The 144,179-nt window shown below is 46.4% G+C and overlaps 5 protein-coding genes across 5 annotated transcripts in view; 1 reads left to right on the top strand and 4 right to left on the bottom strand.

Annotated features, from left to right (window-relative positions):
• SNAI1 (snail family transcriptional repressor 1) overlaps positions 1-392 on the bottom strand; it is a gene marked incomplete at both ends in the record, with an annotated part of 5,629 nt that extends 5,237 nt beyond the window's left edge. Inside the window, one exon of the mRNA XM_079719431.1 lies at positions 311-392. Coding sequence (XP_079575557.1) covers positions 311-392 — 82 coding nt within the window. The remainder of the gene's footprint in view (positions 1-310) is intronic.
• Positions 393-16,781: 16,389 nt separating this feature from the next.
• Positions 16,782-31,435, bottom strand: RNF114 (ring finger protein 114; the record flags this gene model as incomplete). Its single annotated transcript, XM_079718712.1, has 6 exons — positions 16,782-16,847; positions 18,370-18,477; positions 24,237-24,351; positions 24,671-24,777; positions 27,071-27,221; positions 31,296-31,435. The coding sequence occupies 6 exons, from the start codon at positions 31,433-31,435 to the stop codon at positions 16,782-16,784; spliced, it is 687 nt and encodes a 228-aa protein (XP_079574838.1).
• Positions 31,436-50,039: 18,604 nt separating this feature from the next.
• SPATA2 (spermatogenesis associated 2) lies at positions 50,040-53,327 on the top strand (the record flags this gene model as incomplete). The annotated part of the gene is made up of 2 exons (XM_079719982.1): positions 50,040-50,375; positions 51,340-53,327. 2 exons carry the CDS (start codon positions 50,040-50,042, stop codon positions 52,564-52,566), a joined length of 1,563 nt encoding a protein of 520 aa, XP_079576108.1. The 3' UTR covers positions 52,567-53,327.
• Positions 53,328-57,653: 4,326 nt separating this feature from the next.
• LOC307063132 (interferon lambda-1-like) lies at positions 57,654-58,227 on the bottom strand (the record flags this gene model as incomplete). The annotated part of the gene is given in 3 exon segments (XM_079719109.1): positions 57,654-57,799; positions 57,802-58,041; positions 58,044-58,227. Coding segments are annotated over 3 exon segments (570 nt in total).
• A 17,294-nt stretch (positions 58,228-75,521) lies between these two features.
• On the bottom strand, positions 75,522-118,123 carry SLC9A8 (solute carrier family 9 member A8; the record flags this gene model as incomplete). Its single annotated transcript, XM_079718591.1, has 13 exons — positions 75,522-75,730; positions 77,039-77,185; positions 79,256-79,476; positions 82,530-82,641; positions 85,451-85,533; positions 87,776-87,892; positions 94,614-94,719; positions 96,231-96,369; positions 101,673-101,816; positions 107,489-107,523; positions 108,635-108,736; positions 113,691-113,774; positions 118,073-118,123. 13 exons carry the CDS (start codon positions 118,121-118,123, stop codon positions 75,623-75,625), a joined length of 1,449 nt encoding a protein of 482 aa, XP_079574717.1. The 3' UTR covers positions 75,522-75,622.
• Between the last annotated feature and the right edge of the window lie 26,056 nt (positions 118,124-144,179).

Genomic DNA, 144,179 nt, shown 5'->3' with positions numbered 1-144,179 from the left:
CCCCTGGCCGGCGTCTATCCAGACACAAGCCGCCTCCTCTCACTTCTGTGCTCTCGGGGCGCCCCGCTTCTCGGCGGCTAATTAGTCCCCTCAGCCCAAGACCACCGGCCTCTAAAAGCCCTCTCTCAACCTCCCGGATCCACCTGCCCCGGCCTATTCACACCCAGACTGTTATCTTTCGACTCGACTTTGGCCCCTCGACCTTGGCCCCTCGATTTTGTCCCCAAGCGCCCTGCCTCTCAAGTTCCCCCCTTGCAGCCTTCGCCTGCCTCCCCCTAACTCCCTGGGGTCCGGCACCCCGTCCACTCACCTGGAGAAGAGTCGTGGAGCTCGCTGTAATTGGGTCTCCGGCGGGAGCAGGCGGACTTCCTGACGAGGAAAGAGCGCGGCATGGTGGCCGAAGCAGCGGGGGTAGCCGGGTCGTGCAGGGATCCCAAAACCCTCCACCCGCGAGGCCGTGCAGCTGCGCTGTGAGTGGAGCCTGGCCGCCAACTGCCTTAAGTACGCCAGCCGCGGGTGGGCGGGGCCGACTACGGCTGCGCCCCTTTGTCACCTCCGCGCCAATCGAGGCGCGCCTTCGCCGGAGGCCACGCCCCAAGCAGGTGCGCCGGGGTCTGGCGGGGCTCGCGCCGCGTGGCGTTGGGAGCCGGGAGGGGCCGCTCGGGCGCTGCGCCTCGGGGCTGCACTCATCACCCGGCTGCGGGCTGCCGGGGGCGGGGCGCCGGGAACCCCGGACTAGGCGGGACCCCCTTCGGGACCTGAGCTCCAGCCAGCTCGACGCGGCACGGTCCCCCGCCTCTGGCGCCCCCTGGCGCCGCGCGCCGCGAGTCTGGACACCTGACGTTCCGATAGTGCCACCTCCTCGGGTTTGGGAAGGGGGTGCCTTCGCCCGGAAGGTGACTCGCAAAGAGTGTGGGAATGAAAGGGACAGTACACAGTTCGGGGACGGGGAAGAGCAATGGATTTCTGCACGTGGTTGCTGACTGTGCAGTGCCACAGCCGTTTTTGCAAAGCAAACAGGCATCATCTAGAAAAATGCATTCGTTCCCTCAGTGTTTACTGAGTGCCCACTAACATGCCAGGCACTGTTACCGGAGTTGGGGATACAGCCCCGAACAAAACACTCGGGATCTCTGCCGAAGGGTAGCTCCCTGTCCGGCGGAGGAGACAGACGAAGTAAACAGACAATTCCAATGCAAAGGGAAGTGTGCTTTGATGGGGGGAGACCACAGGGCACTGTGACAGGCAAGAGGCGGGTCACTTGACAGGGGGTCGGGGGGGCCACGTACCAGAGGAAGTGAAGAAATACCGAGGGGAAAGGCCTGAGGTTAGAATCAGTAACTATTTCAGAGCCACTGAGAGCAGTTCTCAGGGCTGGGGGTGGGGTGGGCAGGGCTGATGGGTCAGATCTGCCTGGCCTCCAGGGCCTGGAGGAGTTTGGACTTTGCCCCAAGGGCACTGGGGAGCCAAGGAAGAATTTTCAGCTGAGGAGGGACCTGTTTAGAATGGTTGAGAAAGAGTACTCTGGGCAGGTGGGAGAAAGAAGTGGGGAAGGGTGGGGCTGAGGTGGTCGCTTCACTTGTCTGGGGTCGTCAATACTGTGTCTAAAGGACCTAAGGCTGCGCTCCAAGGGAGGCACTGACTGATTCATTGTGGGGTGGGCCCAGGGGAGGGACACTTCATCCTCAGCTCTCCTGTGAGCCCACCAAGTTTGAGGGCCAGGCCCCGCCTGGAGTGGGGTTGTGGCACAGAAATAAATCCACAGGTCTTGCCCATGGGTTTCTACCTGTGAAGCAAGGACAATGAAAACCTGTAAGTCCCTCCACTCACCACCTAGAATGAGGGCAGGGACAACCGTCTGTTTTGGTCATCAGGTGCTGGGGATAACAGCTGTGAACAAGACAATCCTTACCATGTTCTAACTGGTGAGGGGACGGTAAGGTGGGGGAGACAGGCCATGCACAGTCATTACGAAGAATATAGCCTCTTCTACATCTGTTTACTTTCGATCACGATTTTCCACATGCATCCAGAGGGAGGAGTAAGGCTGTGTCCCTCTGCTCAAAACCTCCCATGTTCCTATCTCACCCAGAGCAAAAACCAAAGTCTTCACCACGGCCCCCCACCCTGCTGATCTGACCTCTGCTGATCTTGTCTTGAGCCACCCTCCTCCTTCCCCCTGCACAATGATCCCCCCTTCTTTCTGTTCCTCCACATCCCAGCCCTTGCCTACCACAGGACCTTGGCACCTGCCGTTCATCTTCCCTGCCCCCTAAATCTCTCTCCCCAGATCTTCACCATGTCGGCTCCTTTGCTGTCTTTGTTTCAGCATTAACTTCACCAACTGCTCAGCCTCATTAGTAATGAGAGAAATGCAAATTAAAACCACAGTGAGATACCATTTCACACCATCAGAAAGATAAAAACTTTGGTCACTAGCAAGTGTTGAGGGTGTGAGGGCAGCAGGACTTGCGTTTCACGCTGGCGAGAGTGTCCCAGGTACAAGCCACTTTGGAAAAGTTTGGCATCAGCTAATAACAGGTGACTCTCCTCCTAGCAATTCTACTTCCAGGCCAACTGCATCCCAGAGGTTCTCAGCCCTGGCCGCAGATTAGATTCCCTCAGGGAACACCCTAGCCTGGGCCCCACCCCCAGAGCCATCCTGATTTGATTAGTTTGGGTGGGACCCTCTGGTATTAGCATTTTAAAAAACGCCTCAGGTGATTCTAGTGAGCAGCCAAGGTTGAAAACTGCTGCCCAGCCCTAATCCCAGAAGAAACAAGAGAATATTCATTGCACCGTTGTTCCTAATAGCAAAACAAAAAACAAAAAAAGTGGAAACAACCCTAATGTTCTAATGTCTATCAACAGTACAAAGGATTAATAAACTGCGGTTCATTCCCATAATGGAACATATACAGCAATAAAAGCAAACTGCAACTCCATGCAACAACAGGGATAAGTCTCAAAAACATAATGTTAAGCAAAAAGAACCAACTCAAATGCATACAGTTAGTTGGATTTACATAAGGTTCAAAAGCAAGCAAACGAAACCCTTTATTGTCTAGAAATGTATATGGAGGCGGTAAAACTATAAAGAAAAGCAAGGGAATGTTTAATACAAAATTCTGGAGAGTGGTTAGCTGGGGGAGAAGGTGCTTCTAGAGAGTTCTTGATAATGTTGTTTTAAGCACAGAAAGATATTTATTAGTAGTCTTGAAACTGTACAGTAGACAATTTAAACACTTTTGGTAAGAATGATATATTTAACACAAATTTTATGTCACCTCAAGGGAGGCTTCCCTGATCATCCCAGCCAGAGTAGCACCCTGCCCCACTCACAACATCACTGTTTATTCCATTACCCTATTCAATTATCTTCAAAGCACTTAGTAGGGGCTCAAGTACTTGGTGAATGACTGATTACTGGCTGTACCTCCTCCTGGGTCACCCTGTGCGAGTTACCCAGTCTCTCTGAGCCTCAATTTCCTCAACTGTAAAAGGTGGGTGTTCTGTCTCCTGGAGATGTCGGGATGGGCAGAGTCCAGAGGCTGGTACTCAAAACACCATTGCCTGGGCCTGCCGCTCTCCATTTTCCTTCGGTCGGCCACCTGCGCCCTGGAGGAGGTGTAAGGTGGGGGAGGGGCCTTTCTCAGATCTGGGCTGTCCCCTCCCTTCCGACTGAACTGTCTCGGCGGTTTCTCCTCCCGGGTCACCCTCACAACCCTCCCTCCAAGAGGCGGCGGAGACAGCGAGGTGGGAGGGGGCTTTGGGCGAGGCGAGGCCCTGGACGGCGAGCCACCTCCCGGAGGTGCGGTCCCGGCCTCCTCCCGGCGAGGCGACACTTTTGATGCTGTGGTGTCAGGTCCTCCCGGAAATGGACTGGCTCTGCGGCTGGGCTGTAGCGGACACGGCCGGCCCGGCCCTGCCCTGCCCACCGCCCTACGCCCCGGGGCGCGGCCCTGCGGCGCCCTCTGCTGGCCGTCACGTGGGGCCGGGTGCACACGCCTTCAACGAGGAAGAAAACTGGTACAGCTGCCTTGGAGAGCAGTTTGGGAATATCTAATGCGGCCAGCAAAGGCCTCTGAGAGAAGATAAATTTGAATAAAGGCCTGCAGTTTCCACGGGTGTCCATCCCCCACTAAAAGGACGAAAACTAAAAATGTGATTTACAACCCAACCAAACAAAAAAGAAAGCGTCCCTCCATCCCAGATCTCCATTTCCCTCTGCAAAGGTAACTAAATATTTTTACCAGTGTCTTGTATGATCTTCCAGAGATGGTTTTTATAGAGACAAGGAGATATATGCATATGTGAGTATAATATGTACCTCCCTTTTTTATGTAACACAAATGGGAGCCTATACGCTAGCCTACGTACGTGCTTTCCTCCCAAGTAACTATACTGCGTGTCTTGAAGTTGTTCCATATCATTACATGTAGCTCCCTTCATCTGTTGCAGGGCTGCAGACTTTTTCATTTCATGGATTATACCATAATCACACAATTTCTCTAACAAGGGGACTTGTGATAGGCATTTAGATTAGAATATAATTTTTTGCTACTACAAACAAGGTGGCAATTTCAATGAATGTCTTGTACACACATCTTTGACCTGAAGTGCAAAGATACGTTACAAAAAATGTTGAGGGAATTCCCTGGCGGTCCAGTGGTTAGGACTCTGCGTTCTCACTGCCGAGGGCCCGGGTTCAATACCTGATCGGGGAGCTAAGATCCCAAAAGCCATGTGGTGTGGCCAAAAAAAAAAAAAAAAAAAGTTGATACATTTGTCCAAATGTCCTCTAACGAGGTAAAACTAAATTATACTTACCAGCAGGGATGGGGGCCCTTCTCAAAACCTGGTGGAGGCAGGGTATTGTCAAATTTTTTTATCTTTTCCCATCTGATAAGGGAAAGTGAGATCTAGTTACAATCTGCATGTACATGATTGGAGCATTTCTTACATACTCCAAAGCCATTTCCTTTTCTCCATGTCCTGAACTATCCCTGTGAGTCTGTCCTTTGGTCACTGAGTTGATGAACTTCCTAACTGATAAATACTCTTTGTATATTACACCAACTGGCCCTGTTGATTATTAGATCATTAATCGGTGAGTGGATCAATCAGAGCGGATCAATCAGAGAGTTAATCTCGACCGGGAAGAAGACATTGTCCATGGGAAGTTCAATGAATGAATCAAGGCTCAACCTCCACCCTTATCCTTGATTTAAAAAAGCAAAACCTGGGCCTCCCTGGTGGCGCAGTGGTTGAGAGTCCGCCTGCCGATGCAGGGGATACGGGTTCGTGCCCCGGTCTGGGAGGATCCCATATGCCGCGGAGCGGCTGGGCCCGTGAGCCATGGCTGCTGAGCCTGCGCATCCGGAGCCTGTGCTCCGCAACGGGAGAGGCCACAACAGTGAGAGGCCCGCATACCACAAAAAAAAAAAAAAAAAAAAAAAAAAAAGCAAAACCTCTTGAGTGTCTCCCACTTGCCTGAATGCAAATAGTGATTCGGCCTCGGGCCTTGAGTCAGAAGGCGCTCTGTCACCATCCCAGGATACAAAAGGCTTTCAGGGGAAGTTTTTGGGTCCAAGTCCATTGGGCGTGGCCGAGTTGGGGGCTCTAAGAAAAGATGGATAAGCCCTTTTTGTTCCCATTTACTGAGCACCTGCTCTGTGCCAGGCTCTGTGCAGGAGCCTCACCCACATAGGTGTCCCTTTAGCATCCCCAAGTGATATTTGACGCTCCTGCACTGGAGCCAAGGCCCACATAGGACCAGTTGATACATTACAGTGCAGTCAGATTAGCCACCTGTCAGAAAGAAGGAAACTCTAGATGTAATGGATGTGGAATCATATCAAGACATGAAGTGGTAAAAAGCAAGGTGCAGAACAGCATGCACAATGTGATGCCATTTGCATATAAAGAGGGAGAAATATGTGGGTATTTCTTAGAGACACAGAAACAACCATTGGAAGGAGAACTGGAAACTGGTCACAGGCGATTGTCTCTGAGGAGGGGATCTGGGTGGCGGCCGGGCAGGAGTGGGAGGGAGGTTCTTTACTACCTGCCCTTTCCTGTGTCTTAAATTTTTTTTTAATCATTTGCAAGTATTAACCACATTAATTACTTTTCTGGGGGGGGCCATGCCTCACTGCATGTGGGATCTTAGTTCCCCGAACAGGAGTAGCACCCGTGCCCCCTGAAGTGGAAGCGCAGAGTCTTACCCACTGGACCGCCAGGGAAGTCCCTAACCTCATTAATTCTTTTTTTAAAATTAATTAATTTAATTTATTTATTTTTGGTTGCATTGGGTCTTCATTGCAGCGAGCGGGGGCTACTCTTCTCCGCTGCAGGGCGCAGGCTTCTCATTGCGGTGGCTTCTCATTGTGGAGCACGGGCTCTAGGCACACGGGCTTCAGTAGTTGCAGCACATGGGCTTCAGTAGTTGTGGCTCGCGGGCTCTAGAGCGCAGGCTCAGTAGTTGCAGCGCACGGGCTTAGTTGCTCCGTGGCATGTGGAATCTTCCCAGACCAGGGCTCGAACCCGTGTCCCCTGCATCGGCAGGCGGATTCCCAATCACTGCCACCAGGGGAGCCCTAACCTCATTAATTCTTAATAGGGTAGCAAAAGTTGTCCATCATGGAGGACCTGTTAAATATATAACAGTCCAATCGATGGAATATTTTGCAGCTGTTGAAATGCTGAAGCCTGTCTATGTACACATAAACGCTCCAAGGCTCCCATTTCTCTCATAGGAAAAGCCAAAATATTCACAACGCCATGAGGCTCTGCGGGACTGGGCCCCTTGTGGCTCCCCTGAATTCACCTCCCCGATGAGGCTCCAGCCACCACGGACCACACCAGGAATGCGCCAGCCTCAGCACCTTTGCATGTGACGTTCCCTTTCTGTGGAGTATCTCCCCCTCCCCCCACCCAGACGGCCGCCAGGCTCACCTCCTCACCTCAGGGAAGTCTCCCCTGGCACCACTTCATCCCCCCCTCTTCCCAGCCTCTCACACTCCTTACCCCCTCTCCTTGTTTGACTTTTCTCCCCAGCACTCAGCAAATATCTGACATCATGTATATTTTACTTATTTTACTGACCGCCCTTCAGACCAGAGGTTAGCAAACTACAGCCCCCAGGCCAAATCCAACCTGTGGTTTGTTTTTGTATGGCTATTGAGCTAAGAACAGCTTTTACTGACAAACAGTTGCTATCAATTTGAGAAAAGGGAGTTCTACCTGGGCAGGAAGTATCTGTCTCCTTCGCTGCTGTGATCTAAGCCTGGTTTATAGTAGGTGCTCAACAAATATTAGCTGAATGGATGAAAGAACTCATATACTTTTTTTTTTTTTTTTTTTTTTGGCCACGCTGCGCAGCTTGCAGGATCTTAGTTCCCTGACCAGGAATTGAACCTGGGCCCCCTGCAGTAGAAGCGCCGAGTCCTAACCACTGGACTGCCAGGACTTAAAAGTGGAATTCCCACTTTTAAGTGAAAAAAATTCAGGTGAACAGAATATCTCAGAGGCTGCCTGTTGTGCAGAACTTAATAAATTATAAGTTTAGGTCCAGACTGTACAATTAGACCCAAGACTCTGGTTACTTCTGAGGAGGGAAGCAGACAGGGGTGGGAAGGAGATTTCTTTTTCTCCAAACCGTTTCTGAAGGGTATGAATGTTTTATTTCAGATGCATGTGTCACCATTTCAAATAAAATACTTTTTCATGAAAAAAAAGCCCAACCACAAAACCCAGACAAATACTGACTGCCTGCCGCTGAGATCCAGTTTCTTCATCTAGTAAATTGGGGTAAATAAGTAGGGTGACCAACCATCCTGGCTTGTCCAGGACTGAGGGAGTCCTGGGACGGTCCCAGGCAGCTGGGAAGCGGGGGTCTCCCTGGGTAAAAGGCAGTTGTCCAAGGCCTTGAGGGTGGTGGGTGCTGAGTGGCGCCCTGAAGCTAGACCTCTCCACACCTGCTGGGCCGGCATCCCACCTGGAGGTCCACTGATGTTCCAGACCTGACGCAGGTCCCTGGATCTCGCTAAGGTGCAGAGTGCATCTTGCCTGGCTAATCGCATCTTGCCTGGCTAATCGTGCGTTTGCCACAGGGGCTGACATCCGTTATCTCGCAGACTATCTAATTTGCCTTGGCAGCCTCGCCCCTCGGACTGCACTGATATCGCCCTGTTATCTCCACTTCCTGGCAGAAGGCTGAGCCTGTTTCCACGTAAGGCCCCAGGGCCTCCTCTCTCCCCACCTGTGCCCACCTTTCGCACCTGGAGACCTTTGTGCATCTCTGGACCACTGAGTGTGGCAGATATTGCCAAGGAGGGGAAAGTGAGAACAAACTATTTCCTTAGGTCAAAGCTACCTTACGTCTCGACTCAAAATAAAATCCAAACCCTGCTCTTGGCTCACAAGATGCTACCTAACCTGGGGCTCAGCTCCTCCTCTGTCCCTGCTGTTCACCTGCTCCAGCCTCAGTGACCTTCCTGCTTCCTCTTCATACAGGTTCTTTCCCATAGCAGGGCCGTTGCCCTTGCCGTGCCCTCTGCCCACAACGGCCTTCCCCAGATCTTCCCAGAGCTGTTCTCAGTTCATACATCACCTCCCAGATGCTAATGTCATCTCCCTTTCCCACTGCCGCCACATTGGTCCATATGACCTCCACAGCAAGCCCTGAGTGGTAGGCAAGACTATCAGCCTCTTTTTATAGATAAGGAAACCCGAGGCTCAGAGAGGTGACATGCTAACATGCTCAAGTCACAGTGAGCAAGCGATGGAATGTCCCTGGCCTAGCAGGCTAGGATATTGTAATAAATCAGCCAGACACAAACAAGCCCCTATGCTCGAGGAGCTCACAGGTGAGGGAGGAAGAGTGGTAACGGGCAATTCGCCAACCCTGAGGGACCCAGGTGAGTCAGAGGAGTGAGACTCTGACCGACTCCAGGCTGAGGTCACAAGGATGGGCAGGTGAGAAAGGGAAGTGAGAAGACATTCCAGGCGGCAGTGACCGCTGACAACCATGATTAAGAAGCCCAGGGGCAGACGAGTGTTCCAGGATGAGAAATCAGTTCAGATGGCAGAGGCTCCGGGGCCGAGAGAGCCCCAGGCCCCTCGAGCCCACCTCCCCCATGAGGCTCCAGCCACAACAGACCACACCAGGCATGCTCCGGTCTCAGCGACTTGGCATGTGGTGTTCCCATTCTGTAGAATGTCTTCCCCCCAGGTGGCCCTTGCAGTTTTTGAGATTGCCAGTCTTTTTTAAAATTAGAAATGTTCAAATGTAGTTTAGAAAACTATGGTTTGTTTTTAATATTTTTATTTAACACATTAACACTTTTAAGACATACGCACATTACTGCAAAGCACAAAGGTGGGGTCCCGCCTAGCCCTACCACCTGTGGTTGTGTGACCCTGGATAGGTACCTTCCCTTGAACTACAACTACCACGTAGGTTGGGACCTAGAACCTGGACAAGCCACCCCAGAAGCCCTCCTAGCAGGCACGTGTACACAGACACACAGACACACAGACACACACTCACACCCTCTATCTTGATTTCACCTGGCTGTTCTCACTGATCTTGGAGATAGGGTTGCCAAATAAAATACAGACACCCTATTAAACTAGAATTTCATATAAACAACAAATAAGCTTTTAGTATCAGACTGCATGGAACAGAATTAATTCTTTACCTGAAATTCAAAATTAACTGGATCTCTTGTATTTTTATTTGCTAAGTCTGGCAGCCCTACTTGGAGACTCGCTCCGACCAGCACTTAGAGCACAATCTATATAACCAGTCCCCTGCTGATGATGGGCAATGAGGTTGCTTCTCATCTTCTGCTTAGGGGGAACAATAGTCCCATGATAATCCTTGCACAAAGGACACTGACCTCATCTACAATTGTATCTGTAGGGTGTGTTCCTAAAAGTCGCTTAGTCATTCTCTGCCTGAATTCCTGTGGCCAGGCTGTCAGGGCCTCCATGCCTCAGACCAGCTCCCTCTCAGTCTCCCCGGAGAGTCGCAACCCTTCTCTATCCCAGTCTCTCCCTCCACCTTGTTCTTTCTCCTTGTCTCACTCCATCTCTGTCTCTTTCCCTCTCTGTCTCTCCCTGTGAGTCTCTTTCTGACTCTCTCTCTCTCTCTCTCACTGTCTCACCTTGGGCACGTCTCTCTCTGTGTCCCCGGGCTCTGCCTGCCTCTGTCTCTCTGTCTTTCTCCCTATTTCTGCCTCTCTCAACCTGTCTCCATTTGACCTGGCAGCTCTGTATATAAAATGCTTAGATGAGCAGGCAAGACATATTTGGAAGGATGCTCACTCTAGCACAGTCCATAACAGTTGTGAAAATTAATAAAGGGAAACCTCACTAAAATGAAGTTGGGAGGCCGAAGGGGGAGCTCTCATGCACATGCCACTAGAAGTCAATACAAATCCCAACAGGGGATGTACCTCGCATCTCCGGCAGGAAGTGACACTATTTTACTAGTACTCGCAGGAGGAAGAAAGATTTTCTCCTTGCTTGACAACAGCTCGGCCATTGAGAGACTGTCACAATGCAGCCAATGACAAGGTACTATACTTTGAACTCCCAGTTTCCTCCAATGGACTTTTTGTTTATAACAGCCCCGCCCAACTTCCCCTTCTCCTCTATAAAAGTTTCCTCTCCTTTGTTCTACCAGACTCACATGTGGTTTGCCACAGCTGCATGTCCCGATTGCAATTCTTTGCTGCTCCTGGATAAACTCATTTTGTTGGTAAAATAACTGGCTGTATTATTGTTTTAGGTTGACACAGTCAAACGGCAAACAACCTAAGTACCCACTGATAAAGTATGGTCCATCCTCACCAGGAGCATCATGCAGTTATTAAAAATGACACCACAGTGACACGAAGGATGTTGAGATATATCGTGGAGGAAAAATGCAGGTTATAGACCAGAAGTAAAACATTTGCCCATTTTAAGTTTCAATCAAAAATATGTTGATCCAAGGACATATAAGTATTTCATTGAAGAAATGATCCCTGGCTCTCTGTGGGGTGGGATGAGGAGTGGTTTCCACTTTCTTTTTCAGATTTTTCTGCTTTACCTGTCTTCTGTTATTTTTTAAAACAGTAAGCGTTATCATTTTTAACATTGTGCATATTTGCTTTATCGTTTTATTTATGTACTTATACACAGGCATGTATTATTTTCTTCTGAACCGTTTGAGAGTAATTTGATATGCTCTTCTATGCATATCTCCTAAGAATAAGGACATTCTCTGTGTGACTGTGGTGTAATTATCAAAATCAGGAAATCTAACACTGATAAAATACTATTAGTTGCTCCACAATCCATATTCAAATGTCAGCAATTGGCCCATTAACATCCTTTAGGGCAACCCCTATCCCATCAAGAATCCAACCCGGGATCATGCAGCACTGCAGCTGGTTGCCTGCCTCTTTAGTCTTCTTTAATTTGACCTTGACATTTTTCAAGAGTTTCAAAAAATGTCCCTCAGTTTGGATGACTTGCCTGATGTTTCCTTATAATTAGACTCAGGTTAAACGTTTTTCTGCCAGGAACCTCGGAAGTGCTGCGTCCTCGAGTGCATCCCATCAAGTCACCCACGGTTTGTCCCATTATCGGGGATACTAAGTCTGATCCCTCGGTAAAGAAGGTGTCTGCTAGGTTTCTCCACTACAAAGTTACTAATTTTCCCTTTGTAAATAATTTGTGGGGTCATCATGTGAGACCAAACAGATAGTCTAGATGATTTTTATAAGCAGAAGAGTTATCACTAAAGTCTTGTAAGAACTGAGCTCGTCTGCCTGGTTCTAACCATCAACCGAGAGGCTGCCCCACCCTAGCTGCAAGAGACATGTTGTAACACTAGCCTGTGTACAGAATAGAATTTGTTAGGCTAGCCTAAGGATGCGTTTTACCTGAGGGTCTTTTTAAAAGATACAGATTCCCAGGCCCCACCCACATCTGCCAATCAGAATCTCTAAGAGAAGAGCCTGAGAATCTATTTTGGAGCAACTGCCTCCCAGGTAATTCATGTCTTCAGGGCAAGTTTGGGAAACACTTCACTTAATAGTAGTACTTAGTTATCAAACATTCACAGCTGCTAGCTGCTTGGGTGAGGCTGAGCACTGCTGGGTGGTCTCAAGAATGGAGGAGAAAAACAGTAGTGGCACTGGTAGCTCACATTTATTAAGCACTTATTTTGTGCCAGGCCCCATTCTAATGCTTGATGTGGATTATTTCACTAGATTTCCCACAACTCTGTGAGGAAGACACGTTTATTAACCCCATGTTACGGATGAGGAAACCAAGGCACAAAGAGATTAGAGTAAGTTGTTCAAGGGAATTCCCTGGCAGTCCAGTGGCTAGGGCTCTGTGCTTTCACTGCCCAGGGCCCGAGTCTGATCCCTGGTCAGGGGACTAAGATCCCACAAGCTGCAAGGCGCGGCCAAACCAAAAAAAAATTGTCCAAGGTCACACAACTAGTAGTGTAGACGCTGGGGACTGTGCAGTGTGCCTGAGACCATGCGTCTGTTCACACCTCTATGCTGTACCACCGAGTTGTTCCTGTTCCGCTCGGGCAAATTAGTCACCCTTTCCCTCCTCCACTCCATCATGTGTGTAATGGTGGGGCTGGTTAAGAGGATTCAATCAGATTGACTTTTCTGGAGTATCCTGAATGCCTGGTTTTGGTCACCTTTCAGGAGAGAAAGGAGAGAGGATTAAACAAAAATTATTTGAGGGCAGGCGCTGTGTCAGGAACCCAGGATGAGAATGATTATCTATTGTCGTTATTCCTGTACTCATTAACGCCCAGTTGAGCCTCATATGGGACATTCAGCAGATACTGCGGAAGGCCAGGGGATATTAAGAGAGGAAAAAAGTCAAGAGAGCTTCCAGGGATCACGTCGAGGGCCTGGGCAGGTCAGGTCCCCACCAGGCAGCAGCCATCTTACCTGCCCCCAGTCTCGCCCCCTCTGCCCGGCAAGTCCTGGCTCCTGCGCTTCCGGTTTGAGGACCTGCCTCCCCGCGCTCGACAGCGGGGCCAGCTTCTTTCAGGCTCTTTTCGCCACAGTACCGGCCCCTAATTCTGGGCTGGAAGAGTCGCCACGGAAAGGAAGTATCATTGTAAAAGGGCTCCCTTTAGTTCCATTTCAATTCTAGGAATATTTACTGAGTATAGTCGGGGTCAAGTATGGAGGACAGTGGTGCACGAGACAGGTATGGTCCTTGCCCTCAAGAGCTTATTAGTGTGCGAGGCAGCCATTAAAACAAGTAACTGCACAAATGATGATTTAATGACAAGGTGTGAGCTGCCTGGCATATAGCAGATGTTCAGGACATTTATTCTGCTAATATACATTGACTAGGGTTTCCAGACTTAATGGATAAAAATACAGGACACCTAGTTAAATATGAATTTCAAACAAACAACAAATAATTTTTTAATATGAATATTCCTGGTGTTCACTTCCTAACTTGGGCAAATTACACTCCCATGCAATATTACAGGAAAGGGAGAAGGCACAGGTAGAGAAGGGATAAAAGGTCTAGATGCTTCTGTAAGCCTTTGGACTTCTGGCTTCTAGTTTCTTTATAAAGTAGGAGGCATTTACTATTTATGAAATAGCTACCATTTATTAATCCCCTACCACGAGCACTTAACAGTCTGTAATTATACATTTGATTAGTGTATAAATCCCCAGTGGCTAGCACAATCCTGGCTCATAACGGGTGCTTAGTAAACACCATATATGAGAGCTTTTAGCACTGAAGATGAAATACTTCTAATGCCTACTTATTTTTAATTATACTATATTTAAAACAAGTGTAGAAATATATTGTCTAGTCATACATTTTAAGAAATACTTTGGTCCACATCCATCTTTGACATCAGAGTAACTGACAACATCAGAGTAACTTTTAGTTATTTAAGCGTCCCAGGCACATCCTAGTCCTATTTGAGTTGCTTGAGGGCTGGCACTTCCTGTATCTTGTGCATGATGCTAGAACTTCAAGTCTTATCCCAAGGCCTAGGTACCCATTCCTAAAACATCTGATTCCCCCACAGCTGCTCCTCTTGGAGTCTTCCCTTCAATTCAGAAAGATAACTCCACCCCCCAGTCATTCAAGCCCCAAACCTTGGTGTCATTCTCTCATGGCAACTCCTCTCTTGCTTTCACGCCTTACCCTCAAAAAATATCTGACAGGGGGCCTCCCAGGTGGCGCAGTGGTTGGGAGTCCGCCTGCCGATGCAGCGGACGCGGGTTCGTGCCCCGGTCCAGGAGGATCCCGCGTGCCGCGGAGCGGCTGGGCCCGTGAGCCGTGGCTGCTGGGCCTGCGCGTCCGGAGCTTGTGCTCCGCGGCGGGAGGGGCCGCAGCGGTGGGAGGCCCGCGTACCAGCGCGAGGGGGGGAATTTGACGGAATCAGACAACTTCAGCACCCCTATGGCTACATGGCCCCAAGCGGCCGCTGTCTCCTGCCCGGAACCGCCAACAGCAGCCTCCCTGGTCTCTGCTTCCCCTCTTTCCCCGCTGTTGTCCCTTCTCCACATGTAGGAGACAGATCCTATTAAAACCTATTTAAATCGGGAGGGGGAAGTATTTTCCAGACATCCTACAGCCAACGGCAGAGTGCAGAACGGAAACACGCCCATGACCTCAGATCTTCACGTGTGGAACCCTCTACTATGACGTCTCAGGGCTGCCACTAAGGCACCTGAAGTCGTTTCATGGAACACGGCCACTTCTTGCCTCACGGGAGCTCCCAACATGGTGGGGGTGTGTGGTTCGGCGGGGAAGGGGGTTCGTTCTCCAGACAAGACAGGCCCGGTGAAGCCAGCCGGCGAAGTGTCAGAGCTGAGATCAGAGCCAGATGGGACTCACTCGTGACAGACAAGAACTTCCCCTTAAAAAGAGCAACCATCTTCCGGAGGTCCCCCAGGCCCAGACTTCAGCAAGTGGTGGTTAATGAAAATAGGCATTACAGCTTACCAGTTGGATAAATTATGAAATTTATTTATATTTCACCTTTTAAAAGCCAGAACATAACAAATGTCACTTTCTTGAAAGTCGTCTTATTAGAAATACATGAAGTGCACTTAATACAAGGAACTCAGTTTCTTGGTATCACCAGTGAGACCACCATCATCAGGTCCCACAAATGAACGTTTTGTCAAATTTCCCTCTAAACTTAGACTGAGATGAACTTCTTCCGGAAATTACAGTGAAGAAGCTGACCATAACATCGGGGCCCTCCCAAGCAACAGCACATTAGAAAATGTTACTTTGCCCCCAAAGGGCCCGTCTTTGCTGGGCCCTGGGCACGTGCAGCTCTCGCTGGCAGGTAGTGCGAGGCCCACAGCGCAGTGCACAGGCCCAGAGCCCCTCGTCATCTGAAACCTCAGCCACTGACCGGAAACAATGTCCATATTCAGACAAGAGACCTAACGAGGAAAAATGAACCTGAACCCAGATGCCTTTTGGTGGATCAGAATCTCTGCTCCTACAGACCAGACAGCCCTTAGCCTCGTATTTATTAATATTCGTGAAACAGTCGAACCTCAGGCTTCCGGGGGTATTAGCAAAGCGAGTTTCCAGCGGACAGCTTCCCTTACCAACTGCTCCCAGGAAGTGTGCTGTGCCTTCTGAGCAGCGTGTCTTGTCAGAGACAGCAGCGGCGATACCAGATCTCCCCAACCCCTCCGCTTTAGAAGGCAGGTCTTCACACGCTGACTTACATGTTGAAGCCAGTTTCATAAGGAAACCATTCGTGATAGAAAAGCAACACGCAGTTTAATCTAAATTACCAAATAAAAGAACTAGCATCCACTGGAGCCCCCAAACTTCTTATTCATCTGAGGACTCCTTTTTGTGCTTCAAGGACAGGAACATAAGCAGGCTCCCCAACAGAGAAGCAAACATAACCAAGTCACCGGAAAATACTTCATTAGTTTGAAAATCAGAACCAAAAAGCTATGGCCCTCCCACCTCACTTAGCTGACCCTCCTCCCCACTTATGGATAAATGGAGTTTAACTTTCCTAAGCCAGAAACACTTACTTTCACTAAAAATATGCAGTTACACCTTTATCCTAAAAAGGCACCATGCAGGCATTTAAGATTGAACCAGTTAATCCTAAGGGTGTGCAGGAATGGTAGGAAAATATCACTAAGCAAAACTTCCAGCACCAGACCATGTTAAGTCCAGAACATTCACGCCAACAGGACGTGTGAAATGTTTCCCATGAGGTAACTCCAGCTTCTGGCAGCTGCTGCCAAGGACCAACTAACAGGAACTTGCACAGCACAGAAGGAGCTCCATCACTGATCAGATGCATTATTGCCAGAGCTCACACACCCCGGGGACAAGGAGAGGAGACGCTTGTCTCATCTGTGCTATTCATGACCCAGAAAAGGTCCTGGCTGGCTCAGAGGACCTGAGAGGTCAACATCGAACACGAGGCTCAAATGTGAAACAAGGACAGGTGGAGAAGCTGGGTTCCCTTCCAAAAAAGGAGGCAGAAGCTGCAGGACGTGGCTGAGGAGCAAGACCAGACATGTGACAAGCAGGGTAAACAGTAGGGGAAGAGCCCAAAGGAAGGAGGGCTCTGATCTGGGGACCTGTTCCCCGTCGGAAGTGACCCTGTCTTAATACCACGGCTCACTTCCAGGTCTATTGTACATTTAGGTGGAGAAGTCACACGTTTCCCGCTGAACACGTAATGGAAGCTCTGGAACACGAGCCCCAGCAGAGCCTGCTCACTGGTCGATGATGGAGCGCTGCAGCACCTGGTTCATCATGTCCTCCTCATCCACGTCGTAATCCTATGGGCAAAAAAGACGCTCAGCCTCAGCCAACTGTGAGCAGCTGCAAGAACTCACTTTCAGTCGGAGAAGCAGGGCATGTGAGCAGTGGCTCTGGAGAGGGGCCAGAGGCCAGGGGCCAGCTCCACGGTCTGCGATGCCGGCTGCATGATTCTGGGAAAGTGCTTGATCTCTCTGTGCCTTGGCTGCCTCATCCTGACGCTGACCATGATGACGGCTCCCTCAGACGGGAGGGTGGGGACCAGAGAGCACCTGAGTGAAGCCTGACACAGACCAAGCGTTCAGACCTGGAGCGCTCTGAAGTGAAAGCAGCCTTTTTGACTCAATGAGGCAAAGCTATCTACTTGGGAATTGTATTCATCTTTAACAAAACGACAGTTATGTCTAAGTCTTGAGTTTTAGACACTCTGTTAGGCCGAGAGTAAAATACTCTTTATGACAACTCAGGAAGGAGTCATGCTTTCCTTCTCAGGTCCTGAAACACAGTCATTACGACTGAATACTTGAGGCTTGCCTGGTGGCGCAGTGCTTAAGAATCTGCCTGTTAACGCAGGGGCCATGAGTTCGAGCCCTGGTCCAGGAAGATCCCACATGCCGCAGAGCAACTAAATCCGTGCGCCACAACTACTGAGCCTGCGCTCTAGAGCCCGCGAGTCTGAGCCCGCGTGCCACAACTACTGAAGCCTGCACGCCTAGAGCCCGTGCTCCTCAACAAGAGAAGCCACTGCAATGTGAAGCCCACGCAGTGCAACGAAGAGTAGCCCCCGTCACCTCAACTAGAGAAAGCCCCAGTGCAGCAACGAAGACTTGATGCAGCAAAAAAACAAACAAACAAGAAAACTGAATACTATTCTAAAATCCTAACTTGACATCTGTATATGTAAATAAAAGGTTTAAACAGTTGGCCAGATTTATCTGCCACTATAATGCCAAGACAACAGTGTGCTCTTCAAAACCACGCAGCTCTAGAGAAAGATGTAAACCTGATGACCACATTTGGCTAGCTGGTGTGTTTCGTTTGACCTGAAGTACTTTAAAACAAACTTGGGATACGTCATATGAAATTCTGCATTTCCAGCTTCTTGGGGTTGGGGCGGGAGGAGCCTGGCAATGCTGTGTCTGTCTTTCCACACAACAACAATCAGCTGGCGTTGCTGGCTGCACTACCTGAGTCACACACCGCCCAGCTTGCAATTCCTTAGCAGAATCACTTCCATTACTTGCCTGGTTCCCGTGGGCACCTGAGCTTAAGGATCCTAAACCAGGTTCCATAACAGGAAGAAAACACATACCGAAGTAGACAAAAGTTTTGGAGAACATAAAATAAAAGCAAGTTTACTATATCTCAGTCTAGATGACTAGCCAGTTCATCTTCTTAAATACCACACAGCTGTCATTCCAGGGAGCCCATCACGTCAGTGACAAAACTCACCAAGGGGGCCCACAGTTCTCCAGGTAAGAGAAGGGAGGAAGCTGTGCCATCCCCCGGGGGAAGGAGTTAGAGCCCAGGCTCCAGACTCACCACGAAAGTGTCGTAAGAAAACTGGTGCCGGCGCTGGATGTGCTCTATGAAGTTGGCGCTGCGGTAGTTAGGGTCTCCCCAGGGCATCGAGGCACATATCGGACAAACCTGTCAATAAAGAAGCACAGTATTAGGTACTAGATATCTGAGCTGACGTTAGCCCTCTGTGGCCTGTGTCCTGCCACCTTTCTTCCAGGACAGCTTCCCTGACCACCAGTCCAGGGTCTGGTCACATCTTCAAGTGCACATTCACATCCCAGAAGACACTGTCAGTCTCCTACTCGAGTCAAAAGGCTTAGGCCATGATACCACCCATTTTTGATCCCCGCCTGAGGTGAGAACACTGTGTCAGCCTAGGAGGAGCCTAGACTACGACCTTCCAACCCAGCACACAAAATGATCTAAAAGCACAAAGAAAACCAAGGAAATGACAGATGAGCGACATCCCAAGGAAGTAAAACACAGCCTTATGTGCTATTTTTATAAAGTAAATGCTCAGATGAGGAGGCTCAGGCTAAAGAGCCTTCATACAAGAGGATGATTTGGGCTTTGAAGAGCGGGAGGTATCTGGAAAGACGAAGGGTACATGGCAAGCAGCCGATTAGTCTGGCTAGAATGGAAAACTCACGGCGAGGGGCAGAGAGGAGTGGGAGCGGGGAGATGCAGGCATAAGCGGTCTGGCTTGACGATGGAACCCCACCATCTACAAGGAAGCTATGTGACAAAGGGGGTTGACATGAGATAAGTGTGAAATGGTGAAGGAGCTAGGCAGGCGGCTGGCGCTGTGGAGGAGAGCATGATCAGAACCAGAGTCTGGGGAGGAGGAGGCTTCCAAAGGGAAGGGCTGAAACACTGACATTTCAGGAGTTCTGCAGACGGAAAGGGGCAGAACAGAGGACCAAGGGCTGAAGGAAGTGAGGCTTCAACAGAGACAAAATAATCAGGGCGATTTCAGGAGGCCAGAGGAGGGAAAAAAGGGACAAAAAATTAGGTTGCAGTACCAGATACCACAGAGTAGTTTAGCAATATCTATCAAAATTATCAGTGTACTTAACCTTTGACCGAATTAATCCATAGCTAAGACTTTATTACTATTCTTTTTTTGTTAGGACGTGGGATTCACTGATGGGCCTCAGTGAGGAAGGACAGGGCCACGGTTTCACGAGTGCCTCTGTCCGGGGGCCACGATTAGGGATGTATTTGACCCCAGAGCCATCTGGGATGAGCCACTTCTCAGCCGCCATGTCTTGAGATTCATCTGCATTAAACTTAGTAAATCCCCACTCCTTGGAGATGCAGATTTCCTGGCGGCCAGGGAACCTGAACTTGGCCCTACATAGGGCCTCAATCACATGCTCCTTGTTCTGCAGCTTGGTGTGGATGGGCATGATGACTTCGCCAACGGAAGACTCTGGCTACTGTGCCCGAGGGCCTTCCCAAGGCACCCTGTATACCTGTCTGGAGCCTAGACTGGGGACGGCCTGAGGCCAGACACGAATGTCCACTGGAAAGGGCTGTCTCCAAGGTCCCTTAGGGCAACCCGTACAGGCAACAGGCTGCATACACTACCAAGGAGGCTGCTCTTTGCAGCCATTGCACACCGGGCCCCCACGGAGAAAAGAGCACGGTCGGCTTAACTGGCTGCAGGCTAAGACTTTATTTTTCAGACATACGTAAATATAGGCAAAGGTATGTTAAAATCTATGACAGCCTTTACAAATGTACTATGAAAAACTTCAGAACTATAGGAAAGTAGATAATAGTTTGATAAACCATCCCTTATCCCCAACACCTAGATTTAAGTTTGGTATACTTACTTCAGCAAAAAATGAAGCATTTAAAAATAAGACACAACAATTCACCCTTAACTGTTTCAAAACAGTCCTAAAAATATGTTTCCCTTTACAAATACAGTACTATTTATTATCTCACCCATCGATCAACAATTTTTTTTAGTAGGATTTAATATCCAGTCTTTAATCAAATTTTCTGATTCCGTCTGGAAGTAACCTTGACGTTTATCAATAAGGGACCAGTTAAATCATAGTACAGACAAGTAATGGAAAACTGAGAAGCTCATTAAAAAAGAATCAGATCTACATGTACCGATGTGGACAGATGTCAACAACACTGGTTACAGTGTGTAGAAATGCGCTGTCACTTGCATCCAAAGGGGGACAAAAAAGGAGGACATACATGAATCATACATTTGAAAGCTAGAAATGTCTCTGGATGACATAATTTTGTATTTTCCACACACACAGTTGAGCACTACTCAGAGGCCAATAAGCACTCGACAGAGGTGTCTCTGATGCTGTTAAGAGAGAACTGGTTTAGGAGCCAGGGCGCTGGGCTCCTAAACCAGTTCTGCACTAACCAGCTTCACAGTGTGGGCAATCCACTTCGCGTGGGTGGTACGCTGGTTTCTTCACTTATTCACTTCCAGAAATGGGCGCAGGGGAGACAGTGGGAGGAAATGAATTTGAGTAGCTCTGTCATTTAACATCCGTTTTAGTTTTCATAATTACTAAAACAGTTGAGCTTATCTGGCTAACTTTAAAATGGAAAATGGGTAGTGGGGGCAGGTGGTGGTGTGTGTGTGTCTCTGTGTCTAAAGCTCATTTGCTCTTTCAATTAGTAATTAGTTATTAAGAACCATAACTGAAACATCCTGCAGCAGCTGAAAACTTGGCTTTGGGGTGTTTTTCATAGAACATATCATGCTTAGTGCAGACAAAGAATGTGTACTGAGCAGCTATTCTGGAATCATAGGAAAAGAAAATGTCTGGCCTCAGGCTGTCCTCAGTCTAGGCTCCAGACAGGTATACAGGGTGCCTTGGGAAGGCCCTCGGGCACAGTAGCCAGAGTCCACATTGGCGAAGTCATCATGCCCATCCACACCAAGCTGCAGAACAAGGAGCATGTGACTGAGGCCCTATGCAGGGCCAAGTTCAGGTGCCCTGGCCGCCAGAAAATCTGCATCTCCAAGGAGTGGGGATTTACTAAGTTTAATGCAGATGAATCTCAAGACATGGCGGCTGAGAAGTGGCTCATCCCAGATGGCTCTGGGGTGTGATGGCCATTCCAGATTGGCATCTGCCTCAGAAACCTCAACACTCATCTATGTAATAAAGATACAGATCTCAGAAGGATGGGTATTAGTATCAAATGATGAGGTTGTTTATTTTTGAGAGAAAATAATCAATTCTGTGTGACTGATCTCATGAAAGGTTGGCAGGCATGGTATGGTGTTTTACTTTTACACTGGGTTTACTTCTATTATACAAAAATGACAAGTGGTAATATAATGCATTTATCACAGCCAAACATAAACTACATTGCAAGAATATAAAAAAATACTTGAATAACTGATGGTATAGAGGGAACCAGGAGTCTAGGGGAAGGGGCCACAGTCCACTTCTTTTTTATTTGCGGTACGCGGGCCTCTCACCGCTGTGGTCTCTCCCGTTGTGGAGCACAGGCTCTGGATGCGCAGGCTCAGCGGCCATGGCTCACGGGCCCAGCCGCTCCGTGGCATGTGGGATCTTCCCGGACCAGGGCACGAACCCGTGTCCCCTGCATCGGCAGGCGGACTCTCAACCACTGTGCCACCAGGGAAGCCCCACAGTCCACTTCTTATACAAGGAACTGACTACATACAAAGAAACAAATTTTAAAAGTTGCAGCGAGGTGAGAGAAAACAAGGACTTAAGAAGACCAGCTGGGCCCATGGAGAATGTGATGCCAGCAGTGGATGCTGGACTCCAAAGGGATAAAGGAGAGAATATGGAAGAGACAGCAGCAGCTGACAAACCAAAGCTTGAAGGAAAAGAGAAACTGCAGGCTATATAGAGAAAACAGTGGATCAAATATTCCTCCCACCAATTAGACAGGGAAGATCGGGCATGTCTGAAGGAAAGCAAGTGTTAGGAGCGGGTAGAGAGAAAAGCTGAAGGTGACAGGAGAAACATGGTGGGGAGAGGAAGCCTCAGGAGCGGGGCAAGGCCCTAGTCTCAGTCCTCCGCCTGGATCTGAGGATGCGGGCAGAGAAGAGGCAGACTTGCAAAGGAGCCTTTTCCTCAGCATGAGGGAATGATAAGGACACAGAAGGAGGGGTGCACGCTCAAGTGTTCACAGGAACCTGGCGGGAAAGGCCAACAAGCAAAGCAGGATGTCTGTGAGCCATCCCATGTAGAGGGGCCAGCACTACTCAGAGCCAGCCAACTCTTGCCAGAACTTCTAATTTCTCAAATGTAGAGTATCAAGATTGAGAAATCTGCTAGTTTTTAAAGTTTGGGGAAATGAAAATGTGTATGGGCCAGGCAGGCTGCCAGTCTGTGACCTCAGAGATAGATCAGAGAGCTCCTGAGACAGAACGAACAGAGAAGAAAGGAACACACACCTGGTACTTGGAACTTGGTGAAAAGCAGGACTCACCATTATCTGTGGAAAAGATGGGGACAGTCCATGCCAGGAACTTAATGAAAAGAGAGTGCCCAGAATAGCCACCAGACAGTGTGTGTGTGTGCCTAGCGGCAATAGGGCCTGGCTGAAAACAGGGTGCTCGCTGGGCCAAGCCAGCCCAGTTCCCTAGTTTGGGGAGTTAGGAAAAGCAGAGAGAGGGGGGATTCATCTGTGGAATCTGTCACAGCACAACATCAAGAGTCCAGGGAGCCCAGTGTAAAAAGTAGCTGTACTGACCAGAATTTGGACTTGGCAAGGAGTTCAATAAAAAGATTCAAGGTATTCTCAAACAGACCAGCTGAATCTTAAGATTTAAGACAGAAAAACACAGAGTGCCATCAGGCCTAATTCTACTAGCAAAAGCTCATGCAAATTCTCAAGTCTGTGCACCATCTTTTACAGCAGTGGAGCTGAAGATCTGCTCATAAAACTAGCTACATAGTTCAACAGAAGCAGTGTGAGATAAATGGGAAAACAAACAAAACTATAGAGAAAGTTGTATTAAGACCTAGTCTGTCAATCACATTAAGAGGGAAGGGTAACACTGCTGAGATGGACCAAATTCAAACTTTTTTTTTTTTTTTTAAAGAAAACTACATGTCAGCCTTGATACATAAATTAAATATCAAAGGACTGATAAGCACTTTCCTAATAATTTCATCTACATTCTCCTTCCCCACAACTATGAAGAAGCTACTGAAATGGAAAATGGCAGCTTTATGCAGACACCAGGGGATCCAAGTTAACATTACCAACAATGGGAACACCAAACATCGCATGACCCGCCTGATGTACACCCGGGCGATGTAGCATCCCTGCATGTAATCATGAAGAAACAGACAAACCCAAATTGAAGGACATTCTACAAAACAACTGGCCTGTCCTCTTTAAAAATGTCAAGGTCATGAAAGACAAGGAAAAACTGAGGACTAAAGAGACATGACACCTAAATATAACACACAGATCCAGGATTTTGGGGCCAGGGGAGATTGCTATGAAGGACACTACAATTGTTAAAATTTAAACATGAATTCCAAAGTAGGTATTAGATTGTGTCAATGTTACAATTCCTGAATGTGAAAATCAAACTCACAAAAAAATGTGGTTTTCTAAGAAGACATTCCTTCTTCTTAGGAGACATGTGCTGAATTATTTAGGGACAAAGTGTCATGATATTTGTAACTTATTCTCAAATGGTTAGCATAAAATATGTATATAGAGTATGGTTAAGCAAATATGGTAAAATCTTATTAATCTGTGACTCTAGGTGAAGGGTACACAGAGTTCATTTAACTAACCCTGCAAATTTTTCTGTTAAGTTTGACTTTTTTTCCCATAAAAATTCAAAAAACAACAACAAAAACCCACATAACAAAACAAAAGACTCAAAGAGTTACTCTTACCACAGATTTAGTGTCCGTGCTATGGAACAACTTGCAGTGTTCTACAAGTCCTTCTTGATCAAAATTCTTCTCGGGACAGTAAGGACAAGGAAAAGTGTAACGGTTTGGGACATTTCTGGAAGATGAAAGGCAGGAAAAAAGAAGAAACCCCTCTATGAGTACCTTTCCACACAATTTCAATCACTGTACCCTCCCAAAAGGAGCGAAGTTCACTCAATGTGTTATGACAGGGGTTCTGATGATCACTTATGCATCAGGTCAAATGACTGAAAATAACAGATCAGCTAATATTTGAAGTGAACATGAGAGTCCTTCTCCACACCGACCCCAAAACAAAACCTTACGTCAGCTTTAGCCAGCATAACAATTATACCTCCACTTTCCAGAACTCATGAAGAAAGACGTCCACCTAAGAGAGTGACAGAGTCATTTACCTTGGCTGAAGGGACACATCCTTGGTGGTGGCCTTCACACCTTCCATGATGTAATTCTGGTATTTGGAACAGGTAGCCACATGCGCACGGATCTTGGATAGGAAGAACTTAAGTAGGAAGAATCAGAGCCCACAAGTTAGTCAGGAACTTGTACCCAGTCCAACATAGTCCCAAAGTGAAGGCAAGATGAAAACTAGACCTGTATCACCCTGGCAAATAATCTCACCAGACTCCTGGCTATGCTGATGGGACTGAAACTCTGACTGTTGCAGGGTTTCTGTTAATACCAAGGCTGATGTTTTACTTGACCAAACGAGGATATCTGCTTCCACTCTAAAATCACTCTCAGAGAGGTTTGCTTTATTCATGATATGCTCTCTGCTCACAGAGACACTCCAAACCCAGTGAAGTTTTTAAAGTTTTCCACACTAGCACTTAAACTAATCTCCTTACACAAGCCAAGAACCACATTCCATTATAAGTTCGGCAAAGAAAAGTGATGATTTACGTAAAAGGGATAAAGGCTAGTAATCCTAGTTAAACAATTATATCCTATCACCAGATTGTGATAAATGATCTTACCCAAAAAACCCAGAATCTGAATTCTATTTCTCTAATAAAATCTAGTCTTTGCAAGATGGAAAGAGAAAAGAAAACCCACAGAAGAGTGCTTCATCACAGGTGATCTAAAAAGAAAGAAAAAGTGTAAGGAATGAAGGAAGAGGAGGTAACGGGAAGATAAACATTTCTGGAGGTATAATACGATACAATGACTCATCTTTAAATGAAGAAAATCAAACGCATACAGAAATTTTAAAAAACTCATCATGCATACATAAAGATGAAGGTAACAGGAAACTTTATTTCAGTATCTTGAGTTTCTAAATCAAAAGAAACTACAAGGAAAAATATGTTTCAGTATTGGAGCTCTGGCTTACCATGATGCTTCTTTCTGTCTTATCTCCAGCTAAAGAACTTGACCTCAAGCTGTCTATCAAAGAGCTCCCAATTATAAGGGATGGGAAAGAGCCCTACTCAGAACTGCAGCCACTGTGTACCCCTAGTGCTAAATCACTCTGAAGGGAAAGAAATGGTAAGGTATATCCATTTTATGGCTATCCACATTAAGGTGTTAAAGTAATGAAACTAAAATGCGAGGATGTCAAATAATTCATTAAGTAAAAAAAAAAGTTTTCAAAAGTGAAAAGAACTTGTAGAAATATATACTATAGTATGATCTTATTTTGTAGAAATCCCACACGTGTGTTTGTCAATGGGCAGAAAGATGTTTTGCAGCCTTCTAAATTGAAGCTTTTTTTTTTTTTTTTTTTTTTTTGCGGTACGTGGGCCTCTCACTGTTGTGGCCTCTCCCGTTGCGGAGCACAGGCTCCGGATGCGCAGGCTCAGCGGCCATGGCTCATGGGCCCAGCCGCTCCGTGGCATGTGGGATCTTCCCGGACCGGGGCACGAACCCGTGTCCCCTGCATCGGCAGGCAGACTCTCAACCACTGCGCCACCAGGGAAGCCCTGAAGCATTTTTAAAGAGGTAATCTCTGGAGTGGGGAACAAGCCTACATTAGTTTATATTTTTGTGTTGTCTGGAATTAATAAAATCATAATGATTTTAAAACCAATAATGCTGTGTATATCTCTCTGAAAATAAAATGTTGTAACCTGTGCAGTTACAACAGATGTTAAAATAAATATTCTTGACTCTAATATGGTCATACAAAAGAGTATGGATGCATTTCAAATGTTAGATATTGCTATTACAATCAAATGACTTCATATTGACCTTTGCACTACAATTCCTCCTTGCCAAGTGCTAAAAAGTTGAACAAGTTTTATATCTTCAGTAATATACATTATAAAATTTCCCCTCAGGACTTCCCTGGTGTTCCAGTGGTTAAGACTCCATGCTTCCACTACATGGGGCGCGCATTCCATCCATGGGGTTGGGGAACTAAGATCCTGCATGCCAGGTGGCGTGCCCCCCCCAAAAAAAAATTTCCCCTCAAACTCATTGCAGCAGGTAACTTTGAGTCACTGACTTCATTTTATATTTTAAAAAATTAAGAAATATCATTGTCATTATATTCTAATTAAAACTGTGTATGCTGCTTTGGGAAAATGGGTCTTTTGCAGGAAAAAACTGGGACAACTGATTTCTATGGCTTTCAAAGCTAAACTATGTAATATACTAAACCAATTCTTAAAGGAAAAAATCCCCCACCACAACCAATTAAGGTTACCAAAATGCAACAGCACAGCCACTGCCAAAGATAACCAGCATGCACACGTGCTGTTAGTCACTTAGTCGCGCGAAACAACGTGGCAACAGATCTATATTTTACCCATCTTATAGAAAGACACTGACTCTTCCGTTTTACTTCCACATACATTTTTATGGCAGCCATGGCAAGAAGTCTCTGTGCTCTCAATCTGCCGCTCGAGCTCCACGGCTCGGAGGCCAGGTGCCAGAGTGCTGCGACACACCCCACAGACAGGCTTCTTCGGCTTCAGACATTCCTGCAGGCATGCAGAGCAAAAGCTAGAACAAGACATACAGAGAACCTGCGTCATGCGTCGTGGAGACAACAAAAATGGATAAAGTTTTAAAATGACATCAATGAATAAAAAACAACTTGCTCCCTGCTCTTGATTCAAATACTGAGTCCTTCTGGGCAAGAAAAAGGGGGGGAGGGTGTTCCTTGCAACGAACACACAGGTCCAGTAACAGAAATAAATGCAAACTCCCATGACATGGAAGAGGGTGCTACGGTGCAGTCTTCAGACTTTAGCCCCTGCCGCTGAGGGATCTTGGTGGGACCTCCTGAACTTCAGTTTCTCCCCTGTGAAGTGGAGATTGTAGTACCTACTTCTAGGATTGTTGGGAGGATGGATTAAGCATAGCAAACTCTTACTACAGTGTCTAGCACATATGAAATGCACCACAAACAGACACAGCTATCATTAGAGGTGAATGCAAAGCACTATGGAAACACAAAGTCAAGGGCAACAGTGGTGACCCAAGAAAGACAGAGCTGGTAAGACATCAGAGGCAGCATCCGCGAAGGAGCCTTAAAAGAAAGAGTTCTGTGGTACAGGAGGGGAAGAATATTCCAGGCCCTTAGACTTAGACTTTTATTTCCTCAGATGCATCGTGAGTGTTTAACACCTTTCCTCATAAGCAGTAGGGAGCCAGGTGTTTAAAACAAGGTAGCAACCAGACCCAATTCAAGTTTTAGAAAAATAACTCTGGCGCTATCATGGACAATAGAGTTGCCAGTTTTAAACATTTTTTAGATGAGGAAAGACAGAAAAGACTTGATGTAGAAACCAAACAGATGGCCAAAGGCAAGAAACTGTGAGGCAATAAAGAATTCAGGAAATGATTCAGGGGTACAATCAGTAGGACTTGGTAATTTATTGAATTTGGAAAAGAAAAGAAGTCAAAGATGACCAACTTTCTGTCTGAAGCCTAGACAGGTGGTGATACTCAGATACGGTACAGAGAAGGAAGGAATAATAAAGCATGAAAATACCCTGGCTACATACTCAACCTGACAGACAAGATAACAAAATCTGCCAGGAAGAACTCAGGACATATAACCAAAGGTAATCTGTGCATCTGACCATTTTTTACTGTCTCTAAAAATTTTCTTCCTTTTTGTTATTTAGCTAGATGTTAAATGCTGCTAGACAAAATTCTACACCAGGATGGGAGAAGGTGACGGGGTCTAATGATTCACAACCGAGGTCACAGTGGTGAACTAAACAAAATTCCTGTCATCATGATGCTTATATTCCAGAGTAGGGGAAAACACAAGTGTTAACTTCAGATAGTAATTAAATATATGAAGGAAATAAAACAAGGCAAAGAGATCAGCGGCGGGGGAAGGGGGTCATAGAAAGCTTCTTTAAGGGGGTAACAGTTGAGCTGAGACCTAAAATTATGAGGAGAGCCGCACAGACGTGGATGAAAAGAGTTCCACAGAGATGACACCAAGTGCAAAGCGGGAACCAAAAGGTAGAAAGGAAGGTCTCTGAGGCCGTGATGTGGTAGACCACGGGGAGAGGATAAGTGATGAGGTTAAAGAGGCAGATGGGGCCTTATGGCCATCACTTGTTGTACCTCTTCTCAAAGGCAGATCAATAGAGTAACCCGAGAGAGCACAGAAGATCCCAGAGAGCATAATGAAATCAAACCCAGCTTGTAGATAAAAGCGGCTCAAAGGCTCCCTTCAAGCATACACCGAGATTCAGCTCAAAGGTCAATGTTCACAAGCCACTCTGTGCCTGAGTCATGCCCGACGAACAAGCCTGCTTTTAAATGGCCCCTGTGTCTTGGACTGGCTTTTAGTTTCCATTTCCTATTTATGGGCGTTTTTCTTGTTCAGCCTTCTAGATGCTCCACTTCCTGTTATAATGTTACTTAGAAAATCCTTCTCTTGGGCACTAGCCACCTGCCATTCTCCAGCTGTATTTCACTAAGTTGGAGGGGGATGCAAAATTCAGGGCTTGAAATAAAGTTTTATAAAAATTCAATGCCCCACGCAGCCGGAGCTGCAGTGATGCTCACTTCCAAGCACAAAAGTTAGCAAAAATCAACCAGGCAGAGCAAAAAGCACTTGGCTGGAGCTAAGGGAGACTTGGCTGCCCTCACAGAGGTGTAGCCATCTGTCTTTAATCAGCACTGAACGGATGAACACACGGAGCTAGTATGGTGAGTATAGAAAAGAGCCAAGGTTTGAATCCCAGTACTGCCCCCTGACCTCTGACCTAGGAAAGGTCCATCTGGCTCAAGGAAACCTCACATTTTGCTGCTCTTCAGTTGGCAAATTGTGCTGGGTCAATCCTCTTTATAAATGTTAACTGTAAATGAAATCCATTGAATTAATCCAAAATTAGGTAAACATAATAAGGAGGACTGATCCAAGGAAAAGAGGGCTCAACCAGAAAGCTACCTAGGCTCCAACTCAACTTCCACAAAGTTTGCTTCCACCACTAATTTCTTAGTTCATTCGTTCCTTACTTGATCACTCCCCCTCCCCCCACCCCAGGTTTGATCTCTATAATACCTTCCCATTGCACAATGAGTTTTGACAAAAGTTTGAGCATTATTAGTACTTACTTATCATCAACTCACTGGACTGTGAACTCATGAGGGCAGAATCACCTTGTTTCCTACTGTGCCCCCAAATCTGGCACATAGTGAGCACACAAATATTTTAGCCAGTTGAACATAAGATTGGAAGATGGTTGCTCAGACACTACGCTGGGCACTTGGGACAGAAAGAGGCGCAAAACAGACATGATCAGATCACTGCCCTCGTGATCCCTAAGTTTTGCTCTGTGCAAGGGTGGAGAAAGAAGCCCCAGGAAAGAAGCAGGGAGGTAATTTAAATGGGGATGGTGACAAGGGAGGTAACTTAAACTGGGACTTGAAGTCTGGAAAGGATCTGGGAGAGTGACGGGGGAGGTGCAAATGGGGCAAGAGTTCCAGGCTAATTGAACTGCAAACAGGAACAGCCTGAAGCTAGAAAGAGCTTGGTGCAGTTGAAGAAGCAAACAGCAGTCAGTGTGCCTGAAGAGCCCTTGCCAGGTGCCAACTGTTCTCTGAACTGGCAAACAGACACCTGCAGTCCATCTGGGGAGAGTAGACAATGGTGAACCTGCCCTAAGTGAGCCTCAGTGCCCTCACCTGCAAGATGGCCTCCAACCCTCTTCCCCTGCATGCTGCAGAAGTAAGAATGCCCATGAGGTCCAGTAGGTGCCTATTGTGCCTACTGACCAACAGAGGGGTCCTAAGACCAATACCAAGATGATGCCCGTGAGTGACGAGCACTGGGGAAGGCCACAGAGGAAAATCCAACTTCCAGTAGCAAGAGGAAGGTAGCCACATTCTCTACAGTTCTTTCAACTTAAGCGTCTGATGTGTGTCTGATGGAGCAAGGCTTAGATTCAAACCCAGCCAACCTCAAAGCACCTACCCCAGAACCTATACTGGACATTTTCACACACATCTCCTTCAGTCGTCATAAGCAGTCTATTAGCAATATGGAGGCTTTATAATTTCAAATACAATGAAACAAACCTCGTACCCAAGTAGGAATGCTAACAATCCCTATCTGCCAACTCCCCACCTCTTTCACAGTGAAGGACAGACTGGTCAGATCTACATCAAGACTTCCCTTTTGTTCTTTTGGTCTAGTCCGGCGTTTCCCCAACTGTAGTGAACGTTAGCATTACTTGGCACAGCTGGACACATGACGCCATCAACAGTGTACTTCAGGGGCCACGTACAGACTATTTAAGGGAAACTGGCTCCCCAAGAGCCGACTTTAGACCCTACCAAGCCCCCAGCAGGGAGCGACTCCACCACCGCGCGTGGAAGGAGCCTGGCAGGCTGCCTGTAACACAGCAGGCGCTCAACAAAAGAGCAGGATACTTGGGAGTAAGCAGGGCGGAAGAGAAGACCACTCCGCCAACTTCCACGGGCCTCCAGGAACTCCATGTCCTCCCGCTCCCGCCTCGAGACCCTCCCTGCCGAGGCCTCGCTCCTCGGCTCCATTTTCCTCCCAGTCAGGCACCCCCCCCAACCGGCCCCTGACCCTCCACTTACACGTGTCCACAGGGCACCTGCACCGGCTTCTCGTACACCTCTAGGCACACGGGACACGTGAAACGGCCCAGGGGGTCGGCCTCCGCCGCAGGCCCTGCCAGCTGCGAACCACCATCACGCTCCTGCAGTTGCGCCGCCATCTTGCCGCCGCTGAGCGCAGAGGAACGGCGGCCGAGAAGGAGGAGCCTTAGGGGGCGGGGCGAGGGCGGGGCTTATGGAACGTGCGTCGGGCTGAGGGCGTGGTTTATGGAACGTGCGTCGGGCTGGGGGCGTGTCTTGTGGAACGTGCGTCGGGCTGGGGGCGGGGCTAGTGGGTGGGCCGCGCCTCCTGGCCTCTCTGACGGGAGGGAGGGAGGGAAATCTGGAAACTGTGGAGCCAGATCCAGAGACTGACTTTGTGGAACAGGCTTTGTGCTTCAGCCACTGTTTCCCAAATTTAAATCGTTATTACTATTACTTAAAATTTACTTATGCACTATTACTGAATCTTTCTCTTCAATCGAGTTGTTCTTTCTTTAAACTTCAGCAAACAAATTTTAAAGGGAGATCTGTTATCACTCCCAAGCTACAAATAGAAAATCAGTATCACATTTCTACAGGACACTGGAAAAATAAATGGAAACAATACAATCTTATAAATTCATGCTGGATACTGTTGCCGCTGAAAAGGGAGATTAAGCATGATTAGAGAGGTGCTGGAGACAGACTACCACCACACTGAGACTTCCTAGTGAAAGCAGAAGTAATCTCTATCTCCCTTAGAGTCAAACTATTTAAAATTGTGTCCACATGCCTCCTGGCCATGGGGTCCAGCTCCAGCTCTGTATAAGATGGGGAGCCTCGGGTTTGAAGAGAGAGACTAAACCTCAATCTTGAAAGGAACAGGCCTAAAACCCAGATGTTTTGAATCTCAACTTTCTCCACTTTTCACTGCACCAAATTGGCTCTTGTATATAGCCCACTTAACAAAAGCTACATCTTTTTAAAAGGCAGGCTCTGCTAACAAGTCTGTGTGGTTTTCTTAACCAGGAAAGTCAATGATCAATTAAACTCCACCCTGAAAGGCTACAAAGCCCTCACAGTAAGGAGTCTGCACAGGACAAATAAACCACGTTTGCTAAACCAGATTAATTGAATGCAAATTTGCGCCTCATTTGTCCCATTCTCAGTCCTCTGGGTTGATTTTGCTTGACCTGCTGGCAGCAGGAGGATTATTTTTAGCTTGCCATGTGGGCATCTTTTCACAAACGAATAACCTGGCGGGTAGGCAGCAACCCTAGAGGGCCAATGCTTATGTTTTACCATTTCTTTTTCTTGTTCCTATGCCAGGCACCTGTGTATCTGACCTGTTCCCAGCCAAGAGTGCCCTTTCTCCTCTCCAGGGATGGGGGTGCTTTAGTGCGGGCAGAGGTGTGTTGTGGGTATTTATAAGCCTTTGTGTTGGCTTGTTTTTTGTTTTTTTTTTTTTGCGGTACGCGGGCCTCTCACTGTTGTGGCCTCTCCCGTTGCCGAGCACAGGCTCCGGACGCGCAGGCCCAGCGGCCGTGGCTCACGGGCCCAGCCGCCCTGCGGCATGTGGGATCTTCCCGGACCGGGGCACGAACCCGTGTCCCTTGCATAGGCAGGCGGACTCTCAACCACTGCGCCACCAGGGAAGCCCTATGTGTTGGCTTTGTAGCTGCCACCAGACCCTGTATGAGAGCGGGGAGGACGGTGAGGGCAGCGGAGTCCCAGACCCGGGCTTCAAATCCACTGAGTGCCTCCAGTTTGGGCTCTTGAAATGAACTTTCCATGAGCTCGTACACTTAGTCACAGAGACAGGAGGACAGGATTGAAATAATACTATATTAATAGTGAATTTTTGTGTGCTTATTATTCTAAGCACTTTACATGAACGAATCCTCAGAGCAAGCTGTGACTTAGGTTCTACTACTCACATTTTACAACTATGCAAATCGAAGCACAGAGAGATTAAATTATCTTTTAACACAGATGGAAAACTGGAGGTAGGATTTGAACCCATGCAGTCTGGCTGTGGTACCTGTGCATTTAAGAGTGCCAGTTGTTCTTAAACTCTTACGTGCATCAGAGCCACCTGGAGGGCTTCTGAAAACAAGAGTTGCTGGGGCAGACCCCCAGAGTTCCTGATTCAGCAGGTCAGTAAATCTAGGGTGTGGCCTGAGGATTTGCATTTCTAACATTTTTTCCAGGTGATGCAGCCACTGCTGGACAGGACTGTACTTTGAGAACCACTAACCTACATTATACGCCCCCCCGCCCCTGGCCCCCAACCCCAGCCCTGGTCAATGTTGAGACTAGACTAAATGTGCAATATCCCTTCCTTTTTTTCTGGGCATTCTCCGTGAAAATGTCCCCACTCTCCCTTTCTTAGCTTGCAAATGTATTGCCAGCCCTCCCTCATTCCTCACAATCACACTGACTGTTTTTCAAAAACAATCAACCTAATAATGTGTGTCAAATGAATGGATCTTTCTCCTCCCGTTTTCCCTTAATGTTCTTGAGGAAAGTGTTTCCCACAATCATCTCTTCCTCTTTAGTTTTTGGCAGCATCTCTCAGATGGCCTACATCATCTAAGACCCTCTTGGGGTTCTGATGAGAGCCTGGAGTGGGGAAGGGGTCCTGCTCAAAGGCTTTGCAAACTTGATTTTTACTGCCAAGGGAGACTCATTCATTGAGGCAACAAAGAGTCCCTGTGGACCTACTTTGTGCTGGGCCCTCTGGTGCCGGGGGTACGGTGTGAAGGAGAAAGACATGGTTTCTAATAGGCAGTGAGGTAGACGGGTGGTGACAGATGGTTTAAAAAATTATTCAGCTAAATAGTGATCCTAAGGAAAATCAATGGGAAATCTGCTCCTGTAATGTTTTGTTATGCCATGATCCAGTCCTGCCATGCCCACACTTCTTGCCCACAGAAACTGTGACATAGTGTGTGTTGCTTAAGCTGCTAAGCCTGTGGTCTTTTGTTATACAGCAACGGATAACTAATACAACCTCTTCGTGGGAGATTTGCCTATAATTATCCAATTTACAAGAGCACACATCTTTTGATTTATCTTTTCTATTTTTAGGACTTTCTCCCACAGAATTGCATCATCCAATACTGTGGCTATTTACATTAAAAAATGTAAATTAAAAAACAAAATTAAAAATTCAATTCTTCAGGCTCACTAGTCATATTTTTAGAGCTCAATAGCCCACGTAGCTAGTGGTTATATACTGGACACAGCAGATAGAGGACATTTCCGTCATCACAGAAAGTTCTGTGGACGGTGCTGCTATAGACCAACTCACACTGACATGTAGGAAAGATACGTACACACAAATGTCCAGGACAGCATTGATCATAATAGCGAAGTGATTTAATACAACAGATATAATGACTGAGATGGTAACTCCATGAGGAAAGGGGTTTTTGCCCATTTTGTTTACTACTGTATATTCAGCTTCTAAAACAGTACCTAGAGCATGGTAGGTAGCTCCATAAGTATTCGTTAAATGAATATACAGCTGATAAGGAATGATCTTTGAAATATAGTTTTGATTAAAATAACACCAGGATGCTGAGTAATGCAACTAATATGTGTATATGTTTGTGTATGATGAATAGATGTCTCTGGGACGTAGGGTGACCAACTATCCTAATTTGCCTGGGGCTGAGGGGTTTCCCAGGATGTGAGGCTTTCAGTGCTAAAGCTGGGAAAGTCCCAGGCAGAGCAGGATGAGTTGATTACCCTACTGGAAGGATTCCAGAGAATCTAGTACAAGTGGCTATTATCAGGAAGTGAAACTGAGGGCCTGGGGCCTAGGTTCTGGGCCTGGAGCAAGACTTACTTGTCATTCTCTTCCCTATCAAGTTCATGCATTACTTTTTAAGTAAAAAAATAAACAATGGTGTATGAGGTCCTGTGGGAGAATAGTTGAGATGAATTAGACATGACCTCAAATCAAGAAACCCTGAGTCCCCTCAACCTCAGGTCACATTTAAAATTTATTACTATGCTTATCTAAAGTAGGAAGAATTTACACCATTATGCATTTCTACATTTATTAATTTATGGGTAGATGATTTCATCCAGTTCTTCAAGATTGCCAAACTGGGGACTTCCCTGGTGGTGCAGTGGTTAAGAAACCGCCTGCCAATGCAGGGGACACAGGTTCGATCCCTGGTCCAGGAAGATCCCACATGCCGCGGAGCAACTCAGCCCGTGCGCCACGACTACTGAGCCTGCGCTCTAGAGCCCACGAGCCACAACTACTGAGCCCACGTGCCACAACTACTGAAGCCCGCGAACCCTAGAGCCTGTGCTCCGCAACAAGAGAAGCCACCGCAATAAGACCCTGCACCGCAACGAAGAGTAGCCCCCGCTTGCCGCAACTAGAGAAAGCCCGTGCGCAGCGACGAAGACCCAAAAATAAATAAAATTAAATCTTAAAAAAAAAAAAAAAAAAAAAGATTGCCAAACTGGTAAGAGAGCCAGGAGGAATTCCCATCTGCACCACTAGGGGGCGCAGGAGTATCTCACAGGCTCACCTGGCCTGGCTCAACTAGGTGATCATGGCTTCCCTTGTTCTTTACAGTTCCTTAAATGTTTACTGCCCCTACCTCTATGGCTTACTGTACTTAGCATGGAAGTAAAAACCAAAAAGAAAAAAAAAAAAGACTGGGGGGAAAAAAAGGGACATAGTCTCAGATTGCAAGGAGTTTTAACATGAGTGACACTGGCATGTAAATGTCTATTTAGGGACTTCCCTGGTAGCGCGGTGGTTAAGAATCCACCTGCCAATGCAGGGGACATGGGTTCGAGCCTTGGTCCGGGAAGATCCCACATGCTGCGGAGCAACTAAGCCCGTGCGCCACAACTACTGGGCCTGCGCTCTAGAGCCCGCGTGCCACAACTACTGAAGCCTGTGCTCCTAGAACACGTGCTCTGCAACAAAAGAAGCCACTGAAATGAGAAGCCCGCACACCACAACGAAGAGTAGCCCCCACTCACCACAACTAGAGAAAGCCCGTGCACAGCAATGAAGACCCAACGCAGCCAAAAACAAATAAATAAGTAAATTAATAATAAATAAATAAATGTCTATTTAACCAATAACTTCTAGGTGTCAGGTATCCTGATAGGTGTTGGAATTATGGCAGAGAATGATTTGGATATAAACAGGGAAGACACGGGGGGTGACCACGTAAAAAGGCTGCTTCCAGAAAATTGCAGTTCATCAGTCACTCCGCCAGCTCATTGCTTTTGCACAGCATTTTACAATTTGTATTATATCAAGGGTCAGCAAGATCCGATAAGAACTAAAACTGAAAAATGGATATTATGGTTGTTCCTGGTAATGTCTAATCTACTTTCTGTCCTTTGGTTGTTGGTTTTTTTTTTTTTTTGGCTGCGTTGGGTCTTTGTTGCTGTGCGCTGGCTTTCTCTAGTTGCGGCAAGCAGGGACTACTCTTCATTGTGGTGCGCAGGCTTATTGCGGTGGTTTCTCTTGTTGCAGAGCACGGGCTATAGGTGCACGGGCTTCAGTAATTGCAGCGCATGGGCTCAATAGTTGTGGCACGCGGACTCTAGAGCGTGGGCTCAGTAGCTGTTGTGCATGGGCTTAGTTGCTCTGCAGCATGTGGGATCTTCCCAGACCAGGGATTGAACCCATGTCCCCTGCAATGGCAGGCAGACTCCCAACCACTGTGCCACCAGGGAAGTCCCTGTCTCTGAATTTGCCTATAATAGGCATTTCATGTAAATGCAATCACATAATATTTGTCCTTTTGTGACTGGCTTCTTTCACTTAGCATAATGTTTTCAAGGTTAATCCATGGTGTAGCATGTGTCTAAACTTCATTCCTTTTTATGGCTGAATAATATTCCATTGTGTGGATATACCATATTTTGTATATCCACTCATCTGTTGATGGACACTTGGGTTGTTTTCACCTTTTGGCTATTGTGAATAATACTGCTATGAAAATTGGTGTACAATATTCTGCTCAAGTCCATGTTTTCAATTATTTTGGGTATATACCTAGGACAAGAATTGCTAGGTCACATGGTAATTCTTTTTAACTTCTCAAGAACTACCAAACTGTTTTCCACAGCAGCTGCACCATTTTTCATTCCAACCAGCAAGGTACAAGTTTTCCAGTTTCTCCACATCCTTGTCAACAGTTGTTATTTTTCTTTTCTTTTTTTTTTTAATTATAGCCATCCTAGGGGCTTCCCTGGTGGCGCAGTGGTTGAGAGTCCGCCTGCCAATGCAGGGGACACGGGTTCGTGCCCCGGTCCGGGAAGATCCCACATGCCGCGGAGCGGCTGGGCCCGTGAGCCATGGCCGCTGAGCCTGCGCGTCCGGAGCCTGTGCTCCACCACGGGAGAGGCCGCAGCAGAGTGAGAGGCCCGCGTACTGCAAATAAATAAATAAATAAATAAATTATAGCCATCCTAGTAGGTGTGAAGTTGTATCTCATTGTGGTTTTGATTTGCATTCCCTAATGGCTAATGATGTTGAGTGTCTTTTCATGTGCTTATTGGCCATTTGTCTGTCTTCTTTGGAGAAATATCTATTCCAAATATCTATTCCAGTCTTTTGTCCATTTTAAAATTGGGTTATCTTTTTTTTTTTTGTCCACGCCCTGCATCATGTGGGATCTTAGTTCCCCAACCAGGGATCAAACCTGTGCCCCCTGCAGTGGAAGCTCGGAGTCTTAACCACTGGACCGCCAGGGAAGTCCCTAAATTGAGTTGTCTTTTTGTTGTTGAATTGTAGGAGTTCTTTTTTTCTTTTTAGGGGTTCTTTATATATTCTGGATATTGTAAATTCTACTCTTCTGAGCAGCATAAATGCAAGGTGCCCAGGATTGAGCAGAATGACATCAAGCACAACCACGTTGCCCAAACATCTGAGGCCTACTGTACACCCCAGCCTAGCAAGCCCCATGAGTCTGAGTCAAAAATAATCCTAGCTAGCTTGTGTTGAACTATCACTCCGCAGTGGCACCTGTATTAGCTCATTCAATCCTTGGGGGTAGTTAGTTCTATTAACCCCATTTTGCTGATAAGGAAACTGAGGCCCAGCAAGGTAACTAGCTTGTCCAAAGTCACATATAGTTGGAAAGTGGCAGAACTGGGATCTGAACTCAGGCCTTTTGGCTTCTTTTCACAAGTCCCATCATTCTTTTGGCACTTCCTTACTTTCCGGCTCAATAAGATGTGCCAGCCTCACATTGTAATTTCCCTGCCCCAGCTCTGACAATCAGTTGTTTCTCCAAGGCTTGGTTCATTTTAGTGGAGAATGGTATTTAGAAAGCAAGATATGGGTGGTCAGTGCTTATTGCTACAGCATGTCATTTCTTTCTTTCTTTCTTTTTTTCTTTTTTGCCGTACTGCGTGGCTTGTGGGATCTTAGCTCCCCAACCAGGGATGGAACCTGTGCCCCTGCAGTGGGACCAGGGAGTCCTAATCACTGGACCGCCAGGGAATTCCCCCCCCCTTTTTTTTCTAACAGTGGTGTCATTTCTCATAGGCTCACTCAGTAGACAGAACTAGGAACTATATCTACATATAGTGTTTATAATTGCAAAATTTCACTTAAAAATCTGGACTTTTAGCTCCTCTTCAGAAACCTGAATATCTGATCATGATCAGCTGGGAAATTGGCAACAATCAGCTGGAGGATGGTAGGGGTTCAATAATTTTCATTTTCTCACTAAAGTATTTATTGAACGCCTACTGTGAGCCAGGTACTATGTTGTATTACATTACTACTAATTTCTGGTACTATATAGTATGAGATGATAGTACTCTAGTACTAGTTATGCCTACCTTATATGCTTGTAGGCAGTTGAGTTTCAATTTCCAGTCCTCACTTTTTATTGCTTTCTTCCCTCCAGCTGGAAGGAAAGCTGGACATGCTTACATGTCCAAGTCACTCAAAGCCCAGTGCAAATGCCACCTCCTCCTTGAGGCTGTCCCCAATTTGCCATCTCAGATGTCACTTCTCCATTCTCTAAGCTCTCTATCCCTCTCATAACACTCGCCACCTTCTATCCTGAATCACTGGTTTTTAGTTCATCCTACTCCTAATTTATTAATATTCTCTCTTTTTAAAAATAGTTATTTATTTTATTTGGCTGTGCCAGGTCTTAGTTGCAGCAGGCGGGCTCCTTAGTTGTGGCATGCAAACTCTTAGTTGCGGCATGCATGTGGGATCTAGTTCCCTGACCAGGAATTGAACCCAGGCCCCCTGCATTGGGACTGTGGAGTCTTAACCACTGTGCCAGCAGGGAAGTCCCTTAATATTCTCTTTCTGATAAGGAGGCTGTATGCTCCTTGAGGGCAAGGACTGTATCTGTCTTGCTTGTGTCTGTCTCTGCCCCTTAAATCGAACATCAATCCTGGCACATTGTAGGCATTCAATGAAAATTTCAGTTGGAAACAAATGTTCTCTAATGAGTGTGCTACTAGTAGTAGTATAGTAGGGCAGGTAGTAGTAATATAATTGTGAGCAAAACAGGTATACTAGTTTTGTCCTCACAGAGCTAACTGACTTCTAGGGGAGAAAGATATTAATAAAAATCATATAATATGTATTTGTAGAATGATGTAAAAAACATGATCTGTATTTGCATTATTGTCCACAGTTGGCTTCATACATATACATACATACATACGCACCCTTAGAAAATATATAGTATCAATTGAAGTTTTGTTTTCCATTTCAGGGTATGTCTCTCTTTTTTCCTTCTAAAATATGTCTTGCAGAGTTATGTAGGTTTACATTATCCTTTTTAAGTGATACATAGTAGTCATTATACTGGGCTACACCATTCCCTTGATGGACATTTAGAATGTTTCTGGGTTTTGTTTTTGCATTACAAACAATGATGCAACAGGTCTCTTTGTGCACTTATGCTTTTTCTCTGGTAGATTACAAGAAATCAAATTGATGGGTCATAGGCTTGCTTTTTTTTTTCATTTTTTGCTCTACACGTCTGTGTCATTAGAATTCATGCATTACTTTTGTGATTAAAAAAAACCACTAAAAAATAGAAAGAAGTAGGTAGATGGTTCATGTTGTTGGCTTTTAGAAAGTAGAGGTGCCTAATCATTGTTACATGACTGTTACATAATCTGCTAATCATTATGTAATAAAATCTGAAAAGGATGCTCCTGTGATTCCATGTCACCAAGCAGAGAACTCTCAGACCCCCAGCCCTGTCTAAAAGATGAGAAACATGGCTCCCTTCAGAGACTTTGGTATTTTTCTGATATGAAATGTCACCGAGAATCAATGGCCAGGGTTTCCTACCGGTAAAGCCTTCTTTAAAATCTGTTTTCTTTTTTGCTGTCACAGAACCACAGAGCTGGAAGGGACTTATTAGCAGCCTCATGCAGTCTTATAACAGTTTCCAAAGGACAGTTCTGAGTTGTTGCAAAGGCAGAGGGTTTGGGTAGGACAGTTTTTCTCAGCTGGAATTCCTGTAAACACCATCACCTTACAGGTGATTAAGACAGAAGCTTAAACATGAGCTGATAACAGCTGAAGTATACGAAGACTTTAAGTGATGCTCAGACAGCAACAGCTAAATATAGTAATTGCTGCTGTTTGAATAGCTGGTTGCTGGTTCTCCAAATGCTCTCCCATGTATTATGTCATTGACTCCTGAGACAAGACCCACTGACTTTAGCTGGGGACCCCAAGGCTGAGGGAGAATCCTGCAATCAAGCAACATCTGTTGGGCACCTCCTGATCATGTACAGAGCTCACAGGAAACACAGATAAATAAGAAGCTCCAGGGCTTCCCTGGTGGCGCAGTGGTTGAGAGTCCGCCTGCCGATGCAGGGGACACGGGTTCATGCCCCGGTCCGGGAAGATCCCACATGCCGCGGAGCGGCTGGGCCCGTGAGCCATGGCTGCTGGGCCTGGGTGTCCGAAGCCTGTGCTCCACAACGGGAGAGGCCACAACAGTGAGAGGCCCGCGTAGTGCAAAAAAAAAAAAGAAGAAGCTCCAGGTCTTGTGGAGGGTGTCAGGTTTAAGCATATATATATATATATATATATAAATATATATAAGTATATGCTTACATGCTTATATATATATATATAAGCATATATATATGCTTAAACCTGACACCCCCCACAAGACCTGGAGCTTCTTTTTTTAATATATATATATATTTATATTTTACATTTTTTATATTTTATATATTATATATATATATTTATATATATATTATATATATATATATATATATTTTTTTTTTTTTGCGGTGCACGGGCCTCTCACTGTTGTGGCCTCTCCTGTTGCGGAGCACAGGCTCCGGAAGCGCAGGCTCAGCGGCCATGGCTCACTGGGGCACGAACCCATGTCCCCTGCATCGGCAGGCAGACTCTCAACCACTGCGCCACCAGGGAAGCCCTATATATATATTTATATATATTATATATATATATTTTATATATATATACTTTATATATATATATAAGTATATGCTTATATGCTTATATATATATATATACTTATTTATAGTAAGAGCTGAGATAAAATATTGAAAGACAGTGTTATGGGGTGGGAAACCAGAGGAAGGTGGGTCTTTGCCTGGAGAAATCAGAGAAAGCTTCAGAAAGGATGTGAGGACTGAGCTGGGGCTGGAAGCCAGGAAAACAAGGAAGAGAAGAGGCGAAAGGAAGAACATTCAAACCCAGGGAACAGCATATAGAGGCATAGAGGCCAGAGGGGAAAAAGAGTATGGCAGGTACAGAGAGCCAAGACCATGTTGGAGAAAGAGAACTTGGCATGGAGTGGGCTCTGAGTCTTCAATAAATGTCTGGGGTAAGTTAGAGAGATACAATGAGTGGTTCAATGGTAAATATGTTCAACAAAGTCTTGAGTATGTGCTAGGTACTTTGCAGGCACTAGGGATTCAGTGAGTGGTGAATCACAAAAGCAGAGTTCACGGTCAGTGTGGTGGGTGGGAGGCAAATCTATGAAGTGAAGTGACAAGCCACCAGAATTTATGCCAGTGTAGTTTACACTGCAGGTGTCTGGTGAGGTCACAAAGCAAGGAGGCAATATTTGGTTTGGTCTTCCCCAACCCTGGTTTCCATTCAAGGAAGTTGAGGGCTGAGAGAAGTCATTTCCTTTAATTTAACCAGATTTTATTTTATTATCTATCTATCTATTTATTTATTTATTTCTGGCCCCGCACAGGGCTTGCGGGATCTTAGTTCCCCCACCAGGGATTGAACCGTGGCCGACGGCAGTGAAAGCGCCGAGTCCTAACCACTAGACGGCCAGGGAATTCCCAACTTAACCAGATTTTAAAAACAAAGTGTATTTAGATTATTACTATAAGCCAACTACTGTAATAAGCTGTTTCCATACTCACTTCATTCTCACATGAATCTCAGGAGGCGGTATATTATTGCATTTTACGGGTGAAAAAGCTGAGGCTCAGAGAAGTTAAGTAACTAGCCTAAAGTCATGCAGCTGGTAAGTGGCAAAGGCAAAGCTGGAACCCTCACTAAACACAGCCTGTAACATCAACAGTCCTAAGTCTGGATTCAGGCTCACGTGATACTGGGCACCTCACTTGCTCTTTTTAAGCCTCTGGTATTTCCACCTGTAAAATGGGGGTGAGGGATCCAATTGTCAGCTTCTGGTCAGGCGCAGTCGGGAGCTCAGCTCGCAGATCATCTCGACAAGGGGAGGAGGAGGCCGCGGGTCGCTCAGTCTGAGATCGCAGCTCCGAGCTACCATCTCCAGACTACAGACCGGTTCCCATGACAACCCGGCCAGCCGCCATCCTGTGACCAGGACTGCGTCACTTCCGGCCCGTTTACTTCCGGGTCCCAGTCCCAGCAGTGGCAGTGGGCCTTTAGGCCCCAAAGCGGGACTCCGCGGTCTCTCTGCTCACTCTTCCGCCTCCCGCTTCTTCCTCCGCCGCCGGCGAGCAACGGCTTCACCCCAGCCCAGGGCGTAGCCGCAGCCGGGCCTCCCTTTGGACCCGCCTCCGAGAGACGTCACTTCCTGGTTGAGTGTTTCCGGGTCGCCGCGGCCCCGGGCTACTGGTGTCTGTCCCCTGCAGCCGGCCGGAGCTGCGAGAGCCCAGCCGGGCCTGGCTCCGGCGGCGGCCGCGGCTCCTTCTTGCTCCCCTCGGCCGGGGCGTCCTCGGCGGCAGTGCCGGGGTGAGTGCGGGGCGGCCGCGGGCGGAAAAGGCCTCTGGGGCTTTCCCCGGCGGAGCGGGGGGGGCCCGGTTCGGCGGGGCTCTGCCGGCCCGGGAGCGGGGTCCCTTTGCGGCCTGCGGGGGCGACGGACGGGCCCGTCTTTTCGGCGCTCCGGGGGCCCATTTAATTCTCAGGATCCCCACTCCCCTAGGGTGGCTCACTGCAGCTCAGGAGGAACACCCCCTCTACAGCGACTAACACGGCAGGAGAACACCCCGATTCCACCGTGAGGCAGTTACCGCGCAGTGGTCCCCAGCTCACGCTCTGGCGGCATACTGGGGTTTGTACTCACTGTGTGACCTTGGGCAAGTCACTTCGTCTCTGAGCCTCAGTTGCCTGGTCAGTTAAATGGGGAGTGAACCTGCCTACTAGGGCCGTGGTGGGGATGAAGTGAGATGCATGCGAAGCACAGTCTCTGGCATACAGCAGGCGTCCAATAAATGATAGCTGCTGTTAATTCATTCATGGACCTGTGGGGAGGGCCCGAGTTTGGGACCAGGGTGTTTTTCACAACTGATGTCGCACTCAGAGGTTGTTGGAATTATCGAGCTGGGAATAGCAGTCGCCAGCTTCTGTCCCCTGCAGGGAGGGGAACCTCCTTGCTTCAGAGTCCCTCTGCGAGTCGCAGCTGCCACTGGGGAAGCCCAATTTCAGCATCGCTGAGGTTATTTTCAGAGGTTTGGAAACCCTCTCTCTGAATCTCTCTGGAACTGGGTTGGGGTGTGGGTACCCTTTGGCGCTTCACAGCCAGTGGAAGGTTGCCTAGGATGTGTCTCAGGGGCCGCGGGCTGGGGATGAATGCAGAGAAGTGGGGTGCGGAGGTGGAGGGGGTTGTTCTGCGCTCCCCTTGCTGCTGTTTGGAGGCCAGGGAAACTCTGAGCCGCTTGAAGCTAGACCAGGGATACATAAACCTGTGGACTGGGGCGATGCCGGGCCCAAAATAGCTTCTGTCTGTGCAGGGAGGGGGCGCCTTCAAATGCTGCTTGGGGAATGTTTCTGCTTGAATGGGCCAGCTGAGGTAAAGCCAAGCTCATGCCTTGCCATCCAGAATCATTTCAATTCCGTTTAGTGAGGTTTTAAACAGATATAGCTTTCCTTTGAGATGTTTAAAAAACAGTAATTAAAAAGCCACCACCTCCCTGACTGCAATCTCTCTCTCTTCATTGCTTTGCTTTTCAAAGGGGGCCCAGATTATGGGTGCAGGAAGTGCTGACCAGGCCTGTTGGCTCTGGGCACCCGTCTGATTCTGTTAGGGACGTTCACGGTGCCATTTTTTTTTTCTTTCCGCCACACTGGCACGTCTTGGCGTTCCAATCCTTGGGTTGCTTGGAGAAATTAACGGCTTCTGTCACCGGGCTGTCTTGGTCTCCTGTAACCACGCTGTTTTTGCAGAGAGTGTGTTTTTTGTTGTTTTTGCAGAGTGCTAGGAATAAATTGCTGGCTCTATGCTCAGAAGAGACACCAGCTACAATGCAGCCTGTATTCTCAGGAATGAATTCAGGAGGGATGATGTCAGCTGCTCTACCACTGGCCCGGCTCTGGTCGCCTCTCCTCTTGGCCCTTGAGCTTACGTCATAAATAGATTTGTGGCTCTTCCAGCCCCATTCTATGTGAGAAGATGTGAATTTTGCTACTACAGGAATTTTTAGAACTCAACTCTGCTGGCCCTGCCATAGTGCGTTCTGACTTAGTTGAGCCCTTTCAAGAAGAGCTGTCCAGCAGCAGGACAGCTTTGCCTAAAAGCAGCACAGCTCAGAGCTTGAGTCAGGGTTTTGGCCTCAGACCTAGGTTCAGATCTCAGAGCCACTTCTTCCTAGCCTTGTGATTTAGGGCAAGCGGCTTGGCCCCTCTGAGCCTCAGTTTTTTCTTTTTTTAACCCTGGGGTTGTCGTGTGGATTTCATTGATTTTCACGGAGCACTTAGAAAAGGGCCCTTATGTACTAATCCCTTGGTGAATGGTACTAATGGTAACAATAAATGAGTGAGATAAATGAGAAAAAGCACAGGCTGCAGGGCGGGTCAACCCAAGTTCAGATTCCAGCTCTGACCCATTCAAGCTGTGTTGGGCAGGTTGTTTAATGGCTGAGCCTTGGTTTGTTTCCTCATAGACTTGTGAGGATTAAACTGGGTGATGCAGTTAAAGTGGAAAGCCCAATGCTTAGCACATAGTAGGACTTCAATAATTGTTAGTTTCCTTCTCTCCTTGCCTTAATTATCTTTTAGCATTCATTTTCTTTCACCTTGTTTCCTCACCTACCTATATTGGTTCAAGATTTTTCTTAGATGGGTTTCCTATCCTTGACTTTGGGACTCTGAATACTAACTGGGCTATTTGGATCCCTTTTCCTTGTTTATCTGCCAGCCATAAACAAGGGTGTGGAATGTGGTGTGATTACAGAGCAGCAGACACTGAGCTTGAGCGAGGCTGACTTTGTTTAAAAAAAAAAAAAAAAAATCAGGGCTTCCCTGGTGGTGCAGTGGTTGAGAGTCCGCCTGCCGATGCAGGGGACACGTGTTTGTGCCCCGGTCCGGGAAGATCCCACATGCCGCAGAGCGGCTGGGCCCGTGAGCCATGGCCACTGAGCCTGCGCGTCCGGAGCCTGTGCTCCGCAATGGGAAGAGGCCACAACAGTGAGAGGCCCACATACCACCAAAAAAAAAAAAAAAAAAAAAAAATCAGTCTCTATTGGCTGAAGGCTGACTTCCTTGGAGAAAAATCACAGCAGTGTTTTGGAGACTTGATGTCCCTCTGTTTAAATTGTTCTCAGGTGTACTAAAAAACCGTCCCTGGGGCCAGAGGCTGGATGAAAGCTTCTTTTGGATAAATAAAAAATGGTATATGTATATGGGTTTTTTTTTTTTTTTTTTTTTTTTTTTTTTTTTTTTTTTTTTGTGGTATGCGGGCCTCTCACTGTTGTGGCCTCTCCCGTTGCGGAGCACAGGCTCCGGACGCGCAGGCTCAGCAGCCATGGCTCACGGGCCCAGCCGCTCCGCGGCATATGGGATCCTCCCAGACCGGGGCACGAACCCGTATCCCCTGCATCGGCAGGCGGACTCTCAACCACTGCGCCACCAGGGAGGCCCTGTATATGGGTTTTTTTTAGCAAGGACAGTGATGTCTTCTCTCAGGTTGTAATACAATTTTATTTTTTAAGAGAACATACATACTTTGATACTGGGCAGTAAGCCCTTTCAAGTAGAATTCAGGGCAGAGCTTTATCTTCTCAACTTCTGTTCCCTGCTGTCCCCTACACACCCCACATTCCCCCCACTGCACCCAGCCTAGGGCCCGGCATAGGGTAGGTGCTGCATACTTGTTGAGCTCAGGAATCATGGGGTGGTGGGAGGTACACAGGTTTCAAGTCATAAGGCCAGTGGAATCTGGGATCCACCTTTTCCTAACACTGAGCTATAGAGAGCACGTCATGTCGTGGAGCCTCGGTTTCTTCTCGCTCCCGCTGGTCTCCCAGAATTCTGGGGAGAGCTAAATGAGAAACTAAAGCATCATTTCGCCTGTTTTATCAAACACCTACTGTGTGCCAGGAGCTGTGTTAGGCATCATGGTGAACAAAACAGACACCGTCCTTGCCTTTGTGGAGCTTACTGGGTATTGGCGGGAGACAAAGAGAGGAAGCTAGTAAATGAATAAAGTTGGTAATTTCAAATGGTGATTACCCCAGGGTAACGCAATAATGAGGGCCAGGGCAAGTGGGATTTACTGAGCTGAGGTTGTCAGGGAGAGCCTCGGAGGGATGACATTTGAGCTGAGACCTGAATGATGAGAGTGAGCCAGCGACAGGAGGAATCAAAGGAAGAACATGCAGAAGGAACAACATGTGCAGAGGTCCTGAGGTACGTACTTCCCTGGTGGCGCAGTGGTTGAGAATCCATCTGCCAATGCAGGGGACACGGGTTCGAGCCCTGGTCTGGGAAGATCCCACATGCTGCAGAGCAACTAAGCCCGTGCGCCACAACTACTGAGCCTGCGCTCTAGAGCCTGCGCTCTAGAGCCTGCGCGCCACAACTTCTGAGCCCACGTGCCACAACTACTGAAGCCCGCGCACCTAGAGCCCGAGCTTTGCAACGAGAAGCCACCGTGATGAGAAAACCGCACAACGCATCGAAGAGTAGTCCCCGCTCGCTGCAACTAGAGGAAGCTCATGCGCAGCAACGAAGACCCAACAACGAAGACCCAATGCAGCCAAAAATAAATAAATGAATTAAAAAAAAAAAAAAAAGGGTTACCTGGCCTTAAAAAAAAAAAAGGTCTTGAGGTAGAAATGGGCTTGATGTGTTTGAGGAGCAGACAGAAGGGTCCTTGTGGGTGGACCTTAAGAGGGAAGGGAAAGACTGCTCTGAGGACCACAGAGACGTTGGTCAAGAGGTAAAATTTGACCCCACATGGATTTGTTTGCCTTGTGTGCTCCTCAGGCCTATTCTATTTGTTCCTGAAGCCTTGGGCTTCCGTGGCAGGGCAGTGGGTGGGAGAAGGTGACCTCTTTGTGTCCCTAATTCTCCTGCATGTCTTACCCCTCACCCCACAGTTAAGACCCCTGGGTGTCTCCCCAAAACTGTGGAGAAGCCAGAGGAGTGGCTCATTGAGACATGGGTGATTTTATTGACTTCCTGATAGTTGCCAGGCTCGTAGGCCCTTAGAACTTCTGAGCTGAACTCAGATCTGCTAAAGGACTCCACAGGTCCGTCCCATCCCACTGCAGCTTCTTTTTGGTCCCTCATCATTTCCCACAGCCAGCAGGACCCCACCCTTCACTCAGGCAGCAGGTGTTTATGAAGCACGTAACCTGCTCTGGCACTGTGACCCTTACTGAGTCATTTGGTCGCAATCCCTGCACCCATGAGCTTGTGGTCAGGAAAGGTAGGACAGGCGAGTGTGAAAATGCATGTCCACTCCCCAGTCGGAGATTTTTGCATCACTCTGATCTTACAAGCATCCTTGTAGCACCTTCAGACACCAGAAATGTCTGCTTGTGTGTATCAAGGGCTTACTTTGAGCTGGCATTCTGAAGAGCTTTCTATACTGATTGCATATGATCCTTCCACCAACTCTGGACTGTAAGTGCTATTATTAACCCCCTTTTTCAGTTGAGAAAACTGAGGCCCAGGTTGAGTAGTTAGCCCAAGTAACCTAGAAAAGCAGATCCAGGGTTCACACCCAGGCAGTCCAGCTTTGCAATCTGTTTGTAACCCCGATGCTGTGTTGCCTCACCTGGCCTGGCAGGTCCCTCCGTGAATCCAGATTTGCTCCCAGCATCGTAACACCAAGAATACTGATGGATCTGTACATGTTCTACTAACAAGTGGCCAAGGAGACAGCAAGAGTGTATAAATCCTGTGTGTCCCAGCTCAGAATGTCCTTTCCTCTCCCAACAGCGGACTGTAAAAGTCGGATATGGAATTCCCTGGCGGTCCATGGTTAGGATTCCACGCTTCCACTGCAGGGGGCATGGGTTCGATCCCTGGTCTGGGAATTAAGATCCCACACGTGGCGCGGCCCCAAAAAACAGACAAACAAAAAAACCAAAGATGGATAAAGGCACTCTCCAGGACTCAGCAGCCAAAGGGGTCTTTTTAAAAAATTGCACATATGATCGTGTCCCTCTCCCCCTTGCTTTGAACTGTTCAAGGGCTTCACTCGGCTCTTTGAATAAAATGTACAGCTCTTTGAGACCTTGGGGTCAGGATCCTGCTTATGCCAGCAGCTTCATCTCCTGTGACTCCCCTCCTCTCTGCTTCAGCCACACTAGCCTTCTTTGTGTTCACATGCTAGGCTCCTTCCCGCCTCAGGAAAGCAGGGTGTGGTGGTTAAGGGGACGGACTTGGGAGCCAGCCTGCCTGGGCTCTGATCTCAGCTCTGCTTCTTAATAGTCCTGTAACTTTGGGCAAGTTTCTTGATGTCTCCATGTCTCAGTTTTCACATTTGTAAAATGGGGATAACAACAGTGCCTATCTCCTAGAGTTGTTTAAGAAGACGGAATGAGTTAGTCCATGTAAGCACCTGGCATGTAGTAAGTGCTGATAGTGTTAGCTCAGGGCCTTCCTCCCTGCCGACGCCTCATCCTTTGGGTCTAACCGTCGCTTTCTCAGGGGCTTTTTAACCATCCCCCATCCCCATGAAACGAGGTTAGGTGCCCCAATCATATTTTTCATTTGTGAGCTCAGCAAAGTCAAGGACCTTATCTGTCTTGTTTCCACGACAACATGGTGTACCTCTTCACTAAATGTGTTGAATGAGCAGAAAGGGCCAGGGGCTGGTGGTGCCTGATGTAGCTCGGGACAGCTCTGTTTTTTGTTCGGCCTCAGCAGCTACAGGCTGGGACGCGGACCATTGCACGGAGTGACGTGCTGCTTATTCTTCCTCTTGCAGAACACTCTGCTGGTCCAGGCAGGCGACGTGCCAGTGCTTTTAGCGATGTCCCTGCCTCTGACTCAGAAGCCATGGAGGAGATAAGGTAGCCCCCGTCCCTGGATCGGATCGGATGGGGAAGCCCAGTTCAATGGATGCAAAATACAAGGATGACTTATTTCGGAAGTACGTGCAGTTCCATGAAGGCAAAGTGGACCCCACCCCCAGCAAGCAGCGGCCTGGCAGTGATGAGTCCCTGCGGGTGGCAGCCTCGACCCTGCTCAGCCTGCACAAGGTGGATCCCTTTTATCGATTCCGGCTGATCCAGTTCTATGAGGTGGTGGAGAGCTCCCTGCGCTCCCTGAGCTCCTCCAGTCTGCGGGCTCTGCACTGTGCCTTCAGTGTGCTTGAAACGGTGGGTGTCAACCTTTTCCTCTACCCGTGGAAGAAGGAATTCAGAAGCATCAAGGTAAGGTCTGGGGACGGGCTCTCCACACTGGTCTCCCTTCTCCCTTCTCGCCCCTTCCAGTGCATCCGGAGAGGGTTTGTGCCCATCTAATCAACATCCTTCCTCTGCTCGCGGGGCCCCCCGGGTTCCCCACTGCCTTTGAGATAACAACCAGAACTGCCCCCGTGGCTGCCCACCTGGCCCCTCTGCCTGGTGTCATCTCTTAACGGGCTCCCCACCCCTGGCAGCTCCCATCTGAAACTGAGGTTGGAAAGGTGGGCAGTACCCGGTCGTGCAGGGCCTTGGAGCCCAGGGCAGAGGGCTGGAGTTTATTCTAAGGGGGCTGGGAAGCAGGCAGTGCCGGGATCAGGTTTACATTGGAAAAGAATCCTCCTGGTTGCTGTACGGCAGAGAGATTGTAGAGGGCCAGGAGTCGGCCGGGGAGGCCATTAGGAGGCTGCTGCAGGTGTCTGCGCAAGCGGAGGAAAGCAGAGAGCAGGGAGGAGGATGAACTCGAGACAGAATTCTGAATCATTCCGAAGGCAGTGACGGCCCAGGAGAGTTTCCACCAAGTCAGGCTAAGCCTAACATACGCTTCAAACCTTTGCAGAAATGCCAGGAAGGAATATTCTCATTGCTCGTGGGTGTTGTGCCTCTAATCCGGTCCCCTTTCTTCACCCATGTCTGCCCTGCTCTTCCTCAAGGAGCGGAGCCACTGCACCCCATGTAGAAAGCTAGTGGCTTTGTTCCCTCCGCTGCAGAAAGGAGCGCTGTGTCATTTCCCTCAGACCCGTGCGCGGAGCTCTTGGGAAGCATTAGCCCCTGCCTTCCGCGGTGAGACGCTGCCGTGGAGATCACGCCCCCTTCCTCTCCCGGCGTGTTCCGGTTCAGACGTGATGGGATGCGCTCTGACGCAGGCGCCGTTCGTTGTGTGCCTCAGAGAGAAAAACCCGCCTCTCTTTTTCTACCCCCTTCCTTCCCCTAGACCTACACGGGCCCCTTTGTTTATTACGTCAAGTCCACATTACTGGAAGAGGACATCCGAGCCATCCTGAATTACATGGGCTACGTGCCCGAGCTGGGGACTGCGTACAAGCTCAAAGAGCTGGTAGAGACCCTCCAAGTGAAGATGGTCTCCTTTGAACTCTTTCTGGCCAAGGTGGAGTGTGAACAGATGCTGGAAATCCACTCCCAAGTCAAGGACAAAGGCTACTCTGAGCTGGACGTGGTGAGCGAGCGCAAGAGCAGCGCGGAGGACGTGCGAGGCTGCTCAGATGCCCTACGGCGGCGGGCCGAGGGCCGGGAGCACCTGACAACCTCCATGGCCCGCGTGGTGCTCCAGAAGTCGGCCAGCGAGCGGGCAGCCAAGGACTACTACAAGCCCCGTGTGACCAAGCCCTCAAGGTCGGTGGACACCTATGACAATTACTGGGAGAGCCGGAAGCCGCCCCTGAAGACCTCGTTGAGCCTGCGGAAGGAGCCTGTGGCAGCAGACTTGGGGGACGACCTCAAGGACGAGATCATCCGCCCATCGCCCTCGCTCCTGACCATGTCCAGCTCCCCCCACGGCAGCCCGGATGACCTGCCATCCTCCTCCCCCAACAATGGCCTTGGCTTGCTGCGTGGCACGTACTTCTCCGCTCAGGAGGATGTGGATCTGTACACAGACTCGGAGCCCAGGGCCACGTACCGGAGGCAGGATGCCCTGCGGCCAGATGTCTGGCTGGTCAGAAGTGACGCCCACCCCATCTACCACAAGCGCTCGCCCCCCGCCAAAGAGTCCGCCCTCTCCAAGTGCCAAAACTGCGGTCTGTCCTGCAGCTCCTCCCTCTGCCAGCGCTGCGACAGCCTGCTTGCCTGCTCCCCGGCCTCCAAGCCCGGCGGCTTCCCCAGCAAGGCCTCCGCCCACGACAGCCTGGCCCACGGGTCATCTCTGCGGGAGAAGTATGCAGGCCAGACGCAGGGCCTCGACCGGCCGCTGCACCTCCACTCGAAATCGAAGCCCTCCCCTGCAGCCACCTCCCGCTGTGGCTTCTGTGACCGCCCGGGGGCCGCCAACACCTGCACCCAGTGTTCGAAAGCCTCCTGTGACGCCTGCCTCGGCACCTACCATTACGACCCCTGCTGCAAGAAGAGTGAGCTGCACAAGTTCATGCCCAACAACCAGCTGAACTACAAGTCCGCCCCGTTCTCCCATCTCGTGTACAGATAGACTCGACCTTGCGCCTCCCTGCTACAAGGGCTACACCACTGACCTTTCTGGTTTCATGGGGAAGAAATGTTAACGCGTTGATCTCAGAAGCAGAGGCCTGCGCTTGACCACGTGGTTGGGGGGTGTGGATCGTGTGTCCGGCTTCCCCACCTGGGAGTTCCCGCATCGACTCAGATATGTCAGCTGATGGCTGCTTTGCCACCTGGCAAGAGAGACTGGTGGCACTTGCATTCAGATTCATTTTTGCTAATCACTCCCTGGTCCGTTCTTTTGTTTTTGTCTCTCAAAGAGGATTTTTCTGTCTCTGGGACTCTTGCCATGCCGACTGCTCCCACGGCAAAGCCAACTTGGACTGGGAAGGGCCCTCCAGGTCCCCTCCAAACGCCCACCTGGAGTGGTGAGCTAGAGGCCTGTTGGCTTGTGAAATGAGCCCTCCTGCCACACCGGGCCTCATCCACTGGCTCATCCCTCCACCACCCTTTCCCAGACACGAGGATCCCCGGCGGCAGCCCCCCCACCCAACTTCCCTGCCTCTCCACGTATCGAAGGTGACCCGAGTCCAGGATTCGCTTAATGTCATCCTGTTGCCTTCACAGCTCAGTTCAGCCTTGGGGTTTGTGAAGTTGGCTCTAGCGCTCTGAAGGGTGGACCTTCCACACTGGGACTGACTTTTCCCGCCTTCCTGTTGTTTGCACATGCCTCTCTTACTCTACTGTAAATAGATATTTTGAGATTTATTTTTAAATAAATATTCAACTTGCTGTGTGTTTCAAAGTGGTTAAAACATTAACGATGTAGCTATTTATAAAAATGCCCCGGGTTCTTTAGTCTTCCAAGGGAGGGGCTCATGCCCTTCCATCTTGTATCCTCCACTCGCCACAGCCCGAGGGTAGAGTGGAGATTGTAGGGGCAGAGGAGGAACAGAGACGATGTCCCCTGAGTTGGTGGAGAGCCACTGTCTTCCCTACAATAAATTTCTAACACCTACCTCCAGTGTGCACTTAGGGGGGTTAGTCCGGGCCGAGAGGTCTGTGCGCCTGCAGACTGTGACAACCTAGTGACAATTCAGGAACCTCACCCTGTGGATCTCCAGCCTGGTCTTTGCCGCTTGCTGAGCGTGAACCTTGCACTCCAAACTTCTTGAGTCTCAATTCAGAAGGAAAATCGTTTGGGATTCCCACCACCCCTCTATCTCAGTCCTCTTCTCTTCACCTGTTTCCAGGATTCCTCTGCAACATTTGTGACCTTTTTGCACTAAAAGTGGGCAGGAGCCGGCGTGCGCCCATCAGACAGATGTGTCCTGAGATTCTTAGCTGAGCCTCAGCGCTTCTAAACCCGAAGGCCTCTTAAACTCCTCATGTGAATTGCTGACCCCGGATTTCCTTTTGGGGTGCAGAGCAGGAGTGGGGCAAGAATTTGAAAATAAAACTGCTTCCTTGTGAACTAACAGTATATTTTAGCCATAAGTGTTTGTGATGTACAAAATGTTGTAGGAATTTACATGCAGTGGGTATTCTGATAGAAGGAGGTATTCAGCTCTTGAGCAAATTTAAATCTGGCTGAATCCTGAGGCCACTGTGAATTTGCTGATGTTCTTCCAACTTAGTTGTGTGATTTTAAGGTTTTCAAAATCTATGGCTCTTTTTCTATATATCTAGTAGATCACGTGTAGATATTCAATGTGTATATAAAGCTGAATTTCAACCAACTTTATTACTAAGACCCTCCCATTCTGGGGCATTCATCTCTGATGTTCTTCCTTTTCACGTTTCAGAAGTGTCTGTGCCTGTCCCAGTCCTGAGTTTTCTAGTTTTCCATTTCCAGACTGCTCTAGCACTACACTAACTCTTAACCAACCGTGATGCCACGTAACTTACACAGCAGACAAAAATAGGAATAACTAACTTGTCCTGGAAGAGAAAGGCCAGTGTGTGTATCATCACGGAAATACTGTGTTCGTGGACTGGAATAGGAAATGCTATGACCATGCTCCTCCTCGTTGTGTATCTTATTGTATGAGGTTGCTGTGACTGAGATAAATACACGCTAATTTAAAAAAGCAGATGTTTTGCATTTGATTTCTACCAAGAGTTGAAATGTTGAGAGATGATTTAAAAAAATAAAGTGTCTTCCATTGTTAAATGAAGTGTTTGGGGTTTTATGTCCCTCCTCCCTGCTGCTTTGAAGTTTGGGTTGCTTGGGGTTTTTTGGTTTTTTTTTTAAATTTAACTTCAAGAAAAAATTATTTATTTATTTATTTATTTATGGCTGTGTTGGGTCTTCGTTGCTGTGCGTGGGCTTTCTTTAGTTGCGGTGAGTGAGGGCTACTCTTCGTTGCAGTGCGCAGGCTTCTTGTTGCGGTGGCCTTTTTTGTTGCAGAGCACGGGCTCTAGAGCACAGGCTCAGTAGTTGTGGCACACGGGCCTAGCTGCTCCGTGGCGTGTGGGATCTTCCCGGACCAAGGCTTGAACCCGTGTCCCCTGCATTCTTAACCAGGCAGGTGGATTCTTAACCACAGCGCCACCAGGGAGGTCCGGTTGCTTGGTTTTTTTGGTGTTTTTTGGTTCGTTTTTGTTTTTTTTGCTCAAGCCATGTTTAGTTCTTTAGTGACAGGACTCACATTTTTTCCTCCATGAAACTGACAAATAATAACAGCCAGCATTTGAGTGCTTATACTGTGAGCCAGGCATTTTATACGCTGAGACTTTACGTTCGTCATCTCATATAATTGTCTCAATCCTCCTAGAAGATAACATAAATCCTGTTCTGATCCCCATCTAACCAGTGGGGAAACCAAGGTGTTCAGAGTTCAGCCATGTTTCCTAGGAGTGAGACTGCAGACTCCAGGAGAAGTGATTGTTGGTGGTGACTGACAGGAATTAAATAACATTGAAGGGCGTTGTGAAAAAAATTAATCCCGTTTAAAATTTTTTTGATCCGTTTAAATGCCCTAAGGAGGATCCTGGTCACTGTAATGCGAGTTTGTCTTTAACAAAGAGAAAGCAGGAGTCAGGCTGAGAACCTCTGAGAATCTTAGGTTTTCAGTTACCTTCTATTTAGGGCAGGCCATACTACTTTTCCAATGATTGGGGATTACTTTAAAAATCAATTTAAGGTGTTTTTAAAAATGAAACTAATATGACATAACATTGTAAATCAACTCTACTTCAATAAAAATAAATAATAAATAAATAATGAAGGTTGACTTAAAAGCAAAATGTATTGCAAAAATCTTAAGAGTGGTATAAGAGCAGCTGTGGTTTGGGACATCCTGTCTTTATGCACTGGTGGGGTGTCTGTGCCACCATGCTGACCACTCTGCAGGGTTGGACCCCACGAAGCCACTCGGCTGTCCGGGAAGAGACTGAACGGTTTTCTCCATCTCATTCACTGAGCAAATATCCAGGCCTTGGACCAGACCAAGGCCCAGGTGCTGGGTTTGGTTTTAGTGACAGCATAGGAAATGGCACTGCCATCCTGGCTACCAGGAACAGCAGCTTCCTAGGGATGAACACCCAGCCTGGGAGAGCAAAAGAAGCCAGACACTCACTCCTGTATCTAAAGCGGAGCAGAGACTCTGAGCAGATTGCTTAATTTGTATATGTAAATGACAAGCATATTTAGACATCCTCAGGCCCACCAGTTGTACAACATTAATATTAGCCTTGCTGCCAGCTCTGTACCCTACACGACATTGCCAATTGGACCCCAATCTCTGCTCACCCTTTCTCCCTTGGTAATAGAAGCCTTGAATTTTAGACATCTAGCCATCCAGAATAAAGACTGCCTTTCCCAGCCTCTCCTGCAGCTGGGCATGGTCATACGGTTATGTCTGGTCCCTAGGATGGAAAGATACTGTGTGTGGCTTCTGAGACATGTCCTTCAAAGAAAGAAGCTTGTTCTTCCCACCCTGGCTGCTCTGGCTGGAATGGAGCAGCCATGTGAGACTCTGAGGCAGAGGCCAAGTGAAGGGGGGTGCAGTGAGTAGCTGGAAGAGGCTGGGTCCCTGATGCTTAGGAAGCCACCATCATACCTGGCCCGCCCCACCTACCTTCAGAGTTTTATATGCGAGAAGTAAACTTCTATCTTGCTTAAACCACATTTTTTCCATTTGCTCATTTTAGAAAGCTTTTTATTTACAAAAGAAGTGAGACTACTCTAATGATGCCTCATGTACATCGAATGCAGGACTTCAACAGTTCAACGGTTCACAACTTCTGGCCAATCTGACTTTTTTCTGTACCTGTCCATCCACTTCCCCCACTCCTAAGTTTCTTAGAAGCAAATTCCAGACATCTGTTTCACTTGTGAACATTTCAGTACCTGTATCTAAAAGACAAGGACTTTTAAAACAATACCATGATCACATCTAAATTTTTATAACAGTTTCTTAATTGTAACCAATATCCAGTCACTGTTCACAGGTCCAGTCTCTTATAAGTGCATACTTTTAAAATTGGGCTTCCCTGGTGGCGCAGTGGTTGAGAGTCCGCCTGCCAATGCAGGGGACACGGGTTCGTGCCCCGGTCTGGGAAGATCCCACATGCTGCGGAGCGGCTAGGCCCGTGAGCCATGGCTGCTGGGCCTGCGCGTCCAGAGCCTGTGCTCCGCAACGGGAGAGGCCATAGCAGTGAGAAGCCCACGTAATGCAAAAAAAAAAAACAAAAAAAAACTGTGTGTTTGCGTTGGGGCCCAAATAAGGTCTCCCGTTGTTGCAATGGATAGATCTTTAAATCACATTTATCCTAAAGGCTGTCCCTATAGAAGGACATTTTCCTCTTTCTCTTTTTTTCCCTTGAAATGTATTTGTTGAAGAAATCGGATTGTTTGTCCTTTAGTTTGCCAGAGTCTAAATTTTGCTGATTGCAGCCCCTGCTGTTGTTTATCATGTTCCTCTGTTCTCTCAACCTCCTGAAAATTGGCAGCTGGCTCTTCTTTTTTTTCCAGTTTCTTACTGTTTGTTTGAACATGTTGTACAAAGTAGAAAAATAAACATTTCTTCTGCAGCTCCGTAAATAAAGGGTGAGAGGAAATAACTTAAGGCCTGGTTGGGGCTTAGTGCATAAGTAGGGTCTGGGTCCAGGTTTTCAGATATGCAGGTCTCCGCTGGCAACAATTCTCAGGTCCCTTAGGAGGAGGCGGAAGAGGTTGAATGTGACAGAGGCCTCGAGACAGCCTTGGGACTCCTCCTCTGTGGCCTCCTGGAGCCGGCACAGCCAGTGGTGGAGGCGGTCCGGGGCTGGGATTCTGCTGTGGGCCGAGCCGGGATGCAAGCCTGAAGCTCGGAGTGGATGTGACGCAGCGTGTGCAACGGCTGGTCCAGGATGACCCCCGAGGACGAGTCTGCCACAGCACCCAGGACCTTCAGCGTCAGGTCTAACTCCGCCTCCAAGGCCACAGGGCACTCCCACACCTGTGGCTGCCTCAGGTCCTGGGCCCTGGGGAAGCGGTGAGAGCTGCAGCTCCAGTTTTCAGCGAGAACGACTCTTCTAAGGACTCCTTGGCTTTCTTGAAGCCCTCCAGCTCCCTTGGCAACAGAGATTGGAACCGGCCCATGTGGCAGCCCTTCCTGGTTGTGGTGGGCTTGGACGTGGGGACAGGGCCTGCTCTGGCCAAGTCCAGCATCACAGTCACCAACACCAGGACCCAAGCTGCAGCCATAGCTAAATCCCAACTGCTTGTTTGGCCCCATAGCTCTGCTTTTAGCCAGGTTCACTGGGCAATCCCAGCTGATGTGTGTAAAGTGAAAAGGCAAATGGAAATAGGAATCTCCACGTTGATGGCAAAGGCACCAGTGGGGGTCCAGTCGCCAAACGAGGTGAGCCCGGACCTGTGCCAGGAAGGAAAGAGATAACTGAAATTCAGTCACAGGAGAGAACTTTGCTTCTGAGAAGTCCCTGTGCCTGGAGAATCTCCAGGTTAGGACTCCCGGGGGCAGCCTTTAGCTCGCTGACTTTGGGGAGCCTCCGAATGAGGCTGAGGCAGGTGGAGGGATGGGAAACTGGCTCGAGGACTCTCACAGTGGGGTAGGGACCTGGCGGGTGTGGGTGAGGCTGCCTGAGTGGCAGAGAAGGGGCATCCCTTGAATGTGCAGGTTTTAAAGTTTGCTGTGGTCCCCTTTTCTACTTTTGCTTTTGTTACCTATGCTTTTGGTGTTACATCCAAGAAATTGTTGCCAAATCCAATGTCATGAAACTTCTCTCTGTTTTCTTCTAGGAGCTTTTTAGTTTTAGGTCTTACATTTGAACCTTTACTCTGTTTTCAGTTTTGTGTATGGTGTAAGGTAAGGGTCTAACTTCGTTCTTTTGCATTTGGATATCCAGTTTTCCCAGTACCATTTGAGGAGACTGTCCTTTCCCCATTGAGTGGTCTTGGCATCCTGTTGAAGATCTTTTGACTACATACGTGAGGGTTTATTTCTGGCCTCTCTATTCTGTTCCATTGGACCATATGTCTGTCTTTATGCCAGTACCACACTATTTTGATTACTGTAGCTTTGTATGTAATGTGTGTTTTTTTTTTAATTTTTATTTATTTATTTATTTATTTTTGGCTGTGTTTGGTCTTCGTTTCTGTGCGAGGGCTTTCTCTAGTTGCGGCGAGCGGGGGCCACTCTTCATTGCGGGGCGCGGGCCTCTCACTGTCGCGGCCTCTCTTGTTGCGGAGCACAGGCTCCAGACGCGCAGGCTCAGTAGTTGTGGCTCATGGGCCTAGTTGCTCTGCGGCATGTGGGATCTTCCCAGACCAGGGCTCGAACCCGTGTCCCCTGCATTGGCAGGCAGATTCTCAACCACTGTGCCATCAGGCAAGCCCTGTATGTAATGTGTTTTGAAATCAGGAATTGTGAGGCCTCCAACGTCATTCTTCTTTTTCAAGATTGTTCTGGCTATTCGGGGTCCCTTGAGATCCCATATAAATTTTAGGATTTTTTTCCCATCTGTGCAAATATGCCATTGGGATTTTGATAGGGATTACATTGAATCAGTAGATTGCTTTGGGTAGTGTGGACATTTTAATGATATTCAGTCTTCTAACTCATGAGTACAGGATGTCTTTCCATTAATTTGTCTCTCCTTTAATTTCTTTCAGCAATGTTTTGTAGTTTTTGGTGTACACGTCCTTCACCTCCTTGCTTAAGTTTACTCCTAAATATTTTATTCTTTTTGATGCTATTGTAAGTGGAACTGTTTTTGTAATTTTCTCTTCAGATTGTTCATTATTCGTGTATAGAAATGCAACGGATTTTTGTGTATTGATTTTGTATCCTGCAACTTGGCTGAATTCATTTTTTAGTTCTAACAGGTGTGTGTATGTGTGTCATCTTTAGGGTTTTCTACATAAGATCATGTCATCTGAGAACAGATATAATTTCACTTCTTTCCAGTTTGGATGCTATTGATTGATTGATTGATTGATTGATTTATGCTTAATTGCTCTGGCTAAGACTACCAGTACTATGTTTAATAGGAGAGGCAAGAGTGGGCATCATGGCCTCTTCTAAAGGAAAAAATCAGTCTTTCATCACTGAGTATGACGTTAGCTGTGGTGTATGTGTTTTCATATGTGGCTTTTATTATGTTGAGACAGTTTCCTTCTATTCCTAGTTTGTTGAGTGTTTTTATCATGAAAGTATGTTGAATTTTGTCAAATGCTTTTCATGCATTAATTGAGATGATCTTGTAGTCTTTGTTCTTCATTCCATTAATGTGCTATATCACATGGTAGTTGGCTTTTGAGGCTTGCTCAGATGTGGGTATGATTTTTTTTGTTGTTGTAAGAATACTTCATAGATGCTATCTTCTTTCATCAGGAGGCACATGATGTTGAGTTCTCTCCCTTTGGGATATTAATAGCTGTTAAGGCTGTTACTCAGTACTTAGATCCATTATTTCATCAGAGCATGCAAAATGGAGATATTCCAATTCTAGTCTTCCTTGTTTGGCAACTGGAATACTTCTATAAAAAGAAACTTTTCTGTGGTGGTGTGGCTCTATACCTGGGACAAAACTGCATGGAACTAAACACACACACACACACACACACACACAGGACAGCACGGAAAACTGGTGTAATCTGAACAAGGTCTATGGATTGTACCAATGTCAGTGTCCTGGTTGTGATACTGCTTTATAGTTGTGCAAGATGTTACCCCCGGGAGAAACATGGGCACATGGGACCTTTCTGTACTATTTTTGCAACTTCCTATAAATCTATGAATTAGAAAAAAAGTTAAAGACAAAGAAACTTCCCTCATCTACTATTTGACTACCAGTGATATAGTTTAAGAAAAGCAGGATAGGGACCTCCCAGGTGGTCCAGTGGTGAAGACTCCGTGCTTCCACTGCAGGGGGCACAGGTCCAATCCCTGATCGGGGAACTAAGATCCCACATGCCGCACGTCCAAAAAAAAAGGTGGGGGGATAGATGCTTACTTCTTTGCATTTATGTATGTATGTATGTATGTATGTAATGTATGTATGTATTTATTTATTTATGGCTGTGTTGGGTCTTTGCTGCTGTGCGCGCGGGCTTTCTCTAGTTGCGGTGAGCAGGGGCTACTCTTCGTTGCAGTGCGTGGGCTTCTCATTGTGGTGGCTTCTCTTGTTGTGGAGCACGGGCTCTAGGCACATGGGCTCAGTAGTTGTGGCTCGCGGGCTCTAGAGCGCAGGCTCAGTAGTTGTGGTGCATGGGCTTATTTGCTCTGCAGCACGTTGGATCTTCCCGGACCAGGGCTTGAACCCGTGTCCCCTGCGTTGGCAGGCGCATTCTTAACCACTGTGCCACCAGGGAAGCCCTCTTTGCCTTTATTTTTACTTAGAATAATGAATTGATGCCTTAGAATTCCCCAGCATTGACTGAGTTTTTAAAAGTTTATTATTATGAACTCATTGATTTCCGTATATTTTAAGTATTTCAATCCATTACATTATTACTGTTATTGATGCTCAAATTCCCGTCTTTGTTCAGTCAGAACCTCTTCAAGCTGGCTCCTGAGTCCTGACTTGACCCTGAAACCTCTGATTGCTTCCTCTCTGTTTGGTATGACAAGGGGCTCCATGTTTATCTTTGTACATTTCCTGCCCAACTCCTGGACTCAGATGTTTCTCCAAAGAGCCCTGGGTCCTTTTGCTGTGAAATGACATTTGGATATCAAAGTCCGAGAGCTAAGGGTGCTCACTGCCACTGGGTTGGTCATTGTTTCCAGGTCTTTTCAGTGAGCAGAGCTAGCAATAAGTTTATATCTCTAAAAACACAAACTACGTTGTAAGTTCATACTTAAACTTAAATTAAAATTCAGGACCACAGGATTTTTGCTCAACCTCATTTCTCTTTTATTCCCATGCTGAGGATCCTGGTTCTCAAGGGGTCCAGGGAAGCCACTACTAGTTTTGATTTTGTCGCCATAGCTAGACCTGATCCTGAAAGGAGGGAGTCACCTGGGACAACCCTTGGAGAGCATCTCAGTTACTCACCACAGAGCGGGGAGAAGGACTAAGGCTCAGAGAGCATGAGGAGCCTTTGCAAGTTTGCACATATGATTAACTCCTGGTTGCCCATGGCTCTGTTAGGAAATGAAACATCAGGGATACAAGTGAAGCCAGGGTAGGTGTCATGTGGTTCAAATGCAGTTCCTCACCTTCCTTCCCCTACCCCAGAGGAGCCCTGGATCCTGGGGTTGACTTTTCCAGCCTTTCTTCACACTCTGCTACACTTGGCTGCATCCCTAAGCACTACTGTTTCACAACATCATTTTGCCTGGTTTTATATGTACTTATTCATCTGTGGCTTTCTTTCTCCCCTCCTTTCAGTATTTTGAGATTTATCCATGTTGATATGTTATTCTAGTTTCATTCCTTCATCCATCCATCCATTCTTGCTGCTGTATACTATTCCTTACATTACCGCACCACTGTTTATCCATTCTCCTAGGGGGAAACAGCTCGTTTCCAATAATTTGCTATTACAAATATTCTTGTAGGTGTCTCCTGAGTATGCATGACTATGTAACAATTTCTATAGGGCAGCGTGGGCAAACTTTTTCTGTAAATGGTGATAGTGAATATTTTTGGCTTTGGGAGACAAGAGGCAAAAAAATATATATATATATTTATTATATATTTATATATTATATAGATAATATAGAACAAAGAAAACAAACTTCCACGAATTTTTTATTAAAGCATTCAAAACTTTATTTATGGACATTAAACTTTGAATTTCATATAATTTTCACGTCATGAAATACTGTTCTTTTGAATTTTTTTTTCAACCATTTGAACACGTTAAAATCCCAGGCTCAGCCCGCTGGTGGTACAGAACAGGAGACAGGCTGGGCTTGGGCCTCAGGCAGTAGTTTGCCTTTCCTTGCTCTCTAGGGCTTAAACCAATGAGAGGACTCGCTGGATTGAAGGGTCCCAGGCGTCTTTAACTTTACTAGGCACTGCCAGGTGCTCTTCAAAGTGAATTCTATCAATTTAGACCCTCACCAGAGCACGATGAGACTTCCTATTTCCCTAGCGCTCTTTTTTTTCCTTCACTTTTTAAAATTTATTTTTAAATTCTTAAAAATTTTATTGAAATATAGTTGATTTACAATGTTGTGTTAGTCTGAGGTGTCCAGCAAAGTGATTCAGTTGTACATCTATATCTATATCTATATCTATATATATATATTTTAGATTCTTTTCCATTATAGGTATACGGAAGATATTGAGTATAGTTCTGTGTGCTATACAGTAGGTTTTTGTTGCTTATCTATTTTACATATAGTAGCGTGTATATTTTACTCCCAAACTCCTAATTTATCACCCCCTTTCACCTTTTTGGTAACCATAAGTTTGTTTTCTATGTCTGTGAGTCTATTTGTTTTGTAAATAAGTTCATTTGTATCATCCCTAGCCCTCTTGAAATCACATCAGATCTCTCCATTTAATGCATTGCTCCTCTAGTTCTGGTTTCATTTATAATCACATTTTGAAAAGTGAAGATAGCACACTGTATGTTCCTTATTATTGAATGAAAGTTCTTTTTTAAAAATTTTATTTACTTTTTATACAGCAGGTTCTTATTAGTAATCCATTTTACACATATTAGTGTATATATGTCAATCCCAATCTCCCAATTCATCCCACCACCACCAACCCCCTGCCACTTTTCCCCCTTGGTGTCCATACGTTTGTTCTCTACATCTGTGTCTCTATTTCTGCCTTGCAAACCGGTTCGTCTGTACCATTTTTCTGGATTCCACATATCTGTGTTAATATATGATGTTTGTTTTGCTCTTTCTGACTTACTTTACTCTATATGACAGTCTCTAGATCCATCCACATCTCTACAAATGACCCAGTTTCGTTCCTTTTTATGGCTAATATTCCATTGTATATATGTACCACATCTTCTTTATCCATTCATCTGTCAGTGGGCATTTAGGTTGCTTCCATGACCTGGCTATTGTAAATAGTGCTGCAGTGAACATTGGGGTGCATGTGTCTTTTTGAATTATGGCTTTCTCTCAGTATATGCCCAGTAGTGGGATTGCTGGGTCATATGGTAATTCTATTTTTAGTTTTTTAAGGAACCTCCATACTGTTCTCCATAGTGGCTGTATCAATTTACATTCCCACTAACAGTGCAAGAGGGTTCCCTTTTCTCCACACCCTATCCAGCATCTGTTGTTTGTAGATTTTCTGATGATGCCCATTCTAACAGGTGTGAGGTGATACCTCATTGTAGTTTTGATTTGTATTTCTCTAATGATTAGTGATGTTGAGCAGCTTTTCACGTGCTCCTTGGCCATCTGTTTGACTTCTTTGGAGAAATGTCTATTTAGGTCTTCTGCCCATTTTGTGATTGGGTTGTTTGTTTTTCTAATATTGAGCTGCATGAGCTGTTTATATATTTTGGAGATTAATTCTTTGCCATGGATTCATTTGCAAATATTTTCTCCCATTCTGAGGGTTGCCTTTTCGTCTTGTTTGTAGTTTCCTTTGCTGTGCAAAAGCTTTGAAGTTTCATTAGGTCCCATTTGTTTATTTTTGTTTTTATTTCCATTACTCTAGGAGGTGAATCAAAAAAGATCTTGCTGTGATTTATGTCAGAGTGTTCTTCCTATGTTTTCCTCTAAGAGTTTTATAGTGTCTGGTCTTACATTTAGGTCTTTAATCCATTTTGAGTTTATTTTTGTGTGTGGTGTTAGGGAGTGTTCTAATTTCATTCTTTTACATGTAGCTGTCCAGTTTTCCAGCACCACTTACTGAAGAGACTTGTCTTTTCTCTATTGTATATCCTTGCCTCCTTTGTCATAGATTAGTTGACCATAGGTGTGTGGGTTTATCTCTGGGCTTTCTATCCTGTTCCATTGATCTATATTTCTGTTTTTATGCCAGTACCATATTGTCTTGATTACTGTAGCTTTGTAGTATAGTCTGAAGTCAGGGAGTCTGATTTCTCCAGCTCCGTTTTTTCCCCTAAGATTGCTTTGGCTATGTGGGGTCTTCTGTGTCTCCATACAAATTTTAAGATTTTTTTGTTCTAGTTCTGTAAAAAATGCCATTGGTAATTTGATAGGGATTGCATTGAATCTGTAGTTTGCTTTGGGTAGTATAGTCATTTTCACAATATTGATTCTTCCAATCCAACAACATGGTGTATCTCTCCATCTGTTTGTGTCATCTTTGATTTCCTTCATCAGTGTCTTATAGTTTTCTGAGTACAGGTCTTTTACCTCCTTAGGTAGGTTTATTTCTAGGTATTTTATTGTTTTTGTTGCAATGGTGAATGGGATTGTTCTCTTAATTTCTCTTTCTGGTCTTTTGTTGTTAATGTATAGGAATGCAAGAGATTTCTGTGCATTAATTTTGTATCCTGCAACTTTACCAAATTCATTGATTAGCTCTAGTAGTTTTCTGGTGGCATCTTTAGGATTCTCTATGTATAGTATCATGTCATCTGCAAACAGTGACAGTTTTACTTCTTCTTTTCCAATTTGTATTCCTTTTATTTTTCTTCTCTGATTGCCATGGCTAGGACTTTCAAAACTATGTTGAATAATAGTGGCGAGAGTGGACATCCTTGTCTTGTTCCTGATCTTAGAGGAAATGGTTTGTTTTTCACCATTGAGAATGATGTTTGCTGTGGGTTTGTCATATATGGCCTTTATTATGTTGAGGTAGTTTCCCTGTATGCCCACTTTCTGGAGAGCTTTTATCATAAATGGGTGTTGAATTTTGTTAAAAGCTTTTTCTGCATCTATTGAGATGATCATATGGTTTTTATTCTTCAATTTGTTAATATGGTGTATCACATTGATTGATTTGCGTATACTGAAGAATCCTTGCATCCCTGGGATAAATCCCACTTGATCATGGTGTACGATCCTTTTAATGTGTTGTTGGATTCTGTTTGCTAGTATTTTGTTCAGGATTTTTTCATCTATATTCATCAGTGATATTGGTCTGTAATTTTCTTTTTTTGTAGTACCTCTGTCTGGTTTTGGTATCAGGGTGATGGTGGCCTCGTAGAATGAGTTTGGGAGTGTTCCTTCCACTGCAATTTTTTGGAAGAGTTTGAGAAGGATAGGTGTTAGCTCTTCTCTAAATGTTTGATAGAATTCACCTGTGAAGCCATCTGGTGCTGGACCTTTGTTTGTTGGAAGATTTTTAATCACAGTTTCAATTTCATTACTTGTGATTGGTCTGTTCATATTTTCTGTTTCTTCCTGGTTCAGTCTTGGAAGGTTATACTTTCCTAAGAATTTGTCCATTTCTTCCAGGTTGTCCATTTTATTGGCATAGAGTTGCTTGTAGTAGTCTTTTAGGATGCTTTGTATTTCTGTGGTGTCCATTGTAACTTCTCCTTTTTCATTTCTAATTTTATTGATTTGAGTCCGCTCCCTCTTTTTCTTGATGAGTCTGGCTCAAGCTTTATCAATTTGTTTATCTTCTTAAAGAACCAGCTTTTAGTTTTATTGATCTTTGCTATTGTTTTCTTTGTTTCTATTTCATTTATTTCTGCTCTGATCTTTATGATTTCTTTCCTTCTACTAACTTTGGGTTTTGTTTGTTCTTCTTTCTCTAGTTCCTTTAGGTGTAAGGTTAGTTTATTTATTTGAGATTTTTCTTGTTTCTTGAGGTAGGATTGTATTGCTATAAACTTCCCTCTTAGAACTGCTTTTGCTGCATCCCATAGGTTTTAGATTGTTATGTTTTCATTGTAATTTGTCTCTAGGTATTTTTCGATTTCCTCTTTGCTTTCTTCAGTGATCTCTTGGTTATTTAGTAATGTATTGTTTAGCTTCCATGTGTTTGTGTTTTTTATGGTTTTCTTCCCTGTGATTGATTTCTAATCTCATAGCGTTGTGGTCAGAAAAGATGCTTGATATGATTTCAATATTCTTAAATTTACTGAGGCTTGATTTGTGACCCAAGATGTGATCTATCCTGGAGAATGTTCCGTGTGCACTTGAGAAGAAAGTGTAATCTGCTGTTTTTGGATGGAATTCCTATAAATATCAATGAAATCTATCTGGTCTATTGTGTCATTTAAAGCTTGTGTTTCCTTATTAATTATCTGTCTGGATGATCTGTCCATTGGTGTAAGTGAGGTGTTAAAGCCCCCCACTATTATCGTGTTACTGTCGATTTCCTCTTTTATAGCTGTTAGCAGTTGCCTTATGTATTGAGGTGCTCCTATGTTGGGTGCATATATATTTATAATTGTTATATCTTCTTCTTGGATTGATCCCTTGATCATTATGTAGTGTCCTTGTCTCTTGTGACATTCTTTATTTTAAAGTCTATTTTATCTGATATGAGTATTGCTACTCCAGCTTTCTTTTGATTTCCGTTTGCATGGAATATCTTTTTCCATCCCCTCACTTTCAGTCTGTAAGTGTCCCTAGGTCTGAAGTGGGTCTCTTGTAGACAGCATATATATGGGTCTTGTTTTTGTATCCATTCAGCGAGCCTGTGTCTTTTGGTTGGAGCATTTAATCCATTCATGTTTAAGGTAATTATCGATATGTATGTTCCTATTACCATTTTCTGAATTGCTATGGGTTTGTTTTTGTAGGTCCTTTTCTTCTCTTGCGTTTCCCACTTACAGAAGTTCCTTTAGCATTTGTTGTAGGGCTGGTTTTGTGGTGCTGAATTCTCTTAGCTTTTGCTTGTCTGTAAAGCTTTTGATTTCTCCGTCGAATCTGAATGAGATCCTTGCTAGGTGGAATAATCTTGGTTGTAGGTTCTTCCCTTTCATCACTTTAAATATAGCGTGCCACTCCCTTCTGGCTTGTAGAGTTTCTGCTGAGAAATCAGCTGTTAACCTTATGGGAGTTCCCTTGTATGTTACTTGTCGTTTTTCCCTTGTTGCTTTCAATATTTTGTCTTTAATTTTTGTCAGTTTGATTACTGTGTGTCTCAGCATGTTTCTCCTTGGGTTTATCCTGCCTGGGACTCTCTGTGCTTCCTGGACTTGGGTGGCTATTTCCTTTCCCATGTTAGGGAAGTTTTCGACTATAATCTCTTCAAATATTTTCTCGGGTCCTTTCTCTCTCTCTTCTCCTTCTGGGACCCCTATAATGCGAATGTTGTGTTTAATGTTGTCCCAGAGGTTCTTAGGCTGTCTTCATTTCCTTTCATTCTTTTTTCTTTATTCTGTTCCACGGCAGTGAATTCCACTATTCTGTCTTCCAGGTCACTTATCTGTCCTTCTGCTTCATTTATTCTGCTGTTGATTCCTTCTAGTGTATCTTTCATTTCAGTCATTGTATTGTTCATCTCTGTTTGTTGTTCTTTAATTTTCTAGGTGTTTGTTCTTTAATTCTTCTACGTCTATGTTAAACATTTCTTGCGTCTTCTCGATCTTTGCCTCCATTCTTTTTCTGAGGTCCTGGATCATCTTCACTATCATTATTCTGAATTCTTTTTCTGGAAGCTTGCCTATCTCTACTTCATTTAGTTGTTTTCTGGGGTTTTATCTTGTTCCTTCATCTGGTACACAGTCCTCTGCCTTTTCACTTTGTCTACCTTTCTGTCAATGTGGTTTTCGTTCCACAGGCTGCAGAATTGTAGTTCTTCTTGCTTCTGCTGTCTGCCCTCTGGTCTGAATAAAAGTTCTTTGTGAAAGAAACAGAAAATATCTTCAGACGAGATCTTAAAAGTTACCCATTATCCTTCCACTCAGAGAGGACCAAAGTTCTCTCAAACTTCATACCTGCCCTTCCAGATTTTTTCCTATATACACACACATCAATTTAATTTTTGGAGGCTGATGCTATATATGTTGTTTCGGAATCTGCTTGTCTGACTTCATGAAGTTCTTTCAGTTAGGATAATTTTTGTTGTGACATAAAACCCAACCCAAATAGCATCAGCAGCAAGAACACATATTGTCTCCCGCAGTGAGCTCCAGAGGGAGGTTGGTTCCAGGACTGGTTAATTCACTGGTCCGACAGTGTTGTTAACAACTCAGGGCCTCTGTCTTTCTGCGCAGCAGGTTGGTGAGGCCTTCCCTGGTCTCAGAATTGCTGCAGCAGGTCCGAGAACTGCATCCTCACATAATGGGAGGAAAGGCCAGACCATGGGAAGAGGGTGCTTCCCTTCTTTGAGTGACTGTTTGAGTGTGAGGAAACAGTCCTGGAAATTCCCTAAGATGTTGCTTCATTCTCCTGACGGAATTGGGTCAGAGGCCCATTCCTCAGCATTCTCAGGCGAGGGGAGTGGAGTGACCATAAATGGCTTCATCTCCCCTCAGCTCCCCTGGGGGTCGAGTGGAGGTCATGGGGCCCTCAACTTTGTGTGTGACCCTCTCCTGCAGCCTTCTGGCCTCCAAGGAAAATACTTCTTCCCTGGTTTGCTCCTCTTCACCCTGAGTGCTTTTTCTAGACACTGAGAAGGTTGAAATGTGAATGAAAATACCCAGTCCCACGCAGGCTCTGCTCACCTTTACTACCAGGGTTCCATTTCATCCAGGCTGACACTCTGCTCATTTCCCAGCCTCCCCTGCAGTCATCGGTGGCCTGGGAAGATTCTGCTTTATATTTGCCAGAGGCCCATCACTCCAGTGCCACCTGTTATCCCACCTGCACGGTTTCATTAGGGTGGAGGAATCCTTCTCCGAACCCAGGTCTCCGTCACAGGGGGGAAAGGAGCTGAGGGCCACGTGCACCTCCTACCAGCGCTGCTCCCTGACTGGGTTCCCTGCCTGACGCCAGCAGGCATTGGTTTGGGCGTGCAGTTGGCAGTCCAGGTAGAGGAAGGGTCCAGGATGTGATTTAATCTCCCCCCACCCTTCCTCCTTTGGCCTGGGGGTGGGGATGCATTGCAGGGTGGAGAGGAACTAAGAGCCCCGGTTCTGGCCTGTCAGGAGGCTCATGCCTGGGGTCAGGAACGGTTCTTCTGCCTGGTTTCGTTTATATCACATGTATTTTTTGTTTGCACCTGTTACCATAAGTAGCTTCAGATACCTTCTGGAAGCATGAGAGAGTATAAACAAAACAGAGCCGCCAGACTCCCCACAGATACCGCCACCAGCTTCCATCTGACTCGCACGGCCGTGTGGGTTCAGAGCCTGGCTTCAGTCAAAGGCCTGCCAGGGGCCAGTCTGCAACCCCAGCAGGGAGGAGGGCGGCTAGCCCAGCGAACCCCAGGAAGGACAAGTCCCTCGCACCTGTGAGGAAGCAGCTGTGGCTGGAGGCTGGAGGCTGGGCCCGAGCTGAGCCCTCCTGCTTGGCCTCACGTCCTCCTCACTGAGGGACTGTGTGCTCAGGCCATTCAAGATGGCTGTCTCCTGCTCTCTGCACATCCCCTGCTCGACCAGCCCCTGCTTCCCTCACGTGACTATCCAGTCCTCTTCATCATAGGGCTCAATTAGTTCCTGGTAACCAAGCCCACCTGACATCCATCCCCCCTATAAATGGCAGCCTCCTCCTCCCCGATGTGGTGACTGCTGCCGTGTCCTGGTGTCCCGTCTGACGGCTGCTGCACGCCGTGGGGTTTCGCTCCAGGACCGTTTGTTAAGATCCCTCTGTCCAACAAACCGTTCATGTCTCTGTTGCTGTCTCTAGGCTCTTCCTCTGCTCTCAAGGCTGGGCAACTACAAGGCTTGTGGGCCCGCGGGGTCCAGCCCAACAGGGACAGAGGCAGGAACTGGGCCCCAAAGCCCGCACTCCTGCCCACTAAGCACTGCGTTCTGCCAGGCTTCTGGCCGCGAGAGCCGGGCAGGCGTGGACAGAGCGGAGTCTAGGGGGGCGTGACCCAGCCTTTGCAAAGCCACGGAACACAAACACAGAAAGTGGGTCTGATTCAGCAGCATTCATTTTTATTTCTAAATAAGAATCCAGTGACATTACTGTTTTCCATCCATTTCTGAATTCTTTAAAGAGTCCAGTGAGACGAGGTAGAGGCTCCAGCAGAACAGCTGCAGGTCCCTCCACCTCCGACCCACCTTCGCCTCTGCAACCCACAGCCCCACCAAGAAGAGCAGCGAATCATTTCTCAGGCACCAGGACCTAACAGCTGCCTCTCACATCTTACTTGGGGGAGGACAAAAGAACAAGCCTGACCTTCCCAATAGTCCTTATGTCAAAAAGCTGCACTTAAAAAAATCCTTCCTTTTTACAAAGAAAATTACTCAAAAGAATACAAGATTCTGATTAATCTTGAGAACAAATCAAGCTTTGCAGGAGCTGTACTGGAGAAAATGCTAAAGCCTTTGGTAGCCACGAACCCCGAGTCAGCCGAGCAAGTGAGGAGCCTTCCCCGGCCCACGGGCCTCCGCGGCTCCTCAGAGCAGCGCTGGGGCCTGGAGAAGTGGCTCTGCCGCGTGGCTGACCAGCTCCTTGGACAGGGGCCCATAGCGCTGACAGGTGACCTTTCTCTTGACCACCGAACTGCACAATCCCCATTGGTCCCACGGCCACGGGGCCCGCAGCTGCGCTCCGAGCACTCAGCTCTCTCGCCCTGAAGCCAGGACACTCACGCGGGGCAGCTGGGAAAAGACCAGCTCCTGGGTAGGAAAAGCCACACATTTTTTTTCCCTCTGGGATTAGGGGCTGTGTCGGCTGGGGTGAGAAAGGGTGAAACGGGGTGGGGGAAATTAGAAAGTCTTCTTTCGTAACATGGGCAATGACGGTGGAAGTCCCTGAACATCTAACTCCATTTGTGTGAGAAATGACAGGAGACTAAGTGGAAGGGAGTGTGGCTGCTTATCCGAAGCCGTCACTCTGACTGTGGTGTTTTCATTTAAAACATATTGCCTGGGGCTTTGGAGACCGGGTTCCTGGTAGAACAACTGCTTAATGATTCTGGCTGCTCTACCGGGAACGTTTCAGATAATTTCCTACCCACCACCCAGCAGGAGAATCACATGCCTGCATTCTGGAGGGAATGGGGAAGGAGCAAAGGATCTTTTCTCTTTTTTTGGCATTTGAAGTCCTAACTGACAGGCAATCATTGCTGTTGAGAGATTCCTCCTCCCACTAGAATCAGGGGTCAGTTCTAAGGCCAGAGCCACCCTAAGCCACGCCTACACCTTCCTGTACCTTCGATGGCCCGGACTTGGCTGAGGAGAAGCCGGTCACCACCCGGCCCCACCCTCACTCTCCCCACTGAAGCAGAAGAGGGATTCTGGCTGTGGCCTCCCTGCTGGGGACTTTGCCACGTGTGTGGACCCCCGTGGGAGTGTGGACCTGAGACCCCGGAAGGCCACCTTAGACGAGGGCTTGAAGGAGAAGGCTCCCCACTCACCAGCCTTTCCACGCTCCACTGCACACAGAGGAGTCTGCAGGCAAATCAGGGCCTCCCTAGGCTGACTTGGGGTACTCAGGGGCTGCCAACATTCTGGGCCCCTGGCCTCATGTCAGCCGGGGCCCAGCCAGCATTCCCAGTGTGTGAAAAGAGGCAGCTGGCCAGGGGGAGAGGGTCTGCCCCTGGGCTGAGTGAGCGCCAGACGATGGAACTGAGCCACCTTCCGCCTGGCTCTGTTCCAGCTCAGCCCGAACTTGGTCTCTGGGGACCTAGGAAAAGCCAGCTTCTTTTCCTGTGAGGCCTCACACTCCAAGCCTCTGAGCATGGTTATTCCCAGAGGTCCTACAACCACAGGGCTGCAGAACACGTGATGTATTCCAAGTCCAAAATTGTAGGGCCTGCTGCGGAGCGGCTGCTGGGGGAGCCTTGGGGTGGGGCCTTAGTGCTACAGGACGCCCCAGCTCCCCAAGACGGCATGTCTTCAGAGTTCACTGGCTAGCCAACCAGCTTCCCCAAAGGCACGCACTGACCTTACAGCCTTTACCTCCTCCTAAAGTATTACCTTCTCTCTGTGCTATACTTCTCCTGTCCCATGGCCTAGACCTAGAAGAAAACGTGTGTGAAGTTATAGTTATGCTTGATTTTTTTAATCTTCTAGGCATTTATTCCCCCAACAATAAAATTATTAGGAATGCTAAAGGTAGACAGCAGCAATTTTTGATTCTCAGGCAAAGACATCTGAAAAAAGTCCACCAGAAAAATCTCTCTCGATGGGCTTTGGCCTGTTCAAAGGTGAACAGACAGATGGCTGAGGCACACGGGGCGCCCTCCTCGGCGGGGGAATGCCCTCCCACGCTGCTAAGCCACTACTTGGCCAGCAGAGGGCAGGAGCAGCTCACGGGACGCCCAGGCTGGCGCTGCTCCAGGCCAGGCAAGACTCTCCCCCAGACACCTCCACACAGCCAAGCCTTGGGGACCTCGCCCTGCCCCCGCGTGCTTCTCTACTTACTGTCACCCTCAGGTCTCAGCTAAAAGTGGGAGGACAGGTGGGACCTGGTGACAAAGGGCAGTCTGAACTGAGACGATCCTGTTTTCATTATTTAATCTATGAACTCACAGCCCCCCCAAATTTTTTTCCGGCAAGCTATTGAGTTTACAATGCAACTTACACCTTGGAGATCAGACTCTGAATTTCAGGGGAAAAGTCAGTTACTTATGAATTGGAGAATGAGAGAACAATCTGGCCTCTGATCCCTGCCCCCTCCCCTTATGGACAAAGGTCCCCTCCCTTTGACCTCTTCTCTTTTCCACTAAAAAGAAATAGGAAATGACTGAGACTGGAATTATGCATGGCATTAATCTTCCAGTGGGGATATTAGGTGAAGTAAAGTAATCCTATTTGGCTCAAATTATGGGGTTAAGGTGGGAGATTACAAAAAGAAATGATCATATTTTTGCTCTATCAAGTACAAATTTACTTTTCATGCATAAAAAGGAAGCCATGTGCCCTCCTGCCTGACTGGATTTAGGCTTACACTTCTGGGGCAAGGGAAGGGGTTAGGGCAGGGGTCTGGCCTCATGGGCTGGGTACATGGGTCCTGGAGGGTCCCGAGGTCAGTCCTTCCTCACTCACATCCAGAGCCACGCTGCCTGAGGCTGAGAAGATGGAAACATATTTGCTGCCAGCCCAAGGTCCATGCTGGCCCACTGTGTCCGAAACAGAACCAATGACATGCACAAGATGAATTAAACCATGCCAGAGGGTGTTGAGTCCCAAGGCTCCAGCTGAGACCCTGAGCCACATATGAAAACTGCCAGAGGCCTGTAGATGGGCACAAGCAAGCAGGTAAAGACTTGATAAAGGGCCGGTGAAGGCGGTGGATGCGGGGAAGTCAGAAGCTCCATGTCCTCTGGACATGATTGGCAGCTCCTCCCCTTGAGGTGGCCCAGGGGCCCGGACCATGGGGCCCGGGCAGGGGGGTGTGTGTGTGTGTGTGTGGTGTGTGGTGTGTGTGTGTGTGTGTGCGCGTGGCCGGGGCAGGTGTGTGTGTGGTGTGTGTGCATGTGTAGCCGGGGCAGGGGTGTGTGTGTGTGTGGTGTGTGTGTGTGCGCGTGTGGCCGGGGCAGGGGTGTGTGTGTGTGGTGTGTGTGCGCGCACGTGCAAGCACTCTGTGAGTGAGTCTTGAGGTAGCAGTGGCTGCTCAGGGATTGCAGGTGAGACTCAGATGCAGCTGGCTGCCGGCCACTGGAGTCCTGGGGAGGGGTGGCAGAGGAGGAGCACGGGGACAAATGGGACCCAAGATGGTAGAGAACTGGGAGGGAAAAAAAAAGGTGCTGATGAGCAGTGAAGGTGCAGCAGGTAAACGGTGGGCGGAGCCCAGGAAAAGGGGCCTCTGAACAAACAAGGACCCCTGAGTCAGGAATCGAGGTCAGGGAAGGGACTGCTAGGCTCTCACCACTTTGTAAAAGTGCATGAATTTAAACTGAATTCAAAGACAGCAGCTGCTGGCCAGCATAAACCCTGAAGACTTTCCCTCGGACCCCACAGAATAGGGTCGCTCACCCCCCAAAAACCCAGGGATACGGCTTCCAATGGGGCTCTAGAGAGGTGCCTGTGCCCTCGGGCTCGGTTCCAGTGTAAACCTTCACAGTATTCCCAGAGAACGGCAGTAGCTGCCTGCTGCCCAGGGAGACAGCCTGCGAGGCGCCGATCAGAGGTGAAGAGAAAAAGGTCACTCCGTTTCTCCTTCTGGGGAGTGCAAGCGACGTCACGAAGCGGGGTGTGAGGTGGCCAAGGTGCCCGAGCCTGCCGCTGGCCGGCCCCTCGCCCTGCTGCTACGACACCCGTCCAGCAGGGAAGGGCCCCTGTAACGAAGGCAGTGGCCAGGGATGGCGGCAACGGCGCACCACGCTCCCGGGACGCCCTGCACAGTGGGTCCACGGCAGGATTTCTCCTCTCAGGCACCTCGGCGTGACAGATGACTATTCCCCGGCTACAGAAGCAGAAGGAAACATTTACCTACAAAGGTGGTCCCCTCCAATCCGCGGGCTGGGAAGCCATCCTGAGGGAAGAGGCCCGGCCCAGCGAGGAGCGGGGAGAGGGGCTTCCGGGCAGCTGGCTGGCTCCAAAGGCCTGGGAGGTCCTGGGCTAAGACGACAGCGGCCTGTGCGTCACCCTACTTCCATCCACCCCAAAGAGCTGCCAAGTGCGCACGCCTCGGGGGCCCTTGCTGGGTGGCCGTCCTGGGAGCCGCGGGGAGGCTGGATGGCAGTGCTGCGGCCCCGGCTGCCCGGAAGCCACGCGTCCCGCTCGGTCACAGCAGCTCCTGCTCGTCGTCCTCGGAGCCGGAGGGGCCTTGGCGCACCTCTTCGTACCACTTGTTGGTGAGGGTTTTCATCTGGATGCGCCCGTGGTGGAGGTCCTGGGGCGGGAGACACAGCAAGCCCTTGTCAGCGGTCTGGCTCAGGGTCAGGGTTGAGGAAGGGAGGAGATGGGAGGCAGGGGGCACGGCCACAGCAATTTCAAAGTGTTAACTGACTAACCTCAAGCTGGGATCGTTCTCTGTGGGGGAGGAGAGAACGGGAGGTGTCACCCTGGAACAGGAGTAGGAGGCAGGATGGCATGATGTTAAAAAACCTGGCCTCTGGAATCAGACACACTTGGGCTCTGTTTCCAGCTTTGCCACGTACTGGCTGTGTGACCTCGGGGGGTTACTTCACCTCTCTGGGCCTCAGTCTCCCTGGCTATCAAGTGAGACAACCCGCTGCATCTACTGCATGGGTTGCTGGGAGAATGAAACGAAGCAATCATGAAAAACGTCTGGTGCAGTGCCAGGCTCACAGTAAGAACTCACGTGCTGACAGCGATCCTGACTGCTGAGGGAGGGAAAACGGGGCTCAGAACCAAAGCGGGGCAGCAGCCAGGAGAACCCCTCCCCTCCCCTGCACGGTACAGGATGACGGTTTCAGCAAAGCAGGCCCAAGGTGGTCCCTGAGTGTGTCACTCACTGTCAGGCCAGTGGTGCCTGGAGGGATGGAGCGAGAGCCCTGAGCCTTGGGCCACTGTCCGAGGCCCTGGCAGGTCTGAAATTCCTCAGCTCAGATTCAGTAGCCAATCAATCATCCAGGAAAACCAAACTGGGTTAACAAGTCTATTATTAAACTAGCACTAGAGACTTCCCTGGTGTCGCAGTGGTTAAGAATCCGCCTGTCAATGCAGGGGACACGGTTCGAGCCCTGGTCCGCGAAGATCCTACATGCCACAGAGGAACTAAGCCCATGTGCCACAACTACTGAGCCTGCGCTCTAGAGCCCGCGAGCCACAACTAGTGAGCCCACGTGTCACAACTACTGAAGCCCACGTGCCTAGAGCCCATGCTCCACAACAAGAGAAACCACGACAATAAGAAGCCCGCGCACCGCAACGCCGAGTAGCCCCCGCTAGCCGCAACTAGAGAAAGCCCACACGCAGCAACGAAGACCCAACGCAGCCAAAGATAAATGAATTAAATAAATAAATAAACAAACCAGCATTAAATATGGCAGCAAAGGAAAAACAGCAGATGCAGAGTGCCGCAAGCACATCCAGCCCGCGAGGCTGGGAAGGAGAGAACGCTGAGTGGGGAGAGGCCCCCACCCAACCCGGCACGTGGGTCTTCCCTGCCCACCCTGCTCTTGGCCACTGCAGGCCTTGAGGGAGGAAGGCAAGGGACCGCTGGCCTGCGTCCCACCTCCTGGGTCAGCCGCCGCGTGAAGAAGGGGTTCAGGTACTTGGCGTCCAGCCACAGGAAGCCTTTGAGGTCCTGACGCCTCACGTAGTGGGCTTCGTACTCCTCCTCCGTGAGCTCCGACAAGTGCTCCGACTCGATGGTGTTGCCCTGCGGCGGGTGGGGAAGGCAGCCGAAGGCTCGTCAGCTGACACCTGCCTGGAAGCCCGCACACCACCCAGCCTACCCCCTCGCAGCTCTTCACCCCGGCCCCCGTGTCCCCAACCCTAACGGTGGCAGCAAGAGGCCTCCTGGGAGCCTTAGGGAGGCGGGAAGGTGTGTAAGAAAACGATGGACATCCAGGAAAATCAGAATTGTGAAGAAGGTGGAAGCTCAGGGCTGGGGCTTGGTCTACTGTAAGCTCTCCACGTGGCTGTCTCTGCGGCCAGGACTGGGAGCTCTTCTAGGCTGTCTCTTTACCAGTGAACTGAACGAGGGAGGCGGCTTTTGTCGTTTTTTGCCTGCAGAGGCCCACTCTGGGTACGTTTGCTGGTCATGTGGATGCAGCAGGGAGGGATGTGGAGAGGCAGAGGGAGGGAGGGAAGGACCACCCACCCTCTGCAGGGGCGACCACAGGCAGTTTTGCACCGTCGCCCCCAAGCGCAGGTGTACCCCGGGTGTAGGAGGTGGGAGAGAGGGAGGGGCAGGGAGGGCACTTCCCGGCCGTGGAGCAGTGCTTCTCAAACTCCGGCCGGCATCGGAGCCACCTGGAGCTTGGGGAGCCACAAAATGCTGGGCCCACTAGGCCCACCTGCAGTTCCTGATTTAGCAGGTCTGGGAGGGGGCCCAAGAATGTGCATTTCTAACAAGCGCCCACTGATGCTGCTGGTCCAGGAACCCCACCTTGATGACCAGTGATGGAAAGTGGGGTGGTTAAGAGTCTGTGTGACCACAGCTGTGTAATTTGGTCTCTGTGCCTCAGTGCTCTCATCTGCAAAATGGGGATCATGAGACCATCTGCTTCCTGCAGGTTATCAGGGACAGTCCAAGGAGAGCGCAGGCACCACAGAAAACGTGGCCTAAACAGCAGCTGCTCCCCCCGAGCACACATCCTGGTTCTACCAGAGCTGTGCTTGGCCAAGTGTGGCTGCACCTCTCGGCAACTCACCAGAAATGCAAATTCTTTGGGTGCCCACCCCAGACCTGTAAGACCCTGGAGCCCTCCACCAATCCCGACACCCACTAAAAGCTTTGAGAACCTATACTTGAGCTTTGGTTAAAAACAGACAAGGCTGGTGGATGGGGGTGGGGGGAGAAGGGCTACGGAGAGTGAGGAAAGTTCGGTGAGCCAGCCCTGTCTGATGTCATCTGAAGGTTCTCCCAGCAGCACAACTCTGGCTGGAGAGGCCGCGGGCAGGGACTGGAGGCCAAGATCCACCCAGACTGGACTTTCCAGAGGGAGAGGTGGGCCACATCCCCTTTCCCCACCTCTGGTTGAGGATTTCTGTACCTTCCAGGGCTGAGTAAAGTTACTGATGGCCTTGAACAAGGGAACTAGAAGAAGATGCATTTCTGCAAAAGCATGTGCGTGGAGCAGGGGGTGGTGCAGGTAGGCAGGACGGAGGCCAGGGCTCCGCAGCCAGGGCCCGAGGGAGCACAAGGCAGGAAAGGCACAGTCACTGTGACTCAGGGGAGGAGGCAGAGGTGGGCAGGGGCCCGGGGGCCTCGGGCTCGCTGCAGCTGGCCCTGGGCACCTCCACCCCCAAATCACGCCCTTGCCTGTCCTCAGTGGAGGGCCCTCTCCCGTGACTCTCCAAGCCTCTGTGAGCACTCTCCCCTTCTCCAGCCCCAACAGGAGGCTTTTCAGTAGATGCTAGGGAATGATATGATTTTGTCATTTTGTGATTTTGAAACCCTCCTTCCAGTCCCGGCCTGATGGGGTGGTGTGGTTACTGGCAGGGCCGGAGCGTTCCTGGAAGCGTCTGCTAGGGGTCCACGTTCCCACGGCACTGCCTCCGGGGCTTCACGAGGCCGGCAGACAACCCACCCCAAAGAGCCACGCTTCAGACCCCGAGTCCAACCTCCTTGTCACTCTGGGAAGCTGGTGCGTGCGTGTGCGCACGTGCCGTGCGCCTATGCGTGCGTGCCCAGGGACGGATCATCCTCAGGTCGTGTCTCGTTTCCCCATCTTCTGGCGGCGAGTGGGGACGCACCCTCTGCCCCCGCCTGGCCGGCACTCACCATCTTCTCGGTCTTGCTGAGGTTGACGTCCTTCTTGTTCCTGCGGCGCGCCCTGGCGTCCTCGATGTCCGCGAGGCGGATGAGGGGCATGGTGCTGCCGCCCAGCAGCAGGATGGTGAAGAGCACGATGCTGATGGTGGTGGTGCCGATGAGCTGCCGCTTCTCCATGGGCTCCAGGTCCAGGTGCAGGCTCAGGGCGTAGGGGATGGCCCCCCGCAGGCCTGGGAGACAGTGAAGGGGGTAAGAGGCACGGGGGCAGGCGGGAGGGGGCAGCGGTTCTCCGGGGATCTGGGCCCAGCCCGGCACCACGGCCGCTCGACATTCTAACGCACCCACTGGAGAGCGCGAGCTCAGCCTGTGAGGCTCTGGGGTGTGAGAGAAGCAGGCGCAAGGAACGGAGGCTCACCTCCGCTCCCACTTCTCAGGGCGGCAGAGCGGAGCCGGCGAGGTGACCTGTGCGGGCTGTGAAGCGCCGGGCGTGTGCGTGTTCAGGATTTATCAAGCCCAGCGCTTATGTTTTAGAAACACGACAGCTGGTGCAGACGAGCCCTCCCTGTGCTACGTGCTCCGCGGGCACGACCTCATCCGATTGTCACAGGAAGCCCTGTAGAGCTGGTCCTGTTATTCTCACAGCGCACAGATGAGGCGCCGAGACTGAGAATGAGGTGTCCTCCCAGGGCCACACGCTTTACTGGCGACGGCACAGAATGCCTTTTGCCCAACGCCCATTGTGGTGGAGATGCCACCCCCGCGGTGGCCAGCGGCTCAGGGGACTGCATCACGGCCTCTCCCTTACTTCCTGTTCTGGTTCCCTGAGAGGCTGCTGGCTGGACTGAGGGGTATGGACTGAGCTGGGAAATGGCACGTTCTCTCTAAGAAACTTCCGGGCTTGCCTGGTGCCATACAGGGGGGACAGGAGCTCCCAGAGCAGCAGGGAGGAGAGCCATCAAACGAGGAGTCGTGTGAGGGTGAGGGCCTGAAGGAGAAGGGAGGGCGGGCCGAGCACACAGTGACAGGATCTGACCCAGACGTGGAGGCCGGCGCATCACAGCGTGATGGGGGGCTGGCTGCTGCACCCCAGACCCTATATGGGGACACAGCGGGGCGGAGGGAAGGGGGTGGAATTAATAGAGACACGGGGAGCAGAAGCAACAGGTCACAGCAGCGAGGGGAAGGTGGGGTGACCAGGGAAGGGAAGGGCCTGGAGGATGCCCGGGTCCTAGGAGGCTTGCTGCGCGATGGTCTGGGCACGGGATCAGGAGTCTGGCTCCTGGGTCCACCCCATGGCCCCCTGCTTTCCCTGGGGCCTCCCAGGCTGGCACGAGGAACTAGACACAGGCCTGCCATGACGGTGGCCCGAGGATGAAATGCCTTGGCACAGAACAGCACGTGCACACAGGAAACACTTCGCAAGAGGGAGCCACATGTTACTGTCTCCTGTGGAAGGAAGCGGGATGCTGGCAAACAAGCAGCTTGGGCAGGAAGGTAAGTTCCGTCCTAGACAATGAGATCGCAAGAGCTCCACAACATCCAAGGAGGGTTCAGACACTGGAGTCTGGATCCCAGAGGCAAGGCCCGGTCAGAGGAAACAGCTTTGGGAGGGTGGGAACCAGATGGAAGTTGAGGCCACAGGACAGGTGAGCTTGTGAGAGCGCAGGAGATGAAGCAGGTCTGAGGCTGACTCCTGAGGAAGCCAATATTTACTGAGGTGCCGGTAAAGGCAGATGGGGACCTGGACAGGAGCCTGAGGAGATCCCAAGGGAAAGGAGGGGAACCAGAGCACGGCCTGGAGGCCAAGGGAGGAGGAGAAGAGGGTATCCTCCCAGTCAGAGGGCAGGTCAGTGGGAGGAAGGAGCCCCAAGCCGAGGAGGCGGGTGGGATGAGGGCTCACCGGTGCCCACCAGGGGAGGCTGGGGACGCTGCTGGTGACCCGGGCGAGGCCAAGTCCAGCCCTGAGGACAGGAGGGGAGGAAGTGGAGAAAATGGGCACCAAAAGCTCGCTCAAGAGGTCTGGCCACGATAGGAAGAGATGGGGAAGCAGCTGGAGGGGATGAGGAGCAGGGGTTTTGGCTGAAGTTGTTGGTTTTTTGCGGGGAAAAGGAGAATCTTCAACTGTTGAATGATGGAGGAGCCAGTGAGACAGGGTGAGGATCCAGGAGAGAGGGAGGGAATCGATGGAGAGAGGCCTGGAGAGCCTGAGGACACCCGGAACCAAGAGCCCTCCCTGTTTAAAACCACCACCCGCTTCCCTGTAGAGGTCTCCCGCCACACCCCCAACCCCAAAGAGCTCACATACTTTGTAAAATGCCTGATACATTTCTTAGATTTTCTTTCAGATTTTCAAGACCTTGGATCAACTACTTTACGATTTTTTTCCCTCACTGGCAAAAAAGATTAAGAAAAAAAGTTTCTCTCACTGTACACACATATATACACACCTACCTACCTAGATCTGCCACACACACACCTATGTATATATTTTAAACAAGGTCTTTTGAAAAGGAAGAGAAATCTGCGAGAAAGTTACAGATATGCTGTTGGACAGAAAACAGCTTATAAAGCATGTTGCTATACCCTGACCCACACAGAAATATTTTAATTATAATATTTAAACAAGAAAGCACAAAGAACTGGATGTATTGCTCCTAAGTAAATTTAAAGATGTCTACGGATCCGGTTCTTTAGGAGTCAAAGATTTATGAAATCATTTCCATCCTTTAAAAAGTAGAGGAATATGGGATTGAACAGCAACTGAAATGGTCAACTAAACTATCAGAACTTAGTAACTGAATGAAAAAAAAAATCCAAATCTAACCTGTAGTATAAAAAAGTTTAAACTTTAACCTTTTTATTCTGAGCCCCTTGTTACTCCAGCCTAGAAAGCGCTCAGGCGGGAGGGGCGCCGTGCATACCTTGCCCTGGGCTACCCTGTCTGTCCGGGAAAGAGTGGAGGGAAGGAGGGCAAATCCTGGCTCTGCCTCCTGCGGCCCCTCATCCCGAGCAAGTCCTTTACCCTTGAGCCTGAGCCTCCTCATCTGTAGAGCGGACACACACCACCCGCTTCCTGCGCTGTGGGGAGGGGTACCGCCTGTGAAGGGCCTCGCTCAGGGACTGTGTTACAGCAGGCGCCCTTATGTGGGAGCACGTGCAACTTGGGGCTGATGAGGCACGCTCGTTTTGCAAGGGCTCCGGGGACAGGCAGTGCATTCTCCGCAGCGCCTGTGCCTTTATCACACACACCTTCCCTCCACCGTTCATTCAAGGTTGCGCTTACCGCTGAACCACATGATGAACATCATCTTTGGTGTGATTTTATGATCACGGAAGAAATTCAGGAGGTAGGAGAGAGGGAAAATGTTCACCGCTCTGCCAAACAGCACAAGCACCTGTTAACAGCAACAAACTAAGTCTTAACATGGAAACCTCTGGTTCTTTAAGTTGAAGCTTGTTGAGGCTAACACAGACCTGGTAACACACCCATTATAAAGGCAGCATCCCCTTGTCATCAAAGACATGAACTCAGTGCTAGGCAAAGACCCAGGAGATGCCAGTTTCTATGTGTCTAGGAAAGGATTAAAGCTTTGTATGTTACGTTTCCATTGTCAGAAAGAGAGGACTAACAAGGTACCAATGACAGCTTTAGTAATGCCAAGAGGCCGTGCTGAAGCACCCAGAGATTAATTTAAGGGTAATCTGGCTCCTCCAAATGTGCTCCACTGTGGGATGGGCCTGCACTCATCATTCCCAATGGGCTAGCTCTGGAGGAACAGACAAGGTACTCCTGCCTCTCCCATGGGGGCCCCACTCCTCGGGGAAAGGAGCGAAGACTGAAAAGCGCCTACCTATGTCCGTAAGTGCTGCTCCCTGAGCAAGAGGAATGCACAGGTGGGTTCTAACAGGAGGTCACATACAACCTGTCTAGCCAGTTGCTTGCCATGGCTTTTGGTTCCTAGCCATCTCCCAAGGCATATCGATTTTAACAAAATATAGCTTTATGTAAAGTCTAAATCTTATCTAAGTGGCTTCTTAGAGCTACTTATTAATTTACTTCCATTTTCTTCATCTTGGTTCTCACCATAACTAACTTGAACAGAATAATATATATATGTATGTACATTCTAAGGCTCTAAGTTTATTCTTTTAACCAGCATGAATCGAGTGTGCTTTGGACTGTTGTGCCTTGGAAGGTCAAGTTAATAATTACCCACAATCATCTAACATTTATATGCCAGACAATGCTCTAATCATTTTATATGCGTTATCTTGTTCAATTTACATCCTTCCAAAGGGCTTATGAGGTAGGTATTACTGTCTCTATTTTAGAGACAAGGAAACTGAGACAGTGAGAGGTTAAGTATTAAGTAACAGGTCCAAGCTGACCCAGGCAGGAAGCGGTGGAGCCAAGTCCCAGACCTGGCTCGGTCCCCAGAGCCCATGCCCTTGACCACTGAGTGAGTCTAAGGTAATCCATCTGAGCGGCACAGGCCGTCTCTAGGAGTGCCAGGGCCAGACGGACCAGCTGCTCAGGGGAAACTGAGTCACCACCCCAGGCATGGCCTCATTTTTCTTTCCCTCCCAGCTCAGGGCTGAGATCGCCACCTCCCTGTCTCACCCACTGGAGTCTAATCCTCCATTCCCGCATGTGTGTTTCAGGGCTGACCAAATGTGGCCCCTGTCACCCCGTGACCACACTAAAGGCTACTATACTTTCTATAAAAGACTTTTGCTGCTGTTTTCTTGTCCTAAAACCTGAGTTTGGAGGACACATAACAGTGACAAAAGCAATGAGCTTGTGCCGACTAAGGTAGAAGCACCCAGATTGCAAGGAGAGACATCTTTTTCTTTAGGGTCCCTTATCTTCTCTGCCTCAGGTTCCCCGTATGCCAAATAGGCAGGCCTCACTGGTTTGCACATGGTAGGTGACAGTGATTTAAAAGAAACAGCCTGCCTCTCAATAGCTGTGTTTTGTTAAGTGGAGCTGGTAATAAAAGTTAAGATGAATTATGGTAACTCAACAAGGTGTGCTTTGTGAGTGCCTTAAATTAACAGAGGATCTAAAAAGACAACAAACAGATCAAATTAGGGACAGGAGTATAGATCAGCAGGAGGACCTATGGGAGATGAGTTCACACTGACGGGACAGAGACACAGGAGGGACACGTACAGAGACACAGGAGGGACACGGACGAGGGACCTGGGAACACCAGGCTAATGCCCAAATGTTAGCCATTCCCATCACTTTGATCAGACGCCTGCGGGAGTTGGACCTTTCTTTTAAATGCTTAAACATTTATTTTTCTCCCATTCCATTCCCAAGATCTGATTTGAATGCAAATGATTAAACTTCTATTTTCGTTTTTTAAAGGTACATTTTAACTTGTCTCCTACTGCCACCACCCCTCTCTCGTCCAGTTACAACACTGTTTCCCAAATCTTCTCAATGATAAGAATCACCTGGGATGATGACTCCTCCAGATGAATCTCCAAAGGAGGTAAGGGCCTCGTAATCTTTACCTTGAACAAGTGTCCAAGGTCATGATTATAAATGGACACATTTGAAGGAAACCACAGCAAGAATTAGGTATATTCATTATAATCATCCAGAAAAAGTAGAAAAGAAAAAGAAATCATCCCCAGTTCTACAACCACTGTGAACATTTGGCTGCATTTTCTTACATATTTTCTTTTTTCTATGCATGCTGTTTTTACATGGTTATGATCAATTACACATTCAATTCTGAAATCTGCTTTTGCTACCTAACGTTAAAAACTGGTAAATTTTTTTTATTTTTTATTTTTTTTTATGGCTGTGCCATGCAGCCTGCAGGATCTTAGTTCCCTGCGGACCAGGGATCAAACCTGTGCCCCCTGCAGTGGAAGCTCGGAAGTCTTAACCACTGGACTGCCAGGGAAGTCCTGAAAAAAATGGTAATTTTTAAAGAAGCCTATAACAATTCAAGGCCAATTAAAATTAAAACCAAGCAAAAATTCTTTTCTAGGGATATTTATTTACTTAATTCCATCCCTTCCCATTTATTGTATGTTCATGAATTTTTAACAAAAAGAAACTTCAAACAGAAGGCTGTCTATGTAGCTGTTGACTTTGACCAGTTAACAGTTACATAAATGAATGCAGAATATGTGGTTATCGATCTACAAATAAGTAGTTAAATAAAAAACAAGGAAAATACTTACTATGCACCAGATGACAAAGGAAATTTCAAACTTGTGAGGGAAACTAAAAATGGACAGGCCAAGAAATGCAAACACACATGTTTCTGAAACAAACCAAAGAATGGATTATTCAGCCTCAACTATTTTCTTCCAATACAGCACGGGATTGTCATGCAAGCAAACATTCAGAAGTTAATCAGAATCCAGTACACCACTTTGCTTATTTTCTGGAAAATCCTGCGACCAGTACCTTGGCAAACCTGTCCCTTTGATTCTCTCATTCTTTTCTATCACATAAGCAACAAGTGCTTGCTATTCAGAATCTCCTAATTTAATAAGCCAGCTGTCAAGTACCCATGCAAATAAATACTCTCCCACCCGGGGACGACGATAAATATATGAATCTGTCCATTTGCCGAACACTGTGATTAGCAAGGATCCCAACTGCAGGAAAGTGGCAAAAATTCAGAGCAAATGACTGCAGACGCCATGTGACTAGTGTGAAAGGGCCCTTTGTTAACTTCCCTGCCAGAGGGGACAAAGCCAAATGACTGACTTCACATATTTAATGTTGCCACAAAGTTTAGAAGAAGGCTTACACCCTGCAGGATTTGCAGGAAGAAATACATTTCAACCCTTGGCTCCACTCCACAAGTCAAAGAGAGTCTGACATTTACTCTTGCTGTACAAGCAGTCATTTGTGTATCCTAAGAAAAAGCACCTTAGAAATTCCTAGCACTAGGCTCCCCGCTTAGACTGTGACATCCTCCAGAATAAACGTAGAGCCAGGGAGACAAAGACACTATTTTAAAAGTTGAGCATCATAAAACATCAAGGCTGTTTTAAAACATTTCAGCAATGTTTTTTTTCTTCAAATGTGTATCCTTTTAGAACAAGTCCACAAGCTGGACAGTATACTTACCCTTCTCCTCCTTGAACGTTTTTCTTATCAAATATTTTTGTCATCTTTTGAAATCAGCTTATTTAGAACACATTCAGATCTATGTAATGCTTTTCCCTGGCAGCATGAATACTATTATGTGGATACGTCATGGTTAATTTAATGAATCCTTGATGGATATGTAGACTGTTTCTATTTCTGATATTGAAAAAGTAACAACAAACATCCCTGTGCACAGACTAAATTCCTGATGGTAGAATCGCTGGGTCAAAGAGTATGTGCCTTTTAAATTCAGACTGACGCTGCAAATGACTCTCCAAAAAAGATGGCATCAATGTATATGCCCATCAACAGGGCCTATTTTCTATACGTTTGTGCCAGAAGTGGGGAATCACCAAACTTAAAATCTGATGGGTACAAAATAGAATTTGATGGATGTTTTGCTTTACATTTCCTTATGGTGAGAGAGTCTTTCGCCATGACTTTCTGAGAAGGGTGCTGTGGAAACAATACCCACTGGGCCAGGAAGAGACAGACCGCTTCCAGACTCACTTCTTAGCCATGAGACAGTGCTCAGATCACGTGACCTGAGACTCCCTGTTTGTGGAATGAAGCCTCTGCACAGCTTGCCCCCGACTCCCAGCACGTGACAGTGCGGAACTGGTGCTTCGAAATGAGACAGCCCACAGAAATGCCAGGGGAGGTGCTGATGATGACAGGCAGAGCACAGCCACTTGGGGGCCGGTGTAAAGGGACAGTGCGAGAGTGGTTCCTTCACTCCCAGGTATAAACTAGGGGCAGGTACATGATGGGTTCAGACTGTGATGCATAACTGAAACTGCTTAAGAGAAACGGTCATCACAGTGTGGCCCAGGCCAGCGATGACACCTCTAATTCAGGATTTGCCTGAGACACGTCCTTCAAGATGCTCTTGTGAACAAAGGATCCTGTGGACAAGTTTGGGAAATGCTGTCATTCTGTCTCTCTCTTAGAAATTCACAATGCACGTTGGCGGAAAAGTCTCACAAGTTCAGAAACTTGTTAAACTTTATTTACCCCAGGATTTCCCAAACTGTTTTTTGACTATGGAGTCTTTTTTCACTTAATTCTCATCAATATCAGTTCCAAGGAACACACTTTTTAGAAATGTCACTTTCATATATTGCAAATACATGAGTCTCAAATGTTCATTATTAGCAGTTCTCATTATTTTTTGGTCTTAAAATTATAGGCATCGAAAGTTCCATTTGTTAGGTATTAGGCTTACTTTACGGAACGTGAAAGCCAGAGTAACAAACAAAAGATAAGGGAGTGCAGCATCTGGCTCTGAGGAATTCTGCTGCCTCTTCTGTCAGGGAAAATCTCAACGGACTCCCGGAAGAGTCTGAGGAAGAACAAGTAGCTCTGGGTAGGCCCACGTGGGACCACACAGAGGCAGAACTCACCGCACAAGAAGGCCACAGTCCGGAGGGTTTGCTGCATGAGGATCTGGGTGACTGGGGACAGGTTATGGTGTGTGTAGTGAGACATCACGATGCCTGAGAATAGGATGGCCATAATGCCTAGAGAGAGACAAAGGGGCAAAGTGCACAGACATGAACAGAACAGAAAAGCACCTTCCATGTGATAGGCAATAATGCCTCACACTTCCTACAAGTCCCTGGAGCCTACAGTATTAGGTGTTTTAAGAAAAAGGACGGGAAAATAACACCCGAGGCCTCCCAGCGGCTGCAGAGAACTGCTAAGGGCCCTTCTCTCCGGCAGCTTCATTATCGGCTGGGTGACCTTGGGCCAAGTTTCTTCCCCTCACCAAGCCTCAGTTTTCTCAACTGTACAGTGGGACTAATAGTACCCACGCTCATGGAAATGTTAGGAGGGTAATGCAGAGAAGCCATGTAAAGTGCCCTTCACAAGACCAGGGCAGAACAGGTGTGAGCTGTCACTGTCATTCACGGATAGAAGAGGGGCAGGTGAACCACCCTTGGGACGGAAAGGGAACATAAGAATCTGGGTATGGAGAATGGGTGGATTTTTATTTACTCTGTCATACTTTAATTTTTCCCATAATTGCCATGAATTAACCTTATAATATGAAAAGAGAGATGTGTGATTTAAAAAAAAGCGATGTCTTTTCCTTAAAGGTCACCATGAGAGAGTCTACAACTTTTGTTGTGTACTCAGGATTTGAGTTTCAACTTTTGTCCACTGCCCCTAATCACTGCTGAAGCCACTTCCATGGGTTTCCTCTCCGTGTCTCCCTGGCAAGGCAGCAGCAAAGAGGTCTTTATTTCGTGTAAGGAAGCTGAGATTTTTACAAAGCCATTAAACAAGCTGCCAAGATACATGAATTCCAAGTCAAACTTTATAAGTAAAAATTTAACTCACTTCTGCCGTTTTGTAGAAACAGATTACTGGCTAACTTTCCATTTAAAAATGAGTGAAGCAAAGGAGAATGTCCTACTTGGGAGGGCAGGAAGCAAAGGAACTGGACAGGAAGGGCGCTCGGGGGACAGAAGTTTAGCTTTGACACCTGAAGGCTGGGTCTCTTCACAAGAAGACTCAAAAAGGGGCCCTGCTTCCAATTTCCCTCTTCCATTCCCAGAGCTAGTACAGGGCGTGGAAGAACGCCCTTGGTCTGCTGGCCCAGTGTTACCTGTCGTCCATTTAAGTGTTTCCACGTTCAAGTGACAATCCTCTCCTTGGTCCTGCCATGGGCAGAGCATGTCTGGCATACTAGCCTGACTTTTACACCCTAATCTTGAGTTGAGGAAATATATGCACAGGAGTCAAAGAGATGTCTTTATATCTGACTGTACATAAATGCAGTTTTTTTTTTTTCTTTTTGGTGCAGTAAAGTTTGTTTTGGCAGAAAACAAAATGACCGAAAAACACAGAATTGTGTTGGAGACATTTCAGCTGCTAAGCTTGCTGCATAAACACCACCTTACAAAACAGAGGAAAACCCTGCTCTTTCTGGTGCCCAACAGGTATTTGCTGGCCGGAGAGATAGCAGTAGCTGGAACGTGTTATCTCCTAGCCCTCTTGGGAAACAGCAAATTCCTTTGCTCTTTCATTTTTCCCAAAAAGGAGGCCAGACAGGGAAATTCCAGCAACGCTGCCCAAGAGCCACACCTGACGAGCCTGGAGAAGGGAAAGGAGAGGGCAGGAGCCTTCTTTACTTGCTACTTTAGAGCAGTGAGAAGACTCCGGAAGTCACGAGTCGTTCTGAGCCTTGCTCCGCTAGATAAAACACACAATAACACCACCTCCGGCCGTCCCCTCAATGCATCTGCTCTTCTCAGTAAGCTCCTGCAGGCGACCACCCGAGAGCTTCTCCTTCCTGACTCTGCACCTAGACCACAGGCGCCACAGGGAACGTGAGGTGAAGCAGAGGGAGAGACCAGAACCGTCGAGGTTGGGGGAGGAGCACGCGGCACAGCACACTTCAGTTCCTATGGACTTGCTCCTAAGCCTCTCTCTTCCTTCTGTGCAGTCCAGTGCTAGAGACGGCTCTGGCTTCTGGGCTCTCAAAGGGCTTTGTTTCGCCAGCCTGCTTCAAGAAGGGTTATCAATTCACTGCAAAGCTGAGGCTTTGGAGTTCTTACCCTGAGGGGAAAGTCAACCCCAGAGGAGCCTGAACCACTTAAGCTGTGAATCACACCCGCTTAAGTTGTGACAGGAGTGGCCTTCCGCCCACGTCGCCATTCTGCCCACAGAACGAGGTCGTCATAGCCCACGCGAATCCCGGTATTAGACAGCCACTGCAGAAAGCCAAAGGTTCTGGAAAGTCAGCTCTGACAGTGAAACGTGGAACTTCCCGTGGGACTGAGCATCAGGAGAGGCCACTGCCAGAGCCCCAGCAAGCTCTCCTCCACAGGAAACAAGGAGACAGGCTCGACGCAGAAGGGGTCTGGCTGGCCACTTTAGTCTGGTGCACTGTAGGCCAGGGGTTGGAAACCCAAACTCCTCAGGGGCCAGGCAATAAAAATAAAGATAAAAACAGTAAGTGGGTGAGTGGCACATGGGCAAAGAAGGCACAAGCCCATCTATAAAGGGCTGATGGCAGCCCTGTGGATGGGGGCCTAGTGCTGACCAGTCTTCCTTCTGGTTTTTGAGAAACTCCAGAAATCTGTTTCTTATGGGAAATCTTCCAACTTTCTTTTTTTTGGCCGTGCCGCACAGCTCGCTGGATCTTAGTTCGCTGACCAGGGATCGAACCCCGGGCCCCTGGCAGTGAAAGCAGTGAGCCCTAACCACTGGACCGCCAGGGAATTCCCAGAAATCTTCTGACTTTTAATGACAGCAACTAACTGAAGTGTTTAAACATTTTCTGTAGAGATAAACAAATCCCACTTGGGGGCTGAATTTGGACCATATAGAAATGGGCCCTCTGGACAACAAAAGAGTGACGAGCCAGCCATGACATTCATGCCAGTCTAGTCTGGGGTCGGGGGAACTCTCAAATCCCGGGGGCTAAAGGAAAGAGTCAGGGTCAGCAGTGGGTACAAAAGCCGCAGGGACAGCTCAAGTGTCTGCCCTACGTGCCCCCCCTAAGCCCAGGTGACTTTACCACCCAGACGACCCTCACCCACTGCAGCTGCCCCCGGCATAGGCTGCAAAGACACTGAAGGGGAAAGCGGTCCAGCAGGCTCACTCCTGGAGATAAAAGGTCTGGGGATTTAAAACATGCCCTGGAATGAAGAATCCTGATACATTTACTTCTTTCAGAAGGCAAATTCATTTAAGGAAGTAGACAGCAGTGCAGCAAACGGTCAGCCTCTGAAGGAAGGCAGGAAGAGAAGAGAGGGAGGGAGAAGGGAGGAAATCCATTTCTAGTCTCAGTTAAATCCATTGTTTCAAATGTAATTCAGGAATAAAGGGATTCAAATCCAAAAGGCAGGAGCTGAAAGGGTATTGTGTACAATTTCTATTGCACTGAACTTTACTGTGGGTAAAACACGAAGTACTTCTTGAAGGATGAGTCAGGCCATAGTCAGTTTTCTTTGTTAATTACCCAATAAAGGAACATATTTTGCTATAAAAAATCTGAACTCAGAGGTAAAGAGTAAAACAAGACTCTCCATTCACACCACCTGCCCAGAGGTAACTACTATTAACAGTTCAACATGCAGATTGCCAGCTCTTTTACGATGCCATTATAAAGTTTATCTGTCTTTAAAAAAAGTAATAAACAGGGTCTTCCCTGGTGGCGCAGTGCAGGGGACACGGGTTTGAGCCCTGGTCCGGGATGCTGCAGAGAGACTGGGCCCGTGCGCCACAACTACGGAGCCTGTGCTCTAGAGCCCGCGAGCCACAACTGCTGAGGCCTGCGCGCCTAGAGCCCAAGCTCCGCAGCAAGGGAGGCCACCGCAATGAGGGGCCCGCACACCACGGCGAAGGGTAGCCCCCGCTTGCCACAAGTAGAGAAAGCCGCGCGCGGCAGCGAAGACCCAATGCAGCCAAAAAAAGAAATAATGTATTTTTAAAAAGTAATAAACAGTATCATATGACAGATATGACACGTATTACTGGCACAGTGATTTTTAAAAAGTCCTCCAACACTTGGCTTTGCGTGTGTACCAGAATGCCAACTCCTTCCCAGGCCTACAGAACCCTGCGGGACGGGGTCCCTGCCCCTCTGTTTCAGCCACGCTATCCTCCTGCTCTTCCTGGAGCAGGCCAAGCCCCCTCAGATCTATCTGGACTCTCGGCGCCTGCTGCTCCCGCTGCCAATCACTCCCTCCCCAGAGCCTCCAACGCTGGCTCCTTTTCACCACACAGGTCTTAGCCCCAGTGCCACCCCTTTGAGGACAGCTTCCTGACCCCCTACCTCATAAGGTCCCTGCCCCCGTGACACTCCATTACATTACTCTGATTTCTTTTTTTCACATCACTTCTTACTACCTGAAATTACCCTATGTGTTTGCTTACTTGCTTACTATCTTCTTTCTGCAGGCAGAAACCTGATCTTGTCTTATTACTGTACCTCTGAAACCAAGGAGTGTTCTCGGCACAGGGTAGTCATTAAATAAATATTTACTGAATGGATGAGTGAAAGGAGGTTTTTCTTTTTCTTTTTAAAATTTAATTAATTAAATAAATAAATTCATTTTTGGCTGCGTTGGGTCTTCATTGCTGCATGCGGGCTTCCGCTAGTTGCGGCGAGCGGGGGCTACTCTTCATTGCAGTGCACAGATTTCTCATTGAGGTGGCTTCTCTTGTTGCGGAGCACAGGCTCTAGGTGTGTGGGCTTCAGTAGTTGTGGCACGTGGGCTCAGTAGTTGTGGCGCACGGGCTTAGTTGCTCCGCGGCATGTGGGATCTTCCCGGATCAGGGATCAAACCCGTGTCCCCTGCACTGGCAGGCAGATTCTCAACCACTGCACCAGCAGGGAAGCCCCAGAGTGGCACTTTTATTGTGTCTACTTCATATGAGGAAGTGGAAGCTCAGAGTGGTTAGGTCTGCTCTCTGCAGTTACACAGCTAATGAGAGGTGGAGCTGGGATTCAAACCGAGTCTGTCCGGTGCCCTTAACCGCTGTGTTCTAGACACACAGATCTAGGTAAATTATTCTTAGCGAGAGCATCCTGTTTGGTGGTCCTGGTAACCACTTAGTCCTTCGTGACAGTCAGGAAAAGCAGAGCACAAAGAAGAAGGAGGGAACGGCACCGAAGACACCTTTCCTGTTTGTACCCTTACGTTAACAGGGTGAGCCTCCCCCTCTCTGAAAACCTTGCGTGACAAACATCCCACCGGCAGAGTGTGGGCAGAGCCAGCCCGTCACCCAGAGGCGGACACGTGTGTTCTTGGCTTGCATGTGCTCTTTTCGGCCCCATTAGCGTGCACGGCAGAGGTCCCCAAGGAAACGAAACCCCTACAAATAGAAAACACTGCCTCTCTGAAGAAAAGACAAGAAAAACACTCCCTGGTTTTAATCACAAATTTCAAATGGATGCATGAAATATATCTTTGCCAACAGGTACTCAGTGTTCATCTCAAAGGGGTGGGGAATGATCTAGAAAAACAGAGGTAAAAATAGCTAGGCTAGAGCCAAATGACTCACAGGTAGTGTTTATGTAAGTGCCAAAATTCAGGAAAGATAAGAGGGGGAACAGGATGGCAGATACTGGGAGGAAATTATCCAAGAGAACTGGCTTGGGATTAAAAACAAACGAGACCCTGAGGTTTACAAAGTTCTCCAGCGAAAATGGCCAGAGTCCTCTCTGCCTCCTCCTTGGCAAGACCTGCTCACAGAGAACTCATGTGTGATGCCAGACAGTGACCTGAGGGAAGGAGAATTCTGCTCAGCAGCAGAGGAGGAACAGAAAAAAATATTTCAAGAAACTGATAAAAAGGTACTACATTTGATAAAAGCCATAGACTTACACAAACTATAAACCCACGAAGTTCAACAAATCCCAAGAGGAATATAAAGAGAACCACACCAAGGCACATCAAAATCAAACTGCCACATACCTGTCAAAATGGCTAGTTTTTAAAATTAAAATAAGTATTGATGAGGATGTGAAGCAGCTGAAAATCTCTCATACATTCTGGTGGGAATGCAAATGGTCCAGTCACTCTGTAAAACACTTGGCAGTTTCTGATAAAGCAAAATACACACCTACCATAAGACCCGGCAACCTTGCTTACTCCTAGGTATTTATCCAAGATAAATGAAAATATGCACATTAATAGCCAAAACCTGGAAAAGTCCAAATGTCCTTCAAAGGGTGAATGGAAAAACCAGCTCAGTAAGAATGTAAAACTACTGATAGAGCAAAAATGTGGTGTCTCTCAAGAACATTATGAAAACTGAAAGAAACAAGTCACAAGAGACTAAAAACTACATGATTCCCTTTATATGACATTTATATTCTGGAAAAGGCAAAACTATAGAGGAAGAATGCAGGTCAGTGGGTGCCAGGGCCCAGGGATGGGCTAAGGGATTGACTGCCCTTGGCAGTCTGACCCCATCCTTTGACTGAAGGCCCTTCAGAGGGCTTGTTTTGAGAGAGAGGCAACATTGGAAAGAGATGTTTTGATCTCTGCTACAGGATGGCGGGTAAAGAGAAAAGGTGACCGTGACAACACTGAGTTCCTGGATCCAGCCAGGTCTAAATCCAGATGTATCCCTAGAGAGCCAGTTAGTCCCCTTTACTGCTTAAGCTCTTCTGAGTTGTGACTGTCTCTTATGATTGAAAGTGACCCAGTCGACATAACCTTTCACCAGGCAGGACAACGGACCATCAACCCCAGCATTTCAACACTCTCTGTCACTTACCTGAGAGTGAGATTCCTTCTGCGAGCCCATATGGAAGATAAGCAAAAATGATCATCATGCCAAACTCCAAGGAAGGCGTTTTCCTCAAGTCAATATGCTTTAGCACGTAAATGACAATTGTCAAGGAAAAAGAATCAAAGGACACTTATGGGTGATCTAGAGAAGTCACAAAACTGCTGCCTTCCAAATAGAGAAGGTAAACAATGGATACAAAGATTTGGGAACATCTCAAGGTAACAGGTGAAAATTTGTCATTATGGATTGTTTTCTTTGCAGGGAGACTCTTGTTTTAAGGAAGGGCACCTGACAAAACACTAAAGAGATGTAAATTCCTGAGACAAACTGTAGGGGAAAACTAAAGTCACCCTAAGTCATTTCATTTGGAAATGCTGACTTGGAGGGCTGGGAGCCACCGGGGGGGTGGGTGGGGGGCGGGCTGTGGGGAGCTGGGCCTGCAGACAGACTGAGGACAGCCCACACTGCCAGGCCCCTTCCAGGGCCGTGTCCCTCTTCCACTCCACTGACCACCTCAGCTGAGGTCACTAATGGGGTTTCCAGAATCCTGGGGATCAATGCCCCATTGAAGGACCTTCTCTCCTATTCCTGGACATTTATAAACTCATGTTCCTGTGAAAGGAGAATCTTCCATGTATTCAAATGTTGTTCACATGCCTGTGCTGGGGCCCACAGCACCCATTTACTGGGGCTTCATTAAAGAAGATGCTCTCGCCACCCCTCCGCTCTTTTAAATAAAGAGATAAATACAGAGGAAACTACTGAACTAGAAAAAGTTTTCTTTTCCATTCTGTTTATTGATACAATATAAGAAGCTGTCAGCTGACTCAATAGCACCTTGAGACTTACGGACATAGGAACTGAAGGGAAAATTCGACAGGATGGCAGACAAACACGCCTGTATCAGGCAGAAGAGGCTTTCCTGGCCGGCCATCTGTGGAACAAACTGCTGGCGGAGGAGGGCCAGGTGGCCATCTCCCCAAGATGCATGCAGGCTTACGCTCACACAGAAATGGTCTGGTGCCTGTTCCTGTTTTAAACGTGACAAATTTTCTACAGCAATAAAGGTGTCAGTGGCCTTAACAAGTCTCTTGGCTTCTATGGCTGGAAAAGCTTATGGGTCGTTAAGCCACAAAATCAGTGTGAATAACTTAGATGGAGCTCACTTTCAAAGTCTCTTTTCTGGTTCTTCCAAATAAATACTTTCAGTGGCATAGAGATTTTCTCAATTTGACATTTTCAAAGGAAATTAATTTCCGATTTTCTTAATGTGAAAAGTGAGACAGCAGAAAATGAAATTCATCTAAGTGCAGTTATCACACTCTGGGAACTGAGAAGACCCCAAAGTCAGATCTGATATTCAACAGTGTACATGTTTTTTAAGCTTTGAAAAGCGATATCCTAAATTTCACATGTTAAATTTTAAAATCCTTGAGTTTAAATTAAAGTGTTCTTCAAACCAGAACTAAGCATAAAAATCCTCCTTAAATACGACTTTAGACTAAAATTGGTCCCCTTAAGGAACTGGAGAAAATGACGAGAGACGGATGTAATTAGGAATAATCTTCTCAGCCACGTGTGTTCATCGTATTAAAAGGATATTAATGCAGAGATTAAGCCAGTGAGAGTGCCGAGTGCTGCTGAGCCAAAGAACATTTTGAGGAAGTAGCCAAGGGCTTGTAAAAATGTTTGCCACCCACTGACATCTGACATATTTTTTCTTGTTAAACCTTCAGCTGTGCTAGGAAATAAAAGAAAAAAAAAAAGAAAGAAGTTAAAATGTTATAGACAAAGTTATTAGAAATTAACTTAGAACTCAAAACTTATTTCTGGCTTATTCTCTCATTCATTCATTCATTCATCATTCAACCCGTTAGTTAAACACTTATTTGTTCACCTAGTTTGTTCCAGGCACTGTGTTAGTTTCTGGGGGTTCAGAGATGAGAGCAGGTGCCTGCCCTTAGGGAACTCTATAGTCTAATGAGGGAGAAAAACAAGATGGAGGGCTTCCCTGGTGGTGCAGTGGTTAAGAATCCGCCTGCCAATGCAGAGGACACGGGTTTGAGCCCTGGTCCGGGAAGATCCCACATGCCGCAGAGCAACTAAGCCCGTGCGCCACAACTACTGAGCCTGTGCTCGAGAGCCCGTGAGTCACAACTACTGAGCCCATGTGCCGCAACTACTGAAACCCACGCGCCTAGAGCCCATGCTCTGCAATGAGAGAAGCCACTGCAATGAGAAGCCCGCGTGCCGCAACGAAGAGTAGCCCCTGCTCACTGCAACTAGAGAAAGCCCACGCGCAGCAACGAAGACCCAACACAGCCAAAAAGAAAAGAAGAAAAAAAAAAAACAAGATGGAAACTAGGACCATCTCAGGAAAGAGCAGAGAGCTGTAGGAAATACACAGTGGGCATCTACCTCAGACTGGTGGGGGTCAAGGAAGGTTCTTTATGACACATGGGCTGGGTTTCAATTTAGGATAAAGAAGAGTTAACCAGGTGAAGAAATGAGGGAATGCACCCAAGGCAGAGGGGAGAGCATGTGTGGAGGTAGGGAGCCCCAAAATACTAGCAGCGTATCTAGGAGCAGGAAGTTACACAGAGGACTGTGGACAGGACACAGGAACTGGCTGCTGGGGGAGGGGCTGGCGGGGAGGACAGCGGTAAGAGTAAGGAAAGAGCAGCAGGCAGGGCCAGGCCCTGTGAAAGGCTTTCCATGAACCAAGCTAAGGAGTTGGTGTTTCATCCTGAAGGCCCTGGGGAGTCACGGGGAGTGTTTTCAGTGCGGGGTGGGCGTGGGGGAGTGGGGATCCTGTGGGATAAAACCCGAAACTGAGGCTGTGGCATGAAGTCAGACTAGAACGGAGCCTCCTGAAGAAGAAACATCAGTGGGTAAGGCCCAGAGTGGGGATTTGGGAGGAGACATCAAGAGGAAGAATTGAAAGGACTTTCCTATCACTGCTACAGAGCAAAGAAAAATGTCAGCAGCCATTAAATTCAACTGTTGGTTTTATCCCCAAGGGTAAAACCATTATACCATTAAAAGAGTTATTCTCATGAAATCGCCTCCTCCTGCTGAGTCCACCTGCTCTCAAATCCATCCACTTCTCTCCCTCCCTCCCCTACTATCCTCCAGCTCAGGGCTTCTGCCTCGTGGATCTCTCTCTCTATACAACCTGCTCTTCCTAGGAGAACCCATTCTCTACTCAGGGGCCTGAAGGATCCCTTGAAAATGCACAGCTGATCGAGTTACTGGCCTGTGCAAAGCCCCTCATCAGTCTCCTGCTGCTTGCAGGGGGAAGCTCAGTCTTCTGAGCCTGACGACTCCTCCCCACCACACCTCCCATCCCATCTCCTCCTCATTCGGGCTGGGCTCCACTGTCACTGACACCTCCGGGTAGGTCGTATGTCACTCTTCCTGGGCTCCAGCTGACTCTGGCTTGTTCTCAGAACCCAGGGTCAGTGACACTCCCTCAGGGACACCTGCCTTCACACAGGCCAGCCCATTTACAGGCTCTCCTGGTGCCTGACTTCTCCACAGCAGTGGAACTAGTGAATCATTCCATGGGGACCATGCCTGTGTCCACCTTGTTCACTGCCAGATGTCCAGGGCCTAAGCAGAGCCCAGCACACAGAAGATACTCAACAAATTTTTGCTGAATCAGTAAATAAAACAAAGAATTGTCAATAGTAATGTTCAGCTTCATTAATTAGCGTTTCATGAACTGGTATAATTTTAAAGCAGGATAATCTGTGATAAAAGGGTGGCTTGGTCAGATAACCTCAGCCTTTTGTGGTGATTTACAGCATAATATAACATAATAAAGGTTCTGAGAAGTCCTGCAAAAAAGAAAACCAACTTCTTTCACATAAAAGTTTTCTAAACTCACCCCAATAGCCCCATTCCCTTTCTTTCCCAGCAGATCCCATGTTAACATCTCACCTTGGGGAAAGCTGGGAACCAACAAGGTTCTTATTGGGAAAGTACTTTTGAAGGCTAAGATCACCTCTAGGTCCCAAATGGATCTGTGGGCCACAAGCATAGCATCCAGCCCCCACCTCATTTCATTACCACAGCTGGGACACTGGCTGGTGTCACTGCTTTCTTTTCATGCAAAGGAGACCGAGGCCTAACGAAAGTGGCTAACTGGGTGAGGTCACACCAATGGTTAACAGCAGACCCAGGGCCGAGGCCAGTGGTTTCTGAACTCAAGATAAATGAAGGTAGAATTCAGACTCTTTCTAGCCTGGAAATGTTATGCATTTTATTTTTTCAGGTCATGTTTCTCACACCTTAAAGAATAAAAGACAATGTTGCTTCAGGATCCATTTCATGAGCTTTAGCTGCAGCTGCAGAGAACAAAAGGTTTCCTCTACCGCAATTATTGTAAGAATAGATTGTCATAGTAACAAATCAAAGCTAAAAATAATTTAATTAAGGTTAACGAAGAAACAGAAGATACTCAGCTTTCTGGCACTTATGAAAGTGAAAACATTAAAAAAGGGGTAATTCATTCACATATTCAGTTACAAAGATAAATGTATCATCATCAGATCACTTTGAAAAACAAGATGTGATTCTTCCTTGTAACCAAGGAAAGCTGACAACAGCTCCCCGCTACACTGCAAAAACAAGGCAGTCCTACCACATCCTCTTTCTCCCCCATCTCCCGCTTTCATCTGAAAATGCCTACGGACTCACAGGACAACCCATCTGAGTCAGAGACTTAGGTCAGTGACTCCTACCCCAGCCTGTGTACCGGTAAGTAGTGGAGGTGAAGGCTGGAAACCACATATGCATGTGGCCCACTGATTCAATTTTGGAAACTGTCATCATAGGTGAACTTGGCCTTCAAAAGCACTTTTCCAGGAAGAATGTATGGCTAGTTACAATGACTCCATCCTTTCTCATTTTAAAAAGAAAGTATCTCCTAACCTTTGGCCTTTTTGTGGCAAAGGACACCTGGGAAAGCTCAGAAAAGATCCTACTTCTGCCAGATTTAAGAAGAAAATAAATTAGAGACAAGGCAGTTGAGTTTAGCTCCTCATGTATAAGAATAACTCATGATGTCACCTCCAATTTAGGCACAATTCCTTATCACAAATGTTCAAATGCACAACCAGGATACAAGAGAAAGGTAAAAACCAGAAAACTAAGACGCTTTCAAAGTAGATCTTAAGAAAAAATATCAGATTTTTTTAAAAGCTCTTACAGCATGATATATGATCATTTCCTAATAAAGTTATAGAAATTTTTGCCAAGAGAAACATGAAAAAGCCAACAATAGGGAACTGGTCAAATAGATCACAGTAAATCCATAGAAAGAATACTCTGCAACTAGTTAAATGATGTTATAAATATAAATGATGTTTATCAACTCCATTCAATGGAAAAGTTACAATACAGTACATACCCATCTAAATAAATGACATGTACCTTCTACCAAACTGTTAACTGTAATTATCTCTTGGGAGTTACAATGCTTGTATTTTTTTTCTTCTCTTTCTCTCTTTGTGAGTTTTCTAAATTTTATATGCAGAATATATGTATTATTTTAGAATATATACATATGTTTTTGTTTTGTTTAAGGGTCTGCTGAGCACCTCTTTCAATTAAGCAACATTTGGTAAGTTCTTCCTGCAAAAGCAGGACAAAAACAGGACAAACAATAGCTGGGGGACAGGAGCAGCAGAGGAAAGGATCTCTCATTAACCGATGGCAGATGCTTTTCACATAGTATATGTAACCACTCAATCCTCAAATCCAATTCTAGGCTGAGGCATTATCACCCTCACTTTACTGTTGAGACACCTGTGGCTCAGAGAGGTTAAGGAGCTGACCCAGGGTGTCACACAGCTGAGTGGCCATCACTGGGACTTGAACCCAGGTCAGCCTGACCCCAAGACCTGGGCTCTTTCCACGATAAACTGTTCTTTTATTCCAACATAAGAATGTTGAATATAGTCTATAGTAAGGCTTTTAAGAAAACCACAGAGTGGTTATGCTTTGCAAGGAATCCCACAACAAAGGAAACAAGTCCAAAATCAAAATGGAAAAACTATTCTTTAACAGAACACATAATGGCCCCTAAAATTCTCTTAGCTCATCTCTGATACATTGTCCAGGGCTCTTTTCTCCAACTCCTTTGACTGTCTGTACCTTCTTGTTTTTTGGTAAAACTGTCTGGGTCTCCTGTCCATACATGAACAACACAAACCTCAGAGTGCAAGGAAATAGCCCCGCATCCGACAAATGGATTTGAGATGAACTTAGACTCATTTGCTTTTCCCAATGACTTCTTGACATTTTATGGCTCATCTTTAACTTCTCAGATGCTATCAACAAGGGCAGTATACCAATGAACAACTGAAAAAGATCTGCAATTTCCAAAGTAGCTTTCACATAATAGCATCTTAAGGCAGGACGCCCGTGAACATCACTACCGTACCTTAGAGCTGCGAAAAGGAAGGTGACGTGTACCAGCTCCCAAGTGGGAGAATAGGGCCTCTGTCACATGCTTTCATCTGGAACAATGCTGCCCAAATACTGATCCCTCAACTGGCTGCTCCATTATCATCTGGGGACTCACCCCAGACCTACTGAATCGGAAGCTCTCAGGGTGGCGCCTGGGAATGCTACATTTAATAAGCACCCCCGGTGATGCTGATGAGAAGCTGGGCTTTCTTTATTTATTTAGGCCACACCCCATGGCATGTGGGATCGCAGTTCCCCAACCAGGGATCGAACCCACACCCCCTGCATTGGAAGCGTGGAGTCTTAACCACTGGACCTCCAGCGAAGTCCAAGCTGGGTTTAATTTACAAGCACTGCTAAAAGGTAGATCCTAAAAGGCAGATTCTCCTCTAATCACCCTGGGCCTTGACAATATTCCTGGGGCACATCAAGGCTTGTCAGGCCAGAAAGATGGAGAAGCAGTGAACCAATCACCCAGAGGATAAGCAACTGTACACGCAGCTGCATGGAAATATCTGCCCCTCTGATACAAGGCCCTTTAGTTCCGTCACTTGAAGAAAGCACACTTACTTGGTCAGAACAATGGAGACTGCATCGTTGAGAATGCTCTCTCCAAAAACCAGCATGTTGAGCACCGGGTCCACATGAAGTGCATTGAAAATAGCAATAGTAGCCACTGGATCAACAGCAGAAATCAGGGAGCCAAATGCAAAACTGTCAAAGAGAAAAGGAAGGGGTAATTCTGTAACGCTTCACCCCTGGTCTACACAGCAGAACATTAAAGTCAGAGACTGTATTTAGTATAACATAACAGTACACACTGTAGCTGAAGGAACTACAGAAGATGGTGGGTTTTTCGCCACTTAAAATACCTGCTAATTGACATTGTGGGTGGAGAAGTGAAAGGCCCACTCTACAAGCTGTTGTTATGAATGGCCTGGTTTTCCACTGAGAATACCAAGATTTTATTTTGACCAATGACAGAGGGAAGACTTTTGCTTAAATACATGACAGCCATCCCAGCCTTCTTGGTCAGAGCAGTTGGAACCATGGTGGCCCAGAGGGCCTCCCCTAAACGGCCCATGTGCTCCTGGGTCTGACCTCTGCTTTGCCCCTTGCCACCAGGCCACTGGAGTGCCATCTGTGACTGACGCCAGACTCCACTCAGATCTGCAACATCTAGGAAAGTGCCAAAAGTCAGCAGCAACTCCAGCCTGCTTCAGGAGCTGCGCAGCCTGGGAGGCAGACAGCGACACCAGTGCTGCCTACCACCAGGCCAGCAGCTCTCACCCCAGTACCCACGAGGGTCTAACTACCTCCAACAAATGGGCATTAACTGCCTAAGATGTTTCAAGCACTAAGGCTTTTTTTTTTTTTAAAAACATTTTTTTATTTGTTTATTTATTTGGCTGTGTCGGGTCTTAGTTGTGGCATGCAGGCTCTTTCGTTGCAGCGCGCAGGCTCCAGAGCGTGCGGGCTCAGTAGTTGCGGTGAGGCCTTAGTTGCCCCACGGTGTGTGGGATCTCCGTTCCCTGACCAGGGATCGAACCTGCGTCCCCTGCACTGGAAGGTGGATTCTTAACCACTGGACCACCAGGGAAGTCCCAAGGCTTATAATAATAGCAAATATTTATGTGGCACTTACCAGGTGCCAGGCACTGTTCTGAGCACTTTACATATAGTAACTCAATAATCCACAAAGCAACCGTATGAAATGGTACTAGTATTGCTCTGATTACATAGGAGAAAACTGAGGGACAATGAGGTTAAGGAACTTGCCCAAGGTCAGACAGCTAAGAGGTGGCCAAGCCCGGATCCAAACACAGGCCATCTGGCTCAGAGTGGGTGCTCTTAGCCACTACACTGGATACAGCAATACCCGGAGGCCAAGGTCAACTTAGAAAAGGCGAACACAGGAAGTCAGGGTGACGAGAGAAAGAGTAACATGGCGGGGTGGTGTGGAGGCATGGGGGTGGGGCCCACTTAGATCGGGGGGTCAGGAAAGGCCTCTCTGAAGAAATGACGCTTATTTAAACGAGGGCCTACCTGACAAGAAGCAGATGGACAAGCCAAGACGTGGGGGCAGTGACCAGAGCAAGCTACCTCTGAGGTGGAGCAAGCTTGGCTGCCTGAGAAACAAAACAGTGAGGCTGGCAGCAGCGCAGTGAGGGCGAGTGGCTGGGAATGCTGGAGTCTGGGAGGGAGGCAGGGCCAGGACACCCCGTGGGGCCTTGGGGGCCGCCTAAGGAGTCAGGACGATTATGCCCGCAACCCATTTGTCTTCTTCCCCTTAGAGTTCTTGCAAGCCCTTGTCGGTTCCCTCAGAAGGCCTCGCCTGGCACTGCCTTCCTTCCAGCTCAGCAGAATGGTTAGGTCTGCCCCCTTCCGCAACACAAGGAGCCACGAGGGGACAGCCTCGGGTAGAGACGTGAGCCAGAGCCCATCAGCCTGTTTCCCGCCCTCACCAAGCTTGCGGTCTGGGAGGGATGAGGAGCTACCTGGCCTGGGGACTGGAGCGTGCTCTGTCCACCACATGTCACCATCAGCCTCCCACGATCATCTGGCTCCGGGCTCAGGGAGAGGAGTGCTGGTGGGAAGGGACGCGTGGCTACCCTGCCAGTTACAGTTCTCTTCATAAATCGATAATCTGGCACACCGGTTTCCATGGTGGCGCCCTGAGTTCGGTTAATGTGAATTCATGCAGGAGAGCCTGCTCACTTCAAGGACGGCCTCAGCTCAGACTTCAGTTCCCAGACTTGCCCTGTCCTCACAGAGCTTGTCGCGTGCATTATGAGCTGTGACTTCACCTGCCTCTCACCTCACTGTGAGCGCCCAGAGATATTTGGGGAAGGCAGGCAGGAGGGAGGGATCCAGGAGGGAAGAAAAGCTAACTCCACCGAACAGCTGCCAACCCGGGGGGCCATGATTTGTTGGCAGCTGGCCTTGAGGCCCTTGCTCTGCCACCCACAGAGATTCTTCTCTCCCCTCTCCTTCTTTTATTCCCACTCTCATCACCCACAGCGACATAACAGAGGCCTCGAAGGAAGAAGAACGTCTAAAAAGTACATCTTGGGGACTTTCCTGGTGGCCCATTGGTTAGGACTCTGCTCTTTCACTGCCAAGGCCTTGGTTCGATCCCTGGTCAGGGAACTGAGATCCCGCAAGCTGTGAGGTGAGGCCTAAATAAGTAAAAACAAAAACAAAACAAAAAAAACCCTGCATCCCAAAGCGGGGTGGGAGCCTGGGAGTGTGCAGCGGGTTGTGTGCTGGGCGACGACCTGCGCGGCTTGCGGGGCCCTCCCTCCATCCCTCAGCAAGCGCACAGTGGACAGCACCCACAGCCCCAGTGGGTGTTACCAGTACTGGTAACAGCACTCCAATTTCCCTTTGTGGAGCCAGGCCTCTTCCACTCTCCATCCCTGTATTGCGTGGGGCTCTAGGAGTAGGCAGGGGACCCAAGCCTGGTCAGAGGTCCATCGCCAGGCATTTTACCAGGTCACCAGGAATTAGGTTGGCCCTTTGGGTGGGGATGGCGAGGGTGATCATGAGCTGAAAGCCACTGTTGCTGCCATGTGGGGTGAGCGTGCCTGAGGATGACGTCGACCAGAGAACAGCTAAGACAGAGAGAGGAGAGGTTCCTGACATCACAGGCCCCCAGAGGCTGTCATGCAGGAAGCCATCACTCCGGGGACACTTCTGTTCTACGAGTCAACAAACTTCTTTTTTGCTAGAACGAGTTCGTGTTGGGTTTCAGTTGCACTGAAAGAGGCCTGACTGATGTTCTTTGTCATAGTTCCTGTGGCATCCTGAACTGAAAATCAAACAGCAGGAACCAGAAGACGGACTGATGAACGGACAGAGGGATGGAGAGATGGAAAGATCTGTGTTTAAAGCAAAATCCAGTGAAAACAGGGGCTGTGGAATCTAGGTGGTCATGTGCGTGTCCACTGTACAGTGCTTCACCTTTTCTGTGTGTTTGAAATTTCCATAATAAAATGTTGGGGGAGAAGTGCTTTGCATAAATTATGTAACACATTTAGCTTTGGCTGAGACTCTAAATTGGGGCACAGTGTTTCTGACAGTGAACATGGAAAGTCAGAAATATGAACTGCCTGAATCATGGAGAGGTCTGAATATAAGCAGTCATTGAATCTTGCCCGCAGCTGTTCCACTTCACACCTTATGACCCAGTCTTTTAAAAGGCCAGAAGCCAGAAGTTCAACTGAACAATGTGTTTTCTTTATTCCATCATCTCAAAAGACAGCAACGTCAACAAAACAAAAAGAAAATGGACTGGGGGACTTCCCTGGTGGCACAGTGGTTAAGAACCTGCCTGCCAACACAGGGGACACGGGTTTGAGCCCTGATCTGGGAAGATCCCACATGCCGTGGAGCAACTAAGCCCCTGCACCACAACTACTGAGCCTGCGCTCTAGAGCCCATGAGCCACAACTACTGAGCACATGTGCCACAACTACTGAAGCCCACACACCTAGAGCCCGTGCTCTGCAACAAGAGAAGCCACCGCAATGAGAAGCCCCGCTCGCCGCAACTAGAGAAAGCCTGTGTGCAGCAACGAAGACCCAACGCAGCCAAAAATAAATAAAATTTAAAAATTAAAAAAGAAAAAGAAAAAGAAAATGGACTGGCATGGTGAAATAATTTAGGGTGTATCTATGAGTGAATTAGCTCTCCAGAGGAAACACCAGTGAAGTAAAACCTCTGTGCAAAAAAGTTATTTTTATGTTTCCTACCGTGCAGAGGTCCATGGGCCTCATGTTTGACCTGCATGGTGTTTTGAAAAATGGATGAAGTTGGCAACATTTAAAACAGGAAAATTCCCTATTAAAATCCAGAAACTTGGCTTCTTTGGCGAAAAAAACAATGAAGTATCTGGCAATTCTGGGCCCATGTTCCCACGTGGTAATTAGCAGGTGGAGCTAAGAGGTGGCTGTCCCCTTCAGACGATGGGCTCTCTGGCTCACCACTGTCACCACCTCCAGACACACACCTGGCCAGCTCCCCTCTGTGAAGGGTTCTGCCAGGCCCTGCAGCTGTGTGGGTTTGCGACCGCTAGCTAATTTCCCCCAGAGCACCCCCCATCTGTGGGACAGTCACTTTCTAACAGGAAAGGAAGTGTCTGCCCACACAGAGAGAAACTCCGCCTGGTTCTTACTCTGCTTGTCTAAGGGCCGATTCTTTTATTCCTCTCTTCCTGAACATCCCAACCTCCGGTTCAATTCAATTTCACAAGGATTTATCAAGCGTTTTTTGTATCTCTAAGCAGTTGACCCCAAACAGGTTGAAGGACTGAATGCTGTGACATCTTCTTTTACATCCACTGGGTTTTGAGCATTTCTTTTCAGTTGCAAAATACCTACAGAATGCAGGGCATCAGTTCTGCTTGGCTTCATGCTCCTTATGGAACAGGGATGCGACTTTCGCTACTTTTTGTATAGCAAGACTATCTTACAACAAAGGCTTTGAAATTTATGTCCCTGGAGAGAAAATGAGATTGGACTTGATGTTATTAAAGGCTCATTTCTCACGAAAAGGGCTCCAAGATTCTAATCTCCAAGTTGCTGCTGAAGGCTGTAAGCTCTGGCTGGCCCAGTGAAAGGGACCCCGGGGCTGAGCACTGGGTCCCACTTCCGAGCTCCCCAGCCAAGCCACAAGACAGAATCCAGTGCTCCCGGTAGAGAAACACAGAACAAGGCTGCATACTCACTGCACTTCTCAGAGACGGGAAACCAGGTCACGCTGTGTGTGTGCACTTTTTTAGCACTAGATCTGGTAACTTCGGCTTCCTAGGTTGCTTCTTGCTAAGCCAATTATGGAAATTTCTGGATTGGGCTCCTAGACAGCAGCTCTGAGTGCCCAATGGAGTAGCTGCAGCCTGAGAAGGACACCCACAACAGAGTACCTGCCTCCCCCTCCCCATCCCCACCGCCTTGGGGGAAATCCCAGAGTAAAGATTCACACCTCACCCCTGACTCCATCCCCAATCTATCAAGAAGACAACTTTTCATTATGGCATTATTTCAGCCTTAGAAATGAGTTGAAGATGATTCTTAATAATAAAAGGACAATGGTGCAGCGTGTGGTGTGTGTGAGGTGGCAGTTAACTAACCAAGAGTTATTCCCTTCAGAGCTGAAACTAAATCATTTCCATCAGCAACCCTCTGACTGGAGAGCTTCAAAATTCCTCAATATAGTTTTGATTCATTTCAGAGACACAAATTAATTCAGAATAGATTCTACAGCAGAAATAGTCAGCAAGACGAAAAGACATAATAGAGAAGTACCACAGCCAGGAATCAATGTGGAGAAAACTTGGCCCCAGTCTGAAAAGTAGCCACATGGGTGTTACAGTATGAAAGGTTTACCTGTCTGTCATGTTGAGTTTAGAGATTACATCAGCCTGTAAAATAAAACACACAAACACACAGACACAAAAAAAAACCCCTGGAGAACAGCCAAGAAGATTAAAATGTCCATTAGTGCTTTATTACAAACTAATAAGGACATTAATCTTCAGTCCCCAAACCACTTGAAAAATACAGAAAACTCCTAAGTTTTAGTTTAGGCACGCATTCAGTCATCATACATAGGAAGTATGAAAATGAACACTAATATTTGCAAGCCAAATTAACTAGTTTTCCTCTCTAAAGTTTATTCCCATTTGATGCTGGAAGCTGAGCAATGAAGAAGGTTGCATGACAGACAGATTTATTCTGGTGCCATCGAGGCAGCAGTAAAGGTGAAAATCAGATGGAATGGGCTTTTACCGATAGCCATCAAAAGCAGCAGACACAGCTGACACATGTAAGAGAAATCTGCCAGTTACCCCAAGGCCTGAATCTCAAACTGCGTTTGCAGAACGAGGGCAGAGAGACTTTCTGCAACTGGACCATATCGGAAGAGAACTGTGACGTGCATGGACGTGCATAATGCAAAGCTACAGATACTACCTTCCTAGGTAGGTCTGGTTTAAATTAATTCAAGTGAATTTGAATTCAAAGCACAAAACACTCAGTTGATGACACCGGGAATTGGTTTAGCAATGGTGGAAAATCCAGGGAAAGTAATTCTACAGGACAGCTTAGAATTGAGTGAAGACATTCAGAATCAACTTTGATTTTTAAAAGGCAAATTTTTATTAAAGAAACAGTGTTTAACCTTGATTCAGTCTGACAACAGAATTGATACTGTTGTAATTTGAAGATCTTGATGGTATAGATTCTGCTTTATTTTTAGGTGTTCCAACTTAAGACAATATTGGTTTGCAAATAATATCAAATACTTTTGGGGATTATGGAAAAGATTCACTCAATTCCAGACACCAAAGCTTCTCGAGGACACTGAGAGACACCTTCAGCATGCCTTCACTGTGCCTTGTTTGAGTCTGGATTTCTTTGCAGGAGAGCATTCACCTTGACTGTAAAACCCCCATGAGGTGTCACTACCCCACTTCCCTGCATGAGCTCTAAGAATGTAAGGCTTTCAAAGTTTTTCAAAGATGTTTTCCTTACCTGACCCAGAAAGTAAATTCCTCCACCTACTACAAAAGCAGAAATTGCCGTACCAAAAACAGCAAATAGGGTGATGGAACCAATATTTTGAAAGAAGTTACCCTGTTTGAGAGAACAGAAATGAGAGGAATGATTAGAAAAGCTGATCTGCTCAGTGAAGTCATGGACCCCACAGCTGGCCCTCCTCGCATGCTTGATTCTCTGTAAAGGGCACCATCACCCACCTTGGTTGGCAAGCTGGAAACCTGGGCATCTTCCCTCACCCCCACATGCAATGCAGGGCCAAGTCCTGTGGCTTTTGCGTTCCCCACGTCACTCACATCTCCCTGCTTCTCTCCATCCCCATCCCCACCGCCCTTGCCCAGATGCCATCACCTCTCCCCTGGACCACTGCAATAGCTTCTAACAAGTCTCAACCATCCCTGGCCCTTGCTCTCTGCTCTCCAAGTGCTTCCAGAATGATCTCTGCAAAAGATCAATCTGACTGTGCTGCCTATATTCTGACCCCCACTTCCACTCAGAACGCAGTTAAAACCCAACCAAAGCCTGGATGGTTTGACCCCTCGAAGGCCTCTAACCTCTCCTTTGTTCTCTGGGCTCCAGTCACACTGGTAGCTTTTTGTTTTTCAAACACATCATGCTCCCTGGGCTTGGACCACTCTTCCTTCCCCTTCGCTTAGTGACCTTTAATCGTCCCAAGATCTCAGGACATTTTGACTCTTCTTGAGGGAAGCCTTCTCTGGTCCCTTACCCAAGTCAGATCCCAGTCTATGCTCTCAAAGCACAGTGCCTCTCTCCTGGTAGCACTTGACATAGCTGAAACGTTACATTTATTTATGTAATTATTTGGTATCTGTCTTTCCCACTAGGCTGCAGGCTCAATGGGGGCAATGACCACATCTGCTTTTGTACCACACAGTCACTGGCATACTGCCTGTCAGATGCGAGATGCCCCATGAATGGGTACTGAAGGAATTAACTGTGTTTCATGTCTGATTAAAGTCCAAAGTTTATATAATTATAATTTTCAATTAATTAAGAAAAGGTACATTACTACGAAGAATGTCAAGATAACAGGTTACACTATCAGAAGCTCCTTTTTGTAGTCCACATCTTTTAAGCAATTTTATTTCACTCTATTAGTATCATCAAATATGATAGATAAAATATATTCCCATCTATACAGCATTTAAGAGAAAATATTTGAGTCCAAGCAGTATGGTAACATCTTTCAAATTTCCATAAAATTTAAAAAATTAAGCTATTTATTAGAATCCTGTGGACTCTGTTTAGGAATAAGGCCAGGGTAACTTGATGGTCCATGATTGTGGGTCTGGACAAGGAAAACCATTTTTACGCTCAGAAATTGTCAAGCCATAGACAACAGGAACTGATACTTTTTTTTTTTTTGGCCACGTCATGCAGCTTGTGGGATCTTAGCTCCCTGACCAGAGATTGAAACCCGGGCCTTCGGCAGTGAAAGTGCTGAGTCCTAACCACTGGACCACGAGGGAATTCCCAGGAACTGATACTTTAAAGCTCACTTCAGAAGACTGTCCTCAGCTCAGCACTGACAAACCACTAAGCCTATCTCCTTCAGGAAGTTTCTTTGCTTCATTTTTTGCAATTTTGATTTGGCTGACCATAATCCAACATTCAATTACTTTGTTTGGCATATCAATCTTTAGCACATAAAGAACTTTAACATAGCTCAAGGCAAACACAATGATTTGGTTTTTTCCTAAACAGAAGGTTTTCATCTATGAGTTTTTCTTTGCAGAGAGCTGCTTAATTTTGTTATTTAAAAATAGATTACACTAAGTCTTGGTCTGTTTATAGGGATCTAATTCTGATATAACTTACGTAGTTGGCTAATATTAATCTGGATGTTGAAAAGTTACCCAAATTCAAGTTGCCCCACTGTAAGAACTTCCCTTTGCTATATAAAGCAAATTTATCTGCTTCTCTCAGACATAATTTAAAAAATGTTCTATTCTTGGGCTTCCCTGGTGGTGCAGTGGTTAAGAATCCACCTGCCAATACAGGGAACATGGGTTTGAGCTCTGGTCTGGGAAGATCCCACATGCCGCGGAGCAACTAAGCCTGTGCACCACAACTACTGAGCCTGTGCTCTAGAGCCCGTGAGCCACAGCTACTGAGGCCCATGCACCTAGAGCCCGTGCTCCGCAACAAGAGAAGCCACCGCAATGAGAAGCCCGCGCACCACAATGAAGAGTAGCCCCTGCTCGCCACAACTAGAGAAAGCCCGCGCACAGCAACAGACCCAATGCAGCCAAAAGTAAGTAAATAAATAAATAAATTTATTTTTAAAAAAGTTCTGTTCTTTATATTAATAATTTAAAGAACCAAATAGCTGCCTACCTAATGCGTACCAACTGATGATAACTGTACTGAAATTTTAATTCCAAGTCCAAATTTACATCAGCAAATATAGCAATATTAAAATAAAGTCAACTTCCTATCTTCTTTGGGGGTGGGTAGGCAGTGGACAGAAGTCTCTGAATTCCCATTCCAACTCACACTAGTCCCTTTCACATAAACTGTCACAGTTTCTGCTGTAAAGCCATCTTCAAAAATTTCTTCTCTTAAAAAACTATTTTCCTCAAATTTTGAATAAGTTTATTTCCCCTCCCTCCAAAAAATTAGAAAATAAAAACTTTACATGTGCTAATATAATAACCAGTCTTATGTTTTTAAGTCAAAATCGAGTCATTTTTTGGGAGTTCCCTGGCAGTCCAGTGGTTAGGACTCTGTGCTCTCACTGCTGAGGGCCCAGGTTCAATCCCTGGTCGAGGAACTAAGATCCCACAAGCTGAGTGGCAGCCAAAGGGGGGAAAAAAAAAAAAATCAACCCATTTTCTTCAGCACTGTTTTGAAATATTTTCATAATCTGCTCAGTTCTTTCAAGATTTGTTCACAAAATTAAAGAGTGAGAGCTACTGACCTTCAACTCCTTCTTGCTTGTTTTCTTTTTAACAATTATCTGATGTCAGTAATGGTTTATAAGATATAGGATTTTTTTTTTTTTTTTTTTTGCGGCACGCAGGCCCCCCCACTGTTGTGGCCTCTCCCGTTGCGGAGCACAGGCTCCGGACACGCAGTCCCAGCAGCCATGGCTCACGGGCCCAGCCACTCCGTGGCACGTGGGTTCCTCCCAGACCAGGGCACAAACCCGCGCCCCCTGCATCGGCAGGCGGACTCCCAACCACCGCGCCACCAGGGAAGCCCCAGGGATTTTTTTAAATATTAAATTTCCTTTTCACTTTTTCTTTTGATTAATGCACAATAAAATAATAACTTTAAAAAATCTGGCCTGAACATCTTAGAATAATTTTGCTTTAATATCCAGGAGGAAAATTAAAAATTTAATTTGTATGTTTTTACTAAACCTCTCATAACAAACTTAACTCAAGTTTATTACGTTATTATTAATAATAACACTAGTCATGTTATAATAGATAATAACAAGAAGCACTACCAATTATTTAATGTGGTGAGTGGTGCTTTGTATACATTCTTTCATCTAATGTAAATCTCAAAGCAACCTAGGAGGTAGGCTTTTGGGGATCTTTTTGTTCTCTGTTTTTAATTTCTACTCTACTCAAAAGGAACCTATAGGGGGCAGCGCATGATTAGGCCTAGGTCTCTCTGGCTCTAAAGTCCAGGCTCTCTCCTCTCTCCAAAGATATGCCCAACCTTAGTCCTTCCGACCTTCATAGTTTTTTAAAATCACATTTACAAAATAACTGTTGTATTACTAGTATTTTAAGTTGAATCACCTTTTTATTTTAAAACTTAAATACACTTATATTTAAGAAGAACTCATATGGACTTCCCTAGTGGCGCAGTGGTTTAGAATCCGCCTGCCAATGCAGGGGACACGGGTTCGAGCCCTGGTCTGGGAAGATTCCACATGCCACGGAGCAACTAAGCCCGTGTGCCACAACTACTGAGCCTGCGCTCTAGCCCGTGAGCCACAACTACTGAGCCCGCGTGCCACAACTACTGAAGCTCACACACCTAGAGCCTGCGCTCCGCAACAAGAGAAGCCACCACAATGAGAAGCCGGCGCACTGCAATGAAGAGTAGCCCCACTCGCCGCAACTAGAGAAAGCCCGCAGGCAGCAACGAAGACCCAACGCAGCCATACATACATACATACATACATAAGTAAATAAATAAATTTATTTAAAAAAAACAAGTTTGCTATACAAATTAAAAAAAAAAAAAAAAAGGAACTCATAGACAAGGAAAAGACTCAGGTATACACACAAACTGGCTTAAAAGTGAGAAGCTCCTGCCCAGGCAGAAAGAGCCCCACTGGAAGCTGGAAGACAGAGACCAGAAATGCCAGAGCAAAGCAGAGAACTGAGCAGGGGCCAGTGATGCTGCTCTCCAGGGTCAGGAAGCCAAGAATGAGCGGAGCAACTGTGGGAGTAGGTGACTGGGCCAGAAGGAGGTGGAAGACTAGGGGGAAGGATGGGGCTCCAGTCTGGTGAGGAGAAGCAGGGCCAGGGAGAGGGTGGGAAGGAATGGAGACTGGGGCTTAAAGGGCATAATGGCTGGGAGCTGCGGCCCAGGGCAGTGCCCTGAGAGGGGAGACACTGAAGGATGGATGGGCCCAAGGCAGGAGAAAGGCCCAATATGGTGACGTGAGAGAACCAGTAGGCCTGGGGCACCTGTCCCTGTCATCCCAGGACACAGTCTGTTCTCTTAACATGGGTCAGTCTGTGTCCAAGAGGAGTCAATGTAACACCTGTGTACCATCAAAATCACTTTGGCTATTTCTTTCTAGGAGAGTACCCCTCTATGGAAAACACTAGTAAGCCACACTGCCTGAAACCATGAAAGCAGCCCACTGACCATGTTTGCTCCCTCTACAAGTCAGGCATGACAGTCCAGCTTCTACCACACACGCCAGGGTGTTCACACAGAGCCACCACTGCTAAATTAACATGCGAGCTTTTAAGGAACTTGCCTTACAAACACACACAGCCACCCGGACCAAAAGCACTCATGTGTGCCTGAGTCTTACCTTGTGTAATGAATATCCTGACTCAAATATAATAGGTGGAAGCAAAAGGAGGAAAAACATATTTGGACGAAACATTTCTTCCTCCTGTAAATATAAAATGGATATTTTCAGAGGCATGAAATCTGTGTAATTAAGAAATAAATCCATCAATGAAGAGCCAAAGTAACTGTTCTCTTAGAACCTGGCCCAGTGGAAAAATACATGCTTAAACCACCACCTGATAATAAAACCAAACAAAAGGAGTGACAAAAACAAACAAAAGGAGAGAAAAACAAATATATAAAAACCTCAAAACCTGCATTTAAAAATGTACGACAAATGATTTTAAAAGGTGACCAGCAAAATAAATAGCAGAATGAACCACTTTCAAACATACAGCGGTATGCTTTTTATTCTTTACTAAGGAAAGAAAACTAATTTTAATATAGAAAACATTTCAATTCAAATAGAACACTTTAAAAAACAAGTCCACAAATTGGATTCCTCCAGGAAAAAGGTTAACGGTAAGCCCTAAAACAATCCACTTAGAGGAAGAGTAAACCCTACTCATATTTAGAATAGCCCTGCCTTTTCTCTGCATGTCTTAGACAACTATGCCATTTTCCTAAATCTGATGTGATGAAACAGTCCTCACCTGATGCCCTTGCAACCTGGGACATGGCTAACAAGCGAGCCCCTTGCCATGCTTTCAGATTCAAATATTAAGTACCATTATGAAAGGTATTTTTAGAATATGGCCACCTTTGGGGGGAATGGAATAATAATTTCATCTTCTATAATAATACAGCTCTCTAGTTGTTGGTGGATTGGGGGAAAATACATACTGGTTCTCAAACCCAAAATGACTACAGGTAATACGCAGTCTATTTAATACTGCAAAATCAGGCCCTTTTCATATGAAAACTTCTATGTCACAATCTTGACAGTCTGACTTCTTGTCAAAATCCCTATTCAAAAGAATGATAAATGTATCCTTACAAATGTACGGCTGTTACCATAAAGACTAAAATAACATTCAAAAAAGGCTCAAAATAGAAGCAAATGATGACTTCTGAAAATGCCTTATTAAGTCTTAAAATAACTGCCTGTATCACAAGCTCATGACTCAGACTGGGGCCATGTGAAAAGAAATGGGCCGATCTCTGTGCTTTGTGGGGCAACCTATTCGCAGGATCTGTGCAGTTGGGCCACTGCAGAGACTCTGGGAGTTTCAGAAACAAAACCTCCTCTGGGAAAACGGAGAACCCACCTGCAGTGGGTTCACAGTGTCCTCTATTCCCAATTCATGTCCACCTGGAACCTCAAAATGTGACCTGATTTGAAAATAGGGTCTTTGCAGATGGAATTAAGGGAAGAATCACAGCTGAGATCATACTGGATTAGGGTGGGCCCTAAACACAATGACAGTGTCCTTAAAAGAGACAGAAAGGGACACACAGACACAGAGACGAAGGCACATGAGGACAGACTGAAGCAGAGACAGGAGTTAGGCTGCCATCACCAAGGAATGCCTGGGACCACCTGAAGCCGGAAGAGATAGCGAAGGATTCTCCCCTAGGGCCTGGATTCGCTCCCTTGAGGGAGTGTGGCCCTGCCAACACCTTGATTTCAGACTTCTGGCCTCTAGAACTCGGAGAGAACAAATCTCTGCTCCTCCAGAAAGCCTGCCCAACTGTTTTAGCCTAAAAACCCCATCCTTTTCTGAGGTCAAGCACTGGTTGTCTAGATGGCTCTTCAGGGCACTTAATTACATTCACCACCCAACTGTGGTTCACTCATCTATACTATTCAATATATTATTATTATTTAACTTGAAAACTAACATCTGTTGAAAAATAAATTTAATAATACTGAAGCATATAAAACTAAAAGTAAAAGATAACCTTTCCTCCTCCTGCTCGGAGAAGGGATCATACAGCATTCCCCAGGGCCGCAGCTGCACTCAGTGCCTCGGACCTCTGCTGTGGGGAATGTGGGCCTGGTGTTGAGAGAGCTTCTGCTTCTTCGAGAGAAGCTAGAAGTTCAAATTTTTATGTGAGGGCTTCCCTGGTGGCGCAGTGGTTAAGAATCCGCCTGCCAATGCAGGGGACACGGGCTTGAGCCCTGGTCCGGGAAGATCCCACATGCCTTGGGGCAACTAAGCCCATGAGCCACAACTACTGAGCCCGCATGCCATAACTACTGAAGCCTGCGTGCCGAGAGCCCGTGCTCCACAACAAGAGAAGCCTGCTCACGACATTGAAGAGTAGCCCCCACTCACTGCAACTAGAGAAAGCCCGCGCGCAGGAACGAAGACCCAGTGCAGCCAAAAATATACATTAATTAATTTTAAAAAAAGACTACAAATTAAGCAGTTTAAAATATTTTTTAAAATCTATGTGAAATTTCTAGAATTTTGTATAGATTAATAACATTTAAAATAAAACTGGGGGCACAGTTCTTGAGGCGCTAACCTACTGTGTTCCCCCTTTGCCTGGCAAAGAAATAAAGCCACTCTTTCTTTCTCCTCCATGAAAAACAAAATAAAACAAAACAAAAAACTTAATGATTTTTTAATTGTTTTAAAATCGATTCCAATTTTGATCAATTGATCTTAAATCAAACAAAATGTGTTAGCAGGCAGTATTTACACATCAGGCTCTATCTAGTCTAAGAGTTGAGAAAGGGTGTACTGTCAGTTGCTCCTGCCCTAGAATGAGCCACTGTGAGGGGGGTTAAACTGAACCAGTTGAGGGCTTCCCTGGTGGCGCAGTGGTTGAGAGTCCGCCTGCCGATGCAGGGGACACGGGTTCGTGCCCCGGTCTGGGAAGATCCCACATGCCGCGGAGCGGTTGGGCCCGTGAGCCATGGCCGTTGAGCCTGCGCGTCCGGAGCCTGTGCTCCGCAATGGGAGAGGCCACAACAGTGAGAGGCCCACGTACAGCAAAAAAAAAAAAAACTGAACCAGTTGAGCTTCATACACAGCATGCACCAGTGGGGCCTGCCTAGAGCCTTCCCCAGCTGAGGGTAGCTCTAGAAATATTCCAAGCTCAATGTACATTTTGAGAATTCATTTAATACATAAAATATATCTTGAATATTATGTATAACAGCTTCAAATTGTGTTTTACGTCAGACCATGAGGCTTGTTTTACAAATTTTTTTTTTTTAATTTACTTATTTCTTTATGTTTGGCTGCATTGGGTCTTCGTTGCCGTGTGTGGGCTTTGGGCTTCCTCTAGTTGTGGTGAACGGGGGCTACTCTTTGTTGCGGTGCGCGGGCTTCTCATTGTGGTGGGCTTCTCTTGTTGCGGAGCACAGGCTCTAGGTGCACAGGCTTCAGTGACTGTGGCTCGCAGGCTCTAGAGCACAGGCCCAGTAGTTGTCGTGCACGGGCTTAGTTGCTCCACGGCATGTGGGATCTTCCCGGACCAGGGCTCAAACCCATGTCCCCTGCACTGGCAGGCAGATTCTTAACGACTGCGCCACCAGGAAAGCCCTGTTTTGCAAATTTATACTCTACAGTTCCACAGGTAAATTAATCCTCACACCTAGGAGCTGCATCCAAGTAGGAAGGGCTCAAATGTGACACATTTTAACCATACAATTCTTTTAATATTTTGAAATGGACCTTATTTCCCTCCACAAAACCAGTTCTGTTACACACTTGTTAAACTCCCTACTTGATATAGATGCTCAAAGTTTAAGCTGAAACTTGAGTTTCAATTAGTCCTTGGATCTCACGCTCTAATGACCATTGTATGAACGTAAGGGTGGGAACATCCACAAGTGAGGACAGCATGGTGTGGCAGAGAAAATATAGAACACATAGGACCAGAGGGTCTGGACACAAGAGCCAACCCAACCGCTCTCTAGCTCTGTGATGTGAGACATGTCCCAACCTCTCAGAGGTCACTTTCTTCATCTGTAAAAACGGGGATAATAACGTGGTCAATCTACCTCCATGGTTGTCATGAGGATGACAGAAGCTACAGTATATAAAGCATTCTGTAAGGTCTACAGTGCTGGGCAGATATGTCTCATTGGGCTCAGCTGTCAGAATGGAATTAGGAGCAATAAACATTGTTTAATGTTAAATGCTAATTAGAGCCTTGTATGCAGCAAGTTAGTCTAAGACTATAAAAATGCAAATAAATAACAAAACATGGCATTGAATGCTCCTACGTTAATTTGAAAGTGTGAGATTTATGCTTTTTCAAAAAACTCAGACGTAAAGATATCAACCCTAATCTACCAGAATGTTAAAAAATCAATGGGACAATATAAACTTCACTGACCGTCAAGGAATGATAAGTAAGCCACCATAATCAGTGTTACTAAACTTAAGAACCAATAAAAATTGTAAATATGTTTTAAAAAAAAGAACAATTGGGTAAACCTACCTTCCAATTTGCCAGTTTTTTAAACTCTATAATTTTTATAACTGCTCCCATGAGAATACCTAGAAGAGAAAATGTAAAGTTTAACAAAAATTTAAGATATAAGAAAGATTACTCAGGTTTATTATTCTAAAGAAACTGATTATTATTACGTCTCTAAATGGCATCTATGAATTTCTGCAAGTTTTACGTCTGAAAACATTACGAATGGAAATTAGTGTGGAGTTTTATGAATCACGTGAGTTTCTCACTTGCATCTCAGGCAAACATACTATAAAGAGGTCTACAAAAATCTGGGGGTGGGGTGGGGGGAGGGGTGAAAAAACTTTACAAAACAAGACCTAGGGATAGTTTGCCTGGCATGGAAGATTTCAGCACCTGTCATTCTTGCTATATCCGCTCATTTTCGATTTGAAATGGCAGAAAGCTAAGTTTGTCCTGTACTACTTATTCCTACCGTTTTCAAAAAGGAATCCAAGATCACTTTCTCAGGCTCAGATGGTAGCTCTATGTAGAGTATTTAGTTAGAGTTAAAGCCCCAATGCTGAAAATAACCTAAAGTGCAAATTCTGTGAAATTCCTGGAACCAAACAGACCATCTAAGTTCAGGCATGTTTCCACAAAGCTGACAGGCTCATTACTCTCTCATAAAGAACCTACCAAAAATAATTCTCGAAGAAGCATCATGGGTACAATTTATGATTGCTCTGTTACTCACTAGATTAATGATTCTTAACCTTGTGGGCTCATCAGAATCATCATGGGAGCTTTTTATGAAATAAAGACACCTGAGCAGAACTTGGGATCTGCAAAATAACAAAAGACCACTATCACAGATGCTTAAAGATAAAGACTTCCCTTTCGGACTTCCCTGGTGGTGCAGTGGTTAAGAATCCGCCTGCCAATGCAGGGGACACGGGTTCGATCCCTGGTCCGGGAAGATCCCACATGCCACGGAGCAGCTAAGCCCATGTGTCATAACTGCTGAGCCTGTGCTCTAGAGCCCACAAGCCACAACTACCGAAGCCCACGCACCTAGAGCCCGTGCTCCGCAACAAGAGAAGCCACTGCAATGACAAGTCCGCTCACTGCAACGAAGAGTAGCCCCCGCTTGCTGCAACTAGAGAAAAGCCCACATGCAGCAGTGAAGACCCAATCCAGCCAAAAAAAAGACTTCCCTTACCCCTAGAGGGGAAGGAGCTTTTTCCCATCAACAACAGAAAGCTGAAGAAACACACCTTATTGGGTGGGGTGAGAAGAAAATACAAAAACACAGAGGTTTATTTGGAAAAGAAGCTGCACTAACACTAATTGTCATGGGGAAGGAGGGGTTTGAGGTGAAGAGACGATCAGTTAATTTTAACTTTATAAACCTCTGTACTATTTGTATTGTTATATATTAGTAAAAGATCAACAAAACTGTTTTGATAAAAAGGACATAAGACTAAATAGGTCTGAGCTATAAAGGGAATCAATGATAAATGACATTTTCAGAACAGTAATTGTACATTCACTTCCACGTGATTCTAACCCCTCTCTAGAGTCCCCCAGTTGCTTCCTTTTTCTTATATTTTTAAATTGTGTATATATTTTAAGGAGTTTTCATACAATTTTTTATTAACCAAATAGTTCTTGAATACTTTGTAAAATGTTATAAATAAGACAAAAGTCCCTTTTGATGAAATCCCACCCCCACTAGTTCTCTCTCTCTCTGCCCCAAGGTAACCAAGCATCTTGGTAAGTCTGGGGAATATTCTACCAGACCCTTCTCTATGCTCTTACATATTTATATTTACCATACAGTACTAGGGGGTGTGTGTATGTAACACACGGTACACCTGTGTATATTTATATAAAATTTATGGTACTATAATGCATCTTTTTTTTCTTTTTTTTGGCTGCCCGGCACGTGGGATCTTAGTTCCGAGACCTGGGATGGAACCCGTGCCCCCCGCAATGGAAGCACACAGGACCGCCAGAGAAGTCCTACAGCAGGTAGTTTCTACTACCTGCTATTTTGCTCAGTGTTATGATCAGGGGTGACTACATATAGATCTGCCTCATTCCTTTTTAACAGCTCTACAGCACAGCATAAGGCTGCCACAGATTGAATAGACATTTCTCCAAAGAAGATATATAAATGGCCAATAACCACAAGAAAAGACGCTCCACATCATTAGTCATTAGGGAAATGGAAATCAAAACCACAATGAGACACCAGCTCATACCCACTAGGATAGCTGTAACTTTTTTTAAATGGAAAAGAAGTGTTGGCAAGGATATAGAGGAACTGGAACCCTTAATACATCAATGGTGGAAAAGTAAAATGGCACAACTGCTGCAGAAAAGTTTGGCAATTCCTCAAAAAGTAAAACAGAGTTACCATATGACCCAGCAATTCTACACAGGAGAATAGAAAACCTATGTTCGTACAGAAACTTGTACATGGATGTTCATAACAGCATTATTAGCACAAAGGGGGAAACAACGCAAATGTCCACCAACTGATGAATGGATCAACAAAATGTGGTCTATCCACACAATGGAATGTTATCCGGCAGTAAAAAAGAATGAAGTACTGACACATATTGCAATGTGGATGAATCTTGAAAACATGCTAAGTAAAAGAAGCCAGACACAAAAGACATCTTTTATGATCCATTGATATGAAATATTCAGAATTGGCAAATCTATAGATTGCCTTTGTCTCTATAGAGACAGAAATGGTTTCCCGGGGCTGGGAAGGAGAGTTTCAGGGATGATAGCCAAAGGGTATGGGGCTTCTTTTCGGGGTGATGAAATGTTCTAAAATTGTTGTCATGGTGGCCCAACTCTGTGAATATACTAAAACCCTGAACTGTACGTTTAAAACGAGTAATTTGCATGGTATGTGAATTATATCACAATAAAACGGTCACCCCCACCCCCGCCCCCAAAAGGCCAGATCGTATGGTTCCATTCATATGAAATGTCCAGAAGAGACAAATCTAGAGACAGGAGGTAGGTTAGTGGTTGCCAGCAGAAAGGGGAGGGGGAAACTGGGCAGTGACTCTGCTAACGTGCAGAGAGTATCTGTTTGAGGTGATGAAAACGTTCTGGAATGAAGACAGTGGTGATGGTTGCACAACCCTGTAAGTATACTAAAAAGCACTGAATTCTACACTTTAAAATTATAAAGTTTATGTTATGTAAATTCTACTGTACTGTTTAAAAAAGTTTATTGAAGTATAGTTGATTTTCGCTGTTATGTTAGTTTCAGGCAAACATATATATATATATATATTTTTTTTTTTTCAGATTATTTTCCCTTACAGATTATAAAATATTGAATATAGTTCCCTATGCTATATAGTAGGTCCCCGTTGGTTATCTATTTTATATATAGTAGTGTGTTTATCCCTCCCCTCCATTTTAATTTTTTTAAAAGTCACTATCTTTTTAATGTTCCCCCAATGATGGCTGTCTCCAACTGTTTGCCATTAACAGCTGCAGTGAACATGCTTGTATGTGCCTCTTTGTGTAAGAGTATCTCCCTAGGGCAGATCCAGAGACAGTGAATGGCATGAGCATTTTTATCTCTGAAAACGTTGCCAAACTGTCCTCCAAAGTGGCTGTGCCGATTTACACCCCTTGCACCAAAGCATCCTCACCAACCCTGGAAAATCATCAGACTTTAACACTTCTGCCAGTATGAGGGGCAAGAAATTGTACTTTAAGGTTTTGATTTGCATTTATAGTCAATCTGCACTCAGTAATCATTCCTGATTACTAGGGAAGTTGGAACTTTTTTCATGATTTCAGATTTAATTTTTAAAGCTAGTGTTTTTCTGTGCTACTAAACCTCAACTTTCTTTTTCCTTTGTAAATGTACACCAAAAACTTTAATACTATGATCAATGCTTTTGTAATTAATACACATGAAGCAATTACATTTGAGAATCAGTGATTATTCTAATGCCTAAGCTTGTTTCCATATTATTATTAATGAGGCATTGGAAAGCTTTCTAAAATACAATATGATATTATTACTACTAGTACTATTATTACTATTACATGAGTAACCCTTCTGAAATGTCCTAGGACTGAACTATGGTACAACATTAAATTGGCAAACTCCTCCTTTACCTTTTGAGATTGAGGTTCAAAGTTAGGTCAAATCAACCTAGTGTCCAGGAGAAATTAATTTATACCATACAACCAGACACCCTGGAAATAATACCCTAGATACAATTTTGTATATTCCTATCAGTAAAAAGAATTTGAGCATGCACCTTCAAGTTACAAATTTTTATTTTATTATTATAAAAAAAGTGCTACTATTGTATTTTAAAATAACACAGGGAATTGGCTGTCCAGTGGTTAGGATTCCACACTTTCACTGCCAAGGCCCCAGGTTCAATCCCTGGTCGGGGAACTAAGATCCCACAAGCTGTGCGGCACAGCCAAAAATTAATAAAATAAATAACACAAAAAACAGAGATTGTAAGGGAGATTCAAATTAAATAGAAACGTAAGTTCTAATATTTCCTTTTGCCTCCTATGGATCTTCATACACACACTTCATTATGGATGCCACTGGATTAACTCAAAGGATCAGGAGTAATTCATAATTATTTGTTGAGACCCTTCTCCCAGGATCTGTCAGGTTAAATTATTCTTACTCCTCAAGAGAATGCTCCAGGTAGGAAGGCTCAAGAGAGCCTCTTCTGACAGCTCAGGGCCAGCAAGTGACAGTGGACTGCTGGCTCCTGGGTGCCTTCTACCACCTCTGGACGATGAGACACAGGGAGACTGCACTACTGCTATGAACTGCTAACACGCTTCCCACTCCCAGGGTGCACTGCTGGTCTACCATTATCGCTGTAAAATACGAGTATTCCTGAATATGAACAGTACAGCAAAGTGCCTAAAATGTATTAAGTATAACAATCAGGTTACAAAACAGTATGTAGAACATGATTCTAGCTCCCTTAAAAATATATGTATATATGTATATGCACACACATTTATTAATTTGCATTGTGTTAAAAAGAAACACACACACACACTGTGGTGCTAGGCACTGTGCTACTGTATACAATATACTTTATTTAAGCTCATTCTCATGATTACCCTACAAGGTAATAAACCATAATAATATAAATGATAATATTAATAGCAGCAGCTAACAGTTATTGATTATTAGCAGGTAGGCATTATACTAAGTGATTTCTATGCATTGCCCTGTTTAATATCTGCAGTCTTATGAAGTGAAGGCTTTGTCACCTGCATTTTACAGGTAAGGAAACCGAGGCTAAGGACAAGCATCACTGAGCTAGTAAATAGCAGATCCGGAATTGTTTTAAAAATGAATTACTTTATTTTTTACTTGATTATGTAACAGATGCCTATGGTACACAATTTGAAAGGTATAAGAGAGTATGCAGTGAAAACTTAAGTCTCCGTCCCATTCTTGTTTTTTTCTCCTTCCCGTAGACCACCAACGTTACCAGTTTCTTGGTTATACTGTACATTTCTGCTGAGAGTGTCTGTACGTTTAAAATTATATACATGCATATGCATGTACATATAAAATAAATTTTAAAACAAATGGTAATACAGTATTTACACTATTCTGATTTTTTTTTAACTTACCACTACCTCTTAGAAACTATTCCATATCAACACATAAAGAGCTTCCTCACACTTTTTTTTTTTTTTTCTCACACTTTTTGTTTTGTTAGTGGCTGCAGTGTATTCCACGGTGCCATCCAATATGTCCCCTTGTCATGAGCGCTCAGGTGTTCTCCAGGCTTCTGCTATCACTGCCATTGCCATCTGAGTAAATACATCATTCCACATGTGTGAGCGTACCCACAGACAAAACTCCTGAAAGAGGGGCTGCTGGGTCAAGGGTACACGCATTTTTAATTTTGTAAAGAGCTCATCAGCTGCCACCTGTGGTAGATGCTGTGAGGCTCGCCCACTCCCCTTCACTGGGCCCATCTGTGTGAGCTGCTCTGCGTGTTGGCTGCTAAGTGCTCACGGCTGTCCCCTTCTCCAGAAAACTGCCCTTAGCCGCCGAGAGGCACCTCATCATGGAAGCTGTGCCCGCCCCACACCACCTCATAGCCAATGACTAACTGATGGGGGTCCAGAAGTCCCACCCCCTTGGTTTAAGGAGAGACAGACGCTGCTGGGCGTTCTTGCCCCATAGCCCTCCTACTGAGGCTAGGCCAGGCCTACCTTGAGATCACACCCACCGTCTGGCTTTCTCCTTCCCTGGTCTTGCTGACTCCCTCCCTTACAGATTTGCTCTTGAAGAGCACCCCTCAATACATTACGTGTCCCCAAACCCCTGTCTCAGATTCTGCTTTTAAGGAGCCAACCTAAGACCACTGGTTCTAGGGGTGGAGTGGTCAAAGGAAGCAAATTCGAGGATGGGGTTCTGGAGTTGGACCACTCGGCAGCTTCTGGGCAAAGAGGATCCCAACACTGGAGGTAAAATACTGCTAGTCCCTCACCGGGGGTAGCTGTGCCATTGCTAAGACTTTCACTTCTGGCAGACTGGGTCAGCACACTGGTGGAGGAGGCAAGGGCTCATGCAGTATCTCTGGTGTTAAAGAGGTTATGACAGAAATAATAACTGTAAGAAAAGTGCAATTGTGGTTGTTGCTGAGTGCCACCGATGCTCTGAAAAAAGAAAACAAAAGGTCCAAACAATCACCAACTTTAAGCAAACGGTGAGAGCCAGAGGGCCTCCTTGGCAGCATTGAAACAGACCCTCATCTCCTGCAGCTGGAGGGCCTCTAGAGCTGAAGACTGGGCACAGGTCTTAACTGCAAGAGTGGCAGATCTTCAGAGAATGCTGAACTCAAGATGATAAATCTCCTATGCCTCCTCCTAGCAGGTCCCTGATAAGGAAGAAGTGGGGCTCAGACATGGGATAGGGGTGCCTAGGGAGATGCACATGAGCACCTTTAACCCTCAGGTTCCCGTGGACCTTCTAGGCCTGCAGAAGTGGTCCCTACCACCCCATTGGAATACAGAGCTCCCAGGTTATTTCAAGATTACACAGATGCCCCAAATGAGGCAAGTGCCTTAAGTTAACTACTGCTTCCTGCATAATATAGTCCCCAAGGACACAGACCATGTGGACGTTCCACAGGACAATACACTGGTCCACTACTGACATCATGCTAACGTACTGCGACAAGCATGAAGTGGCGAGGAGACGTCTTGGTGAGACACGTATGCTTCAGAGGATAGAGTTTCAGGGGCCTGCCCATCTGGGAAGTATTCAGAGGTCAAGTGGTCTGAAGCACACCAAGACATTGCCTCCAAGTAAAGGAAAAGGTCTGCTCCTTCTACTGTAATAAAGAAGCACAATGCTTGGTAGGCCTTCTCCAGGTTTTGGAGGCAATATATTCCACGCTTGAGAAAACTATTCAACACTTCAACCCATTTATTGGATTTTGAGAGACTGATGGTTTTGAGTGAGGCCCAAAACAGTTAGCTGCAGTTCAAGCAGCTCCGCTGCTTTCGCCATACGACCTGGCGGACCCCATGGAACTGGAAGTATCTGGTAGGAAGGGAGGCCGGCAAGCCCCAATAGGAGGGTCGCTCAGCATAGATCCCTAGGGCTCTGGAGCAAGGTCATGCCATTTGCAGAAGAGACACATATACCACTCAAAAAACTCCCAAGGGAAAAACACGAAAAAGCTCCTGGCATGCTATTGGGCCGTGGTAGAGACAGAGCATCTGAGCATGGGACATCAAGTGCCCAGGTGGCCAGAATCATCTTTCATAAGTTGGGTTGCCATAACAACCATCGGGCTAGGTGGGCCCAGAAGCAATCCATTTTAAGATGGAAGTGTTACATTAGCGATCAGACTTGTGCCAATCTAAAAGGCACAAGTATGCTTTACTTGTGGCCCAGACTTCTATGTCATCTTCAGCTGTTATAGCAACACCTCTCTCTCAGCTCAGCTCCTACATACGGCCTCATGGGGAGCTCTTTAAGACCAGCTGAGAGAGGAGAAAAAAAAAAAAACCTACGCGTGGTTCATGAAACACTCGGCCAGCCTCTGATGTTGGCCACTTCAGTGTCTGTGCAATGGGCTCATGAGCACAGTAGCCATGATGGCAGACACGGAAGCTGTGCAGGGCCCCTACGGCATGAACTCCCTCTCACCAAGGCTGCTCTGTAGCCACTGTCACTGCTGAATGTATGATTGGAGAGCCACAGAGATCAACACTCATCACCTGGTGTGGTACCATCCCTTGAGAAGACCAGCCAGCTGCATGATGGCAACTCGATTACATCAGACCCCTTCCATCCTGGAAAGGGCAGCAATTCATTCCGACTAAGGCTGACACATATGCTAGCACCACCGTCCCAGGGCCCATAAGTGTCTGAGCCACCAAAGTGGGATACTGCATAACAATATGTCAACAACATGTCAAACCAAGAGACTCACTTTTTGGCAAAGGAGGTGCAGAAGTGGGCATGAGACATGGACACCACACGGTCCTATCCAGAAACTGCCAGCCAGCCAGAGTGGTAAATGGCCTCCTAAAAAATGGAGCTGAGGGGCTTCCCCGGTGGCGCAGTGGTTAAGAATCCTCCTGCCAATTCAGGGGACATGGGTTCGAGCCCTGGTCCGGGAAGATTCCACATGCCGCGGAGCAACTGAGCCTGCGCACCCTAGAACCCATGCTCCGCAATAAGAGGAGCCACCGCAATGAGAAGCCTGCGCACCGCAATGAAGAGCAGCCCCCGCTCGCCGCAACTAGAGAAAGCCCGCGCGCGGCAATGAAGACCCAATGCAGCCAAAAATAAATAAATAATAACAATAAAAAAAAAATGGAGCTGAGGCACCAGCTTGGAGGTGACATATTGTGAGGAATGGCGCACTCCTCCAGGGTGCGGAATACTCCTGAAACCAGTGGCCATTATAGGGTGGTACATCCCCAACAGGCAAGCATGGGTACAGCACACAATGGGTACACCACTCACCATCACTCTCAGCGACTCACTTAAGAGTGGGGATTCCTGCTTGGAGGATTTCTGCTTCCTTAGCCTGAAACTTTAAGCTTGGTGGGTTGAAAAGAACCTGGCTCCCAGAAGGGGACATTTCCACCAGAGTTCACATAGTAAGAGTTACAACAGCTGCCGCCTGGTCACTTTCAGCTCTTTGTGCCAACAGACCAGCAGGCCTAGAAACAGGCTACCAAGGCTACCACGTTGGCAGGGGTGACTAACCCTGATTACCATGAGGAGACAGCCCTGCTACTACATGACAGGGCAGAAAGGAATATAATTACTCATGTAATATGCTTTTAACCACAAATGATTTTTTGAAAATACTTTAAAATATTGTTAGCACATTTTGTTAGCTATAATCATAGAATCACTTATGCTATAATAAAGTGATTTTGAATTCCAGTCCTTGATGCTGCTACCTATACTAAAATAGATACTCCAAAGATAGTATTCTGAAAGACAGAAGACCTGCCAGGAAGATGAGAATCAGGACCTCAGAGCTGTCTCTCTGTTTTCTGGGGAAATGCTGTTTATATATTTTGTTTTTAAGGTAGCTTACTTTTTCAGTGGAATGTTATTCCTTTCTGTTCTGTTGAGAACATTTATGTGGCAAAAGAGGAAATTTATAGAAATCAGCCCAGATGTAGCAAGTTTCCAAATGCAATCCTTTAACAACATTTCTTCCTTTAAAGTTTAGACTACCTCACTATTCTGACATATCTAAAAGATTTAAGTATAAAATACAGCTTTGGGCTTCCCTGGTGGCGCAGTGGTTGGGGGTCCTCCTGCCGATGCAGGGGACACGGGTTCATGCCCAGGTCCTTGAAGATCCCACATGCCGCGGAGCGGCTGGGCCCGTGAGCCATGGCCGCTGAGCCTGTGCGTCCGGAGCCTGTGCTCCGCAACGGGAGAGGCCACAACAGTGAGAGGCCCCCGTACGGCAAAAAAAAAAAAAAAAAAAAAAAAAAAAACAACTTTAAGATGAAAAAATGCTGAGCCAAGAGCAGATGACCATAAAACTAAGGCGAATCAGAGCAAGACTCCAGGCAAAAGCATGCACTATTACACACAGAGCACACATTTAGCTAATGGCAGCTAAAGAGCAACAAGATGTTCCAAGAATAAATTGTCATCTCTGAGCCATGTTTCCAGAAACACAGAGGCTAAAAGTCTGCGCTAGCACTCTTCCTTGGAATGTGACAGCCTGGAAAATCCTTAGAGTCTAATGTGATCATTTTGTCAATGTGACAACCAATTTTGGCCTCTACCTCTGAGACAGCTATTCTAATGCCAACAAATGAATGCCTGTTTCTTCTCTAATAAAAATCAAAGTATCTGAGACTCAGGGAGAGTTACCCATGGGACAGCTCAAGCTGCATCACAATTGGACTCTCACAGTCTAAAAAGTCAGGAAAGCTTTTACAGTCAGGATTCTTGCTTTAAGTTTTCTCTAAAAAAAACGTTTTTAGAACTTAAGTACAATTAGAATATAATCACTATATATGCTTTTTTCCAGAATTACCTTCAGTCAACAACTCAGGAACTGAGTGATTTTTTTTTTGTCTTCCACTCAAAACCCCCACTGACAAAAAGAGCCCTTAAAAAAAAAAATTTCAATCCTTTAGTCAAAACAAGGAGTTAATATAACTAAAAGCACAAACATAGTTAAGCAGGTTATGACAAGGAAGCACATCTGTGTATTCCTACTTATTCAATGATTCAATCAAATCCAGTTACAAGTTAAAATACGGTTTTTCTAACTATCAGCAGTATTTAGGCTAAACCCTGGCATTTGTAGTCAAATTCCATTCTTAACCCCATTCAGGCCTTTCCTCACTCTACGATAAAGTATGACTATGAAAAAAAAATTTATTCCTATTTTTGCTATATACAACAGAGGACAGTAGGCAGTACAACTATTTCATTTTCACTCCTTACCAATTTCAGCCCAAAATATATGAACAGTGAATCAGCACTATATGGCCAATAAAAATAAATATGTGAACTTTACTAATACATGGAAAGGATAGTAAACAGTGAAGAACACAAAAAATGATTGAAACTCAAACCAAGTCAAGTCATCTGATGGACACGTGTGTCTACACATGGTATGGAAGAGAAAGAAGCATGATAAAAAGAGCTGGTTGTCAATCAAAAGGATTTTTCTTCTTGATAGCTAAGTGTGAAAAAATATATATATACATTTTTTAAAGGCCTGAACTACAGAATTCCCTAAGTATAGAAAGTATCTGAAAGCTTTGAACAAGGGCCAAGGAAATAGCTTTAGAACTTCATGTTGATACTATGCTTTTATAAAGAATGAAAAAAGTCTCGATTCATTTGAAAATACAGTAAAATAGGAGAGCGGAAATGTGCTTTTTGAGTACAGATAGTCCTCTTCTATACCTACGATTTCTTAGGAACTCTGAGTGCTTAACACAAAAGGCCAACAGTATCTCTAAATGACTGTGGACTAAAAAGTAACTTCTGGTTAGAAAAAGTAGGCTAGGAAAACTTACCCCTGAAAGAATGAAAACCCCATTTTCTCTGGCAGCTTCATCTAGATTCTTTTTTGGCACAAAAGTTGGAAATTCTTGAAACGGTGGATATCTCAATATTTTGTTACACTTTGCTCCAGTAGGAGAAAAAAGTTTTCCTTCCATTTACATAGCTTTATGAAATACAGAACTACTTTGATAGCTGTGTCAGCATTTCTAAATTTTAACCAAATGTCCTCTAATATAACAAAAAGTCCTTTCTGGACCCCAGTACTCTCCCTAGAAGTGCTCTTAGTATTCCAATCACCTGAGTTAGCAAAGACGTACTGAAAGCAAGACTGACTTTCCATCACCCACTCCCAAGCCCTAGCTGTATAGGCTACAGTTATTTGTGCAACATCAGCAAAGAAAGAAACCTGTGGACGGACAGCCTTTGCTGACCCCCAGCATCGCTCCACTCCATGTGCAGTTCTGGGGTGGCCATTTGGTCAGACTTCATCCTATAACTTCTGGTGGAAGCAGGGAGAAGAGGAGGCCACCTTTCCCAGCGTGACTGCTCCCGTAAGGACAGCAAGCCTGAAGCTGTCAAGTCTTACCATGTGGAGAGAGCCCGCCTGAGAGTGAAGCCAGAACAAAGGGAAGCACTGTTGAGAATGGAGAAAAACTGAGTCCAGGAGACTTGATCCAGCGAAGTCTGAAGCTGGCACCGCCTGTAGCTTTTTTGGTGCCATGAGCCAATGGGTGTGCAACTCCACCCACACCAATATCTGTTTTCTTTGAATCATTCTGAATTGATTTTGTCCATTGAATGGAAAGAGTCCATTATCAGTTAAGATGTTTTCCTCTGCAAGTAAAAGAACACCTGACTAAAAATGGCTTCAACAATGGATGTTTATTATCTCATGTAACAGGCAGCTCTGAGATAGGTAGTTTCAGGGCTATCAATTCTACAAAACAACAGTGCAGTCAAGAATCTGGGCTTCCCATCTGTCCCCTTGGCAAGCCTCAGCATTCTGGCTTTTGTCTTTGAGCCACAGTGATTGCAAGATGGCTACCAGTGCTCCTGGCATCACATCCTCATACAACAGCATCAAAGGAAGGGGAAATTTCTCTTTTTATCAGAGAGGAAAAATGTTTCCAAAACTCCTCACCCCAGCACACTTCCCCTTGGTCTCACTGGCCAGACCTGGTTTCACACTGCCTGCTGCCTCCACCCCTTTGAAACAATTATCACGACGGCAAAAACCAATCTTGACCTGGAGGAGGGGCCCACCTTCCTTGAGCACACTGTGCCAAGACAGGGGGTCAAAGCGAGGGTTCTGTTTTCATGGAGGGGGAATGGCTCTTAGGTAGGCACACAACAATGTCGCTGTAAGTCCTTGTACAAGCACTGGTGTTCAGTGACCCGCAGTTACTGAAACATTCAAGAGACAGTGAGGAACCTGACATTCCAAACCAAATTACAAGAACCACCACTTAAATTTCCCTGTGCACAATACCTAAATACACACCAACTAGAGGTCTTATTCTTAAGAAACTATGTAAACTGACCACAAAACTGTAACTTCCTTGTGGTGGCTTTTTAAGTCTTTACTGAATGCCCCAGAATAATAGGTATTAGCTATATAGGTTATTTTCAAGGTGCCTGATATCAGGAAAGGAATGCTAACAACCTCCTCTTCTTAGAGCTCTAAGGCTCTTGTTAACTAAGTTTGTTAGAATCTGCCAGGATGTGTAGCTGAAGAGCCTGCTCAGTAGAGAGCAGGAACTCTGAGTAAAATTGATTTCTAACTCTTTACTGAAGATCAAAATTATCCAGTGGTACATCTTCCTTAAAATATGGCATCACCTGGGGGTTACGGGACTTAAATGAGATGGCAATGTGAAAGCGCATAGGCCAGAACCCAGCACTTAGTAGTACTGTGAAGTCCAGGGAAAATATAGGAGGGGTTGAAACAGAGTAGTAGGAATGCTGGTACTGGTAGGGGAAGGAGAATGAACAGAGTCTGATCCTTCATTTCTAAAGCTAACCTAAACCGCTGCTATATTGCGAAAAATACTAAATACTATACTAAACCAGATCTAAGGCAAAGAAAATTAACTTATAAAGCACCAGTGGTGATAAGGAAAATTAAATATCATCAGTAGGCAAGTGGAAACTAGTAAAAGTAATTACAATATAATAAGCTGATGAAAGCTTTGGCTGGCCTTAGTGAAACCCTATTTACTATCCCTTAAGCTTCCCCACCCACATCTTCATTTTAATACTTACTGAAAAGTAAGGTCCCTGCTTCATTAACCACTTCAATGAACTTACATGTGAGGTCAACTGTGATTACAGTGAATTCATACATTCTAAATAGAGGCTAATTATCTTAACAGTTAACTGCCACAGGAAACAAAAGAGGGAAATATAAGTGAGGTAGAATGCAATGCTCTCTGAAGACCTTGGATCTGACTGACATTAAAGTGAGCCAGTCCTCCATCCTAAACCTTAAAGTGAGAGCCTCTTCCGGCTGTAAAATTCAGTGATTCTATGAATTAACTGTCAATTATTCGCCTTAGTCGAGTGACAGCACAGCCTAGTAGCAGACCTTAGAATGAACAGTGTGAATGTTCATTTCCAAAGCTAACCTAAACCATCGCTATATTGGGAAAGAATTTCTAAATATACTAAACCAGATCTACAAGGCAAAGAAAACTTATAAAGCATATATAATTTTATATATAAAATTAACTTACAAAGCAGTGGTGATAAGAAAAAAATAAATATCATTGGTAGGCAACTTGAAACTAGAAATAAAGTAACTACAATATAATAAACGGATAAAAGCCTTGGATGTGCCCTGAGGGTGGTTCTAGAAGTAGAAAGGGCTCTCAAGTTGGATAGAGGGGCTTCTATGTGACCTTTAGGAGGTCACCACCCCTCTCTGAGCCCCCAGGGTCCTCATCTGTAAAATGGGATCATAACACCCTCATGGCAGCTTGCAGTGACAATGAAATGAGCTCAGGTATACAACACATCTCTTGTGGTTCCTAGCACTTTGGAGGCACTCAAAAAGTGGTATAGTTAGTGCTTTTGTTATAGGATCACCAATAGCACTTACCTAAAGAGACAACAGCAACGCTCTCTGGCAGGAAATGTAATCTGTATCGGATCAGTAGATGCACCAATATGATGCAGATAGCTGTGGGAAAAAATAAGACATTGTTAAAACAGCCCAACTTTTTTTTTTAATTATTTTTTTAACATCTTTATTGGAGTATAATTGCTTTACAACGGTGTGTTAGTTTCTGCTTTATAACAAAGTGAATCAGCTATACGTATACATACATCCCCGTATCTCCTCCCTCTTGCATCTCCCTCCCACCCTCCCTTCCCTATCCCACCCCTCTAGGTGGAAACAAAGCACCGAGCTGATCTCCCTATGCTATGCGGCTGCTTCCCACTAGCTATCTATTTTACATTTGGTAGTATATATAAGTCCATGCCACTCTCTCACTTTGCCCCAGCTTACCCTTCCCCCTCCCCATGTCCTCAAGTCCATTCTCTACGTCTGCGTCTTTATTCCTGTCCTGCCCCTAGAAAACAGCCCAACTTTCAATGATAAACACCACATCCAAGGCAGGGGTTATTTCTAGGAGGCTGCCAGGGAAATGGACAACTGACAATGACACAGTAAACTTCAGCTGTATTTTCAATTTCTTATTTCTTAGACCAGGAGGTAGCTGCATGGTGTTCATTACATTTTCTCCGTATTTCTTTACATGCCTAAACTAGTTTGTTTTCCAGTTGTTGAAAGAGCAACAGACATCTACCTCTATTCTAAGCTGTAAACCTTATACAACCACTTAAAATTATTCAAATTTCCCTGAGAAATATTCTGAGAAATGATCCTCAATGGTGAGGAGGAAGTTAATGAAATCAATCACCTTTATGCAACTAGAGCTGCAACAGAATATATGCTGACACAAAGTACCTTGCCACCACATGATTGTTCTCTTTTAACGCAGAAGGAAGTGACGGTGTTTTAAAAAAACAGAACAAAGTTAATATTGGTTTGGTGATAAGAGCATCAGAGACCTGAAGATGGGGTGCTTGCTCCCCAGATGGGTACTGGGGCTCCCACTGGTTGAGGGCTTCCCATGAGCCAGGCACGGCACCGAGCACTTCCCAAACGCTGTCTCATTTGACCCTCAACACCCCCTCAGAATGAGCTGTTATCACCACTACCTCCTTTGATTCAAGATAAAAGCCGAGGCTTAAGAGAGGTCCCACCGCTGGTAGGCGCCGCAGGGTTGAGCTTAATTCCAACCCTGTGCCCTTAATCCTGGGCACCCACCACCTCCCTCCCCTGCGGCCTTCATTCCTCAACCAGCAAGATAAGAATAACTTCTGACTTTCCTCACAGGGGTGTTGTCATGAAAGAAAAGAAACAGAAAGATGTAAAACTATTTGAAAGGAATACATATTTCTGAACCAAAAAAAAAAAAAAGCACACTTTTGCATAAATAACTCCTAAATGTAATTTCAAGACCCAAATGTTAGTGTGCATGTCTTTTTCTCTTACTAGGCACCTAGGTGGTATGCCATCTCATCAATCAAAGTATTACCTTGATAGTACTAAAAATAAATGTGTTGCTTTTTTTTTTGTAAAAGGAAATGTTTAAACAATCTGCATGGCTGTGAACTGGCCACCCTCAGCCCACACTGACAAATTAGATTATCTTTAGTCCCACCAAGAAGCACCAGGTGGCCAGAGAAAGGAAACAGCTGTAAATACAGAAATTTTGTCCTCCTTTCATTCTGTGCTCTAAACTATCAATCTGTGGTGTTATTTTATTATAAATATTTAGCCTAGTTAGAAAAATCCTACATTAAATACTAACAGCAAGAAAGAAGTTCCAATGCATTAGTACACGTAACCAATGAGAACACCTATTGCCTAAAAAGGCAGGCAGGTAAGCACATAAGTAGACAGAAAATTGATCTAAGGAGTGGAATCAGTTTCTGCTCTTTCTTTGCACCAAGATGGATGAAAAAAGTTTACAGTTTATTCTCATAAATCACACAACTATTTGCAGCTCTAAGAGCAAAAGAGAAAACTCTATCAATGGAGAGAACTACATATAAGAATGATCAATGCCAGGGAATGGTCTTCAAGCTATAAAAAGAAGGAGATCTGCAAAGACAACCCATAGAATCGGAGAAAATATTTTTAAGTCATATGTCTGATAAAGGTCTAGTGTCCAGAGTATATAAAGAACTCTGACAACTCAACAACAAAAAGACAACACAATTTTAAAATGGGCAAAAGACTTAAACTGACATTTCTCTAAAGAGATGCAAATGGCCAATAACACATGAAAAGATGCTCATCAGCATTAATCATTAGAAAAATGCAAATCAAAACCACAATGAGAAAAAAAAAATGAGATAAAACTTCACACCCACTCGATGGCTATAATTAACATAACAAGTGTTGACAAGGATGGAGAGAAACTGGAACCCTTGTGCATTGCTGGTGGGAATGTAAAATGGTGCAGCCTCTGTGGAAAAGTTTGGCAGTTCCTGAGAAAGTTACACATAGAGTAACCACTTAACCCAGCAATTCCACTCCTAAGTATGTACCCAAGAGAAATAAAAACATATGCCCACATAAAAACCCGTACAAAAATGTTCATAGCAGCACTATTCACAATAGCCAAAAGGTGGAAACAACCCAAATGCCCATCAAGTGATGAATGGATAAACATAATGTGGAATATTATTCAGCCATAAAAAGGAAGGGAATTCTGACACGTGCCACAACATGGATGAAGCTTGAAAACATTATGCCAAGTGAAAGAAGCCAGACATAAAAGGTCACATATTGTATGGTTCCAGTTGTATGAGATATTCTGAGTAGGCAAATTCCTAGAGACAGCAGAACAGTGTTTACCAGAGACTGAGGGGACAGAATGGGGAGGGACTGCTTTTAATAGGAACTGGGTTTCCTTTTGGGGTGATGAAAACGTTCTAGAACTAGATAATGGTGATGGTTGCCCAGTACTGTGAATGTACAAAATGCCACTAAATTGTGCACTTTGAAATGGTAAATTTTATGTTATGTTTATTTTACCACATACACATCCTTTTTCTTAAAAAAAAGAATGAGGTAGATACAAAAAGACTAACATGGAAAGATCTCCAAGACATTCTGTGAGATGAAAAGGCAAGTTATAGGATCCCACTTATATTAAAACAAACTCCAAACTCTATGTGCCTGTTGGTGTGTATGTGCTTACGAATGTACACATGTATATATACACATACAAGTGCATGTTTTCAAGTACACTTGGGAAAAAACAGAGCAAGAAGGGACAAAAACTTCTGTGCCATATGGAGGGTATGAGTACAAGTTAATGTGTTTCCAATTTTTCATGCCTTAAGTTTTTTTTTTTTTTTTTTTTTTTTTTTTTTTTTTTGTGGTACGCGGGCCTCTCACTGTTGTGGTCTCTCCCGTTGCGGAGCACAGGCTCCGGATGCGCAGGCTCAGCGGCCATGGCTCACGGGCCCAGCCGCTCCGCGGCATATGGGATCCTCCCAAACCGGGGCACGAACCCGTATCCCCTGCATCGGCAGGCGGACTCTCAACCACTGCGCCACCAGGGAGGCCCCTTAAGTTTTAATTACAGAAAATATATTGAAACATAGGCATGTCAATTTTAACAACTCCATTAAATTTAATGGCCCATAAAATGTGTCAAATGATGCTAATAGTTAACACTAAGTCAATAATAATGACTCACTGTTGTCTCTGTGGAGTCAAAGATCAGCAAGGGTTAAGTGTAAGTCAACCGATTTCAAGCTTCTAAAAGTCAAAAGTAACCAGAGTTTTGGCATCCTTTCCACACAGAAGTTACAATTTCATTTGACCTGACTAAAATAGTAAACAAAAGTGGTAAATCCATTCCAGGTTATGAGTTCCTGAAGTCTAGAATAATCTATGGACTATTTCCCTCAATTCACTAGTCTATATATTTAGTGAGCTGGCAAGTTACCTATTAACAGCCATTTTATTTTTCTTTATCAGATTTATGCTGTTTGGACACATAATCACAAATAAATATACAAGATACTTAATAATTTTTTGATATACAAGAACAGAGGGAAAAAATGCCTTCAAATTTACTTAGAAAGCATTCCACTCTTCTAATGCATGCTGACCTACACAAAAAAAGTGGAGATACCAACTCATCAACTGATTAGGTGAAAACTGAAACCATCTGACATCAGTATGACTCTAAAGTATAGGTTTATGATCTGTTTGAAGAGAAGACAATCCAATAGAAATACGCAGCACTACTAAATACAGTTCAGCCCTTTTTGGCCTCAATGAGGCCAAAAGTGGGCAGGATTTTTTTTTTTTTTTTTTTTTTTTTTGCGGTATGTGGGCCTCTCACTGTTGTGGCCTCTCCCGTTACGGAGCACAGGCTCCGGACACGCAAGCTCAGCGGCCATGGCTCACGCGCCCAGCCGCTCCGCGGCATGTGGGATCTTCCCAGACCGGGGCATGAACCCGTGTCCCCTGCATCGGCAGGCGGACTCTCAACCACTGCGCCACCAGGGAAGCCCGAGCAGGATTTTGTCTGGATTAAAAAGCACATTATAAAAACCTGTTTTGTGATCTCAGCTAATCCTAGACGCTCCACACCCTGAAAGTTACTTTGAAAGCCTTATCTTTTTCACCCTCCTGTGAAAAAAGTGATTACAAAACAGAAGTCTTTTTCCCCAAGGCTTGCCTTTTATATTCCCTAACATATCATGCTGACAACAATGTAAATAGACTAATAATACTCTTTCAGGTTTAAGGATTCAGGTACTAAAGACTTCTTGATCAAGGGAAGAACTGCTTTTCTTCTTTGTATGCAACTACTGTAACAAGAGGAAAAAAAAAGAAAACAAAACAAGATTCTTTGATTGTTAAAGTAATCCCCTAGAAATAGAATTCAATTTCGCTGAAAGAGTAAAAAATTATTTGGGCATATCAAATCTAAATGGACATTGTACACTTGTGGTTTGTGTACTTTTTCAGTGTACAACTTAGAAGTTCTTTAAAAACTATGAAAGACAAGGATGAGTCCTGGGATTTTAAATAAAATTAGTATCTTATTAAAATTATTTAATTAACAGAGTCTGAATAGAAATGTGAAAGAAGTTACTCTTTTCCTCAGAAAAACAGTCTTAATAGCCATCTATTATGGCTATGGAAATACTCTGCACTTTTCCACTTTTTTGTACCTTCCTTTCTTCTGAAAAGATCTAATCAGAAATATGACTCAGTATCATTAAAGAGAAGCAGAAAATGTAAACGTTCCAACTTCACTCTTCAAACAAGAGTTTGCAGGGTCATATTTGAAGCTATTTCTTCCTTAGCTGATCCAAAGTTGTTGTGCAGTTTCAACTGGGTCTTCTGGTCTAAAACAGGTGTCTACTGTCCATAGTCTCTGGGAGGCAGCTAAGTTATCGCCTTTTATCTAAACTTCCTGACCGATATCTGGCAACCTGGATATTAGCCTCTAGTCTCCCCCAAACCTGGTCTGTCAATAATTTAACCTCTCTGGGCCTAAATTTCTTCACCTGTTAAAGGCGGAAGTCGAATAAAATGAGATTTTCAGTTTGAGAGAGTGAATCTGTTTAAAGGAAAACATTATATAGGTAAATAACAGCACAGGTGGTACACAGATATGGCAAAAGTCATGACCATGGTTAATGGGAATGTTGGAAGTTAAGGAAAACAGTGTGCTAGGGCAAGGGTGTGTGATCTTTTACTCACAGCAAACCTCTTAACTAAGTAAAATTTTATGTGGAGGCCTAATGGGTACGAGGGACAAAATGTTGCTCTGGTCAGAAAGCTGGATGCTCTGCCGTTTCACGCCCCACCCCACCCCCTGCTCCCACCGCCACCTACACAGAAACACACACAGACTCTCAGGAGCGGAGTCTGAAATACACTCAACTAGATGTTCAAGGTTCTCTCTAGAGCAAAAATTCAATTCTTCCTTTCAAAGGATGTCTAAGATATATAAAGGGCTCTTCAGAATTGCTCAGCTCAATGATTTTATAAAGAAAAAGGAGTACCCTGTTATGATGTTATGAACGGACTGATCACTGACCCTCAGTGTTTGAAGTGAAAACCAAAAAGGAGGAAGACTTGACCAAGTCAACAGTGGTTGACACGGGGTTGACCATACAGACAGCACACACAGACACTCGCAATGCCAGATGATGGTGTCTCCGCACGCACTCACCGCGGGCCGCACTCACCGAGGACCAGGAGGCTGAAGAAAATGGTCATGCCACTCGACTGCTCCTCCTGCTGAGCCTGCTGCCCCGTCTGCACCGGGAGGATGGGCTTGTCGGGGCTCGGGCGCACCAGTTTCGTAGTGATCGCCAGGGTGGTGTGAAGGGTGACATTGAAACCTTCATGAGTTGTATTGGGGAACCTGTTGGAGAACATAAAAAGCAGCTGAATTAGACAAAGGAAAAAGGGCCCCGAATTATCAACACACGCACAAACCAGACAGAGAACTTTGGCACGGAGCTTGATGGGATTCACAACCCTTGCAACCAAGAGACAGGCCTCAGAGAGAAACTGATTAGGAAGATTCCCGCCTGCTGCGGCACGAGGGTACTAGTGGCCTCAGGTACTCTGAATGCAAACACTTACAGGACAGGGACAAGGGGGAATCAGGACCGGTGTAGAATCAAAGGCTGCCTGCTCTTTGGCACTTAATGGGGGATTTAAAGGGAGGCAAACTGGAGTCTCATCATATTCCAAGGTCCAATATTATTTACTAAGTGCCTTATTTCTCCAGTTTACATTCTTTTCCTTGGATGGTATCTGCAAGTTGAAGAAGCCACTGAGTTTGCCCAGTTGTTGATCTGGTCAGAATGCTCTACCCTACTTTACAAAAACCTTCTGAGTTCAAAAGGCCCAAATGTAATCCCCTCTGTAATGCCCTCCTCCACACTACTGTTGTGTTCCTCACACCATCTCCTCACACTGTGTTGGGATTGTAAACTAGCACAATATTGACATAATGATCATCGTAACTGTGGTTATAACAGCTAATGTTTTTTGCGTACCGCTTCATTCCAGGAACCAGGTAACATACCAACTTTCATTTAATAGGCATAATAAGCCTGAGGTGGACACTACTACTTTCTCTTTTTTCCCCATGAATAACAAGCTCAGAGAGGTTGCATAACTTGGCGAATATCAGTCAGGGGCAGAATCAAGCTTTGAGTCCAAACTTTTAATCACTGAGTCAGACCACCTCTTTTGCTTTGTGCTGCTGAGGCCCAATTTAGTGTCTGGGACAGAGAAGATGCTCAATAAGTAATGTGACTAAATGAAATGACCACCAGGCCAAAAAGACATACATGAAAAGTTGTCAGGTGAGGAAGTCAAATTTCAACCATGGGTTTGGTTCCTTGTTCATTTTCACATACTCATTCCACAAACATAGATGGGGCACCTATAACACGCAACAGACTGTGCCTGGCAGGTATGTAGATGGACTAAGAGTGGTCCTTCCCCAGCAGCACCAGGAGGACAGAGGCACCTTCACCCCCTTTATCTCATCTTGTACAGTTGGCTCCCTTGCTCGCCACACTCCAGCCATCCTGCCGTTCTTTCTGTCCCTCAAAAAGGCACTAGGCTCTTTCTTGCTCCTGGCCTTTTGCACCTGTTGTTTCCTCTCCTATCCCTCCTTCTGGTCACTAAGGTTTCATGTGGCACGTCACCTCTTCCCGAGAAGCCTCCCACACACCAACACCATTCCGTTTCCTCCAGAGCACTGAAATCATCTCATCTATTTATGGTCTTCTTTTTCCACTAGAATGGAAGCTCCCTGAGAGCGGCTCCTGGTCGGCCTCCTTCACTACCATGTGACCAGGGCCTGAAACAGAGTAGATGGCCACCAGTTAACTGAAGGAAACAGATGTGAAAAATAGTCATTACAATGGAGAAAGTGACTGGCTATGTAAGGGGTGAGGCTGGGGGACTTTCTGGAGGCGGCGAAGCGCTGCGTAATCAGCGGATGCGAAAACTAGGAAAGTGAAATTTGGCTTGCGGTTTCCGCAAGACGGCTTTCGAGACCTACGCTGGGCAGCCCATCCCTAGCCAGAGGGTCCAACCTCAAGGAGGCTGCACGGCCCAGGCCCGTCCCTCCAGCCCTCCTCGCAGGCGCCGGCATGGTCAGTCCTGGCCAACCAGCACAAGGAGCTCCGCCTTCTGGGGCCGGAGGGCGGCCTGAGGTGCTCGCAGTCACCCGATGGGGCCCAGCCCTGCCGCCTCCGCCGCCCCGGAAAAACCCACTCACTCCTCTTCCGCCATCTTCTCCCCAATCCTGCGGAGCCTCCGAGACCACCGAGCCGCGGGGCTAGCAGGGCCCGCTTTTTGCTTCCGGCTTCCGCTGGAGGCGCGGAATGGGGGGCGGGGTCTCGGCTGCGCAAGGCGGCCCTTCTGTCCTTTCGTCTCCATGGCCCGAGGGTGGGAGGTCCTCCGGGAACTTTCTGAACATCTGTCTGGCCTGAGTCTTTTGACCCTCCGGCCCTACGAGATTCCGGTTTTTCCCTTCCACAGGGTAGGGACGTTTTTGGGGAAACTCCTGTGAGGTCACTGTGACTCACCCTGAAAGCAAGCTCTTTCTTCTCAGTGTCCAGGAATTCACCATGCTAAAATTGAGAAGGAAGCTTTTAGCGTAAGCTGTACAGAGGGACCCCAGGTGTATACTTCCGCAGTCTCAGTTTTCCCCAGCTGTGAAGAGGCCTAGCCACCTGGGTTTAGCAGAATCGTGCGGTATTCTGTCTGCAAACATTTATTGAGTTCTGACCATATGCCTATCGTTAAAATAGGTGATGATGATCTAGGGATAGATCATTCATTAATTTGTTCATTGTCTCAACAAATACTCATTAGATGCCTATATGAGCTTAGCAGTGGTCTGTGGGGTTGGGGATACAGGAGGGAACAAGGTGAGTTTGGAGGGGTAGGAAGAACCCCATCGGGAGAGCTGGTACCCTGTTATGAGGCCTTTGGGTTTGACACCACCTCTGCTGCTACCTCCCTTCCTGGTCGAAACCGTCGTATCTCAGCAGCTGTGATAGCTGCTTAAACCCTCTTTCGACCCTGCTATTGTTCTTTAAGCTTTTCCACACATCGGCCTCAGTGATCCTTTTGAACTGCAGTCACGCCGCTGCTCAAAATGTACACTGGCTTCCAATCTCAATCTGAGGAAAAAAAAACTTGGAGCATCTCCAAGACTGAACCCTGCCCCCTTACCCCCGTGAGGTCAATCCCCTCTTCTCCTCATGCACACTTTCCACGATGGTCACAGTCGCTTCCTCGGGGTACCTAAAACACACCAGGAACACTTCCACCCGTGTATTTGCTGAGCCCTTAGTCAAGGATACTCGGCTCCTAGGTAGCCCCTTGGCTTTCTCACTTTCGGGCTTTTTGTTTACCCTTTTTTTGTCCATTATACCTTCTCTGACCACCTTGGGTCTAAAACCCAAGCCCTCTTCCCTTCCCTCTGTTATTCCCCTCCAGAACACTGAACATATTAATAGTACGTTTTACTTATATATTCGTTTATTGTCCTTCTCTCCATGAGAATGTAAACGTCTGAATGCAGAAGTTTTGTTCTCTGTTTTATCTCTAGTGCCTGGAATAGTATCTGGCATATAGTGGGTACTCAAGAAAAAATGATCCTTGAATAAATAATCCATTTTGAGTTTATTTTTGTGTATGGTGTTAGGGAGTGTTCTAATTTCATTCTCAGAATAGGAGAAAATATTTGCAAATGTAGCAACCGACAAGGGATTAATCTCATGCAGCTCATGCAGCTCAATACCAAGAAAGCAAATAACCCAGATAAAAAATGGACAGAAGGGCTTCCCTGGTGGCTCAGGGGTTGAGAATCTGCCTGCCAAAGCAGGGGACACTGGTTTGAGCCCTGGTCTGGGAAGATTCCACATGCCGTGAAGCAACTAAGCCCGCGTGCCACAAACTACTGAAGCCCACGTGCCTAGAGCCCAAGCTCTGCAGCAAGAGAAGCCACCACAATGAGAGGCCCATGCACCGCAACCAAGAGTAGCCCCTGCTCGCGGCAACTGGAGAAAGCCCGTGGGCAGCAACGAAGACCCAATGCAGCCAAAAATAAACAAATAAAATAAAATAAATTAAAAAATGGACATAAGATCTAAATAGACATTTCTCCAAAGAAGACATGCAGATGGCCAAAAAGCACATGAAAATATGCTCAATATCACTAATTATTAGAGAATTGCAAATCAAAACTGCAATGAGGTATCGCCTCACATCAGTCAGAATGGCCATCATCAAAAAAATCTATAAACAGTAAATGCTAGAGAGGGTGTGGAAAAAAGGGAACTCTCCTACACTGTTGGTAGGAATGTAAATTAGCACAGCCACTGTGGAGAACAGTATGGAGGTTCCTTAAAAAACTAAAAATAGAACTACCCTATGACCCAGCAATCCCACTCCTGGGCCTATACCCAGAGAAAACCATATTTCAAAAAGATACATGCACCCCAATGTTCACTGAAGCACTGTCTACAGTGGCCAGGACATGGAAGCAACCTAAATGTCCATTGACAGAGGAATGCATAAAGAAGATGTGGTACATGTACACGATGGAATATTACTCAGCCGTAAAAAAGAACAAAATAATGCCATTTGCAGAAACATGATGGACCTAGAGATTGTCATACTGAGTGAAGTAAGTCAGACACAGAAAAACAAATATCATACGATATCGCTTATATGTAGAATCTTAAAAAATGGGTACAAATGTACTTATTTACAAAACAGAAGTAGAGTCACAGATGAAGAGACAGACTTATGGTGACCAGGGGATAAGAGGGGGAGGGATAAATTGGGAGACTGGGATTGACATACACACGACTATATATAAAATAGATAACTAATAAGAACCTGCTGTATAGCACAGGGAACTCTACTCAATACTCTGTAATGGCCTATATGGGAAAAGAATCTTAAAAAAAAAAAAGTGAATATATGTATACGTATAACTGATTCACTTTGCTGTACACCTGAAACTAACACAACATTGTAAATCAACTATACTCCAATAAAAATTAAAAAAAAAAAGTTGTTCGTTAACTCCAGAAGTGTTAGGAAACAGAAGGGTTTTGAAAAGAGGAGTGCTGTGGAGATCTGGGGGCGGAGGCAAGGATGGATGATCTCAGACCAGCTAAGAGGCCTTTGCAAAAATCTGGGTGAGAGCTGAAGGCACTTTGGATTAAGTTGATACCATGGGTATGGCAGGAATGGTTGGACTGTGGGTGGGTATTGAAGGCAGGGTTTGCTGATGGACTGAGGCCCTTAAAAGAAAGAGGGGAGTCAAGGATGATGTCAAGGTTTTGGCCCTTGAGGACAAGAGCTCTGTCTGGCTCAAAGCCAGTCCTCTGCCCCGCCAAGACCTCTTAAGGCTGTTGTCAAAGCGAACTGAGAGAATGGGCTCTGTGGGTGTGGTGCTGGGCTATTGTTTCCTT

This window comes from Hyperoodon ampullatus (genome assembly GCF_949752795.1).
Source record: "Hyperoodon ampullatus genome assembly, chromosome: 14".
NCBI lineage: Eukaryota > Metazoa > Chordata > Mammalia > Artiodactyla > Ziphiidae > Hyperoodon > Hyperoodon ampullatus.
Note: the sequence above shows the minus strand (reverse complement) of the source record. Positions and strands in the feature narration are given on the sequence as shown.